Source organism: Mirounga leonina, unplaced genomic scaffold, assembly GCF_011800145.1.
Source record: "Mirounga leonina isolate KUSES-001 unplaced genomic scaffold, KU_Mleo_1.0 Mir_128, whole genome shotgun sequence".
Lineage (NCBI taxonomy): Eukaryota > Metazoa > Chordata > Mammalia > Carnivora > Phocidae > Mirounga > Mirounga leonina.
In genome coordinates, this window is record NW_023270320.1 from 33,124,381 (window position 1) to 33,268,559 (window position 144,179).

Consider the following 144,179-nt stretch of genomic DNA (forward strand, 5'->3'; position numbering starts at 1 on the left):
TGTAATTTGGAGCAGGTTGGAAAAGAAGAATGGGAAGGAGGAAGAGAAGGAGAAGGAAAGAAGGAGAATGAGCAGGAGAAGAAGAAACATCTGGGCTTTGGTCAACCCGAGAAACAAGAGATTCCTTCATTGTTCAACCATAAACTAAGTATTTATAAGATTCCAGGCACCATGCTCATCACTGAGAAAATACCTTTAATAAGTAAGCATATGATGAAATAAAACATACACTTAGATCATGAAATATAGAAAAATAATGAAGCATGAGGGAGGAAAGAATTCATTCTGATGGATTAAAAAGGAATGTTTGACCATGACAATGATGATAAGGAAATGAATAAAAATTAAAATATTTCAGTGAACATCAAGACTGGAAAGAATTGCTCCTCCTATGGGAATAGTATGAAAAATGTGCATTGGTGAGACAGTTTATCTGGTGTGACTGAGGAACAAAAACCCCTCTAGTAAGGTTGGCAAATAGGACACATAATGCAAAAGTAATGGGGAATTAACCCAGAAAGGTGGGGCTGTCATAATATTGTGAAAGAAACTGCATCCCATTGTAAGTACTTTGGAATCAATTCTGTAAGCACATGGATATTTAAGAACAACCGTATGACTACCAATTGTTGCAATCAGTTGAGATGGCTCACAAATAATTCATTAATTATAATAATTATGGCACTCATGTTTGTAAATAATACAGTTTTAAAAAGTTGATCAAGATTTTTCCCTCTAATAACATCATACTTAGTAACTGGCTTTCCAGTATTCTTTTTTTTTAAGATTTTATTTTTAAGTAATCTCTACACCCAACATGGGGCTCAAACGCAAAACCCTGAGATCAAAAGTTGCATGCTCTACCAACTGAGCTGGCCAATATTCTTTCTTAAGTATGAGGGATGTGCAATCACAATTGGTGAGTGGTGGAATTTCAATAATCCTTGTAATAATCACAGGAAAGTGTCAAAAAAGTAAATTATGAAACCTGTATATTATGGCAGAAATATTAAATATGTATAAATACATAGGGAGAAAGAAGAATCATTGATGATATCAACAATGGGGGGCAAGTTCAAAATTAGGGGAAAAATTTTAGGATGCATTAGGAAAGGATGAACAGATGGAGTGGAAAGCAATAAAAGTTAACACATGAAAATAAAGGTAAAATGTCAACATCTGTATACAAAACATTCTAGAAAAATATAAAGGGAAAATAGCTTGTATAAATTATTTGAAGACATATGACCCATCATTTTGCAGAATTTACACACACAAACACACAAACATGAACTCAGATAGAAAAAAACCCAAAGTGTGCCAAAGAAGTTATAAATAAACCACTAGGGATATTTACAGGAAAATTCAACGACAGCAAAGACAAAGGGAACATCTAAAATTTTCTAACAAGAAATGGCAGATCATCTAACAAGGAAAAGCTTCACAGCAATATTCGAAAGGAGGCAATAAGTAGGGGCAGTGCTTAATCTCCTGGTCTGGTGCCACCTGCTTTGAATCCAGGGTCTATCAAACATGAGCACTATCTCTAACATTAAACAGGATATTTAACTTCTTCATAGCTTAGTTTTCTCATTTACACAATACAGATCATAATAATTTCCATGTCGTAAGATTGTTGGGAGTACTAAATACATTACAATATATAAAACCCATAAAAATTCAGCCAAATACATAATAGACATTATATGGATATACACTATTACTGTTTTCAGATTTCTTGGTAGCAGTATTTGATGGGGAAATGCAATGAAATGACATTTTTAAAATGCTCAAAAAAGTGCGAGAATTTTATATCCACTTGAACAATTATTTAATCATAAGGGTGACTAACAGAAAAAATATAATAAATATAAGGAAGGAATAAAGATTAATATACCAACACATTAACAGCATATAATTAAATATTAATTCATAATTATTAGTCATTCTTTATCCAAAATTTATTCAGAGTATTAAATGTCAAGTTTATGTTTTTTACATTTTATTTTAAGTTTTTACATATATTAACTAATTTAATATTCACATAAACCCCATGAGGTGACGAGAGGTTCACCAAAGGTCAGTCAGGGTAGGTCTGATAGGCAATCAAGAGTATCTCCATACTAAGCCTTCTTTGTAAGGTCTGTAAATGTGAGACAGATCTTAAATACAAACCATCTGTTCCTTGTTCCCTTTCTGAGTCTTTCCTCCATGAAAGCTTGTTTACAGACGTTATCTCTAAGAAATGGTCCCTGAGTGTGGTTTCAGTGGAGGCAGAAACCTTTCTTTCTAAGGAGTTTGGATTTTGGTTACCTGTCCTGTTGTGTTCTCTTCCACATAAAAAGCCAATTTGTGGTTGAGTACAATTATGGATGAAACCAAATATTTCATAACAAAGGACTGGCACTAGCCAGTTGGCACTCATATGCAAATGTGTGCAAAACACCGAGCTCTATTGTTTTTTTTGGATAAAATATGCACACATTTCTCCCAGTTTTTGAGTCACAGCAAGGAATGACTAAGGACAGAGAAAGCAGTATTAAAGTTAGAGACCTTGATTTTTCATGGTTAAGAAATAACAATCGTTGTTTACCTACCCAGCACCTTAAGCCTACAATCATGAAGGAAAATTGCTAGGAGGAAAAAGAAAAAAAGCATTCGGATTCAAGCATGGTCCCAGTCAACTAAATCTAGTTCTGTAGGTCTCTGCTGGAGGCTAGCCACATCCTGCAGTTGCCATCTTGCAGTGTTGGCACAAAGCTCTGTTGGGGAAGTTCTCTCCACCCAAGACCAACTGCTTCTAAAGAATTCTTAAGAATTCCTAATTTTAAATTTTCTAAAGGAAAATCAATCCTGTTGTCCTGCTGTCAGTGGGGTTAAACTTTTTTTTTTTTACTTGGGACACATGAATCTAAGTATTTACTTTCTCAAGTTTAACCACTGCTCTAGTGGTCAAAAATTACTGGAGTTCCCATCCATTGTGGGTCCTCATCATTTTATATGTTGTCTCTTCTAGCTGACAAAGTCTGAGTTTTTTAGGTCATGTAGAGGCCACTTAGGAGAAGATGAAGGAAATGCAACTCATCCCTGTTAGTACTAAGACTGATTAGATTGCCTGAGTCTCTTAGAGTGTTTTGCCACATCTGCCCAAAGCGAAGTAGAGCTTAGAATTGGGGTAGAAATGTGCATCCTGAAAGGAGACCTGTGATGCATTCTTATGGTAAGAGTCAGTGAGTGCTCATTTGAGTTTAAAAATACCACTCACCTTCTCTGTTTTTCATGAGGATTGAGAGTAATATGAACAATAAAATGTCCGAGGTGACATCAAGGCTTTGCAAAGTTCTCCAGTAATATCCCAGTACACTGAGTGCCTCTGGTAGTGGAGAAATAGGTTGGAATTCCCCAAATTGAAAGCAGAAGGTCAAGTAATTTTTTGCTACCATAAGAACTACACCTTTCCACCAAACAAAAGTTTCATTCCACCTTGAAATTAGCAAATATTAACTAGAATATTCAAACTCCATCACAAGGTATAATTTTATGAACACATTTGTAAGTATTCAAGGGTACCCTAAAATTTGGGTTCTTCCACATTACATCTTTATAGTTTTACCAAGATTAATCTGATGCAGATGAGACTTAAACCAGAGACATCCTCAGCAACCTTAATAAAATTTTCTCACCAATGCTGATAAAAGTACAGTGATCAATTTGTCTTCCTTGGAGTGGGTAATTTCTTGTTAAATGTTTGCAAGTTTCCAATTGAAGGCTTCTGATGATGTCAAGCAGCCAAGTTGACAGAGATTATCCCCATGCATTTTTCCCCCCAAAAATCTTCATACTCTAAAACAGGTGTTATGTCACAAAAAATATTCCTCAGTAAGAATCTTTGGGAGTTTAAGGGAAAGTTAGAAATTGAGTGCTTGACTGTCCTTTGTGGCAACTTCATTGATTTCATATTTCCTTTTTTTCCCTTTGGTTTTACTCAGCAAGGGTTTAGAGGTCTAGCAACAGGACCATTTTCCATTCCAGTTTTTGCTTGCATATTAAATCCCCTATTTCTGACTTAAGGCCATTCCGTGAGGAAAGAGCTGTGGTCATATCTGCTCTAAGAGCTACACCTAAATGTTTTCCAAAGGGGTTAAAGAGCCTATTCCCAAAGTCTCCAATGTATTCATCTATTTGTTTGTGGGAATGGTCTCCAAAATTTTTGTCTAATATTTATAGTTTTTCTAAGTTCCTCTGATTTTATTACGGGATTTGGGGTCTTCTAAGACACAATCAAAATAGTCACAGCACCTTTTCCATTGAATTTTATCATATATGAGGTTCCTAATAACATATAAATCAATTGATACAGATCTGGGAACGCTGAATTAAATGTTCTTACAACCACTGCAAATTGCTCTGTAAATTTCCGCCTATCCTGCACAGGCTTTGGAAAGCCTTTGAAAATCACTCTCAGCTCAAACCACAATCAGGGCTTAAGTTCCACCATAAGGGGCTTGTTCTGATCTGGTTAACTTTAAGAGACAACTCAGCTTTCAGAGCGGGTGGCTGACCAGCAGGAGAGGACAGCTGGTCGGAGTGTTGGAGGCAGGGGATAATCGAGGGCCATAGGACAGAAGCAGAGTAAGATCAAAACTTTTATGTTCAAGTTGTGGTTTGAGCAGATCTAAAAAAGAGATAGTCTTTCACATTTTTCATTGGTTTCCTTCACCAGAACATTTAGAGAGGCAACCGTGGCATCTGAATTCTCTTGCAAGCTTTTGCATACCAATAAAAGAATGCAGGTAATTGAACGTTGCAGTTTTACTTCCTTTCCACTCTAAACCACTTCTCAAATGAATAATTTTTTTCCAGTGAAAGGTTTCCCAAAATGGCTACTGATGTTAAACTATTGTTGGTAAAATTATGCCATTTAGGAAGCGACTTACATGTATTAGTTACAGAGTAAATACACTCAAGACATTTTCAGAAGACACAATTTGGGTTTAGGCTGAGATGAACACATGACAGTCTAGCAGTGGTCAGTCAAATCTGTGGTTTGTTGACCTTATGTCCTGGGCACCCAAACAAATGGCAAGGCAGCTTCGAATGGCCAACCTGACAGGTCTTAGAAGACATAATGTTTGAACATGAACTTCCTGCTAACCATTTTTTTTTTAATTTTTTTTTTAAGATTTTATTTATTTGCGAGAGAGAGAATGAGAGACAGAGAGCATGAGAGGGAGGAGGGTCAGAGGGAGAAGCAGACTCCCTGCCGAGCAGGGAGCCCGATGCGGGACTCGATCCCGGGACTCCAGGATCACGACCTGAGCCGAAGGCTGTCGCTTAACCAACTGAGCCACCCAGGCGCCCCCCTGCTAACCATTAATAATAGAAGATAATGAAAAGAGTAGTGACAAAAAGCAATGTTGCTAATAATGAGGAAGCTTTCTCCCAGGGATATACGTCTACAAATCTGATCAAATAACCAAAGAATACCTGAAAGGCAACCTTCCAGGACAAAATACACTTAGCATTTGATAGCCTGATGAAGATAGGCTGGAAATGAGATCTAACGCAAGACTTACCTCATCACTGCGGGCCTCAGTGGCTCCCCATTTCTGAATTGAGGGACTTGGGCTTTGGTACAAAGGGGATTTTCAATAGGATCTTGGTGAGACTTCCAGGTCGTTGAACTCCCCAAAATATCACCAGATAACCCTTCAATAAACAAAAGTCACATTTAGTAGACTAATTGCAATAAGGGAGAACACCATTGTGACAGTTTTAGCAATGTCTCAGGAGAGATAAGTCAGAACTAGAATAATTGTAGGACTTTAGAGTCAAGACTCAAGTATGTTAAGGTAGGTCTCTCAAAGTGGAGAGTTGGGTAGGATTGGACAAAGTTGTGATGTCACGGTTTAGGACTGGTTGACACATGTAGGTGAGGGTCTTGAGTAAACTGTTACTGATAAGGCTGTTTGCAAGAGTTCAGTTATTGTCTCAAATATATTGATTTGTGGGTATTTCCTGAAGCAAACAGTGGATTTAATTACTAGTTTGCAATCTTATCTTTCCTAGGCTAAAGTTTCCTATAAGAAATAACTAAGTCACTTTGATATAAGGAGGTTATGGTTTCCCACAAGTCATGTTCACAGATGGTCTCAATTCTCAAAGACTGATTTAATACCAATAAAAGTAGAATTTCAAATAAAAACATCAGATGTTACAAAAATGGGCATACACCAGTAAACGAAAAATTTGATTAAAAAAAAAAAAAAAACATCATGGGGGCGCCTGGGTGGCTCAGGAGGTTAAGCATCTGCCTTTGGCTCAGGTCAGGATTCAAGAGCCCTGAGATCAAGCCAGGATCCCAAAGCAGGCTCCCTGCTCAGTGGGGAGTCTGCTTCTCCCTCTCCCTCTGCCCCTCCCCCTGCTCCTTCTCTTTTGCTCACGCTCTCTCAAATAAATAAACTCTTAAAAAATAAATTTAAAAAACATCATGAACATTTCATTTTAAAATTCACTCTCAAGGGGTGCCTGGGCGGCTCATTCAGTTAAGCGTCTGCCTTCGGCTCAGGTCATGATCCCACAATCCTGGGAACAAGTCCCACATCGTGCTCCCTGCTCTGTGGGGAGACTACTTCTCCCTCTGCCTCTGCCTATCTGTCTGTCTCTCATGAATAAATAAAATTAAATAAACAAATAAATAAAATTCACTCTCAGGACAAATATTACAATATGCTCAAACTTAATATCCAACAGAAAGAGCACATACAGAATTGGTTCCAAAATCAACCGTGTATAAAGTCACCAAGAAAGCCTCAATGCAGCTCTAAACTCAACATCATCTAGAGTACAACTAAGTATAATAAAATTAAAAACTATTAGAAAAAATTTCATACATCTTTTTCCAACAACAACAAAAAAAGAAAATCGAATAACGTCTCAAAGAAAAAAAGTCCAGAGAAAACTAAGGTAAATTTACAACTGCTCTCCAAAGAATGCACAACAGCCAAAAGTGGCAGATAAAGGTAGAGCAGAGAAATTCTCCCTTTTTACAGTGAAGACACTCCAACAATGAATGCAGTCTTCTGAGACTGCAGTCTTTTTTTTTTTCTCTCAAGGATACTTTTTGCCAGCATTTCTTTTACTTAAAATAATAAGTGGTAAAACGGTAACATTTTTGAGAGGAAAAAAAGCCTGTATGTGCTTACAGCTGTATTTCAAATAAAATAAATCAGTTCACATGATACATTTTTGATACATTTTGATTCTGTTAATTTGCAGTCTTCACTCTCTGCCAGGCCCTAGGAGTGTTGCAAATGCCTGAGATTCTCAATGTGGTTGCCTATTAGGGTCCAATTAAACCAGAATCCTTGATGGTGCACTCAAGCATGCATTTTTGAAATCTCCTTTTGGTATTTTAAGTGCAAAGTTGAGAATAGCTATAATAGGTAATGGTTAGAAAGAAGCTCCAGCTTCTACTTCAGTCCTACTAGTCTGGCTTTAGCTCTTCCCTTTTCACAGCTTTATCAGTACCTGAAGATAAATAAGGCAAAGTGATGAAATATGAGTAGAAGGACAGCAAGAAGTGTAACAGACCCAGGGTGCCAGCATCCCCAAAACATCTCAACATGCTGCGATCTTGGGACGACTCACGGAGTAGACAGAACATAATAAATGACAGAGCTCAAATCTTGGGCACAGTAAACCAACTTCACAAATGCAAGGTAATATACATGGGACTGAACAGCAGTACACATGAAAAATTCTTGAGGAATTTAGATTTTAAGTGTAGGGTGAGTCAATACTCATTTGGCTGCCAGAAAATAAACTCCATTCGAGGCTGTATCAACAAATGCACGATGGCTGGACAAGGAAGACACTTTCTACACGCGTGTAGAACACTTTCACTACTGAGCCTTGTTCTGAGCAGTAGACTACATGAAGAACATGGAAAATTAGATTAAGGTTGATGAGGGAACTTGGAGCTGTCGTTTTCATAAAAAGGATATTTAGCTGGGAGGAAAGCTAGCATAGGGAGAACATGACAGATGTTTTCAAAGTATTCGAAGAACTCACATGTGGAAGTTAGATTAAATGTACTGTGTAAAGTCCAGAAGTCGAAAGCAATGGAGACGTGGAAGGAAATGCTTTTTGGCAATGTTGATTTTCAAAAAGCACAGAGGACTCCCTGTCCCTGGAGGTATTTTGCGCCTTCAAGTACCTAAGGGGTGGCGGGAGTTGCAGAACTTGAAGAGAGTTGAATCAGGCAACAAAGTCTCTTCTCAGTCTAAGATTCTATGACCAGTGTATCTAAAAGTAGCTCGGGTTTTCCATGCTCTGAACACCGTTGAAACCCTGTAGCTAGGTCATAGGCGACTCGTGCAGTCAGCCCCAAGGAGGGAGAGAGCAGGGCAATCGGCGCCACAACGTGATTTTCCAACGGGGGAAATACAGTGACTTTTCCGCAGATGTCACTTTCTACAATAGGAAAAACACACGTGTCTCTTTATCACTCCCTTTCTCTCGGAAACCCAGCTTTCCTGCAGAAACTGACAGCGTGTCTTTCCTCCCCGTGAAGGTTCTGGCTCTTCATCCCCACCCGCCAGGGGTTTGGATTCCGGGGGATCATTAGCATTCAGCCCAGTAGCCCGCGCCGCACTCTGAGCTCTCTCCCGCAGTTCCGGCTGCACGTTAAGTTACCCAGAGGCAGGGAAAGAGGGGCCCGCGGCGGGCTCCCAGGTCCCGGCGGGGCTCCGCCATTGTGAGGATTCTCTCTCGGACCTTCTGGAACTCCGGGACAGTTTGCAAACCTCGAGCGGGGCGCGCAGGGCGAGGCGTGCCGGGCACAGGGCAGGAGCCGGGAGCTGCCGAGGACAAAGGGTCGGCCGGCCTCCGCCAGTGCGCCGACTTAGTCGCGCTCCCCTCCGCCCCGCGCGGCCCCCGGCCCCGGCTGGACGTGCCCCTCGGGCCGCGCTCCCGGGAGGGGGAGGGAAGAGGGGTGGGACGCGGGCGCCGGGGCGGAGGCGCGGGCAGCAGGGAGCGCGAGGAGCGCTTCCGAGGGAAAGTGAGAGGGGAGGGCGGCCGGGCCCGGCACGCTCCCTCCCTCGGCCGCTTTCTCTCACATAAGCGCAGGCAGAGGGCGCGTCAGCCATGCCCTGCCCCTGCGCCCGCCGCCGCCGCCGCTCGCCCCGCGCTCCGGAGCCGCCCGCGCCGCCGAGCTCCCCGGCCTGGCCGCGCGGCGCCCCGCCGCCCTCCTCCCGGCCGCCGCGCGCTGCACCGGGGAAGGGGAGGGGAGGGAGGAGGGGGCCGCGGGCTCGGGGGGGTCGGAGGGGCCGAGCAGCGCAGAGGGGGTCGGCTTTGCCCCTCTTGCCAGAAAGCGAAAACGGAAAGGCGCGCCGAGGAGCCGTCGCCCTCGCCTCGCCGCGCCGCGCCTCGCCTCGCCCTCGCCCTCGCCCTCGCCGCGCCGCGCCTCGCGGGCCCCGAATGCGGGGCGCTCGGACGTCCGGCTTCCTGTGAGGCTTTTACCTGACCCCGCGCCCCTCCCCGGCACTGGCCCGGAGCGCGACGCGCAGCGTTGGGAGCGCCGAGCCGCGGGCCGCTGCCGCCGCCTCCGGCCGCCCTCGGGGGTCGCCGGCGGCGCTCTGCGGAGGGAGCGCCGCGTCGCGGGGGCGCCGCGCGCCCACCCCGCCCCCACCGCGGACCGGCCGCCGCGCTCCCGGTCCTTCCACCATGCGCTTGCTGGGCTGCTTCTCTCTGGCGTGTTCCCTGCTCGCCGCTGCGCTGCTCCCGGGTCCGCGCGACGCGCCCGCCGCCGCCGCCGCCGCCGCCGCCGCCTTCGAGCCGGGACTCGGCTTCTCCGCCGCGGAGCCGGACGCGGGCGAGGCCCAGGTAGGTGCGCGCTCCAGGGCCGGGCTGGGGGCGGCGGCGGGGGCGCTGGGCTGCGCGGGGTCCTGTGGACCCAGGAGCCGCGCCAAGTGCGTGTTGCTGTTTGACCTTCCGGGCGCTGCGTCCCAAGTTAACCGAGCGGACTGCGCGCTTCCTCGGAGAAAAGTTTCCTTCTTGTTTTTGTTTTTGTTTTTTGCATGAAGCTGTTACCAAGTAGGAAGGCAGGTCAGGAGAAAGCAAGGTGAAGCAGCCGCAGAGGTGGCTGGTGAGAGATCACAACCTGCCTGGGAGCCGTCCCCGCGGGTGCGCCCAGCGGGCTGGAGCCCTGGCGGGGCGCGCGGCCCCGGGGGGCCCGGGTTCGTCCCGGTCGGAAGTGCTCCGTTCTTTCCCCGCCAGATTAGTGGCAGTCCTTCAGGGGCTGGGACGACCGGGCAGCCGAGGTTTATTTTCCCGGAGCGTTGCTCTTGCCTGGAGCACTAGGCGATTTTAGGGGAAGTGTGAAAAGGATGTAGTCACCGGCTTGAGGGCTTAAGACTTCAGATTCACTTGGAGAACTTGGCCAGAGTTGGGCTGCGGCAGGATCTCATGTAGGTCACCATCAGGCATGACTTTTTAACTTTATAATAAATTCTGCGTTTCTGAAATCTGGTAAAATACTGACAAGTAAGGTGGACTGTTTTGTTTTGTTTATTAAATAACAGATGCGTTAACCCTTTGCCGGAAAGTGTTGCCAAGGCACTTTTGAGATACTCTGATTTTCAACAAGGAGTTACTGTATTTGTGGCAGCTTTGACTTGCTCTTCCAAAATGTGTGCCTGAAACGTTCAGATCTGACATAAGGATGGATAGTATGCTTAGTAGGGTTTTGGAACTCCTGAAGAAGTTTTGTATTGGACATACTCTATGGGACGCCTCTTTTCAAAGACTTGCAGTACCCCTGACTGGGTACAGAATGCAATGCTTTATTTCAACCCCTGGCCAGTGGTGTGTGACTGTCAACTGGGAGGTGACTTGATTAACATATGTTGAATGTGTAGAAACTGAATTGCCTTCACAGTTATATTTTGAAACACGTTTTACCATTGAGAAGAATAATTTTTTTAAAAAACTACCTTTAAATTTTAAATTTGGGGGATAAATCATTAAAAAAACAGAATTTGTAATTCAATATAGGGGTCAAGGGAAAAAAAACCTTGAGAGTACAAAAAAATGTGTTAAATTGCAGAACAGAGTGTATTATGTGATTTGTAAAATAATTTTCAACACAAATACTTAATGTTGGTAGAACTGTTATCATGAGAATGTTCTCCTGTGTTTAAATGACACAAAAATGTAGCCTAAGACCCATTAACACTTCCTGTAATTTGAATGCCTTGGATATCATGGTATCTATTCACTTTCTGTCTCTGAGGAGTCAAATTATTAAAAGTATGACTTAGTAAGGCAACACCCAGAGAGAGGTGGCTGGTGAAAGAGATCACGTAACCTGTTTGAGAGCAGGTTATTGCCTGTGGTAACTTATTTGAGTTTATAATAGGAAAGTGTGAAGAAGGAAGTAAAATGAGAAGTCTTTCCTGAGAAGCCAAAAGCCTGTATGAGAGTCACTCCCTGCTGGGTCAGCTTTGAATGAATGTGCCCATGTGTGCGCATGCATGTGTGTTATGGATGGGCTTGCGGTTGGAGGTTCAAGTTAATTTATTTTTCATCTTCAAAATCATATTCGTTGGTGATGTAATCAAATCTTTCTTTTGCTGTGAAAATCTTTATGTATCTTTATTCGCTTTTCATATTTAGCCATCTTTTATATCCTGTATGGTGAATATGAGTTGATATTCTGGATGTGATAGGGACTCTTTTTCACTTGATGAAACATCACTTTAGATCTCTGAGTGCCACAGCCCATAAGACAGTATATTATTTCTGCACTAAGATGTTCCTCATTGGTTGAGTGAAGGCTTGACAGGGCAAGTGTCTTTAATGCCTTTAGCGAAATTGCTATGCCCTTGCCATGAGATTCCCAAGAGACGTGGCCCAAAGACTCCATGTCTCTCCCTAGTGGCCTAAAGAAGTGACTCATGAGGAGGTAAAGCTTGGAGAGGAACTGATTATTAATTTCCTGTGAACTACAGAAGCCCCAAGAAGAGATTTCAGAAGGTAAATAAAAGACACTAAATATACAAAATCTTTGACAAATGCAGAGTTTTGGTAATTTACACTTAGGAAGTATTTTTATGTTTAAAAAATACAAAACAGCTCACAAACTATAAACCGAGCTTAGCCATCCAGTCCTTCACCACACCCCCAAAGCCATACAAAAAAATGGGAGGTAAAATCACAAATACAAACAAGATTTCCTTGTTCCTTGACTTACATTTGCATTTATTAGGTTCCTTTTTCTAATTATTCGTAGTTATATGACTTACTAAAAGAACCCAAAATGTTTCCTGTTAGTGCAAGGAAGCCAACATCAGAAAAGTTAGGCAAGCAAAGTACTGCCTATTATATAATTAAAATTAAGTAGGCATGATGGGAAAAAGAGGAAATATTTAAAATTATCATCCAACTAAAAAACCTGCAAAACCTAGAAAGAGCACTAGATGGCTAAATGCAATCATTTGCCCACATGAGATTGCGTAGAGTTCACTCTGATTGGTTGGAGTTGGGAGTTTTGATTTTTAAAAGAAAAAATTGTTTATAATTTAAAAAGGGAGAATTATGTATAGTATATTTTTATTCCAAAAAGTGGGCTAGCAGGGAGTATAAATAGCTAGATCCTTATATATTTTAGAGCAATGAATTCAAGGAGAGCATGTCTTATGTTGCACATGCCTGTGTTAAAGTCAACAAAAGAAAGCTTAAAGATTTATAATCTTGTATCAACTAAGGGAATAATCTAGAAGATCAAATATTATTGAATGAGCAAGTATAACTTATTTTCTGCTTTACATAAATAACTTCAAATATCCCTACTTTATAGCTTAAATGCAAAAAAAAGATTAGTTTAATCGTAACACTAATTACTTTAATGAGAATAGCTATTTTAAATGAAAATAGTAAAAGCACATATGGTTTATGGTTACTATCACAAAAAACTTCCTAATAATGGCAACTAGTTTGCAACATGCCAGATTTTCTTTCTCCACTGTTTATAATTCTGCATACTTTTGTACTTGTTTTTATTTGTATTTACTGTCTCAGATTAATCAGTGATGATGTTTTTCAAAATACCATGTGTGTGTTAACTGCATTAGAATTCCCTAGAGGTCTTTAATTTTATTCCCCTTACCTGAGACCAACCAAATCTTTGGATTTGGGTCTAGGAATATACATTTTTAGCTAACATCCTAAGTCATTCTCATGCACAATGACAGTTTTAGAGGCACCGATCTGTGGTGTGTAACAATGACTAATTTCATTGGTTTTGGCATCTTCATTATGTAACTTGAGTTTGCAGGGTAATCTGTTAGGCATGGAACATGTTAAAAGACATAAGCCATTTTTCCTCTCTTCAAGGAGCTTACAACTCAAATAGAAAAAATAAAGGCTTAAGCACAAAAAATACCGTGAGGTATTCGGGGAATGGTACCAAAGCATTGTCTGTGTCCTGAAGTTTGCGCAAGAGAGTCAGCCATGTGGCCTACTTGGTCTGAGTGCCTTGGCATGAGGCAAAACGTGGGCTATAACTTGGGTGAGAATTTCCAGCAGATGACTAGACTATATCAAGCGCACGAATCCCTTTCATGTCGTGGATGGGGTGAGAAGGTACGAAGGCAAGGGGTTATATAGAATAACAGTGAAGAATCTTAACTATGAATAAGTTTTTGGAGATGGGTGGGGTTGCACTGCATATGATCTAAGCTACTCTAAGGTGGGTTACGGAGGGTGATTCATGCTCTGAGCACCTGAAAGACACAGGTAATAAGAAAAGTATTGAAATCATTTCTGGGATTGATTAGAGGTCATAAAGATTTGCTGGGGGCATGGTCTAGTGAAGAAGCAACAACAGTATTTTAGAAGGGAAGTGATGAAGAGAGCAGAGTTGAGGCAGTGGGAACAGAAGCCAAAGCTGTCACAGAGGAAGAAACCATAGATTTGTTGACTAATTCATAAGAAAGATTAGGGAGTGGAAAAAATGAACCTTGGCATCAATATTTTAATCGTGGGACAATGTGGGTCCTACTTGCAGGATTAGGGCATTGCAGAGAAGAGCAGAGACTGTTTTTCATGGATCGTTGATGGATGATGACAGTGTTATTCCATAAATCACTTGAGATTTTACTAGTCTAAAAACTCTTTGGAGAAACAAAATAAGCTTTACAAATTTTTTATTTATTTTTTCTTTTTTTTCTTTTTTCAAGATTTTATTTACTTATTTGACAGAGAGAGACACAGTGAGAGAGGGAACACAAGCAGGGGGAGTGGGAGAGGGAGAAGCAGGCTCTCTGCTGAGCAGAGAGCCCGATGTGGGGGCTCGATCCCAGGACCCTGGGATCAGGGCCCGAGCCGAAGGCAGGCACTTAACGACTGAGCCACCCAGGCGCCCCTAAGCTTTACAAATTTACATCCCATTAGAGGAAAATAATTGCCTAGGATCAACAGGACTTAAACTGTGTAATATCCTTAAAGTATTTGAGCATTTGACAAGTACTATTTAACAATCCCAAAAGGAAAATTAACAGTCTGCATATTCTACTGCTCTGCATTGAAAATGGAGAGGTAAATTTTATTCCACTAAATTAGGCCATAAATGCAACTGTAATATGTAGTCATTGACTTGCGGCTTTCTCTGTGCTTCATGTCGCGGTACCCATGACATTTCTCTGATGTACTGCAAATGTCCATACTTTCTGGCAGCAATCTCTGGAAAGGAGGTTCAGTAGTAGGGAAATATGAAATGTCTGTGAAAAGTGGAAACCTGGGAACTCTCTTGTGACTTCACCTCACTCTGCATCAATTTATGTTGGAGGCCCAGAGTTTCAGTCCCTAAGAGCCCCTTACTGAGGAGGGCAAAGGATTATAATGGAAGGATTGGATTCTTGTCCCCTTTTCCCAAGTATCTACTCTTTCATGGCAAGTCTACAGTTTTTATGATTACGAATTGCCGTAGAGTATATGATGAAGTGTTTTGTAAGCCTCCTCTCTTGTAAGAGATTTCTGACCCAACTCTGAATGATGCTGGGGATCTATGGTTTGGGACATAAAAAAACTCAATTCATCCTTCATTTTGGTTTCTACTTCTTTGTATTCTTTCTTCTGAATTGTGGACACCTGATGGGCTGTCATTTGTTCAAGAATCGATTATCATCGGGGCGCCTGGGTGGCTCAGTCATTAAGCATCTGCCTTCAGCTCAGGTCATGATCCCAGGGTCCTGGGATTGAGCCCCGCATCGGGCTCCCTGCTCCGCGGGACGCCTGCTTCTCCCTCTCCCACTCCTCCTGCTTGTGTTCCCTCTCTCACTGTGTGTCTCTCTCTGTCAAATAAATAAATAAAATCTTTAAAAAAACTAAGAATCAATTATTATCAAAATTGCTTCGTGGTGTCTCTCTCTCTATCAAATAAAATCTTTAAAAAAAGAAAGAATCAAGTATCATCAAAATTGCTTTGTAGGAAGCAGTTCCTGATATCAGTGGCACATCTTTAGGGCCAGTGGGTCTCTATTCTTGTCTGTCTGAATTGATCTGAGAAGGTGGAGGGTGGTGGATTGGGGAGATTTCTTTCTGGCCTTCCAGTTCTGAGGCTCTTGAGATGGGGGTCTTGGCCTCCTTATCAACATGGGATCAACCAGGAGTTCTGTTTCATAGCTCTTTCTAGGATGTTTTGGGACTCAGAGGCTGGTCACCTGGGCTCCTGGCACTGGTGTCTTTGGCAGCTGTAGGGGTATTTACAGGTTCAGATCACTCCCTGGGGACCAGTCATACCTCTGTATATGGAGTAGGCATTCCAATAATAATTAGGTCTCCTCTGCAATATCCTGAGCATCTCTGTGTGCCATGAAGAGAGCATGACAAGCTGAGAGCTATACAAGTTAAGTTTGTTTATCACTACATCTTTCTGAGATGGATGTTAATATATTTCATTAAAGATAATAAACCCAAGACTCAAGTGACTTAGCCAGGAGCAAGGATAGAGCTTTTTTCTTTCGCTTCTCTCTTTAAAAAATTTTTGCAGCCCGTATGTTAGAAAAGTGTGATAATGGGTTTGGGCCTTCTGGGTTTGTGAAAGACCCAAGGCCATATATATTCCTTTCTTCCTGCAAGTTGTAGCTGTGGGCAAGAAGGCAGAGAGAAGAGGTACTCTGCACATAGAGCCTATCCACTTTCATTTATTTAAGTCCCAATTCCCTACAATTGGACAACTCTGAAATAAACTTGTATTTTCTTCCAGGCCTTACCATGTGGTGCCCCCCTGATCAAAGGGTGGTCACAAATGGCCTAAATCCGTAGTAGCCTTGCAAGAATGACTGCATAACAAGAACTCTAACTAGAATTCCTGACAATCACACAGTTTTTCCAAGTTGCACTAATATAACTTAAGTGAAAGCCTACAGTCTCACCTATGCGAAGTGAGCTTTCAGGAATAATTGGATTTGGAAAGAATGAACTGTGGTTGGTAGAAGCATTACAGTTCCACTGATTTCCAGTCATACAATGTTTCGTCTTGTACCAGTTACATTATTTCTGGTAGATGTGCGTTCTATAAATACTACCTAGTCCTACAATTGTTGCAGAAGGCACATTTGTGAGTTCAGATCTGTATAAATTGTGTTAAGGTATCATTGATTTTTCACAGTAGAAAAAAGAGATATAACAGAGAACTTTAAACAAGGGATGATAGTTCATTTATCTTATAATGTAATTCTAAAATTTACAGTAAATAATATAGATTTATATAATTGTTTCTTCTGAAATTTCCTCATGTAAGTTATTCAGGTGGTGGATTTACTCTTTTTCAGAGTCTGTAGTTTAACTGTAAGAGAAAGAAGACACTATATTACTGGACGTCCATCATAAAGTCAGCCAATTGGATGCCTTGAAATACCTTTCGCTGGTAGATTCTTACCGTTTCCTGGTACCGATCATGTAGTGGCGTTCAAGTGCGAGGAGGCATTGGTGCAGTTCTGAAATCCAGAAGCTCATTTTCATAAATTACTTGGGCTATAACCCTGATCTGATCTAATGAAAGGCTGTTTATAGTATTTATCCTCTAAATGTGAATATTTCTAAGTTTCATTAAAGAAATAGTAATGTATTTACTTATGAGATCAGCCCTGTGAGGGGTTGGTTTTATGTTGGCTACATTTAAAATGTATATATAGGCACTGAGTTTCCTGAAGAATTCTGGGATCTGAAGTTAGCACAGTCCCCAGGGCAAGGGTACGGGATTGGACTGTAACGTGGTTCTTTTCCAAAGGCTTCCCCCAGCGACCACCTGGAGGGGAAACTGAGGGACTCTGGAAGGAGGCCATGGTTCTGCTGCTCACACGGCTTACCTGTTAGTATCAGATTTATGGATGTCTTACTCCACATTCTCGCATTTAAATCGACTTCAATTCAAGAGTATTTTAATGAATTCTCACTCGTGGCAACTTCAACTCTAAGCAGGAAATGACAGTGCGGTGAGTGATGCCCAAAGAGTCAAGTGAGTGATTCCTGTCTATAACAAGCATGGGATCCTTTGTGAGGAACAAGAAGCTTACTCATTTAAAATACCAGAAATGGGTTACACTGTAAATGCAGACAGTGTCAGAGCTGTGGTAAGCAAGTCTCCTGATTTACCAGAAGTTGTTGGGTAAGCCCCTGGTGGCTGCATGGACAAGCATGGAAAGGCTGGACTGGCCGTTCGGTCAGCTGCAGAAAACAAGTCGATGCTGGTTACAGAAACAAAGGAGGGGGAATATTTCGGGTGTTGAAGTGTGAGAACAAAGTACAGGGGCAGTAAGGTCAGTGCCATCAAGAGGGAGCTTGGGGAGCTGAGCGGGGAGGGTACGACTTGGGCTGAAGAGTCCAGAGCTGTAAGGGAAACAGAGGGGAATCTTGTAGAAGGTGTAAGAAACCAAGGAGTAGGACCTAACTTTGGATCGTGGTTGAAAACAACAGGAGCCACTGAAGATTCTTGAGTGATAGGCTGGAGGTGGTGTCTTAAGGAGCTTAATTTGGCATTATTGTGCAGAAGTATCTGAAAAAGAGAACTAGAAGCTGGCCACAAGCTTCCCCGAAGCCACTTTCAGCTGCACCCTTCCTTGAAGCGTCTGTCAGTGACTGCTCTTCTCTCTCCATGGGCCACCCATATATGGTATGTGAGCCCCACTATATGCTCCTGATTATTTCTGATGGATAGTGATGACCACTGCGGACTTATGTAAGCACCCATCGCTGTGCTATCTGGAAACATTTATAAAACATATTAATAACAGACATTTTTCTTTTATGGCTCTCATACCAAACAGAGCAAGCAGTGTAAACAGTGGTCATGCTTAGATACACACACACACACACACACTCACACACACTGCCCCTCCTTCCCCCTACCTTAATCACTCTTCAAACTGCCAGCCATGGCTTATGTATTCTTTCTTGGCTAGCTAAATATTTTTGGACAATCCACTGAAAAAGAATATTAAAAAAAATCAGAGTATATGATATTATTATATTCTCTATAGCCTATACACTAATTTGTAGTTCAGCTAGCAATTAAAGAGCAAGAAAGTGAGAGTGAGAGGGACTGATAACCCTAACGTGTCCTAGCAATTCCTCCTTTTTCTTTTTTTTTTTCTTTTCTTTTTTTTTTTTTTTAAGAGGCCTCTATGCCCAGTGTGGGGCTTGAACTCAAGACCCTGAGATCAAGAGTCACATGCTCCACCAACTGAGTCAGCCAGGCGCCCCAGCGATTCCTTATTTTTAAAATATTCTTAAAAATACTCCTGCCAACAGTAAGACTAGAGGAGGGGGGCAGAAATGAGCTATCAAATTCTGTAAATTTTTGTTAAATAGATAGGTTTTATTGTCAGAAAAACATCACAGACATAAGTACTGTGGTCCTAGGCATTTGAAGACTGTGATAGTCTTCAGAGTGATTCTCCAGCACCTTCCACCTAATTTATTACATTTGTATTATAAGCTTACTGACAATTTTCCTGATTTCTAAAATAGGGAAAGGGGAGGTAATATTGATATTTGATTTTGAGAAAGTTGGGGAAAATCCATGGTGTTAAATCACTCAGTGTATGGAGGCTAGGTATTATAGATTGGCTTAGAATATGTTTCCACCTCTCCCAGGTGCCTGGGTTTGTGTCTTTCCTTGAGTGGAACAGCTCTGGCCACAGACGACCAAGTCAAGGAACAGGGGATGATGGTCATCCCTGAAAGTGCCCTGTACTTAAGTCATTGGGTGAAAAGGATTTGGGTACACACAGGAGTTTTATAACGCTATGTAATTTCATATGAACATCCTGAATACTTCAGAGCTTAAATACTTTATTTTTTAAAGATTTTATTTATTTATTTAAGAGAGAGAGAGGGAGAAAGCGAGCATGAGCCCTGGGAGGGGCAGAGGGAGAGGGAGAAGCAGACCCCCCTGCCAAGCAGGGAGCCCAGTGCCCCTGATGCAGGACTCCATCCCAGGACCCCAGGATCATGAGCTGAGCTGAAGGCAGACACTTGATGGACTGAGCCACCCAGGCGCCCCAAAGCTTAAATACTTTAAAGTCTAAATCTCTATTAAAGAAACAGACTGATGTTGCTAAGTGTGTAAACCTCTCAAGTCTTTATATTATTAATGTAATAAATTAGGTGGACACTGTGAAAATATACATTCTACATTTACAGGGAAACCATTCCAGAAGATCTAAAATATTAAAAATACCATTTTGACAAATAAAATATAAAGAAAATATAGTGGTAGAATGTTATATGCAAGAGGTAAACTTGTGTAAATTTGTTTAGAAAAATGTAATTGCTCTGCTTCTTTGGGGTACTCTTCCAGAATGAGAACCAGCAAAGTCTGTCCTGTGTGGTCATTGAGATGAATCATGGAGTAGATACTTTACTCTAGAGTAAGTCTGATTTACTTGAGTGCCCTCATTTGCTCATAGTAGTTGATTTTGTTTGATGGTTCTAATTACTGGTTTGCCAGACCGTCAGTAAACACTATGAATTCCTTGGTGCAGAAACTTGATGGTGATGGGGGCAGGTGGTGCTGGAGGTGTGCGAGCAGACAAAGAAGGGGAAATTCAAAATGAGTGGTATATACAGCTTCTGGCTCTTTAAGAGCTAACAATATATTATTTCTTCAATAACATGTTGAAAGTTCACTTCCTTAGGATTCAAATACAGATGTTAGTTGAAGTATTTTAGGAACTTCTGATCAGAAACCATATTTCTAAACTGAGAATGTATTCCTGACTCAATCTGGACCAAAAGATAAGACTGACACTAGATTTTTAGCCTATTTATAAATGAATAAAGAATTAGATAATACATCATCTATGCAAATCCATACATATCCATGTAAATTATCTATACAAATCTATATGCAGATACTGCTATCTTTTTTTAAAGTGATTTTCCATATTTTTATTTCAGGACTGGAACTGTATGTCGTGATATAAAATGCAGCTTTACATTTAAGTGCTGATACATTTTCAAATTTAAATTTTAATGTATTTCCTTCACAGTCATTTTTATTCTTATACTATTTTTTTCTGTTAAAAGTGCCATGCTTATATTTTGGGTTAGAAACAAGATTAAAATAACATTGCATATTTAATATTCCTTTCTATGTGGAGGAAACGTTCATGAAATTAATAATACTTTTGCTTCCAACTTGAAGTACTTGAAACAGATGAAAAGTTTCTAAAAGGAAAGAGCACATTTGACATTGTGGTTGTTCTGGAAGCTTCTCACATACATGAGTGGGTGCCCCACGGAGAAGGGCCACACTTCCGGGAACCAGCTGGGAGCCAGGGAGGCTGACTGCTTATCACCTCCTCAGCCAGCTAGTGCTCAAAGGTTTAATGCCATTTTTTCTGATGGCACAAATAATTATCTTACTAAAAGAGATGTGTTGATAAGAGCCCTATAACCTTTCCTCTGGAAAATAGTGCATTTTTTCCTCCTTGTTTACACTGTTGCATGGAGTCTTTTCTTCCAATGCCTCCCTCCCTCCCCTCAAAACAAATTGGGGATAAACTTGACAAATTAACTCAGACTGAAGTCTTAAAGAAAATGGCCCTGATTCTCTTTTAACCCAAGTGACCACACAGCTGCCATGAATCTTAGGATGGAATTCCTATAATCTGGAAAAGGGATTGTTATGTCCTCTCACTCAGAGTTCCTTGGAAATAGCCGGTTAATATCAAATACCAGATGTGAGGCTCTTTTAAACCACCATGGTTTACTTTACTACAGTATCATTGCCTACATGGAATATTTTTAATTCTTTCTCTTTGTTTGCATCTGTTGTGTGTATTTAGTTACTTTATCCTTCTTCAAGCCCTCTTCCAAGTTTATGTTTTGAAAAATGGAATACTCATTTAGATCCATGTTTGTTTATGGGTCATGACACTTAAGACTTCCCTAAAAAACAAACTAATCTTTTTGTCTCAGAGCCAGATTTAAATTTGAGGATGATAGTGAATTGTTGTTTGTTCTCTTTGAATCCTAGGGCTTAAAAAAAAAAAAATTGGTGGCCATCCATGCCAAATTAGAATATTACTAAGGTCAGAATTACTCATGAGTCATGACCATCACACTTAAAATTGAGTAATTTGAAGCTCTGTAGATACACAGATTAAGCAAATAATGATGTCATAAATTGTAGTGCAAATTATTTTTGTTCCTCCTAAACATTGGTAGCAGCAGAGCCTGCTCTTTGGGAGACCAATTCTGTTTTACTTTAGAAAAACACACCCTTGTGTCATGGCCAGGGGAGCATAGCATAATTATAGTACCATAATGTAGCATATGGAGACACCTACCTTAGTGAAGGAAAGATGAAAATATTTAAAATTGGTGTTAACTTTTCCTGCCATGCTTATTTGACCGTGCAAGCTCTTCTGTATTCTTAAACTGGGGGTGATGTTCATGTAACTGCCTCAAGCTTCCTCTAGCAGAAAATATCTAAAATTTTGCCTCCGTATGCCAAGTTTTTATTTTTTAAACTTGATTTTAACTTTATTACACTTCTGTGAAGTGTCTGCCGTATGGCAGGAAGGAGAACAAACATGAGTTTAATAGATACGTCTGTGAAGTGCCAAACACTTGCCATTTGTCTGAATTTTAAGAGTTCCAGTTAAATATTTATGTTAAAACCTTTCAAATTTTCACGAAATGTCACCAACCTATCATAAACATGGATTTCAATACCTGTCATTTGGACCCACTGGTAGGTGACTCTCTGAAGTTGCATGATTTCATGAGCAGTGCACTGAACATTGCTTTCCATACTTCAGTGGAGTCTTTTCCAGGACAGTTTCTAGTTTTCTAAGCCTAAGCTTAAACTATTACCACTTCAGTTAATTAAATCCATTTTTTTTTTCTGTCTGGGTGCTTTGCTTTCCCCTGACATGAGTTGGTCTGTCCTATGTGCAGTAGGAAAAATGTACAGTAATTCCAGGATCATGGTCTCCCTTGAAGGTTCCTGCAACTGCTGATTAAAAGATTAATATTTCACTCCAATGCAAAGTATCCCACTTGATAATGTGCCCATAGACATGGTAACATTCTCTTATAAACCAAAATTTCAGACACATGATACATACTATTCTTGATAAGTTAAACAATCTTTTCTTTTCCTTTATTCCATCTTTCTACTCTAGTATAATATTTTGCAGTTAAATATTTTTAAACACACTTTAAACAACTTTTGCTCATTTACAAAATAACTATGTCTGCCACTGCCGAGAGTTATTCACTGTTTATACCACCTTGTACTACAGTATATAAATGGCATTCTATGAAGAATGTTAACATTTTTAGTGAGGGTAGATTTTCTTAAAGTAAATTTAAATTTGAACTTCAGTGTTTTGGAAAACCAGGTTCCAGGCTCTGTTATGTACCTCAACACATCTTCCCACTATTTTGATGCATAAATGATGCTTTTACATCACAGTTGCTTCAATTTTAATGTAACATTAGCTGGTTTGTGGCTTGGAAAACTTAGTATATATACTGCATCTATAAATACGAAGTATAAACAGTATGTAGATGGTATGTGCATTTAGAGTGAAGAATCAGAATTTTTTCCAGACTTTCAGTGCTTTTTTGTGTGTGTGGCAACATGTATAAATTTATAATAATTTTGTTATACTGATTTGTGCTATTGCTGCAATTTGAAATCAGAAAATTTTCGAGGACGTATCTAGAGTTTATAAGGACAGCAAGAATATTTGAAAATGAGACACTCAGGAAATTGAGAAGGTAAGTTCTTACACATGTGGAACAGAGGGTGTTTTGGATCAGACCAGATGTTTTGCAGCAGGGAGTTGGAGCATGGTTAAAGTATATCTGGGTCATGTTTAGTTATCAAAACTTGATTTCAGTGAGGCTGGTAATTAAAGAGGAGTATAGTTTACATTAGCTTTTATAATGCTTTAGTTGTTCAACAAAATAACTTGCTCTTAGGTAGGGCCAGGTGATTTATTTAATTAGGTAGTTCCTACTTGAATCAACATCTGATTATAATAGATGTCATAGCACTAAATACTGGCTTAATGATTTTTGGAGAAAAAAAATACTTGTTTTCTTTGATTTAGGGCATCTTAAGGAACAGTTTTCCCTCTGGTCGCATTCTTTTCTAGAAGAGGGTCCTGTTCACTTGCTTTCTGTGTGTGTGTGTGTGTGTGTGTGTGTGTGTGTAGGTATATGGCATTTTCTTTGTCACTTCCAATTATAATTGTAAGCAAATATCAATAGAAATTCTTTGTAACCCATTATGGTTTAGTCATCCAACTCACCAGCAAATATGTCTCTTGTGAGAAAACTGGATCATTAGCATGTGAAGTCATACTGTTCTCTGCTCCCCACTCATTTTTTTCTTATTTATATGCTATACTGGTTAAAGTCCAATATTTTGGTGATTATAATTGTGGGCAGAATAAAAATGTATGTCATTGTGAACTGTACGCTGAAAAGACATCAAGTTTTTGGATTTGAAGAATTATTTAGAATATGATTATAACTTCAAACAGAGTTAACTCAAAGAACAACATTTCTACATACATTCTGCCTATAAATGGATATCTTATATATACCAATAGTAACTGTTAGATCTGTATCTGTCTCTTTATAAAATTGATTAATTAGGGGCACCTGGGTGGCTCAGTCGTTAAGCGGCTGCCTTCGGCTCAGGTCATGATCCCAGAGTCCTGGGATCCAGCCCCGCGTTAGACTCCCTGCTCCGCGGGAAGCCTGCTTCTCCCTCTCCCACTCCCCCTGCTTGTGTTCCCTCTCTTGCTGTGTCTCTCTCTGTCAAATAAATAAATAAAATCTTTAAAAAAAATTGATTAATTAGTTCACCAAGTAGTTATTGTCTTCCTTGTGTCAGTATTTAAGGTATTAAGTAAAATCTGAGGAAGACAATTCTATAAAATTTAAGATGGAAGCTTTTATATGCTTAAAGTTGTTCTATATAATAGTGACTCATTTTTTTATGGGACAGTTTTCATGTACTCCGTTAAGATTTATAAACTTATTTCCTAGCTTTCTTTGCAGCTAACATTGCCATAGGATAGTTCAGCCAATGAAATATAAGACAGACTCTAATGAAGATTTATGGGAAAACTTTTACTTTTCTGATGAGACACTGCTTTTCTTCCTGTTTTGTTTTCTTCCCTGGAAATAAGAAAAAATCGCTTATATTTAAAAAAATACTTTATGCTTACCAAAAGAACACTTTTAGAGGTCTGTGGACTAAAATATTTATAATTATTAATGTAAGCATGTGGCCATGGAGTGACTTTCTGAATTTGTACGAGGTCTTCCATCTGTTGCCCCTCACGTTAAAATAATTTGTATCTTTATATCCAACATTTTTTGCACGGCTGATGGGTTCTCTTAAAATGTTATTTATGTTCATATTTTGTAAATAATTTAAAGGACCACATTTCAAATAAATAAAAATTCTGTCAATGGAGAAGTCTATACGCCTTGCCCCTTCCCACTGTCACAAGTGTTAATAGGTTGGGAGTGACTCCTGACCAACTCGAAGTGTTTAGAAGAGAGAGAGAAAATTCTCCTGGGATTTAGAGAGAGAGTTGGATGAGAAGTCTCAGAAGTGACAGGGAAGAAATATGCAAGCAAGGAAATATTTTCATATCTTCATTCAGGTTAATGAATAATTGAACACCTGGACTGTGCAAAAATTGGGTTTGATTCCAGGCCCTTACAAGCTTGAATTTGTCATCATTGCATCAAGATGGGAAATTAGGAAAGCATGCTAATTTAAATTTAAAGCAGCTGGAAATAAAATATATGGCATAGAGGCCCATCTTCTCATCCATCAACAAGTGCTTACGGATACCACATGGATGGTTTTAATTGCAATTATAAAACTCAGTGGAATGTTTCGAGGTGATTCCAAGAATGTGATTGGCCAGTGTACAGGGTACTCATTCTTAAGAAAAGCTCTGTCCAACACAAATTTTAAATGTATACAATCCCTTCTAGATGGAGGAAGAGTTTCAGCTTAACATTTGGGGGAAAATACCATCAAATAGTAAGAGATATAGAACCTTAGTTTATTTTTTCTAATAATAGTTTATTTTTTTTTCTTTTATGTTATGTCAGTCACCATACAGTACATCATTAGTTTTTGATGTAGCGTTCCATGATTCATTGTTTGCGAATAACACCCAGTGCTCCATGCAGAACGTGCCCTCTTTAATACCCATCACCAGGCTAATGCATCCCCCCATCCCCCCTCCCCTCTAGAACCCTCAGTTTGTTTCTCAGAGTCCATAGTCTCTCATGGTTCGTCCTCCCGTCCGATTTCCCCCCCTTCATTTTTCCCTTCCTACTATCTTTTTTTTTTTTTTAACATAAAATGTATTATTTGTTTCAGGGGTACAGGTCTGTGATCCTTCAGTCTTACACAATTCACAGCACTCACCATAGCACATACCTGCCCCAATGTCTATCACCCAGCCACCCCATGCCTCCCACCCACCCCCCACTCCAGCAACCCTCAGTTTGTTTCCTGAGATTAAGAGTCTCTTATGGTTTGTCTCCCTCTCTGGTTTCATCTTGTTTCATTTTTCCCTCCCTCCTCCTATGGTCCTCTGTCTTGTTCCTCGAATTCCTCAAATCAGTGAGATCATATGAAACATGTCTTTCTCTGATTGAGTTATTTCACTTAGCATGATACCCTCTAGTTCCATCCACGTCTTGCAAATGGCAAGATTTGGGGGGTTTTGATGGCTGCATAATATTCCATTGTGAGTGTGTGTGTGTGTGTATACACATACACAGATGAATGGATAAAGAAGATGTGGTATATATAATAATAGTTTATTTATAAACACAATACAGTTCTCTTTCAGTTAGGGGTTTTTTCCTTGACTATGAAATTGTGGAGCGGGAGCCCACAGGCCAAGCTGTAGTAATCTGCAATGATTAAAGATTTTATACCTGACAGGCCTTCTCCCTGAAGGTTACTTGCTTCCGCTTGGAGCTGTGGGTTTATTATCCTCCACTCCAGGGTGGGTAAATGCCTTAAATTCACTTCTGCCATGTTATTTGCCATCTGGGGGATTGTTAGGCAGTGAGTTAGCCATATTCGTATGGTGGACTACCTATCTGTGCTCAAGGCACTTGACTGTATCTGGTCATTAAAATCTGATCGATAGTAGTTCTACTCTGAGGCTGAACCAATTGATTTCTAAGATATTCTTACCTGACAATCTAGAGAATACAAATCAAGACATGTCATTTGCAAGAAGCGACATTAAATAAAGCATATGTTCTAATGTATTCCTTTAAGACTTAATCTGGACCATGAAGTGTATTTTTGCTTAATGAGTTTCTAGTGGGATATTATTTTAATTTCTAGAATTGGTCATATTTTCCCATTTCTTGCTTCTTTGATATTTAAATTTTCAGTTTCATATTCTTCCATTTTACATGGTATAGCCATTTTATGTCGGGATAATTTTTTTGCCACAAGAATAAATGTTTGACACACCCCACACATGGAGACTACTAGTAGATACTACTGCCAGATAACAGTTACTGAGTCACAAGCAAAATTGACTCTTTGATTTTGATTCCTGAAGTTATTAACTACATATTACTTTCCGGCGTATTTAAAACCTAACACTTATAAAGTTAATTTTCACAATGATCAGTGAATTTAATAATTGAAAATATCAACCAGAATTCATATTTAACATTCAGCTTCATCCTATTAAACTCATTTGATTAATTATATATTAAGTAGTCCTATGCCATAAATTATTCAAGAATCACAACTATTTGCATGTCATAAATCAACTGTACATTATATAGTACTGAATTTATTCTTATTTTCTTTTTTCCTAGCAGTGTGCTGGGAACAAGTGAATTCCACAAGCAGAGTATCCAATATTGTCAGTTATCCCATATTGTAAAGAAATGAGTTTATCTTCATAAGTGAATTTTCTGTATGCCTGCAAAATAGCCCTTTTAACTATAATACCTCATATTTTTATTGTGTTGATTAAAGCAGATTAAACATAACCTCGTTTTAATCATTTGGCTATGAAATAATCACGGCTCCTTCCCATTGTTCTTCCTACCACCATTACTTACCACTTCTATTTGCAGTGTCCTTTGCACTTTTTTAAAAATTTGCTTTTATATTTGTCTTTTTTGTTTCCTTCTCCTAATGCTTCTGCACTTCTGTTCTTTGATGCTAAGGAGGTATTTTTTGTTTTTCTGTTTGTACGTTCTTTTTTTTATTGCTATGGCCACACCATAAAAGAATTTTATTTCAGCCTCTGGTGATCTCACCAGCTACTTTAAGAGTATCCGTTAAAGTGGGATTTGGCTGTATGTAACAAACATCTAGCTGCAGTGGCTTAAGCAAATTGGAGTTTATTTTTCTCCCCAATGGGCAGGTAAGGACTGGTGCAGCGGGGAGCTCCATTATGCTATCAAAGAGTCTGACTCCTCTGTTTTTCTCCACTCATAGCTGCAACCAAGCTGTTTCCTCTCCAGCACCATGTCTGATGTCCAGGAAGGAAGAATAAGGAGACAGGAAGTGGGTGCCTTAACAGAAGAGCAGTAGCTTTCTCAGAAATCCCTAGTACATTTGCACTTACACTTATTAGAATTCTTTTGGCCATGACTAGCTGCAGGAGAGGCTGAGAAATAAAGCACATGCAACTTCAAACAATATTGGAACTCTCTTTCTAAGGAAGAAAAGTATGGATTTGGAGTAGCAGTGTTTGTAACACTATGTCAATATGATTTTTAGATTTTTTTCCCCAAAATTTTCTCACTTTTTTCCCTCATGCCTGCAGTGTTGCTGTGTCCTTTATATACTTACCTGAAAGATTGATGTTATTGAAGTACTGATTTTTAAGTAATATGAATGTATCACATAAGACCTTTTGACTCTTCAAAAGGTTTAAAAATCTAGTTTGGAGAGAGAGAGTGCTTGTATGAAACATTTATAGAATGTGAGAACTTAAACTTGCTAATTGTGTCAAAAGTAAGTGCAGTAGCAGAGAAGGGAAAACCTTGGAGAAGCTAATGTTCTTGAAAGATATTCAAGTAGTGTAGATTTCGGTAGAAGACACATAATACCACATGAAGTAAAGATAACCTTTTCTATCTAAAATTTTCTTTAATATATTGGTGGTGATCTTCCTTTTACTCTACATTTCCTGTGAGGTTGGACACAGAAAAATGTCAAATTTTACATGACTTCTTTCTCATAATGGATTCATCTCCATTGCTTAATGCATAAACTCACTGTGCTCATTCTTTCCTCTCCATCAAGCTGTACTTTTTGTGAGACCAGTTTGGTATTGATGGAGAGTTCCACTCTTCCTTTCCCTCACACAGATCTGTTTGAAGAGTGGAGAATAGCTGTTGTCAGATGACAGGCTACTCTGATAAGAGAGAATACCGTAATCCCGACTTGACTGTGTTGATTTCCAGATAGCACACCATGAGATAAAACTAACCCTCTGACGGAGATGGATGACTCAGATGGCTTCACACCACCAGTAAAGCACGTGGCACAGCCCCAGCTGCAGCATTGTCCTCACGGAGGAAAAGCAGCCTCCCCTACTCCCAGATGGAGTATGCACAGCATCACTACCAGATACGAGCATCTCCCCCTGTGGAAGACTTTGGTGAGATAGCAGAAAGCAGGAGTGAGGGGAAATCGGAGACCCCCCCAGCACTGTAGTGCTGCTGTGTGGATGGCAGAGGGGCAGTGAGAACGTGCTCATCACATGGAAAAAACAAGATTATATAATAAGCCTTCATGTGCACCGCCTTCAATGGAATTCCCACAGCTTTTAGTTGAACTCTATATCCTAATTACTTTAAACCAACTCAAGAGAATGTCTGTTGCTAAAGTAGGAGCCCAGTGATTTTTCAGGGGCAGTGGTCCAGAGGACACTATAATAGGAATAGATCAGGGGATGCCTGGGTGGCTCAGTCGTTAAGCATCTGCCTTCGGCTCGGGTCATGGTCCCAGGGTCCTGGGATCGAGCCCTGCATCGGGCTCCCTGCTCTGCGGGAAGCCTGCTTCTCCCTCTCCCACTCCCCTTGCTTGTGTTCCCTCTCTCGCTCTCTCTTTCTCTCTCTGTCAAGATAAATAAATAAAATCTTAAAAAAATTAGGAATAGGTCATTTCAAAGCTGAAAATATATTAGATACGTTCTTATTCTCTGTTTGGAAAGTCTGCATTGAAACTTTACACCTTTCTGCTTTCTCAGGGAACTACCCTATTCAGGTCACTGGAAATAACATGTCAGGTTTGAAAACAGACTTCATATGTAGCCAAACAAACCTGCTAAATATATTTAGAAGATCATTCTAGTGACTAATATATTAAACTTTTTCCACAATAATAATGTTGGTAATATTAGGATTCACCCTTTTTCATTGGAAATGACTTTTCACGTTTGGAAAGAGACTTTAGGGGTAGCCGAATATACTTGGTAAATAGGTTTAGAGAAGATTTTTACTAACAAAGTTTAAAAAAAAAAATAGCCTGTTAATTTTAAGCAATAATACTGATTGAAGTCTTTAGGTAGCTGGTTTTTTTTAATTTAACTTTTCTAAATATTTTCAGTGTAATGGGAAAAGAGGAATAAAATCAGTTATAACTGGAAATTTGAATGTTAAAGCTAGTTGAATTTTGTTTTTCAGAATTACTGTTTTCAAGATCATGTATAATTATCAGGTATTTTTTAAGTTGCCTGAAAACATCTTTCTAATTAAGTAGATGTTTCTTCCCAAGCCTTAGGAATGTTTTATGGTTATTTTTTTTTTAGCATAGGTTACCAGGAAATAGTATTTTGGGGAAGTACAAGGACCCAGATTTGATTCTCAGATAATTCAAGTGTGCCTTCTGTAATCATTTTATTTTGTTTTATTGTTGGAGAGCATAGGGTATTTTAACAGCTTGGACTTTGGGATCAGAATTGAATTTGAATTTAACACTGTACTTTAGTTAGCTATATGATCTTAACACTTCTGAGTCCAGTTCTCCACTATAAATTGGGGGAAATAGTGTCTACCTTACAGCATTGGAAGAGAGCCCATTTCAAGTACTGCCTCATGTTAACTACTGATAAAACACTGGTTCCCTCTCCAGGGCCTGTCAAAATCTTTACCTCCATCACTGGATTCGTACTCTTGTCTTCAGAGTCCTTAATTAAGGTTTTGTGATCAGAGGCCCACAAATAGAATAAAGTTCATCTAAACACCTATTTATTAATGTAATATCTACTGGCTAAATACATAGTAATTAAATATAAATAATACATTGCTGTTTTCAAGACTGCAATGACCTCCATGTTGCTAAAGCCAATGCACAATTACTAGAACTTTTTGTTCTGTGTTCTTTTCTGTGCTGGTCAGTCAGATATGGGCACAAGAGGACTCACAAGAGAAACACAATAAAACAAAATCTGTTATACTCACAGGAAGGGGTCATCGCATGCCATGCATGGCCACAGAGGAAGACTTTGGTGAGATAGCAGAAAGCAGGAGTGAGGGGAAATCGGCGACTAAGACCCTTCGTTGGAATTTCCAAAGGAAAACCATGGCAAGGTTGGGGGGGGGGCAGGTGAGAACTGGCTGGTCTTAAAAATATCAGTGGGCTCTAAACTGCAGGGATGGCCCCTGGCTGCCTGGTAACTGGCCTTGGAATGATGAAGGCAAAGGAGTAGTGCCTCAAGGGGTGTAAGCGTCAGATAGAGGAGATATGGGTCTGGACTTGTTAGTTTGCATATCAAAAGCATGCTCCTCACTGTGCTCTTTGAACCTCTAAGAAATGGCCAGCTGGGAGGGAAGCTCCCTTCCTGCCATCCAGTGCACAAGTGCAGAAGAGAGTTAGAACCTGAACTGCTGGCCATTCTACTTCCTGATTTTTTTTTTCATCTTCCAGAATTTTTGATATTGAATTGCCCAAGGCTCCACCTCACGCCCTGTGTTCTGGTATTTACTCACTCTCTCGGTGAGGTAATCCAGTCCCATTGTTCCAAATATCCCCCAATTTATGTCTTTAGTCCAGATCCTTCTTTTTAACTTTAGAACATAACTGACTCTCTTTTCAACTCCCTATTTGATATTTCCACTCAGATGAGTGAGAGACATTTCAAATTTAATATATTCAAAGACTGAACTTCTGCTCTCCTTCAGCCCCCATCAGATTGCTATATCCATAGCTTTCCCAAACTCAGTCAGAGGCAACAAAGTGCTTTAAGTTGGACAAGTCAAAATCCAGGGAGTCATCTCTGACTTACTTCTTTCCCAAATATATTTGGGAATGGAGTCTGCTTGGCTAAGCCTTCAAAATATATCCAGAATCTAACAACCACATTTGTTCCCTGTCCTGATCTGAGCCACGGTTGATCTCACAGGGATTACGGTAGTGATCTGTTCGCTGGTCTCTCTGGTCCTTCCCTTAACTAACCCCTCATAGAGTGTTCTCAACAGAGCAGAAAAAATAATCCTTTTAGAAGGCAAGTCACACCACAACCCTCTTCTATTGAAGGCCCTAGAGTTGCTCCCTGTTTTGCATGGAGTAGAAACCAAAATCTCTACAAAGGAATAGCAATGAGGATTCTGGAAATGTTCAAATCTAAAAGAATTTAGTGACTGGTCTATTTTAAGGAGGTGTGGGTATTCATGAAACACCCAGGGACTTAGCAACAGTGGGAGGTCCTAACCACCTCAGTCCTGCAGGGGCAGGGTGAGGGAATGGTATTATCAGTCTTGGAAATTGCTAGCACCATGACAGAGGGACTGCCCTGCAGGATCCAGAGTGTGGAACGGGCACACTTTCATAAATGAGAATAAATGTCCCAACCCATTTTTTGTTCATATCCTGGTCAAATACTTGGTATTGTCAACCTTTTCCATTTTAGCCATTCTGGTCGTTATGTAATAGTATTTCATTGTGGTTTTATTTTGCCTTTCCATGGTGACTATAATGAAGCTGGACACATTTTTATAAGTTTTTTGCCCATTTGGATAACCTCTTTGTAAAATGCCTGCTCAAATATTTTGCTCATTTTTCTTTTTGGCTGTATATCTTTTTTTTTTTTTAATTGATTTTTAGAATTTCTTTACATGATTCGGACACCAGACTTTTATAAGATATATATTGCAAGTATTTCCTTCCACCTATTACTGGCCTTTTTTCTTTTATTCAATGGCTATGGTTTCTAAATTTTGATGTAGAGTGACTTTTTTTTCTTTTATCGTTAATGCTTTTGTCATGAGCACGCTATGAAGGTGCACACACAAGTTGTGTCTTTCCACAACGTCAACTTTATTCAACCATAAAGCAAAGTTAATCACCATTATAAAGCAGGTTCAGATTCCAAACTCAGTGACATTTCACCATGTGATTGAAGTTGGCTTCTTACACAGCACACAGAGCAGGACAGAAGACAAACCACACAACAAACAAGATCACAGAGGGTGTAGGAAGCTAAGAAACCAAACGCGAAGTCAATCTGTGGGCATGCAGTTGAGATAAAGCCTTGGTCTGGTCCGGGTCAGTTCCTGGCACTTACTGCTTATTTTGTCCGAGCAGGGAAGGATCTCAGTTCTGTTCGGAGATCCATCAGCAGAGCCTTCCCAGGCAGCTGCCTTTTCTAAGTGGTCAGACACAGAGGGGTCATGTCTGAAGAGTCTGAGAGTTTGCCGCCCAAATCCTCCCCCTTTTAAAGGGATTTAATCAGTCCTGAGCCCCTGCAGAACTCCTCTGCTCCTGCTTGTTATCAGTTCTGGGGTGTCCACTGATGCTGGTCCCCGAGATATGTCGTAACTGCCATACCTTTAACTGCTTGGTCATTGCTTGACACAGAATCCTGCTGGACAGGAGGGACTCCGTTTTGCTCTCTGCAGCTTTTTGTATCTTGTTTAAGAAATCTTTGTCTACCCAGCGTCATGAAGGTAGTCGTCAAACTTTATTGTTTTTACCTTTCACAGTTAGATTTATAATCAACCTGGAATTGATATTGTATAGCAAGAGGAGTATGCACCAGAATTAATATTTTCTATTTAGATATCTAATTTTGTAATACGTTTTATCACTGCTCCTCAGTGTTAAACCTTGCCGTAAATGTTCTCTCTATACATAATGCAGTTCCTTCCAGGATTGTCTGTTTTTGTTTTTAAAGATTTTATTGATTTATTTGACAGAGAGAGACACAGCGAGAGGGAACACAAGCAGGGGGAATGGGAGAGGGAGAAGGAGAAGCAGGCTTCCCGCCGAACAGGGAGCCCGATGCAGGGCTCGATCCCAGGACCCTGGGATCATGACCTGAGCCGAAGGCAGACGCTTAACTGACTGAGCCACCCAGGCGCCCCCAGGATTGTCTGTTTTATTATTTTACTCTGTTTTGTCTAGTGCCAGTGTAAACGTTGTCCTAAATTTTGTAGTTTCATGGAAAGACTTGATACATGGCACAAATACTTCTGGTTTGTTCTTTAATATTGTCTGGGCTATATATTTTGGGATTGCATTGAATCCAAAGATTGATGTAAGGAAAACTGGTATATGTAGCAATATTGAGCCTTCTATTTAGGTCTTTTAAAATTCCTTTCAGTTATATAAAAACTTATTTTTTCTTTTTGTGGAGAGGTCTTGTACATCTTCCTTATTGGTACCCAGATACTTGACATTTTTGACACCATCACAAAGGGTATTTGCTTTGCATTTCATTGTCTGACTTTTTTCTGGGCATAGTACTCTAGGTTGGCATTTATTTTCTTTCCATATTTTAAAGATTTTTTTCCCCATCTTGTTCTGATTTTCATTGTTTCCAATGTCAATCTTATTATTATTCCTTTGAACAAGAAATCATTTTCCTTGTTGGCTTTTCAGGTTTTCTGTCTTTGAATTTCAGTAGCCCTGTTACACTCTTAGGGGTAGCTTCCTTTGGGTTTAATATGCTTGGAGTTCATGGCAGTTCTCCAGTCTGTAGCTTGATTCTTTTTTAATTATTTCAGAAAATTCTAGACTCTTTCTTCAAATATTCCTTTTGCCCTATAGTCTTGCTCCTCCAATTGAATGTATGTTAGAGTTTCTCACTGTCTCCTGTGTCTCTGCATCACATCTCTGTATTGTCTGTGTCTGTTATGCTTTTCTTCTGTTTTCCTCTGGATGTTGTCTACTGACCTACCTTCCAGGGAACCAATCCTCTCCTTGCCCTAATACCATTAATCCAATCTATTGAGCTCTCTATTTTCAGTTACTACGTTTTGCAGTTCTCAAATTCCTGTGTGCGTGTTTTTTTAAAATAAATTCAGTTTCCCTGATGACATTCTTCACCTTGCCTTCTGTTTTTTTAAACATACTGGCCACAGCAGATTACAATACCCATTTCAATATCTGGCTTATCTGTGGTTTTATCTTTATTGTCTACTTTTTCTGTGCTTTTGTTTTGTTAGTTTAATTTGTAAGTATGGTAGAAAATTTTTGATGAAGTGCCTGACATAATATATGAAGAATGATAACTGAATTAGGCTGCTTCTTTCAGAGAGGGTTTACTTTGTGCTCTGGTAGTCAGCTAAAATGGGGACAGGTCACTGCTCTGGTTCACCCATGTTCCAGTGCAGTTCACTCAAAGAGATTTATCGGAGAGCAATCATACCTCCTCTACTGCTGAAAACATCCTGTACTTTTCAGATTTTTGCTTGGCTGCTTTGCTTCTTGCCCTGGACAGTTTGAAAATTTAGCAAGTGCAAGAGGAAAACTGTAAATGTCAGGCTGCTTCTCTTCTCTTAACCTTCTCTCCAGGATCCAAGGTCCTCAAACCCTGACTTCCCCTCAGTGCCAAACTTCAATGTTTCATCTTTCCAACCCAATAGAATGCCAAAAGTCCCCACTTTTAATCTCTTTTTGGCGTGGATGCCAATCAAGGAACTGGCACACACGTCCAAGAGTAGGGCTCAAAATGTCAGCCCACCTTTCTGAGTTTTTTTCTATCCAAGATCATGGCCCCCGAAGCCTTAGCTGCCTCTACAGTTAGATATCCAAATAGGTGTTTGCTGTTTTAAATTTTGTTTCGTGTGTTCTAGTTCTGGGCAGAAGCACTGCTTAGTCACAAGCTGCTACAACATGGTTACAAGTGGCATTCACTGAATAAACCATCTTAATAATTACCTGGTTAGGATGGCTTAGGGACTAAGGGAGCAAAGTTTTGGATAGGCTTGTGGTTTGAATTCCACTTACTCTGTTTGAAACACTTATGTATTGGAAGCTCAGTTTTATCATCTGTAATTAGAAAATCAGACCTTTTTTGTAAGATTTTTGTTCCCTTAACGTCAAGTCTCTGTAGTTCATGTTAATATTTTGTAGCTGTAATTTCTGCATCCCCTCCATTTTTCAACATAGTGAGATTGTATTGTAAAAATATCCCCCAAATAATGTATTTTCCCATGAATGGAAATATGTTTTTTGATCTTTCACTTTGGACTCTTTTTTTTTTGGAACCGTATTTAAGTGGGTTGAGGATGAATTTCTGTAGAGCAAATTTGTGTTAGGCACCTTCAGACACCATAAATACAGACCACTTTCAAAAGTAGTTTTGGTTAAAGGCTGCTTGAACTGCACAGGTAGATTACTTCAGAACACAGACCAGGATAAGAACTTTTTTTGCGATTATCTCACAAGGAAGAGATTTCTTCCCCTCTTAACACTCAGAAGAAATATTGAGATGGCAACTCCTGCTGTCTCCTGTGGACATAAGCTTTTTTTTTTTTTTCCAGTTTGCCCTTGTATTGAGAGGACACTGTAGACTTTGGGGGTTCTAGCTTAATGTGAGGATTTTCATTAGACTCCAACTCTGGGAGAATTCTGGGCTTTGTCTCCTGGGACATGATCAATTTCAAAGCCCAAGTTCACCAGCCAAACCTGTTCCCAGAGTAAATATGACTTGACTGCTTGCTTAGTCTGTGATTTCCCTCTTTCACTTCATTTTAGGCTTCCTAGGAATTTTTACTTTCTTACCTGATTCTCATTCTATGTGGCGATGCTCACACCACACACACACACACACACACACACACACGTGCACTTTTATATGTATGTATGTAGGTAGGTAGAAAGGTAGGTAGGTAGATAGCTATATCAATAGATACCTTTTTAGAAAGAATCTTCTAAATGAAGCAGGGGAAATCGGAGGGGTAGACGAACCATGAGAGACGATGGACTCTGAAAAACAAACTGAAGGTTCTAGAGGGGAGGGGGGTGGGAGGATGGGTTAGCCTGGTGATGGGTATTGAGGAGGGCACGTTCTGCATGGAGCACTGGGTGTTATGCACAAACAATGAATCATGGAACACTTCATCTAAAACTAATGATGTAATGTATGGGGATTAACATAAGAATAAAAAAAATAAATATACAAAATTAAAAAAAAAATGAAATCATTCAGTTCACTGGTTTAAAAAAAAGAAAGAAAGAAAGAAAGAATCTTCTACCAAACTGTTAGAAGTAACTAATTCATTTTTATAAGAGCTTTTAGGATGGTCCTTAAGACTTGGTGATTTTAAGGACTTGTGTTCTGTGTCTGCATCTGAGACCTCCTTGCAGTGGTGCATGGGCATCTTTTGTCATAGGTTCAGGGTAAAATAGATGATTTTCACTTACTTCCTAAGCTTAGCTGGTATAAAGGCATTGCTTGGTCATAGTGAATAAATTTATTATTCTAAATAAAACTAATTCCATAGGTCAGAGACAGCTGGACTTTCCTTACTATCCCTTTCTTACCTTTCTTTCTCTGACCAGATTTTCTTCTCAGGCTTATGATTTCATCCAACTCTGAATTCTTGTACTTTCTATCATCCTGTTTATACTCCATCCCTTTCCCTTTCTCTCTCCCCTCGATCCTCCCATCTGCATACGATGAGCCTGCAAGCACTTCCTCTCTATTATTTGTGTGTGCCATAAGATATAATTAACATAAGTGCTAAGTATATGTTTCTTTTTTTAGTGTTAAATGGGCATGTATATAATGTGCACAGGGAAGCTGTCTGACAAAGGCAGAGACTACACACACGCACACACATTAATTCATTGTTGTCCTTCATGCAGTATTCAACATTACACACTCCTATAATCTTAATAACTCTGTGACATAGTTGTTTTTGTTTTAGGGATCACCTGTAAAAACTATGTATTTTTTCCCCAGAAAACTCACATGTGTATATAGTCACCACAAATGAAATCAACTGTTTTTATATTCACTGATATTGGTTAAAGATATTTATATTAGAATGTTCACAGATATTTGAGGGAAAATGTATAGCAAGAGGAGGTAAATATATTTCCTTCTCAACTGTGTTATTTAATTTCATAGCAATTTTAGGACAATTCATAAAAAATCTGTAATTATACACTAGTTTATTTTAATTTTTTCAGAAATTGTCACTTGCTTTCGTTAGTTCAATAGTGGTAAAATACAGAACTTTTTCACCTTAGGGAACAGATAACATTAAATTCCTGGGGGCCCTAGCCTTGCTCAATGGGCCAGACTTGCAGCATGCCAAACTTGTTTATGCTGACTTTGAGTGGTTTTACTATGAGCAAAACGATTGCTGGTACTGTGAGTCATAATAAGCTTAGACAACATCCTAACTGAGATTGATGGCATTTGGAACTGCCTCAATGTGGTGTTTGTTCAATTCTTTAAAAAATAATTCTTTGTTTTGGAATCAGTAGATTATTAATGAATGACATATTTCTGGGAAATAAATAGGACGTTTTCAAACCCTACGCATGGGGAAAAAAAAAAAATTGGTCAGAGAAAACTGGCCAGAGAAAATGAAATTCTTTCATGCCATGTTTCTCAGAGAACTTGGGTTGTATGGAAAAGTTCTGGAGTAGACTTCTGAGGGTGAGTGTGGGCTAAGAAAAGGAAACAGTAAAAGCTTGTTTCAGAGTAGGATTCTTGTCACATTTCCTCTTTACCTACTGCTCTGGAGAGTTTTCAGTTAGCAGGCTGATAAATATTTATTACAGGTATGTAGATGGTAGAGCCTAAAAACATCTGAAGACATTTTATTTTAGCTAGTCTTAATTGACTCTGCTTAAGCCCACCAACCACAAAAAGATAGTTTTGCTTGGAGAATTTTTTTTATTCTTTGGAGACAATTATAAAAGGAAAGACTATTGCTTAGTAACCTAGTTGAAATGTATGCATAAAATTCAATTAAAAATAATCTTATATTTTGAATCGTTTCTCTAAATATATATTGGATCTTTGTAGGTAACTTTTAAAAATCAGAAATATATTAAAAAGACTTTGTAACATTACTATCAGTGCTTACCATATTTTGCTCTATATTTTCCCAAGCTATATTTGGAAAAAATAAAACCATGCTTAAAATATGATTTCATAGCATAATTTTAAAATATAATATTTCCTGTTTTTCATATCATGAGCTATTCCATAAAAATATGATTTTAATGACTGCATTACCTTATTTTTTATTTGTTTTGGTTCCTCCTTGCTGTTAACTATTTTCATTTTTCTGTGTGATAAATAAACAAATACACAAATACCTTTTTCACCCCACTCTCCTAAATGAATTGGCTCCACCTGAGAAATGCCAGATCTAAGAAGACTTTTCAAAGGGAAGCCTATTAAATTTAATTTCTAAATATAAATTAAGAAAAATTTATCCTGACAATTCTAAATTTCAGTAGGTAGTACAGTTACTGAGTTTTTACATTGGTCAGATGCTATTTAGCTTCTCGTGCATTTGTGAATTTTTATAATTCATTTGTGACTTTTTACTGGTTCTCTTTTTGGAAGGTAGATAATTTTCATGACAATGAAAATTGTTCTTCTAGAGAGAGTTTCTTAGCAAGTCTCCTGGTTCTTTCAATAGGAAACTCTTCTAGTACATTTAAAATATAATTCAATAGCAATGAACTAGAAGATTAGTGATCCTGGTTCTGCTATCCCTGGATGTGGATGCAGTGGGATGAGCTCAGGAGGGTTGGGATAGCACCCAGCAAATGCCAGTCAGGACCAAATACATGAAAAAAACCACGGGTTTGTTCTTCTAGGAATGGCCATGTGAGACTGTAAGTGCAGAAAAGAGTTAGAACCTGCGCATTTAAGAAGAAAAGAGATTGGCAGTTTGGGTATAACTAAAGTCTGGTATTTGAGCACAGTATGGGGCACAAGGTGAACATCATGGGAAGGTTTCTGATTTTGGATAAGACTTTGGATAAACTGTACTACTAATAACCAGGGTTTGAGGAGGAGCCCATTTTCTGGGGACAAGTTACACAGAGCAAGAAAAAGCTGCAAGTCCAGAATGCTGTCCATTTGGGAAGCTACTTACTGATGTACCTTATATCCTCCCTGACATGGATCAAGACCGCATGTAATTCAACTTTAGTCAGCAAGAAGGAGGTTTTCTAGCACCAGCTGCCAAGATTAAAAGGATATGCATGTGTTAGCACTACAAAGTGTCTGGCACTGTGATTGATACTTGGTACTTGTTCATCTAAATATGAATTTACTACTGGGAAATAGATTTAACTTCAGGATATTCAGTCAGTATTTTGGATCAGCAAGGTAACTAAAGTGTGGCATCTCAGAATGATGTGGAATAAACCTTAGTGAGAAAAACAGAAGCAATTATGCTTATCTGTCCTCTAAAAATGGGGCCTCCGCTATATAATGGGTTTTATTTGCTGCTGGTAACCAGTCTTTCCTTCCTTCTACTAATGGCTATTATTGGGGAATATTTTTTATTTCTCACCCTAACAGGACCATGCCTAAATCATTTATTTCCCTCCTAGTGTTTAAAAACAAAGAATTTTTGCACATAATTGAGTGGTCAACAAATGTATGTCATTGAATAAATGAGTGAGAAACTTACAAAACATAGTACTAAGACATAGAATACATAATTTCATGAAATAGAGAAAATGTGCAGTGAAATTATGCTTTCACTCTTATGGAAATCTAGAATAAGGCAATATATTGAATATAATGAATTAATATTTCCTAAAATAATACTGAATCTATAATTAGGTTAATTTTCAGGGAGATCAAAGAGGATTGTTGCTCTTTATACACAGGAGTAATTATACAAGAATGAGATGTATGAGAAAAGTATTGAAACCTGATGACAATACTGAAGAGCTGGTGGAATGTATGTTCAACTAGAAGAGAGAATTTAAAAACTGAACTCAAATGATGACTAATCGTAAGAAATGTTAATAAAGAGCATAAAATATGCAGTATTAAATGAGAATTTTTTTGTTTGCTTGATACTCCATCAAGTCCTTTGGTCTTGGTGATGCATACCTTAGAATTTACATTAGAATGTAATTATCTGTGATTTATTAAAAGTGATACTAAATAAAAATTTAATCATGTTCACATAAAAAAGAGAATGTAATTATCTGTGATTTAATTCTAAGAACAGTGTGAGTCTTACTTTCTATTATTGTCTATTTAAAATAGTTGTTAACACAGGGTGCCTGGGTAAAGCTCAGTTGGTTAAGTGTCTTACTCTTGATTTCGGCTCAGATCATGATCTTAAGGTCCTGGGATCGAGCCCTGCATCAGGCTCCATGCTCAGCCTGGAGTCTGCCTGAGATTGCCTCTCTCTCCTTCTGCCCCTCGCCCAGCTTGTACTCTCTTTCTCTCTCTCTAAAATAAATAAATAAAAAATCTTAAAAAAAATTTAACAACTTGTTAACAGATCAAGCTGTCCATTATAGTTGAATTTCTTGTGCTTAGATTAGACTCAAATTAGAAGTAGATAATGTTATTTCTCTATTGAAATTCTGAGTTTATGTCACAGATCCAGAGATCCTCTGTCTTCTGAACTCCTGGGTGGCCATTATTGCCTATTCCATTCATTTGGCATTTAATATATATTATTATCAAGACTGGTACTATATGCATGTCCCTTTACAGCCCATAACATTCAGTATCTAGTTATGTATGTGTGGATTATAAATGGTGCTCAGAAAAAAATGTATATTGTTAATAATTATTCTACACAGATACTTATTTCTGCTGCCTGTTAACATACTCTTTCTATTTATATTCCTCATTTTACTGGTCTACATTTATTTATTTATTTATTTATTTATTTATTTATTTATTTTAGATTTTATTTATTAATTTGACAGAGAGACTGCAAGGGAGGGAACACAAGCAGGGGGAGTGGGAGAGGGAGAAGCAGGCTTCCCGCAGAGCAGGGAGCCCGATGCGGGGCTCGATCCCAGGACCGTGGGATCATGACCTGAGCCAAGGGCAGATGCTTAATGACTGAGCCACCCAGGCGCCCCTGGTCTACATTTAAATTATCTTGTGTATCCATCAAGCCTTATCATGTAGCCACCACTTACTGAGTGCTTAATATGTGCAAGGCTTCAAGGAAAGCACTTTATGCCTAATTTATAGAATGAATCTGGGAAACATCCCAGATTTTTCATTTTACCTCATTGCCTAAACCTCCAGCAATCTATCAGCAACTCAGGGCTTCTCTTCCTCTAAAATCCATCCCAAATCCATCGATTTCTCTGTACTTCAACCTCTATCCTGCAAACTTAAGCTATCATTATCCCTTGCTTACATGATTGTAATAGAACCTAATTGTCCTATATGTCCACTCTTTATGCTCTTTGAATCTAATCTACCCATGGCCACTAGGTGTTTTTAAAATTGTAAATGAGATCATATCATCCCTAAATCTCAACCTACCAATGGCTTGTTCCTATCACATTCAGACTAAAATCCAAACTCCCTACCATGGACTATAAGTAAGACCTAACCCCTGACTACCTCTTCATCTTCACCCTCACTACACTGTGCCACATTATCCCTTTTCAAAAGACTACATTCCCCCTATTTTCTTGTCTACCATGTAAACACATTCTTTCCATAGAGCCTGGAATGTTCTCCCCTAGAGAAGCATGGCTGGCTCTTTTATTGTGGTTGATGTTTCAACTTCAATACCAATTCTTTAGGAGTCCTCTGTCCTGTTTCTATCATGACCCTCAGTTTACTGTCATCACCACTCATTTTCCTTTGTACTTCTTGCTTTATTTCTTAATTGATTCTAACTCTCTACTAGAAACTCTAAGGGCTTTGGAGTGTTTTGTTCACAGTCACATGCCTGGAACCTAGAATAATGTCTGGCATTCAAAAAGTGTTTATAACCATTTAGTACATTTTATTTTATTTTTTTTAAAGATTTTTTTTTAAATTTTTATTTATTTGAGACAGACAGAATGAGAGAGAGAGAGCACATGAGAGGGGGGAGGGTCAGAGCAGAAGCGGGCTCCCTGCCGAGCAGGGAGCCCGACGCGGGACTCAATCCCGGGACTCCAGGATCATGACCTGAGCCGAAGGCAGTCGCTTAACCAACTGAGCCACCCAGGTGCCCCTAGTACATTTTATTAAATAAGAAAATATAATCCCACACAACTCTGAGATCCTTATAAGTTTAATGCTGTTATTGTCATTTAAGTTTTAAAAAATCAAAGATTTTATACCTTGCCTGCAGCCATCCAGTAGATTCAGTGGCAGAGGCAAAATTTGAACTCAGCTCTGTCAGACATTAGAACTTTACCTGTATTCTTCAATCTCTATGCCATGCTACATCCTTGTGCCAAATTATTTTTTTACATTACAATATCAAAGAATGTATCTACAAAATAATCTCTGGCATAGGAATATAGTCTTTATACAACAAATCATGGATAAATTAACTGGATATACATCTGTTTACTTGAATTACCAAACTAAAAATATCAGACTGGCCTTACAATAGTGCAGTAATATGTTTGTGATAAAGATATAAACTCATGGACTAGGAATCCATAGTTCTATGACTATGAATATGTGTGAATCAATGGGATCATTAATTTGGGTTTCCCTATAAGTAGACTTTGGGATGGGGATTTGAGGCAAGGAGTTTATTTGGGAGATGATTCCAGGGTACACTTGTAAGGAAGTGATAAGATGAGGCAGGATGGGAGAGAGCCAATGAATGGTACCTTCTCAAGGAATCTACTACTGTAAGTATCTGGAGTTTCATTCCACTGGGGCAATCTGAGAATCAGTGTAGAACATGAACCTTGGAGTTAGCCCAGCCAAGGAGCAAGGGACCTGGGGTATTTATATTTGCACACAACTTCTTGTTAATCTTTGGTTGAGGACTTCTCTGGGGAGCACAATTCCCAGTATATCTTAACTGCCTTCAGAGGGCAGAATGAGTTCTGGCAGTAAAAGCAAGCAGCCAGCAATAAAATGCAGATGCAGATGGAAGTGGGACAGGTATTTATTGAAATAGTGAGGACATGGACCTATAAGCAAGGTATTAACAGGGTCTTATAAACTACCCATATGCATACGGTGATTTCTATGCGTTCATGCATGTATATGTCTGTATGAATTGGGACCAACAGAAGAAAAGTAGCTGAATTAAAACTAAAATATAAGAATGACTTAGATGTAATTGCAGAGATAGAATATACAGATAATATTCAAAGTAAATTGGTTTCCCTCTGAATGTATATGCTGATGTAAACCATGTGACAGTCTATGTTTTAGGAATTGTTGGTGTATTTCAGAAAGCTACATAGTTATATAATATAGAACAGTCCTCTTTAGGATAAGAATCAGCAGATAACCCTAACAAACTTGTCAGTATTTCTTTATATATTTATCCACCCCCAACCCTACTGGTATAAATATGTAGTTTTTTGATGACTCAGACCTTCCTATGGCAGGCAGAATAATGGCTTCCAAAGATGCCCACATCCTAATCCCTGGAATTTTCCTTTACATGGCAGAGGGGACTTTGCAGATTTGGAGAAATAAAGGAACCTGAGATGGGAAGATTATTCTCCTAGATTATCTCAGTAGGTCCAATATAATCACAGGAGTCCTCATAAGTGAAAGAAGGAGGCAAGAGAAGTTCAGAGGGACGTGGTGTGAAAAAGACTCTACTGACCATTGCTGTCTTTGAAGGTGGAACGGAGACATGAGTCAAGGGATGTGGGCAGCTTCTAGAAGCTGGAAAAGGCAGGAAAATGAATTCCCTTTTAGGACCTCTTTTTTTTTTTTTATGGGAGTAGGGCTTTTATTAGTGCCGAATTATGCTCCGCATATCAGTTTTTTAGGGCCTCTTAAAAATAACTACAACCCTTGATTGTAGCCCAAGGGGAACCACTTTGGACTTCCTGTCTCCAAAACTGTAAAATAATGCAGTTGCATTGTGGTGATTTATTCCAGCAACCGTGGGAAACTAATATGCTACCTAATCAAACACATGTAAGGCCACCTCAGGGAAGAAAAAATGTAGACCTGTATTTCCAAAATGTATTTTGGAAATCATGGCAATTTTCATACAGGTAGATAGATAGATGAATATGGTCAAGAATGCTGTGCTTTGAATAAAGATCAGGCTTTAGTTGAAATCGGAGCAAGGCAGGTTTTCCATACGTTTTAGTGTCCATTTCAGCAAAAGTATGAAAAGTACAAAATCTAGCTAATAACCTTTTTCTGTTGTATTAAAAATTTTAACCTCCCTTTCCCTTTACCACTGCCCCCTACTCATGCTCTCTTCCTCTCTCTCAAATAAATAAATAATCTTTTAAAAAAGTTTTAAAAAATAAATAAAAAATATTTTAATTTTTTTAAAGATTTTATTTATTTATTTGACAGAGAGAGTACAAGTAGGCAAAGAAGCAGGCAGAAGGAGAGGGAGAAGCAGGCTCTCTGCTGAGCAGGGAGCCCGATGTGGGGCTCGATTCCAGGACCCTGGGATCATGACCTGAGTGGAAGGCAGATGCTTAACCGACTGAGCCACCCAGGCACCCCATAAAAAGTATTTTAATCAGCGATTGCTTTGGGGTGGTAGGTTGGTGGTTTAGGCAGTGGGTTTGTCTCCCCTTCTGGGGTCTCCTATCCCACCAGCTCTAGCTTCCATCACATAAATCTTGCTTCTAGGATTCAGAATACCACACTAATTTTCCCTCTTGCTGTAGAGGTGAGAGTGGCTTCCTGCTCTCGCTAACACACTAGGTTAAACATTCCCTGTTTGTCTTCATAACTGTTTCATTGTTTTTGTCATCGAGGGCCACAAATTTAATTCCTTCCATGAAAACCATCTAGAGTGGATTTTATTTTCGTGACTGGACCCTGACTCAGTCGGTGACTTTTTGCATCTGAAGGCTGGTTCAGTCAGTAGAGTGTGTGACTCTTGATCTCAGGTTTATGAGTTAAAATAAATAAATAAATACATACATAAAATTAGAGGCAAAAAAGGAAAAAAAAGAATGCTGTTCTTTGAACACTGCAAAGAATTTGGAATTTGAAAAAACAAGTGGTTTGGAATTCTGCCTCATTATTGTCTATTTCAGTTAACATTTCATTTCTCTTAGCTTTAAGTTTGTCCTCTGGAATGTAGGGACAGTATTAACATTCTTGCCTCTTTCAGGAGTTTATTGAAAGTTCAGTGTAGATAATCCATGTAAAAGTACGTTCCAGACCACAAGGTGCTATAGGCAGTCTCACTTGGCTTTGTTAGCAAATGCTAGTGCAAAAGAGTTCATCTCAGAAATCAAGAACTCAAAAAATACAAATTAAGCCACATAATTCTGGTCCATTTATAGATTTCTTAGTGTTTCTGAATCAAATGAAGAAGTATTATATTTACAATCAACAAGCCCTAAATCTGTGTTAAATGATTGAATGTTTACTGAGAGTGACAATGTCCTTGTTATTTTTCTGTCCTACATTTTCAGTTGCCTGCCTTTTTCTGCCCCTCAATTAGAGATGTTTTAAAATAGTTCACTTATGTGGGAATAAAACATTTCAGTGGAATATCAGATACTGAACTCTGCCTCATCTTCTTCTGCGTGGTTTATAAAACTGTTCTCGTTCTAGCTCTTCTAAACCGTTGCTTTGGCAAAAGAGCATCCTGAGTCTTCCTTTGCCTCTGTCTTAATATTAGCGAAGAGTCTTTGGGGGCACAGAAAAGGACAGACCAGCTCTGATGAAAGGGTCATCCTCACTCCAACCAGAAGAGCTGCCTGCCGCGCGGGACTCCAGGCTGCCCTGGGCCCTCGGGTGAGGAATCCACACAGCTCATGAATTCCGTAAGGTGCGGTTGCGGGCTTCTCTCTTCTTAAGCCCTAGAAGTGAAGCATTGGTGCGCGGCCGGGTTTTTTATCCTGTGGTCCATACATCATTCTTTGACATCCCTGCCTTTTCGTGCCCCTACCAAAAATAAGCTCAGAGCAAAACAATAATAAACAATTTGCTGTTTGATTACAGACAGACAGCCATCAAACAGCCCTTAAGAATGTCTCAGCAGCAACCTGCCAGTGTTTCAGCAGGATCAGCCCGGAGGTGGAAGAGAGAGGCAGCCCCCCCCCCCCCGGGTGTGTTGGAGTTTCTCTTACAGATTTTAGGTCCTTGCTGTCACTGCCAGCTGGTTGTCCTGGACTTGTTTCCTTGCACTTAGTTCCCGCCCTCCATCAATAAATTGCAATGTGCCCTATTCATTGAGCAAGCCTTATGCCGTCAACTGTCATTTTGGTCTTTAAAATCACATCAAACCATAGGTATTCATGTTTTCGCTTTACGAATGAGGAAGCTGAGACCGCCCGGTCACCCATCTGGCTGGTAAGGAGCACAGCCCAAGGGCTTGGAAGCCGAAGCTCTCTTTGCGATACGGCCTCGCTTCTTACTGGCCACGTTCCAGCTCTCCCGTGGGAAAGTCAGGTTTCTGAGTTACGTATGAGAAGCACCCTTTCTGGTGAAATCGCATGTGCCCATTACATCTTACCTGGAAAACATTCACGAGAGGATGTGCCTGTCTTTGTAAAACGATGGAACTGCCAAAAGACTCAGAGGAAATTTCCATTTGAATAGTGAGGAGAAGGAATGATTCTTTTTGCATTTCATCCCTTCATATCCAAATGCCTCTGCTGTCCTGAAGTGGCAGAGTGAAGGGGAAGGTGATTTTGTTGTTGTTGTTGGCTGTGTCATTAGCAGGCTCTTCACAGCCAGAAGATCTCGTCTCTCTTGCACTCAGATTATGGAAAGTCAAGAGGCTGCCAGCTGGTTGTCCTGGACTTGTTTCCTTGCACTTAGTTCCCGCCCTCCATCAATAAATTGCAGTGTGCCCTATTCATTGAGCAAGCCGTATGCAGGTATGAGCTATGTAAAAACCACACCACCACCCGAAGGGGACTTACTCTTCACGCCCCTGTTCTCCATATAAATTGTGCCCTGTGTTTTCCTGGCACCTTACAGCAAAGGTCCAGTTCAAAAGTTTTAACACAATTTAATGAAATTTTTCAAAAAACAACGTTTTCGTTTTTAATAATCATTTTTGTATCAAACCTTATAGAAGGTAAATAGGGCTTATCTTGTTAGTCTATTTTATAGATAAGAAAACTGAAACAAAGAACATGAAATGTGAAGTTATTCATCTAATTGCTCTCTTTCTCTCTCTTTCCTTCTCTCTTTCTTCCGTTCAATACTTACTCCATTTATCTCATACCTGCATATCCAGCCACTGTACTCATTGCTTTTTTACATTTAATTCACAAACCAACCAAATATATGGATATTATTATTCTCATTTTATAACTGAAGAAATGGAGACTTAATGAAGTTAGTAACAGCCACGTATAGATATTATAACACTAACCTTATAAAGCTCAAATTTGGGTTCAGATATTTGTTTATTCCAGAACCATGCTCTAACCTCTATGTTGATTTGCCTTGTGTGTGTTTTTTTAATACTAAATAATAATTCATCACCTCAACAATTATCTATGAGCTGTTATTAAAACACACACAAAAAAAATTCTCTTAGTTTAAAATGAATTTTACCTATGTAATCATATAGTAATGTGACCCATCACATAAGAAAGGGATCCATACAAAATAAATCTGGTGCAGTCCTATTATAATGTAAAATTTCCAGGATTTTTGGTTCACATATTAAATGCCTCAACACATATTTAAAAAGCCTTTGCCAATCCCAAAGGAATTGTTTTAATATTTCTATAAAAATGAGGTTAAACTCATGGTAGATCAAAGCCAAATAAATAATGCTTGGTCTAAGCCATCTTCTCTTTCGTCCTGGCCCTTGTGTATCTCCCTGTATCATAAGCTGCTTAATAAAGCTTTATCGTAAGCTTTGCATGGTGTACTTGTCCAATCTTTGCTTCTGTCCCAGAGTTTGCAATCACATTCGTTATAGTTCTGAGTGAATACTGACTGTGATATTTCTTTTAAAATAGTGGAATTGTTTTTATCTAATTTATCTCTGCCTGTATTTTTACTATTCAAAAAAAGATTGGCATCATCATTTATGTATAAATAATTCAAATCAGTGTATTTTAATACAGCGCCCTAAAAGAAGAACATAATCAGTTCATAACATCAATTTGTATCCATCTTGATTGGTCTTTAAGTGCATCTCACTTCCCTTTGCTTCCATTTTCGAAGTTTATAGAACCATGCTGTTAGATTTTGTACACTAAGTCACAGGATACGATCCCATGACATTTTTATGATGTCAGATCTTTGAATTATGAAATGGGAACCGTGAACAGAAGGATACCACTCATTGAGCATGCACAGTCACGCAGCATGATGCACAAAGGTTGCTGTTTATCTCCCTATCCACATATTCCTAGAGTGTATGTCTCAGTGGTATCCAAGCACTCGAGCAATAAGTAAATTTCTGCATCTGGTTGATAAATAAAGCAAACAAGAGTTTATCAACATCTGGAATCCGCCTTAGTTTAGTGGCTTTCTATGAATAACTGATGCCTGGTGACCTTTGATAATTTTTGCAGTTGCTTGGAATTGCAATAGTGGCTTAATGTTGTTTGTGTGCTATTGTGAATGTTCATATCGTAACCACCTTCCTCTCGGTTGCTTTACACTTCCTAGAAATCACAGGATCAACCAACCAACATCTCTGTAGCCTTCAGTTTTATCACCTAAATCTTAACTTGAAGAACTTTCCAAAATACAAGCACCAAGAGAAAATATTTAGGAATTTTATTTTATGGGGGGGGGATTTTCAAAAGTATGTTATTAGCAAATAACAGACACTGACTCCTACAGACTGCTAATTTAAAAGGGATTTTTTTTCTTTAAAAAAAATGATACCGTTTTAGTGCAGAGAACCAAGGCAGCATAGCCAAGACTCTGGAAGTTTCCTGACTGGTCCTGGATCTCAGCAGTAAAATTTCACACCTTTCTCTCAGACATATTTACAGTCAGGTGTCCAGTTCCAAAGATCATCTCCCTCTGTATTTGATGAGTTTGGAATTCCCAGAAGAGCGAACATTATTGGCCTAGCATGGGTTAATGTTCTCCAGGCACAGAGCAGAAGAGTAGCACAGACTTTAGTTGGGGAAGGGATGTCAGTTTTGTGAGCTAGAGACATGCTGCTTGTCCGTTTATATAAATGGTGGTGGGGGGGAACAAAACAAAACAAAACAAAACCTAGTGACTACTAAATAGAAAATGCCCTCCAGTATCATCTTCTCGTGTCAATGTGTTCTCCAGCATCTCTGGACAAGTACCTTCGATACCATCCCTCACAAGTTACTTTGCTTCTGTTTGGTGTTGACCTCACTACTTTACATTATGGGAAAGCTCTAGATCTTAGAAAATTATTTCTTAGGATGAATCAAAAATTTACCTTTGCACACGGTTCTAGATCTGTTCCCTGGGTAACAGAAAATGTCTTCCAAATCTGAACACAGTAAGTATGTGGAAAAAGATATATTTTCCTTTGAATTTATATTTCCCACCCTGTTTATCTCTAGTGCTCCTAACAATCCCTTCCGTGGCCTGACTTTCAGAATTCTAACTGTCCCTGTTGTCCTCATCTGGATCATCCTCTTCCATCTTGGAATGAGGTGCCTACAGTTGGAAACAGTACTCCAGCTGTGATCTGTGATCAAGCAGGCTTCCATGCAACTTGAGTGGGACATCACAGTTCTGGTGTTGGATGAATTTGTAAATACCTGAAATACCCAGACTTTTCCACATGAGCTCTTAGGCCAGGATATTTGCTGTATGATTTGAGACATGGTCTAACATGATAGCTCCTGGAACTGGATCTGGCTACTTTTGTAGGCAGGCAGTGGGGAAGTCAGCTAACCCCACAGTTCCTGGCTGGTTCAGACTGGCCACACTGTGCAGGGGCTGTTGTGGGAAGAGTGGTCCAGAGATCGGAATCACATGCAGTGATGCCCAGTGATAAAGAACTAATAAGGGCGCCTGGGTGGCTCAGTTGGTTAAGCGACTGCCTTCGGCTCAGGTCATGATCCTGGAGTCCCTGGATCGAGTCCTGCATCGGGCTCCCTGCTCGGCAGGGAGTCTGCTTCGTCCTCTGACCCTATCCCCTCTCATGTGCTCTCTGTCTCTCTCATTCTCTCTGTCTCAAATAAATAAATAAAATCTTAAAAAAAAAAAAAAACTAATAAATCAGTATCTATAGGAGGCAGACCCAGGAACTTATATTTTTGACACAAAGAATTATATATATTTGTATATTTGCATATTCATTAGCAAAAGCTTTGGAATCACTGGTAGAGTGAGGGTGCAAGCAGTGGATGTTCAAATCAGTGCACCCAAGGAACTGGGTGACTGCAAGGAATTCATAAATCTTCCCAAAGCACTCAAGGAAAAGGTGACATTTGGGAATCTCCAAGGATAAGTGGTTGGTGTCTGACTCAGGGCTATCTGTCTTTAAAACCTTGGTCCGTGTTACTAACACTTAGCAAAGTTGGTGTGTCTTCCACCAGCTGATCTGGGAGAAAAGCTGGTTGTCAGGGAAAGGATTGAGACAAAGTGTAAGACACACCTAATTCCCATGTGCAGTGCTACTGGAGAGTATAAAATTACACAATTTACAGATTTCTAGAATTACATGGAAATACTGAACTGGCGGTGATGTCATAGGAATATGGATTTGGATCTTGTCTCCCTGCTTCCTGGCTACATACCCTTGGCAGGTTATTTAACTTCTCTAAACTTCAGTTTCCTGCTATAAAATAAGGTTAATATTCTCTACCCTATAAAGAAGTACTATTACAGGAGAAGCATTAATGTATCTTTTCAACAACTGGCACGATTCTAGTCATTAACAATAAGAATTTTAATAATTATTGCTGTTATAATAAGCTTATACAAGTTGATTGGCCTCCTTCCCATCAACACCTGTATATCATTACATGAGGATTACCAAAATATTGGGGCAAACGTGCTGAAGTCTTTCCTGCTGAACATCATACTTAATCCTAAGGCCCTAAAGAAAGTGGTAATGTCTTACTGAGCTCTGTTACCTGTAGGCCCATCTCATATGGACCCTACGTTGTAAAGGGAATGGAGAGTTACCTTTTCATTTAGAAAAGGACCTTGATATTTCATAAGGAAATGTTTGCCATTGGCACTTCCAGCGATCTGAGAAAACAGGGTATTTCTTTCTGCTTCCATTGTGTGTATGCTGCTCTGAATTCTCTACATGTTCTGAGCATTCTCTTTATTCTGGCTGAAAACCTCATTCATCACAGATTCCATTCACAACAAACGGTGTTTATAAAATAGAGGCTGCTATTATGCACCTTAGCGCACTGAAATAGTTATGTAACCAACAACTTTATGGCTAGACGGTCAGTGAATTCACAGGAATGAGTATCCAGGATTAATCACTGACAAACATTTTCAACAAAGTGATTTTTCTTTCTTAGGATGGGGATTCTTACTACATTGAAGTTCTATTAATGCCATAAGCAGGAAAAGTTTTGAGTCAGATAATGGCTTTGAGAATGGATAGCTGAAGTTAAAATAGAAGAACAAATGCATCCTGAATTTTTCCTTTCAGGATAGTGACCAGCACTTTTGGAAATCAAATTTTTGTTAAGTTTGTGTGGCCTTAAGCATGGGGTGGAGATTTGGAGTCATTGGTCAGAAACAGTACTTGTTGTAGGCTTACATTGCTGCTATATTATGAAGTTTAGAAAGGTGCTATTAGGTTGCAGAGTAAATGTTTTAAAATCACTTAATAATACATACTATTAAATGCCTACATGCATTTGTCATTCATATGAATAAAAGAGTAGAAAGAGAAATATAGGGGCACCTGGGTGGCTCAGTGGTTTAAGCATCTACCTTTGGCTCAGGTCATGATCTCAGGGTCCTGGGATCGAGCTCCACATCCGGCTCTCTGCTCAGTGGGGAGTCTGCTTCTCCCTCTGTACTGTCCCTCTCTCTCTCTCTCTCAAATAAATAAATGAAATCTTTAAAAAAAAGAAATATAAAATAATATTCCATTGGTACTGGAAAGACCTAAGTATCCTCAACCCTGGAGTATTATATTTATATATATAAAATTGATACCTATATTATATAATTTATATATTATTTGTATATCATTGTAATATATATTGCCTTATATATTTATATACTTATACATATATTATTTATATATATTATATAGAATATATATGTGATGACTACATAATTGTGCATGCTACATCCTATTTCTAGTCTATTGTCAGAGAAGGCTTTTTTTTTTTTAAGATTTTATTTATTTATTTGACAGACATAGAGAGAGAGGGAACACAAGCAGGGGGAATGGGAGAGGGAGAAGCAGGCTTCCCGCTGAGCAGGGAGCCCGATGCGGGGCTCGATCCCAGGTCTCTGGGATCATGACCTGAGCCGAAGGCAGATGCTTAACGACTGAGCCACCCAGGCACCCCCAGAGAAGGCTTTTAATCATTTACCCTCATTTTATGATTCTACTGTGTGATTTTTTTATTGGATATCATTTTATTTAAATAAGCAGAACATATCAAATAGCTACATACACAATTTATTACAGATTTTCTTGTCCCAAATATTTTCAGCATTTGTATTCTAATAGAATATAAATGAAAATAAATGAATAATAATGAAATAAAATAAATGAAAATAAATGCTTTGAAAACAAGCTCTTACTGTCTGTTCTGTCCAGGGGACTTTGAGTTCACATGGCCTTTCCAGGGACAGGAAGGAGAGAATGCACCATCAGAATGGGAGGCAGTGCTCAACAACGGTGTTTGCCCCATGGCCCATGTCTACCTTTTGACTTCCTTCTTGAGTTCCCTCTTACTCTTCTCATTCCCCTGGGTTGCTAGTCCTTCCAAGAATGTATCTTGCCTTCAGTATTTGATTCTTGCTCTTCACTTGATCCAACACCCAAATGGGCTCCCTTGTGTGGTTAGCTGACTGGTGGCTTGGATACCAGCATCATTGCCATCTCAAGTTAGGAGACATTTTCCACCTGCCATCTTTAGCACCTGGCCCATTTCTTGCCAAATAAATATTTGGGGGAGCGGTTAATTGAATTTCTGACCTTTGACATCATTATGGGCAAGAGTAACACCACCAATCATAGAAGAATTTGAACAGAATTCACTAAGAAGAGAGTTGTCAACTTAAAAATTAGTGCCAACAAAATGCATGAAGATGGTGATACGTAGTTATTGAAGACGTTGAGCATTTTAACCTTCAGAATGACAGAAAGATAGTTATTATGAAATACATTTAAAACATAATAAAATTGAGACTCAGAATTATTATGAATAATTATTTGAAGGTATCAAATAATTATTATGAATAATTATTTCAAGGTAAGTCAAAAAGTAAATAGAAGAACTAGGATTTGAACCAAACTGGTTCAAACTCATGATCTTCCCTTAAGCCATGCACTTGAACTATATGAAGAAAGAGAAGAAGAACAACACTTAACTAAATAACAGAATTAATTTAATACTATATCATTTATGATTTTCCTTCTTAAATGTGGTCACTGCCAAGAAAAAGCATAATCATTCTCATGCCCCTTTCCTTTCCCTAATGTAGATCTTCGGTATAATCCAGAATATCTTTTCTTAATGAACAGCACAATCAATAACAGCTGTACTGAACAGTTCAATTTAAAATACCCATTAAATGTTTTTTCAACTAAAGGTTACACTTTATCTTTTTTTATCATTCACAGCAGAATGTGTTTTAGGACTTAAGGGACACTGTGTACTCGATTAGTTTAAAATTAGGAACTAGAGGTCTAAGACATCACATACGCAACATAATTCAGTAGCAATTTGGCAGTTTCCCAATTGTTATGATACTAAAGATAACCGTACCAGATAAATCAAGCCCCAAAGTAGACTCTGGCCTGGATTTCTCACATTTTAAAGTGCCTGCAGGTCATCCCAATATAATCTTCATCAATGTTGATTTTCCAGCTAGCACAGCCCTGGGTACACACGTGCTCTACATAAAATAAGTCATTATTCCAACAGTTAAACCAGCTGGAATTAACATAGTCTTGTGTGTGTGTGTGTGTTTCTTAAGAATGCTTCATGCTACAATGTTAGGATTTAAATGAACCAAACACATTTCCTGTGTTCTCTAACTTTCCAGTTTACTAGAAGATGATGATTTCACATAATGACAAACCATCAAAATGGAGCTTTAGCTTTAAAACTGAGCTCCAAGTGGCATACACACACACAAAAAGATCCAATCCATAAGAGACACTGGGCAGTGACATTGATAAATTAAGAATGTAAAACTAAATATTTATTCCTTAGGTTTTTTTGTTGTTTTCTCTCTCAAATCCAGGGAATTCTCATTGGCCTTGTTAATTAATGTATTAACAACTTTATGCAACAAACATTTGTTGAGTACTTGCTATTCATGTCAATCAATAAGTATTAATTGAGGTCATACTATAGGTAAAGAACTGTTTGAGGTGTAATGGAAAAAAATTACCTGAACTTGGGACAGAGGAGAAGTTTGCTTAAGACATTTTTGGAGGGCGCCTGGGTGGCTCAGTTGGTTGAGCGACTGCCTTCGGCTCAGGTCATGATCCTGGAGTCCCGGGATCGAGTCCCACATCGGGCTCCCTGCTCGGCAGGGAGTCTGCTTCTCCCTCTGACCCTCCTCCCTCTCATGCTCTCTGTCTCTCATTCTCTCTGTCTCAAATAAATAAATAAAATCTTAAAAAAAAAAAAGACATTTTTGGAATATTAACTTTTGAAAATGTCTCCATTATCTGTAGCAGTTTTTTTTTCTTCAGAATAATCCAAATAATTCCAAATATAATAACAGCCAAAATCATTTGAGGCCAAGTTCTAGAAATAATGTGAATATTCCAATTATTAGGGAAGGCTGGTTGTGATCAAAGTATCTGTATAACTGTAAAAAGATGAGGGGTTGTGTGTGTGTGTGTGTGTGTGTGTGTTCTGAAAACAGTTTCAAATCTGAAACCTATGGTTTTGGCATATTCCTAACCCTTTCTACAGCCTCTGAACACAAAACCCCCAAGCAACTAACAAGCAGAGAAACACAGATCTCAGCTGAAGGCTCACTTAAATTTTCCTGCACTTGATTAATTAGCCTTGAGGTTGATTTCTTGGACGACCAGTATTACCATCATCAAACTATAAAAATATGGTTAATACCAACAATCAGCATGGAAACTACCAAGTTAGCATGTCATTTAAATATGATATTTACCAAAAGTCTCGTGTCTGATTTGTTTTGATAAGGTGATCCACGAAGTGACTTTAAACTCTTGAAGGTTTGATTTCAGCTGCATGCTGAGGCACTGCGGCCCAGATGCAGACTTCATGCAAAATCTCCCCTGGGTTACCTGTCCGTCAAAAGTTACTAAAATTCCAAAACATAACCTCACTTTGGCCTGACATCTAGATTTAAAAGCTTCAACCCGTGACTTATCTTGTTTTATTTCTTAAAAAGTTTCAAAGCCTTTCTCTCCGAATTTCAAGGTGTAGTTTATTTTCACTTTTTGCCCAGATCCAGCATTTTATTCTGTCAAGTTGATAATTAGATTTTTCTTCAATTTATTATCATCACCCAAACCAATACACTTTTATTCAGCAACTAAAGAAATGTGGAAAAGTATCTCTCAGAGCAGAAACATATTCTGCTCATTTTGTGCTTTCTGCATCTGCAGCTTATAGAACTATATCAGTATATTTTAAACTAAATTTGAAATTATTTATTATGGGAATCATGGATTATATTTAAATAGCCACTAAGGAATAAAATATAATAAATTATGAAGAGTTGATGTGATTTTCCAAGGAGAGTTTAATTGGGAAAAAAGCAAAGTTATACTATAAAAGTTTTATAACTGGACTATCTTTATGACTTTTCTGTTTAAAACACTATATTGTTATTTGGGGCATTTTTTCTAAAGTGAAGGAAAGTATTTCTCCTTTTCAAATAATTTTTAGCTATGAGCATTACATTAACTATATGAACACTGAAAGACAAATTTTTTTAGAAACATTGAATAAATTCTGGATTAATCTCTATTTTTTAAATCTCAAAAACATCTCAACAGTTACAGAACATTTTTAGAATATTTTCAAACAAACTTATAATAATTCCCTCCTTTAATTAATGTATTTTTATGGTAGTTTATTTCTTTTTTTTTAAAGATTATTTATTTATTTGAGAGAGAGAATGAGATAGAGAGACAGAGAGCATGAGAGGGGGAGGGTCAGAGGGAGAAGCAGACTCCCTGCCGAGCAGGGAGCCCGATGTGGGACTCGATCCCGGGACTCCAGGATCATGACCTGAGCCGAAGGCAGTCGCCCAACCAACTGAGCCACCCAGGCGCCCCTACATTTCTTTTTTAGTGTTGGTTTACATTTCATTTTAGGGTGTTTATTACAACAAAGTGGGTGGTCTCTTAATATTACCACTCAGGTTTATAAATAGCACATGTTTTGTATAACCATTTAAACTTTATACAGTGATATGTTAGATATTTTGTTTAAGAATGGTTTTTAAAGGGGCGCCTGGGTGGCTCAGTCGTTGGGCGTCTGCCTTCGGCTCAGGTCATGATCCCGGGGTCCTGGGATCGAGCCCCGCATCGGGCTCCCTGCTCCGCGGGAAGCCTGCTTCTCCCTCTCCCACTCCCCGTGCTTGTGTTCCCTCTCTCGCTGTGTCTCTCTCTTCAAATAAATAAATAAAATCTTAAAAAAAAAAAAAAAAGAATGGTTTTTAAAAAAACAATTATTATCATTTGTTGAACTAGAAAGATCGTTTTATTTAAATGTATCCTTAAAAATAAAATGAATTATGTTCATTATGTAGCTCATTGGTAAATATTTACTCCATAGTTTTATTCTATCTCTATGTGTTTAGCTAAGAATCGTTTCTAATTTGGTGAACAGCACCCTGTTTAGAAATATGAAATATGTTGAAGCAATTAGGAAATATGTAACAATTTCATAAAAGAAGAAACATTTTAAAAATCACTACAAGAGATATTCTCATTGAAATAAATATGTAAATCCAAGATGGAGTCTTTCATTCCTTATATGTGCATATATTTAACTTTAACATGAATACTTTCTCGGAGCCTCAGAGAAAATAGTTTCTCACTATGTGGTGTTCATTATGTATACCAAGAATTATACTGAATTCTGTATGCATATTATCTCTTTATTTTTTGAGTATGGCGAACACACAATGTTACATTAGTTTCAGATGTACAGCATAGTGATTAGACAAATTTATACATTATGTTGTGTTCAGCACAAGTGTAACTACCTTTTGTCCCAATACATCGTTATTACAGTATCATAGACCATATTCCTTATGCTGTGACTTTTATTCCCATGATTTATTTATTCCATAATGGAAGCCTGTTTTCCCTCTCCCCTTCATCCATTTTGCCCAACTCCGTATCTCCCTTCCCCTCTGGCAACCATCAGGGGTTTTTTTTCTGTATTTATAGGTTTAATTCTGCTTTTTACTTGTTCATTAATTTTTTTAATTCTACTTATGAATGAAATCATATGGTATCTTTCTCAGTCTGACTGATTTCACTTAGCCTAATACCTACTACATCAAAATAAAAAGCTTTTGCACAGCAAAGGAAATCATCAACAAAGACAACCCAATGAATGGGAGAAGATATTTGCAAATGATATACCCAATAAGGAGTTAACACCCGAAATATATAAAGAACTATATAAACAACTCAACACCAAAAGAAACAATCTGATTAAAAACGGGCAGAGGACCTGAACAGACATTTTTCCAAGGAAGACCTACAGATGGCCAACAGACACATGAAAAGATGCTCAGCATCACTCATCATCAGGAAAATGCAAATCAAAAGCACAATGAGATACCACCTCAGAACTGTCCGAATGGCTGAAATCACACATCATCTCTTAATCATCATAGGAAGTAGTGAGGAAGTAGTGAGGCAAAGTTTATTACATCTTCTTTACAATAGAATTTGTTGAAGCACAAAGAGACTAAATAATGTATATGCAGCTGGGTTTGTAACCTCTAAGGCTAGATCTAAACACTAAGCTCTTAACTTCTGTATTGAGTGCATAGAAAGATTCATGGTTTTTAAAGTTATAAATCAAGAGAAAACACCACAAAATTTAACTATGGGATAATTAGCCATCATTGTCCAAAAGCATATAACCTTTTATTTCTGTATTGGTGATTTAGGTGCACATTATTCCAATATTTTCTGTCTTATTCAACAAACAGTTTTCAAGCCTAGAGCCCTTACAGGATTTCTCTGGTTACAGAAATTAAGGCAGAGTCTCCATGGAGGAGATGATGCTCCACAGTGGAGATAGTGCCTTTTCTTTAGCAGGAAACAATGGATGTTAGGTCCGTTTGTAAATGAACAGGTACACCTATTGCAATTAACCCCAATTTGTTTCCAAAGTCTTTGCTATTTTAGATGTTATAGAAGGCTAAATGTGTCAATTTACATAAGATAGACTTCAAAAGATTGTGAGATGTCACTGAAACAATTTCATAGTTCTTTCAGATAGCCTTTTGAAAATGATCCAGGGGTGCCTAAGTGGCTCAGTCAGTTAAGTGTCTGCCTTAGGCTCAGGTCATGATCCTGCGGCTCAGGTCCTGGGATTAAGCCCCACATTGAGCCCCTGCTCCCTGAGCAGGGAGCCTGCTTCTCCCTCTCCCTCTGCCTGCTGCTTCCCCTGCTTGTGCTCTCTCTCTCTCTTACTCTGTCAAATAAATAAATGAAATCTTAAAAAGAAAATGATCCAAATGGCAGGCACCCCTCTGAAGCTTTGTGATGCTATTTGATCCAGTGTCTCCTCACACTTGAAGGTCAGTGTTAGGTCCTCCAAGTTTAAATTTTGCAGTGTTGTATTCAAAGTGTCACCATTCAGAAGCGTCCATTTGCAAGTTCTTGAATATGATGTTTCACAATCTCTTGCTCCGTTGAATTCTTCCTACACAACCAAATAGGCAAAGATAAGAATTTCATTTCTGGGAAGATTTCTTCTAAGAGCCTCTGTCCAAAACATCCAGTGCTGAAAAAAAGAAACGGTAGTTGTGGTATATAGCTCCTAATATTTTGTTTCTTTTCCCTTTCTTTCCTATTTTATAATGTGTATGGAATAGAACTGGGCCAAAGACCTGTAAGTCAGTATTCTATCTTTCTAGATCCAAAAGGTGGACAAATTTACACTGTTCTGAATAATGAGTTATTCTATACTGTCAAAATTAAAATTATTAAAATAACACACATAATCACTAATTTTACCATGATGAAGTGCTTTGCAATCTTAACTTTGATCCTTAAAGTATAGGTAAAAGTGCTGGGAAAAAGAGAATGATGTTTGAAAAATATCTGAAGATAAGAAGACAAGTTTTCATTTGTACCTGAAACTAGTTTTGGGAAATGTTAATAGAATGTGAGGATTTAAAAGGTGTTTTTGAATGTATTTACATTCAGTAAATCATGTAGGAAGGAACTCCAAGGGAAGAGAGAACTGTATACTGCAAGAAAAAAAGATTCCCAGTAGATTGAGAATAAACAAAATTCCATTACAGAGAAATCTACTGGAAATACTTTCTTTCAAACCAGGGAATAACTCCTTCAACAGCAAGAGATAACATCTTTGGCAAAATTAGAAATAGTTGCTTTGCCAGTCATTTAAGTTAAAAAGAAAATATTGGAACCATGATCAAATGGAATTTATTCCAGGGATGCAAGGGTGTATTAATGTTTGCAAATCAATCAGTATGATGCATCACACTAACAAGGTAAAGGATAAAAAAACATAATCATCTCAATAGATGCAGAAACAGCATTTGACAAAGTACAACATCTATTCATGTTAAAAATTCTTAACAAAGTAGGTTTAGAGAGAACATACTTTAACATAATAAAGCCCATATATGAAAAACCCAGAGCTAACATCATACTCAGTCGTGAAAAGCTGGGAGCTTTTCCTCTAAGATCAGGATAAGACAAGGATGTTCACTCTCACCACTTTTACTCAACATAGTACTGGAAATCCTAGCCAGTGCAATCAGACAAAAAAGAAATAAAAGGCATTCAGATTGGTAAGGATGAAGTAAAATTCACCATTTGTGGGTGACATGATACTTCACCAAAAACTACTAGAACTGATAAATGAATTCAGTAAAGTCACCAGATACAAAATTAATATACAGAAATATGTTGCATTTATTTACACTAATAATGAAGTAGCAGAAAAAGAACTTAAGAAAATAATTCCACTTCCAACTGCACCAAAAAAACAAAATACCTAGGAATAAACTTAACCAAGGAGGTAAAAGACCTCCTTGAAGGATTTAAACTCTGAAAACTGTAAAACATCAATGAAAAATATTGAAGATGACACAAACAAATGGAAAGATATTCTGTGCTAATGGATTAGAAGAATCAATATTGTTAAAATGCTCATATTACCCAAAGCAGTCTACAGATTTAATGCAATCCCTATCAAAATGCCAACAACATTTTTTCAGAGAACTAGAACAAATAATCCTAGAATTTGTATGGAACCACAAAAGACCCCAAATAGCCAAAGCAGTCTTGAGAAAGAACAAAACTGGGAGCATCACAATCCCAGATTTCAAGATACAATACGCAGCTGAAATGATCAAAACAGTATGGTACTGGCACAAAAAATAGATCAATGGAACAGAATAGAGAGCTCAGAAATAAACTGACACCTATATGGTCAGTTCTACAACAAAGGAAGCAATAATATACAATGGGGAAAAAATAGTCTCTTCAACAAATGGGGTTGGGAAACTGGACAGCTACATGCAAAAGAACAAAACTGGGCTTCTTTCTTACACCACACACAAAAAGAAATTCAAAGTAGGTTAGAGACCTGAATTTGAAACCTGAAATCATAAAACTCCCAGAAGAAAAACAGGTGGTAAATTCTTTGACATTGGCCATCAAAACATTCTTCTAGATATGTATTCTCTGGCAGGGGAAACAAAAGCAAAATTAAACTATTGGAACAATACCAAAATAAAAAGCTTTTACACAGCTGAAGAAACTATCAGTAAAACAACAAGGTAACCTACTGTATAGGAGAAGATATTTGCAAATGATATAGCTACTAAAGAGTTAATATCCAAAATATATAAAGAACTTCTACAACTCAATGCCAAAAAAATAAATAATCCAATTAAAAAATGGGCAGAGGACCTGAATAGATATTTTTCCGAAGAAGACATACAAATGGCCAACAGACACATGAAAAGATGCTCAACATCACTAATCATCAGGGAAATTCAAATCAAAACCACAATGAGATACCACCTTACACCAGTTAGAATGGCTAAAATCACGAGATCTCGAGCACAGGGGAAGGGTAGACAGAGAAGCAGACTCCCCGCTTAGCAGGGAGCCCGATGTGATGATCCCAGGACGCTGGAATCATGACCTGAGCGGAAGACAGATGCTTAACCGACTGAGCCAGCCAGGTACCCATATTATAATTATTATTATAATAATATTATCCCTTGTTAGCACTTAGTATTGTATTTTGAATTTTATCCATTCTAATTGATGTGAAATGGTATCTCATTAAATCTATAGTGAGCATCTCCGTAATAACCAATAACGTTGAGCATTGTTTCATGTGCTTATTTGCCAACTGTTTATCTTCTTTGGTGAAATATCTGATCAGATCTTTTGCCCATTTTTGTATCTTTTATCATGCAGTTATGAGAGTTCCTTTCTATTTTGGAAACAAGTGTTTATCAGATTTGTGCTTTGTGAATATCTTCTCTGTGTGTGGCTTCTGTGTCTTTCCAGAGGCACACATTCCAGTTTTCTTCAAATATACAATTTGTACTTTGTTTTATTTTACTTTATTTTAGATATCCTGTTATGGGTATTAAATTTAAAAACACTTTGCTTCACCTAAGAGCACAAAGATTTTCTTCTAGAAATTTTTATGGGGTTTTACACATTTAAATCTCTCAGACCTTTTTTTTTTTTTTTTTTTTTTTAATGTCTGTGCTTTGTGTTTATTCTCTCCATACTTCACCTCCTGGCTATCTGAGCAATTTTGAAGCTATTTACACATGCCTTATCCTTCTACTTTCATAGATTCCACAAAAAGATGAGGTGTTTTGAAATCTATTCTTGGAAACTGGGGAGTCACACATTTTGTGAGTGATGTTTTCTGGCTCCCCTAAGAACCTACTCGGGGCTCCTCAAACCAGAGCAAACCTCCAAACTTCAGTTTATTCCTTTAACAAATTAGCAAGAACTGGTTAGGAGAATTCCCATTCTCCTGGGTAATTCACGCATTAATGAATCTACTACACCTTTTTATTTTTCTGCCTGTTTTCTGCCCTGCACTCAGCTAGGGATCACTGCCCTGGCTCTGGTCCTTTTGATGGTTTCGGCTGTCATCTTACAAAATTTGCAGAGGAATTTAACTTTCCTTTTAAACCATTCCCTCCTTTCAGAAACACTCTTATCTTAAGTTAAATTTCATGACACCAGCTCCTCCAAACTCTCCTTTTGCTATTTCACTGGTTCATGCCCTGGAATCTGAATGTCAGGTCTTGTAGCTCCCCAGCCTGGGTTCTCTATGGCTCTCTGCTCACTCTGTACCTTCTTCCGAGGCAATCTCAGCCACACAGTGTGCCTTCATTTTCCATCTAGACACATAGACAACTGTCATATTTCTATTTACAGGATAGGCTGCTTCTGATTGGTGGAGTCACTGTTCTACTGTCGACTCAAAGTTTCCACATGAATGTCTTAAATGCTTCCCAACTGGAGTGTCTGAAATGAATCATTATGTACCCCCACCCCAGCCAGATATGGTCCTCCCATAGCGTTCTGTATTCACCTTTTGTCACTCATGCCAGAAACTCTGTATTCACACGAACATTTCCCTCTCTCTCACTTTGCTAATACAGATCAAGTATTCTACATTTTAGCACTCAATAGCCCTCAAATCTATTTACCAATCTCCATGTCCACAAACAGAATAGTTTTTCGTACACAAAGAGAACTCAGCAAGTAAAAGGATTACAGTTAAAACTCCACATTAACAGAGTGAATAATCAACAGCCAAGATGTGAAGTTTGCTTAAATGGCTAAAGAAAAATTTAGGATGAAATTAATAGGTAAACGTGGTCTTGAACAATGGGTACCATTTTCATGGATGAAAAAAAGAAAGAAACAATTTGAGGAGAGACAGAGAGACTGCATTATGAAGCAAGTTACACCTGGGCACAAGGAGAATCATTTGGTACAGATTCATGTCGGGGAACAGCGGGGAGAGAAGTTGTGTGAAAAGTTGGATGTGAATTATGGAGGATTTTAAAACTTAATTGTTGTGGGATTCATATGCTAAGAGATCGGGTTGTACATTTCAACCAAATTCTTGAATGATGGCAAGTTTAACTTTTTATTGAATGATACATGGGAATAGTTAACAGGAAAATGGCATCACAGCTCTGCTAATGAACAAACCATCCTCTGCCACATCCTTTCCTATCCCTAAGTCCTGTTCTCCAGATACAACCTCTTTCAAGTCTTTTAATGGTTGTTCTTGGTAGTCATCTCCATATTTTGGTGCTCTATCTTGATTTTTTGCATTTAGATTTTATTTATTGGCTTGTTATTATAGAAGATAAGGATCTGGTCAGTATCCCTCCTTTTATCCACTCATCCTCTGCATCTCATACACACACTTCTTATCCATTCATCTTCTTAAAGGAGTTACAGTATATCTGAATTTGGGGGTAGACATACATTGTTTATTTTATCATGAACTGTATTATTTACTGTTGAGTAACTTTTCTTGTACAAGTTTTGGGGGCTTTTTAGAACTAATAATTATTTGTTTCTGTTTGCTTGGCCTTGACACAAATTTTCTACAGACCTTCCAAAATAATATAAAAGTCCACTGAAAACTGGTAACAAAACATAGCAGTTAATTTAGAAATTTTTTTTTTCTTTTTTCTCTCCTGGAGGCCTCTTTCTGCCACTAGTTAAGTTTCAAGTCCTATGTATATCTCTTCATGTCTTCCCAGTATGAGAATGCTAATTTCCTGGGTTATATGTCTTTTTTTATGGCTTATTCTCTCATTTTGTTGAAGAATCTCATTTTTTTTAGGTTTTTATTTAAATTTCAGTTAGTTAATGTACAGTATAATATTGGTTTCAGGTGTAGTGATTCAATACTTCCAGATAACATCAGTGCTCATCACAACAAGTGGAGGGATTGAGAAGAATCTCTATTTTTAACAGCTTTATTGCCATATAATTCACATACCATAAAATTTACTCACTGTAAATGGATAGTGATTTATAGACATACAACAACCATCACAATCCAGTTTTATAATATCTTTCCTACCCAAGAAAGTACCCTTGTGCTCAATCCTTGCTCCCACCCTTAGGCTCAGGCAGTCACCAATCTGTGTTTACTTTCTATAGTTTTGCAATTTCCAGAAATTCCTTATAAATGAAATTATATTATGCATCATCTTTTGTGTCTGGCTCTTTTTACTTGCATAATATTTTTGAGGTTCATTCATCTTTCAGTAGTTTATTCCTTTTAACTGCTGAATAGTGTTCCATTATATAACACATTTTGCTCATGTTTAGCCCATTGATGGTTTGTAAAATTTTTTCCAGTTTTGGGCTATTATGAATAATGTGACTATGAACATTCACATATAAATCTTTGTGTGGGTATTTCACTAGCAGTGGAATTACTGGACCGTATAAGTATATGCTTAATTATTTAAGAAACTGTCAGACTAGCTTCCAAAGTGTATATTTTTCATTCATATGAACAAAATGGGGGATTGTAATTTCTCCTCATCTTCACCAATACTTGATATTTTATTCTTTTGGATTATAGTCATTCTGGTGTGTGTGTGTAATGATAACTTGTGGTTTAATTTGTGTAATTTACCTTAATAATTAGTGATGTTGAACATTTTTTCAAGTACCTATTAGCCATCTGAATATCTTTTGGAGGTATGTCTATTCAAGTCTTCTCCTCCCACCTTTTTAAACTTGGGTGGTCTTTCTTTTTTTATTTGGAAGACCTTCGTATATTTTGGATACAAGTTCTTTATCAGAAATATGATGTTCAAACATCTTACCTCCATGTTTGGCTTGTCTTTTAATTTTCTTACTGATGTCTTTTGAAGAACAAAAGTTTCCATTTTGATGAAGTCCAACCTACCATTTTTCTTTTATAAATCATGTTTTTGATGTCATATCTAAGATACTGTGGCCTAATCCAACTTCACAAAGATGAAACTACATTTTGTCCTAACAGGTTTATAGTTTTAATGCTTACCTTGAGGTATATGATCTATTTTGTATTAATTTATGAGTCTCTGAGAAGGAAGGGTCTAAGTTGTTTTGTTTCCTGGTTTTGGAAGTTCTGGGGGCTTTTCTGTTTGTTTTTTTGGTTGTTGTTTTGCTCTGTTTCTGTTTTAGCGTATGATTAACTGATTGTTCTAGCACCTTCTGTTGAATAGACTACCCCTTCTGCATTTATTTGCCTTGGCACCTTTGTCAAAAATCTTTTGATCATCAGTATAGATGGTTTTTATTTGTTTCTTTCTGCATTCTGTATCCTAATCTATCAGTCTATTCTGAAGCCAGTATCAAACTGTCTTGATTACTGCAAAGAGTTTAAGACCAGATAATATGAGTCCTCCAACGTTGTTCTTTTTTTAAATAAAATTAGTTACTCTAGATTCTTTACACACATTTTAAGATCAGTTTGAAATTTCTATAAGAAATTCTGCTGGAACTGCATTGAATTTATAGATCAACATGGGGAGGATTATCAACTTAATACTGAGTGTTCCAATCTGTGAACATGATAGGTCTCTTCATTTATGTAGATTTCTTTAATTTCTCTTTGTAAACACCATTGAGAGAATATGAGTTTCATACTGGAAGAAGATGCTTACAATATACATATTCGATAAAGGACTTATATCCAGTGTACATTAAGAACTCCTACAAATCAATGACAAGACAGCCAACAGGGATGAATAAAAACCTCTTAATTGGCAATTTTTAAGAGGATAACCCAATGTCCAAATAACATGCGAGTGCTCAATATCATCAGTCATCAAGGTTTACTATACATTAAAACCACAACGAGTGTTATCACAACCCCATCAGAATGGCTAAAATGGAAAACCAAACACTGCTAGTTGTTGGCAAAGATATGGAGCCAGGGATTCTTATATACAGCCTTCAGGGGTATAAATTGGCAAAATTACTTTAGAAAATGGCCATACTGATAAGCTATATATATGCATACCTCATGAACCACCAATCCTATTTCTAGTTAGAGACCACCCCCAAATTCATATTATGCCCATCAAAAGACATGCTGAGCATAGATTAGATTAGTAAATCACAGTAGTTCATACAATGAGAAACGAGACAGCAGGAAAACCAGCTGCTTCAAATGACAGAGATGAATGTCACAAACATAAGGGTGAGAAAAGGATCCAACAGAAAATACTGTATGCTCTTGGATACCATTTATGTAAAATTTGAAAAAGACTGAAAACTATGTTGGTCAAAAACGAATGCAGAAATATAACAAAATGGCAATATTTGGTAGAGAGTAATCACGGAGGAGAAAAAAGGAAGTTTCTGGAATGTGGTTGATACTCTGCATCATTGATCTGGGTACAATTACAGGGCTGTGTTCAATTGGTAACAATTTATGAAACTGTGTCCTTATGATTTGTTCACTTTCTTGTGTGAATATTATTCATTAAGGATTTTTAAAGTATTATTAATTTTTCCAGAATTAAATAGCATTAACATAAATTAGCCTTTAAAATAGCAAAGGAAAAATTTTACTGAAAAATATTACAATAACCCATTACATTCTGTAATTTCAAAATAATTTCTAAAAGAGCATCACTGAAAAAATGTGCAAAATGATTTTGAAATTAGTTTAAACTTCAAAAGAAAAAGGGAAGCAATCAACGGAAAATAATTATGAAATGTTTTGAATTTACTAAACACAGTTTAGACTATGTCTAAACTGCTACATTCTCTTCTTATGAAACAAAGGTGTTGAGAAATGCCTATGTAAAAAGAAAAATAAGATGTTACCCTGGATGGTAAGAAAGTATCTCTAAGAATGTTACAATTATTAAGTCCACCTGCTGAGCATATTTTAAAACCATTCATTTACTCATTTACTGATTCTGATGCTTCTAGGGATTTTAGAAAATAAAATTCATGCAAATTTTAACCTTCTGACATATTAAGAGGCTAATATATGGCAAAGCCCACTCTTGGTCAGCTGCAGTTTCCCAATAGCAGCACCAGTGAGTGTTGTCCTAGATAATTCTTTTTTTTTTTTGTAGAGAGCTGTCTTGTGCATTTTAGGATGGTTGGTAGCATTCTTGGCCTTCACTTAACTAGTACCAGTAAGTAGCATCACCCCGTACTTCTGAAAAGTGAAAATGTCTGCAGATGTTGCCAAATAACCCGAGGGGAAAATCGTCCCTGGTTTAAAGCCATTGCTCTACCATATGTAAATATTGGCATATTAGAGTAATACGTTTTAGTTCCTTGGTATTTCCCTTGTCAGTAAAAACATTCATGATTTTTGGCTTCATCTCTCTGGTACTATTTTTGCCATCATTTTGTCATTCTACAAGGAAGGAAAACCAATTCCATTCGAAAATAAAACGAGTGGTTTTCAGTGTTGGGTGCAAGAAATCATATATAGAGCTATCTTGTCCATTGTGTGGATTATGCAGATCTGACTGTCTACTTTGGCATTAAACTAGAAAGTTATCTCAACAATAACAACTGAAAGTGAATATTTTTTAAAAATCTAAGAATTTACTTAATGAAGTAAATATTTGATTTTTTAATTTAATTCATATATGTGATAAAATAAAAAAGTGACTTTTCTTTTTGAAAAAAATTATGCTATCAATAATAGACATAAAAAGATTCTGTTCTTTATTATGACCTTATTTTCAAAATGTACAAAAAAATATTTCAGGGGATTAGGAAAAAATTGAAATTTAAAACTTCCAATTAAAAACTTCCAATATTAAACTGAAATGTAAATGTCTGCTCCAAGGTATGCCTATCTGTGGCACATCAGATTGGTGTAGAAATGGGTGATGGGTAACCTGTGGGGGAAAGAACCTGCCTCTGACACCTTCCCTGAAACATTAGGTAAAATAATTTGCTAAGGTTATATAAGACATTTACAAGTTTCTATTCCTTAGAAGGATATCATTTGCTCTTACATATTTATTTATGACTCTCCACTAAAGGGTGATTTTTAAAATGAATTTTACAACTATGTATTGGGTGATTTTTCAAATCCCAAACCCTCTACATTCTGCCACCATGCCCAGATTTTGTTTTAAAAAGGTATTTTTCATTAATTAGAATATACTTTTCAAATTCACAAATTTGCCTAGCATGGATAGTTATCTGAAGGAAACAGAACAACCCACAGTTCACTTGTCATATAACTGCCACTGTTAAGTAAGAAGGACTGAATAAGAAGTTCCTCTGCTGTGTTAGGGAAACAATAATTTCAGCAACTACTTATTCTTTTTTTTTTTTAAAGATTTTATTTATTTATTTGACAGAGAGAGACACAGTGAGAGAGGAACACAAGCAGGGGGAGTGGAGGGGGGAGAGGCAGGCTTCCCGCCGAGCGGGGAGCCCGATGTGGGGCTTGATCCCAGAACCCTAGGATCATGACCTGAGCCGAAGGCAGGCGCCCAACGACCGAGCCACCCAGGCGCCCCGCAACTACTTATTCTAATGATTGGCTCTGACCCTATTTTCAAAGAAGAAAGAAAGAAAACCCAGTGTAATATAGAGTTATTGATCTTGATAATTGCCTTATAATAGATTGATCCCTACTGATAATTTGGTTTCTTAGGACAAAGGACTGATGTATGTGATGGGAATAATATGAAAAATATTTTCTTTTAAAATTTTTAGTAAATTTCTTTTTTTTTAAAGAGTTTATTTATTCATTTGAGACAAAGAAATAGAGAGAGAGCATGAGCAGGGGGAGAGGGAGAGTGAGAAGCAGGCTCCCCACTGAGCAGGGAGCTGGATGCGGGGCTCGATCCCAGGACCCTGGGATCATGACCTGAGCTGAAGGCAGATGCTTAACCATCTGAGCCACCCAGGCGCCCCTGTAAATTTTTTATCTTATTAAACTGATAATTTGACCAACTAATTTTTTTTGCTTTATCTTATGAAATTGTCCATGAATATATACATTTTTTAAATATAAAGTATTTGGAGCCAGACTTTTAAAGATAGCATGTACACAGTTTAAGTAAAAAATGCAAACATCCCTTATTTTCCAGTTTGAACAATAAGTTACTTACCTCCTCTCCCCCAAAATATAGATATATTGAACAACGAAACAGATTTGCCTATGACATTTTTGGCCACTTAATGAAAATACAGTAGTGTGATCAAACCTGTCTTTGGTGGACTCTTGCCCACTCTTTCAATTCTGATTATTACTATTTGATAACAGTATATGCTCTTAAGTGAAAGAAAATTTTCCATAAAGTATATACATTTCCTCATGAATTTTCAAGTTCATAAAATTACCAAATGAGTGCCAAGTCTATATATAGTATAGCAGTTAACTTAAGATTGTTGTTTGAAGAGATTATTGACATTGGATTTGTAGGGTTTTCTGAAAAAAACTAATTTTCATTCATTGGCAAATGCTAGGCCATTACTAACACTAATCTTTGATGACTTGCTACTTATCATTTACTCCCTGTGTTGTCACAGTTTGGGAGAGGAAGGACAACCTGTATGCCCCTAGCAGACATCTGGACAATCCCTAGTCAACAAAGAGAAGCAAGAGGAAACCAGGTTTTGCAAGCTAGGTGTGCAAAATGTAAAGGTGATTAGGATCCATAGCCAGTGCCACCTCAAGTGTTCACTTTATACTATGATTCTTCATAATTAGGGGAATTACAGCTTGCAGGTGAATCCCCAAAATTCTTTCTCATCATGGAACTTCTGGAATCATCATTCTTCTGTTAGAGTAAGAAGGGAATGTGTTCTAGGTACATGAATTATCAAGAAGGGGTTTGTTCCTAATTATAGCTCCCTGCCTTTGACATCGCACACTCAGCTTGACTTCCATAGCACTCAAAATCCTCCACTGAATGTCACATAGGTTGTTGTTTGCAAATGCATACAGGCTGAACATTACATAAGAGTCATCACTGGAACCTCCTAATTGATCCCTTCAAAGTAGAGTACAAAATTAGATTCATTTTTAGATTACTTGAGGGTTTTTATTAGTTTAATATCCATTTGTAAGACACTTTCTATTGTCAGATGTATTAAATCCCTTTGGAAAATAAAAGGAATATATCAACATTCAAGCAAAGGGCCTCAACATGCTGGAAAACAATGGTGAACATGAAGGCTCAAAAAAGCATTTAGATATAGCAGTACAGTCCTACCTCAAGAAACAAGAAAATTCTCAAGTAAACAACCTAAACTTACACCTACCTAAAGGAACTAGAAAAAGAAGAACGCACAAAGCTCAAAGTTAGCAGAAGGAAGGAAATAATAAAGATTAGAATGGAAATAAATGGAAAAAAAGACAAAAGAAAACAATAATACAGTCAATGAAACTAAGAGCTGGATCTTAAAAAGATTGAAAATTGAAAACATTTAGCCAGACTCATCAAGAGAAAAAGAGAAAGGACTCAAATAAATAAAATCAGAAATGAAGAAGGAGAAATAAGAACCAATACCACAGAAATACAAAGAATTATAAGAGGATATTATGAAAAATTATTTGCCAACAAATTGGACAACCCAGAAGAAATGGACAAATTCTTAGAAATATGCATCTTCCAGTATTGAATAAGAAATAGAAAATTTGAACACAGAGATTACTAGTAATGAAATTAAATTAGTAATCAAAAGGCTCCCAACAAACAAAAGCCCAGGGCCAGATGGCTTCACAATGAATTCTACCAAACCTTTGAAGAGTTAGTACCTATTCTCAAAGTACTCCAAAAAAATAGAAAAGGAAGGAAAACTTCCAAATTTGTTCTACAAGGTCAGCATTACCCTGATTACAGAGATACTACAAAAAAAGAAAACTACAGGTCAATATCTCTGACCTAGATACCAAGCATAGATGCAAAATTCCTCAACAAAACATTAGCAAACTAAATTCAACAACACATTAAAAGGATAATTCACCATAATCAGGTGGGATTTATTCCAGGGTTTCTAAAGTGGTTCAATATTCACAAGTTTATCAATGTGATATGCCACATTAACAAGAGGAAGGATTAAAACTGTATGATCACCTCAATAGATCTAGGAAAAGAGAAGGAACCTTTCACGTGGATAGCACTTCTACTTGAAAGATTTGAGTGTGTCCCTGGTTCAGAACTCCTTCTAGGTTTACCAGGACCCCTTCTAATTCCTCAAAAGTAGAATATGAATGTGAACGTGCCATGGTTAACTGGCAGTATCTATCCTTAAGATTTGGGTCTTCTCCGGATTCACTCAATAGCACTATCGCTTAGCTGACAATGCTGAATTCCTAGATTGCTGCTCATTTAGAACAAAAAATGCAGAAGGTGGATTGAAAGAAATATCCCAGAACTGGTACAATACTGAGAGTTACAGTTCCAGATTGAGTAAAAATTTCAGTTTATCTAAAAAACAATCTCTGTACTGTGTATTTGCTCTCTAAAGATGCTATAATGACTAGTAATTCCACCCTTACCGATAAGATGTATAACATAATTCTATATCAAATGTCTATTTGAATCATCACAGAGATTCTAAGAGAAAGATACTATGATTCCCATTTTACAGAGTAAAGTGAGACTGAAAGAAATGAAATCTAATTTTCCCCAATTAAATAAGGTCTTTAGCCAAGAAGGAAGTCTGATCTTTTGATACTAAAGCTTCTTTTTCTTCCACAGATATAATAATTAAAGCCTAATGGGAATAAGTAAACTAATTTCTCAGTATCAAGCTATTTTTATACCATTTTGTCTATGATAGCTTCTGCTTTTGTTAGTGGTTGCTCTAAATTAAGTAATATGTCAAAGGCATGCTCTACGGACATAAGAGTAAGGCAAATGAAGGCTGAAATAAGAGCCAATACACTTAGAGAGGATTACTTTAAATTTTCATTCTAATAGTAAAAAATTATATATGTACATTATTTAAAATTTGAAGTACAGAGGCTCCTGGGTGACTCAGTCAGTTAAGCGTCTGACTTCAGCTCAGGTCATGATCTTAGGGTCCTGGGAACGAGGCCCGCATCAGGCTCCCTGCTCAGTGGGGAGTGAATCTGTTCTCCGTCTTCATCTTCCTCTACCCCTTCCCCCGCTTGTACGCACTCTCTCTCTCTCTCAAATAAATAAAATCTTTAAAAAAAAAAAAATTTAAACTACAAAAATGTATAAAGAACATAATAATTACCTTAATTCTGCAATTTGGAGAAGATATATATACATGGATATATATATATATTTTTTTTTTTTTTTGCTGCATACCTTTTACTCTTGTCTATATACACAAATGTATGCATACAATCTATATGTGAATTTGGTTTTGCGAAAAGATTTACTACATACGTAAAATTCCTCTGTACTGTGTCTAAGTTGTATAATACTTCTTCATAAAGTATTTATGAACCTCTTTACATGTCTCAATTATACATCTGTATTATCACATTTATGTTTGTACTGTATATTATTTAATCAGTTCTTTATTATTGTCTGTATAGATTGTTTTTTAAATTCATTATGATAGACCCATGGTGTATTTGTACATATATCTGGCATAATTATATTCTCACTTCTATTGGATGGAAAATTTAATTCCAAAGTGAATTTGCTGTCTAAAATGGAGCTTGTTTTTAAGTCCTTTCAATTTGAAAAAACACATTTGCCTTAAATAGCTTTCCAAATTTATATTCCCACCAGGACTGAAAGAAATTATGGTTTCTTCACTTTTACCATCACCAAATACATATTAACATATTTATTCTCAGTGAATATTCAGTTTAAGATCTTTGCCCATTTTTCTATTGAAGTACCTGTTTATTTTTTGTCATTAACATGTTCATGCGATATTTTAAGAATATTAGTCCTCCATCTGTCATGTATATTGCAAATAGTTTTCCTACTTTATTGTCTTTTAGTTTACAGTATTTTCTACCATACAGATAGTTTACATTTTATCTTTTTTTTTTAAGATTTTATTTATTTATTTGACAGAGAGAGACACAGCGAGAGAGGGAACAGAAGCGGGGGAAGTGGGAGAGGGAGAAGCAAACATCCTGCTGAGCAGGGAGCCTGATGTGGGGCTCGATCCCAGGACCCTGGGATCATGACCTGAGCCGAAGGCAGATGCTTAATGACTGAGCCACCCAGGCGCCCCTACATTTTATCTTTATATTCACCTTCAGAAAAGCCTTTTTTCAGCCTAAGAGTACAAATATAATTTTTATTTTCTATTCCTATGTTGTAGTTTGGCTTTGGCGCTTTTTTTTTTTTTTCGGTTTTTTATATTGCGTTTTTTTCTATTGTGAATTGTATGCTTACATTTTTCTATTTATCTACTGAGTAATGGGGTTTTCTGTCATAGATACAACTGTTATTTTCTTTTTCTAAAATTTGAAGTACAAAATCTGAAGTACAATTTTGATTGTCTTAAAACTTCGAATAATACTTAATTGAAAGCCCCTCTTCCCCACTGTCTTTTTCTGTACAGCCTGGTGTGTACCTTTCCTTGTGTCGGTTAACATTGGTGTGTGTGGTATTGAAACTCTTCCTGGCAGAATGAACACTCATGCCTCTTCGTGTGAGTTTCACGTGATCAGCTGAGGTCACAACTTGACTTTAATTCTAGCCCAATTACGGGGAAAAGAATCCCAGGGACCCACCAGTCACACAGTCCCATGGTGCTCCTGCTGGCTAGCAAAGGCAGACAGAAACCCATCCATGACATTTCATTTTAGGTAGCGATGACCAAAAATCTACCCATGTACTTTTGCAACCTTTCTCTCCGCTTGCAGTCCTTTTAGATTCTGAGACATTTTTGATTCTTGAATGTTGTGTCATATATGAGATTTTTCCTGAGACGAATATTTCATAAACAATTGGGAAACTGTGTGAGGAGATGTTGTCACTTTCATTTAAGCTGGGATCTCTCCATCCCTACCCTCCATCTATTCAAGGGAATTATATTTTCTATGGCTGTATGGCATATCAGGAATCATCCTATATATTCCAGAAGCCGGGGCACCTGGGTGGCTCAGTTGGTTAAGTGACTGCCTTCGGCTCAGGTCATGATCCTGGAGTCCCGGGATCGAGTCCCGCGTTGGGCTCCCTGCTCGGCAGGGAGTCTGCTTCTCCCTCTGACCCTCCTCCCTCTCATGTACTCTGTCTCTCATTCTCTCTGTCTCAAATAAATAAATAAAATCTTAAAAAAAAATCATTTAAAAAATATATATATATTCCAGAAGCTAGTGGGTTAATATCAATATTTTCAGAACACAGACCTAAAGAGATTAAGTGATATACCACATTGACACAATAAATGAGGGAAAGGGGAACCCTAAAATTAATAGCCAATTTTATTGTCCAATAGAAAGGAACACCTTTTATAATCTACTGCCTATGAGGCTCTAGATTGATAAAAGAAATATTAGTTATATTTCTCAAAATAAAATATAAATAGCACCTACATCAGGATAACTGATTATTCAAAATAATGGTGAAAAGACTTTAAATAGTATTTTGACTTTTAAAGCAAATACATTAATTTTGTACATCAAGAACTAGAAAGGAGGGGCATCTGGGTGGCTCAGTCGTTGAGCGTCTGCCTTCGGCTCTGGTCGTGATCCCAGGGTCCTGGGATCGAGCCCCGCATCGGGCTCCCTGCTCCTCAGGAAGCCTGCTTCTCCCTCTCCCACTCCCGCTGCTTCTGTTCCCTCTCTCGCTGTGTCTCTCTGTCAAATAAATAAATAAATAAAATCTTTAAAAAAAAAAAAAGAAGAAGAAGAACTAGAAAGGAGAAAACTATTAGAATGTAGACTGTTGATCTTCATCCAAGACCTCCGGGTGGGGAGTGGTTACTTCATTTAACAGGTCTCCACCTGATTCCTGTGCATGCTAAATTTTTTTTTTTAAAGATTTTATTTATTTATTTGAGAGAGAGAATGAGATAGAGAGAGCATGAGAGGGAGGAGGGTCAGAGGGAGAAGCAGACTCCCTGCCAAGCAGGGAGCCCGATGCGAGACTCGATCCCGGGACTCCAGGATCATGACCTGAGCCGAAGACAGTCGCCTAACCAACTGAGCCACCCAGGCGCCCTGTGCATGCTAAATTTTAAGAACCAATTTCCAATGTGTTTCCTCCCATATTAAGACTTAAAAGCTGGGATAAGCATGACAGTATAAAATAAACATTTGATGTTGTATTTCACTTTTATATGAAGTTAAACAATGTCCCATTTTCCCTTAATTTCAAAGAATAATTTAGAAAACTCTATTTTTTTCATAATTGTGATAACTACCTGAATATAACTTGGGATGTTCTACTTAATTGGACACACTAATATGGACAGTTATTTATGAGCAGAATTAATGTTCTCCAAACTCTTTCATGTCTTTTCATAGCAAAAATAAATCTCGACAATCAGATTTTTTGGAAATACTTGGGAGGTTCTGCCAAAACATAAACCTGTAATACTGTTATTGAAACCCCATTCTTGATGGAATTATTTATTCTAAAATAGCTTCCGTAAAACCAAGTTTCCTAATTTCAAGTATCCTGCTTAATTGTATTTTATTGATGCTGATAACTAAAAGCGAAGCAAAGCATTAGAGTGGACTTCAGTTTATATGTATTGGAGGGTAACACAAGATTGAATAAATTCTCAAACTTAAAAATTTGCCAATTATGTAAAAGTATAAATCAAACAAGCTACTTAGGAAATTAAAATTATGTCTCACAAAATTTTTGCCTTAAAAACCAAATATATAGTTTACAAAGTTGGTTGTTGGTACTTCATTTTCAATCATAGATGAGTAAAGAGATGGATAATTTTGTGAAAAGCAAGTATAATAAATTGTTAATGGTACAACAGAGGGAAAAAAATAATCATGGTATTGCTTCAAACTAAAAGACGAATATAATTTTACCAAGTAAAGTTAAGTAATTCAGGGATAATTAATAATATTTTTAATAAGGATCTGACTATATATAACATTAAACCTAGAGGTTTTTTTCATTCGTTTTCAAATCTCTTAATCTGATAACTGATGGATCTTGCATGTTTCTTTGATAGGCATATGCAGGCAAAGATCTGGAGGAACAGCTGCGGTCGGTGTCCAGCGTAGATGAGCTCATGACTGTACTCTACCCAGAATATTGGAAAATGTACAAGTGTCAGTTAAGGAGAGGCGGCTGGCAGCGTTACAAAGAACAGCCCAACATCAATGCAAGAACAGAAGAGACTGTAAAATTTGCTGCAGCTTATTATAATGCAGAGATCTTGAAAAGTAAGTATGGGACAGAAAATATATGGTAAGCTTCATATATCCGCCCAGTGAGATCTGCCAGCCTGTTTTTTGTTTGTTTGTTTGTTTTCTAATTTCAGCCTTTGTACTACTAAATGCCTTTAGGGCTGAAAGAAAACAAAATAAGAATAAAGATTTTCAAAATATAACATTTTACAACTTAACCACTGTGAGTGGTTAAGAGGATTTCTCAAAATATAAAAATAGAAAGCTACAGGCCTACCAACACATTTTTTTTAATTAAGGTGATACTCCATTGCAAAATTTTAAAAACCTGAAGATATATTTTCCACACTGTCTCAATTTAACCATTTAAACATTGTATCTTACAAAATAATTGCATGTACATTTTCTGATTTGGATTCAGAAATGCTTAATTTCTAAATCACCCTGAATCATCTTTTTCAAGACTTCTTATTGCCTTGCTGTTTCACAGGTGGCTTGGGATCTGGACTTGGGGAAAGCTACTAAAAGATCTAGCAGAGAGCATCACAAAAAATTATGATGCTGCATAAAATGGCATAGTATAAATTGGTGGACTACTTTAAAAAAAAAAATAACTCCCTCCAGTTGTTAGATAGTAATCACTACCATGGTTTGAGATTGCAAATTATTTTGAGAACACATGCAAGCAAAATGGGTTCAAGTTTGAATAACCCATAGTTTATATCCTTTTTTCTAAAAATGTTACTTGAGGGAAAAGATGGGAAAAAAGAAGCTAGAACGTTTAAGAAGTACATCATCTATAATGCAATATTTAAAGAGTCCACGGTGTTGGGGCTAAACCCCTAACTCACTGGAAACAGAATTCCAAGGGAGAGCATAAAAGGAATAGGAAATTTTGAGTTTCCTGGAGACACTTATTTCAGGATATATGTCCCAGTTGATGGAAGATACCCTTGCATTTCAAGTGACATTCCCCAAAGCTGCCAGATAGCCTGCCTGAAAATGATCTTTGAATTCAGTCCAAACCCATAGCAATGTCCTCATTTACATCTCCGTTTAGAAAGAAAAAATTAAATCATGTTGTTTATCTTTGCTTTGAGACCGCAAAAACAGTACACACCATAGCAAACGAGCGTGACTCTCTCTCCGCACATCTATCTATTAAATTTTCGTTTTCTTAAGCAAAGAAAACCAAACATAAGTGCTGCAGAAAAGTCGCTGTTGTTTTAAGAAAGCGTAATCCTAACTTAGCGTGTTACCTGGCTACAGAAATTCATTTTTTAAGAAAATATCATTTGCTGCTCTGTTAAAATATTAAATAAATATTATATTGCATTCCAATCCGCAGGGCAATTTAGGATCCTGTCAGCTCTTCCTTTTTTAACATTATGTATTATACTTCAGTCTGAAAATCTGAGATCAAATGTGACGTCCAACTGCTGTGGGCTCTTCCCCTCGCTGGCTTCTGTGTAACTTACGGCCTTCCCTGTGACTCGACAGGTATTGATAATGAGTGGAGAAAGACTCAGTGCACACCCCGTGAGGTGTGTATAGATGTGGGGAAGGAGTTTGGAACAGCAACAAACACCTTCTTTAAACCTCCATGTGTGTCCGTCTACAGATGTGGAGGCTGCTGTAACAGCGAGGGCCTACAGTGCATGAACACCAGCACAAGCCACCTCAGCAAGACGGTAGGTGTGCTGGCCCCGCGGGGAGCCCGCCCAGTCCCCGCCCTCAGTCCCTGGCCACGGCTTTGGTCCCTCTGCAGTCACCCCATGTCCTTCTGAGCTGCTTCCGTTGTCTCTGGGGAATGAAGTGAACTTCTCAGTATCCTGTGGTGCTGAGGCTGTTATCTCACAAAGAAAGTTACTGTTGCTTTATGAGCTCTGTTCCTAATAGTGCTATCAAAGCCAAGGGAAGCAGGTAATAGATATACATACGAATGTGTGTGTGCGTGTGCGTCTGATCTAAATATTGTCATTTGGCAATCAATTACTTTTAAATGGTTAAGTCTTCTGATTAAAGAGCTACGGCACAAGCCGCAGGTTCAAAATGTGTGGCAAAACGTGTGTTCTGTACAACAGCAGTTTAATATTGAAATAAGCCAACACTCTGAGCATACTCATTGTGTCCATTTGGAAAGCAAAGCAAATATTCTGACGCTATAAATCTCAGGTATTTTGAGTTACCTGTGAAGTCCCATCACATTAGATGTGACGCTTTTGAAATAATAACCAAGAAACTTACCTTAAGGCTTGGTCCGGGATTTTCAGCGCAGATGCGCTCACCTGCGTTGCAGGTCTTTTGTGAGAGAGGCGGCTGGCTATCAGAGGGCATGTTTATGAGCTGGTGATAACCAGAGAGTGTCGTTTAAAGGGCTGTGTACCTCTGGCCTCTGCACAGAAATGTTTGGGGAAGCCCAGGCCATGAGCTGGGCTGATGCAAACTTCCCAAAACAGAAACTTGGGTTTGGCTGGAAGACTTTTCCAATCAGTTTTGAGAGTTGAAGTAACACAGGTAATGTGGCTACATTCAGAACTGCACAATTATTTTGAAAAATAATTTCAAAAATGTGATGTGAGGTTTGATTGATACCATGTGGAATGACAACAAATTAACATTTTTAGTCAAATAATGTCTATACTTGGAATACATACAATGAAAGCTTCTTCTCACACAAACTTGAGCTGACTGAAAGCTTGTATCCCGTTAATAAAATCCGTTCCTATTTTAATATAACTAAGTGGAAATGAAAATTAAGATTACCTGAGTTTCTTCAACTGCGCTTTCTCATCTGTTGGGAATTTCTAAAATTTTTACTCTAATGATCATTTGAGCTCTGGGTTTGGAGACACTGTCCTCTTGTACAATCAAAACTGCTTTTTGGGGGAAAAAATTGTATTTCTTTGTATTGCTCATATGCCTGATGAAGGAATTAACCATTTTAGATACTAAGACTTGCAAGAGGAAACAAAAAATAAGTAAATCATAAAACTGAATTTTTTATTCAACTTACCTGTGCCTGAACTCTAAAGATTAAAAAAAAAATTAAAAGGTGATGCTTTGTGGCCTGACATCATTCCTGTTATCATCGTAGTTAAGCACAGCCAGAAGGTGTTTATCTGTTCTTGGTTACCTTCTAGAATCCAGCACAATGACACAGTGTTCCTTCTGGCAAACGTTAGCAAGAGACACATCATAATTCTAAATATATTCACACATTTAGAAACTTAATCAGTAGACTATATGTTTGTGGGTCATGGGATAACATTTCTGTGCTCGATAAAATTCTTATATTTTAATAGAATGACATATAATTATAGTGATTGAGCACAGCAAAACTATTTTGTGGGCTCCCCCACCCTTGCCCCTCCATCTTTATCAAACAGTAATTAGGAATTTGTTAGCTAAGAAACTGTAGATTTAGTGTACACTATTTTGAATAAAATACTACTAATTTAATAGGTTTTACTGGATAATAAGTGTTTATCTTATCTTAACCCTGAAGTAAAACAGGATTTAAAAATCTTTAATAAGTGTTGGAACTTAACACTTTTTTTTAATCAAAACACTTATTCCAGTAGGATAACCCCAAAAAACTAACATTTATTTTTAAAAAAGATCTTAATATTTAAAATGTTGCTGCTTTTATATTTAAGCCAAATTCTATAAAAGGATTTTTGGCCTTCTGAGTTTCTTGAAATGTCATTTTTTTAAAAAAATAGAGAAAATAAATATGAGTGAGGATATTACATTTTTGGAATGCCTTTAATAGCATATGTTTTTAAATACTTTGATTAAGCAATATGATATGTATCCTAGATTATATTATTACTGTTATGGGGTTTGACTTAAGTCAGTATCAGTTTGGTTGTTCTTCAAAAGTCTAGATATGCCAGTTGCGTTTTCCAAAGACCAAAAGGCTATATCTGTTTTAAAAATGGGATGACATGAAATAGCCTCAAAAGACATCCTGAAGAATTATTTCACCAAACAAAATGTATCTACTAAAAGCTCATTATGTATCATTTCAAAAATGCCTTATTGGATTCGGTTGTTAGATGAAACTTTACTTTCAAAGTGCTCATATTGTGAAAGTATCATTGAGTAATAACTATTTTAGCATTGGGGTTTTGTTTCGTTGGAGTTAATTTATTTTCTTGGTGAAAATCAGTTGCCAGTTGACAATATGTAAAGCTAGTTTTCATTACTAATTTCTTCCACAGATTCTTCTATTATGCCTTGTTGATAGAAAAAAAATGTTTTAAAATGAATTTTCTTTAAAAAATGCCTCATGCTTTAAGGTGTAATATTTATTTTAATATTTGAATCACATATTTCAAAACATATCTTCTTTAGATATACATGCTCAAATGTTTTGTGCAGTAGTCCCTTAGACAAGCTTTCTGTTTCCAGCACCACACTCAGCGCAAACAACACCCTGGCCTCGTGGTTTCCCCTCCTGATGTGTGACTTCATCTCTAGTCAGAAACACAGGGGTCATCCCTGACATCTCCCTTCTCTTGTGACACGTCCAGCCTGTCACCAAATCAGATGTTCATTTTGTCCCCTAAGTATCTTGACTCCCCATGTCGACCACCATCCCTAGTCCAACATGCTCTTCATGCTCTTTCCAGCTAATGAAAACCCTGCCCTCTGCTCTCCTGCTTCCATTTCCCCTCGTCCCCATGCATTCTCTTAATGGCCCCCAAATGTGATATTTTTAAGACACAAATCTAGTGGTGTCAGTCTCCAGCATAAAGACCCTTCAATGATTTCCCACTACTGTTAGAAAAAGACCAAAATCTTTATCACAGCCTTAGATGTCTGCCTTCCTCCACAGAACCATCTGACATAACTGTCCCTTGCCCTTAACTTTTTGTGCTCCCAAATGCTCTAGGCTTCCTTAAGTCCCTAGGAAACACTGTGTCCCCTCTAGCCCTCCATCCTTGCTCACACTTTTAAGTCAACCTCTCCTGCTAGTCTCCTCCCTGCTGAGGTACCAGTTCTTCTATCACGTGGTTCAACAAGTCCTTGGGGGGGACTTTTCTGACCTCCTTGATTGGATCCTGTATTTCTTTTAAATGCTTTATAGTTTCCCATACTTACCTTTCATAGCACTCACTATAGCTTATAATCCTAGTTTATAACAATATAGCCATTATTATTTGATTGATGTCCATCTCCTCCATAAAGCCAAGAACAGATCTCTGTTGCTCATCAGTTCCCTGAGTGTTGGTTGCGGAATTAGCACACATCCCCTTTTGGAAGCACATTAAACCGACCCTCTCATCAGAAAAAAAAATGAAGATATGGGCACATCCACAGAGCTTACCCCACAGTTTCAGGGGGAGGTGTCCTTACCCTAGTTCTTATCCATTGAAGCAGATTTTAAAACTACTGCCTTGAAGGTCAGCGATAATAAAATAGCTGATGAACTCACCTGTGTAATTTTTAAATAAACCGATCCTATTGCCTAATCAAAGTATATGCTATAAATTTCAGATCAATCTTTTAAAAATGTCCCGTTTTTGAACAAATGGAAGAGAAAATGCTCCCCTTTTTTTCGCATTCATAGTTGATGTGAGCAGAAGTCACCATTCTATTCCTCTTAATTGTCTTGCTAAATACACACTTTACACATGTGCCAAATAGATACCAGAAGTGCCTTAGATAAAATCTAATCTTGGAAAACAGAAAAATCTTTGTTAGTAAACAAAAGGAATGAATGTAGTCTTCTGTTCACCGTCGGTTTTTCTGGGACCACTGCATATTTATTCCCTCCAGTGGCTTGATTAGGTCCCATGTTGACCTAATGGGTGCCAGAGTGAAAGCATTTATTCAAGGATAAGTGCGCATGATAACAGCACACAAACTTCTCTGTCAGGTTGGAGGCATCAGAAGGTTGTAGGCTTCAGAAAGTAGAAGGCTTCCAGGCTAAGAAGAGCATTTAGTGCTAAGTTTAAGGTATGTGTAGGTAAAATAAAATTTGGTCCAGTATCCCCAAATAGGATATTTTTTCTAAAAGAAAACTAAGTCTATGTTAGATCATATGGAATCAGTTCTCACTGAATTTCATCCTCTTTCCCCTCCAGGCTTTAGAGAATTTAGGAAGGTCTTTAAAACAGATTTATGATGTTGAAACCATTTATTTTGCCTGCTTCCTCATTGGAAAAATCAGAATTTACCTATAAAATTGTTGAGGTCTGGTTTCTTATTGTTGGTTTGTGTTGTTTTCAAGCTTTATTTTGATCCTTTTGATAGGCTTGATACGTGCAATAATCACATTTCTTACAAATTCTGACCTGCGAAGCGGTAGTGTTTTTACATGTAATGTATTATACAGCAGGGGAGTCTCATTTTAGCACTTCAATTTTCCAAAGATTTGCAGTTTGAATTAAAAATTTGACGTGCACTGAAAATAAGGTACTTAGTCCTCAGGGTGCTGCCCCAGGACACCTACTTTCCTGACTCCACACACTGTTCTTAGGTGTCTTCATCTACACTGTTTTGCTCTTCGTGGGGATTACCCAAATCCTTATCTCCTGCTCAGACTTCTCCCGTGGTTCCCATACTCAAGCCTGTGACTTGGCTTCCCTTCTGGTGGGTCCTGGTTCATATGCGCCACGTTGGAGTTATGACCCATTCCCCTACGCCCACCCCACCCACAGAGATAGACAAGCAAGTAAATAAACCTTTTTCTTCTTCCAGTATTCTCTTTGTAAATGACACCACTCATCTTGTTGGCTAATCCCAGTTATTCTTTCTTTCACTAAAAGCCCAATCAATAATTCCAGTTAAATCTCCCTTCCAAACATGGCTAGAATCCATCCAGTTTCTTCATCCTGCTGATCTCATCTGATGCAGGTCACATTCATCATCACCTAGGCCAGTCTCGTGACTGGTCCCATATCTCCAAATCTCCCTCCCATCCATGGGCCACATGATAGCAGCGAGTTTTTTGTTTTCTAGATGAGAAGTCAGTTCCTGCCCAGGCTAGCATGTGTTCTGACTGGTCGATGCAAATGTTCTAAGCTGTGAAATATTTGGAATGGTGCTCTCCTTTAGGTGCCTTCTTTAGGTTAAATCCTTCAACATGGTTTTCTAGGCCCTCCACGACCTGGCTGCTGCCTAAATCTGCAGCCTCAGTTGTCACTGCTCTCCCCTAAATACTACTTTCCACGAGGACCCAAATTCATCTACTCCTTAAATGTTGTCAGTATCTCTTACCTCGGAGTCACTGCAGTACTCTATGTTTGAACCATCTCCTTACACACCTCCTGATACCTCCCTCATTGAGCTAATTTCTGCTCATCTTTAGGCCTAGATATGAATGTCACCTCTAAGGCATCTTGTTGTATGGTCCATAGCATCCTTTATTGCCCACATGTTAGCATCATTACCTTATCTGTCAGATTGTTTTAGTCCCTAAGCTCTAAACTCCATGAAAGCAGAGACTGTGTTTGGTTATTACCCTGGATCATGGCACATCGTTGGCACATAGTAAACACTAGGCACCAAATTGAATGACTAAAGAAAAGGGAACAGATTTAGGGTCAAGGGTAGAGTCGTGAATATGCTGATTTTGAAAAATCGGAGTGATATTTAGGTGGAGATACCAGAAGAAGATTGGGCATGTGATTCCAGAATTCTGCAGCGGTGATTGGATCCTTAGACATCATATTGATAAAATGCTGTTTGAAGTCCTGTTGTACTTGTTACCACTTAGACGGTTCATGTATCAGGAGAGAAGAGCAAAAGCCAATGCCAAGGGAAAGCCAACGTTCAATCATTGATAGTCCCATCCATTTCTCCTTTTGATTTCTTAATAACATGCTCTTCTCCCACCCAAAGAATCCACTCAGATTATTTTTAATAGTAAAAGCAATTATTTTAATTTAAATTCAATTAAGCAAGTGGGATGAAGCACCTACCGTGTGGTGCTTCATACTCTCCCATATAATGGGTATACAGTAACGTATGGATCCTGCACTCATGGATCTTACAGGTTAGCAGGGAAAGGCAATCAACATTTATCAAGTAAATAAAAATAGTCTAAGTGTTGTGAAAGAGAAATGCAAAGCTTTATGGAAATACATATCAAGGACAGTGAGACGTGAAACTCCTGAAGGCAATGTTTTCATGTGTCTTTAACATTTTTGCTAATATTGCAACTTGTAAAAGCTTACACCTAAGTAGTACTTTTCCTAAGTGTATTTTTTATTATATTTTCAATGTACTATAAATGGGAGCATGTGAGGATCTCTTTCAAACATAAAAGGAAGTTTCTTACTGCTGTATTTTCTGAAGGGGGAAAAAAACCAGTCTTTGTCTTGTTAAGGGAGTTCCAGACACATCCTTTAGCAACAAAAGTCACCAACTAGAATCATATAAATTTTAAGGACAATGTACCTTAAGTGATTTAAAACGCAAGTTTTTTATAAAAACTTCCTAGAATTTTTTTTTTTTTTTATGGGGCTCAATGAAGGGCAGGTTAGCAGAATGTGTGAGGAAGCCAGCCATTAGTTGAAAAGTGAAACCATATGCACTAAGCATTCCAAAGTGAACTAATAGGTCACAACTGCTTCAAACTTCTCCCAGCTATCTGCTTCTGAGAAGTAGATTGGGTGTCTTTTTTGACCTCTTTCATAAACACATGCTTTTCAGTATATTTTCTTACGAGAAGTTGTATATTTAAGAGATATAACCAAAAAGGAGAAAGTGAATATTGCAGAAGATAAATTATTTGATGACTCGAGTAGAAGTAGAAGAAAGCCATCTACTTCTGAGCCAAACATTTGGATTAAAAAGTTATTTAAATGTTAGTATTTACCTTATACATAGTTTTTCTGAAGATAGGAATGAGAAAGAAAAACTACCAAACCCATAGGGCTTCCTTGGAAATCTTGGGGTTGGAGCTGAAGAAACCACAGCCTCTTTGCTGAGTTCATGAGTGCCCTTGGAAGGAGCCAGCTCATTGTGAGCGCTGGGTCTCTTCTAGTTCCTTCTGATGGACATGCACAGCAGTATTTAAAATTCTGTGTTGCCATTCTAAAAAAAAAGCTATTCTATTTTTTATTATTTTATAAGGAAATAATATAAGCATATATATTAGCAAAATCATCCCAGATTATATCTGAGTTGAGCTGAGTGCTTCACAAAATTTTCTTTTTAGCAAAATGTATTTAAATCTAAGTAAAATGTGCAACTATGGAATGTAACTTAGAGGTATTATTTTGCACTGCAGGGGTCTGAAAGATTACATTCATATGTATTCAACAAGTGGAATGTGATTTGTTTGGAATCTTTAGCTAATTAATATCTGGCAAGCACACTTGCTGGAAATCAGGTTTTATCCAGATGTGGGGAAAAAGCTCTATACCAATACCAGTTATCAGAAGTTTAAGAGTAACATTTGCCTTAAGAAAAAAAAAATAATGCATCTGTTAAAAATACCCCTTTTTCCCAACTTCTCCAGGTATTGATCCTGTGCACAAATTTTATTCAGTATTTCTAAAACTCCTGAATTGGGGCTTTTAATTGCAGCATTGTATCTGCATTTTATGTATAACAGTACATGAAAATTAATTCAGTACAAATGTAGATCCGTTAGCATCTGCTCTCCTGAGTTCTTCCCAGACCTACTTTCAATTCTGCAGGTCATTGAGAGCAGGCCCTGTGGTTGGTAGGCTCACTTGAAAAGTGAGCACAGTGGACCCTTAATTTTCACCTTTTCCCATTTTTAGGGATTATTTCTTTAAATGCCATGTAGTTTCTCTCTTCCAGTTTACAATTATTAACCATACATACTCTCCAGGAGCTACAACTTGTTTCTATACTTAATGGACTCAAGGCTGGAATATTTAAATTAAAGATAACAATGAGATACGCTAGAAAGAGAAACTGGTTATGTTTTGGGGTATAAAAAAAAGATGTCATAAAGGGAGGCATTTTTTTTTTTTTTTGGTTTGATATTTGTTCCCACACAAACATCCCTTTTGAATGTAATACTAAACTGTAATCCAGGATCTCGTCAGTAAGGAAGTTCTACACCTTTTTCTTGAATAGCCTGCAAGATAAGTAGAAATAAGACTTGTTGCTTTGTAACTGTTGCTATGCTGGTGTAAACAATCGGTTGTTTCAAAACGTGGCTTTACTTGAAGTCCATTCTTATTGGTGAGAATCGACTCTTAGATATTCTTATTAAAGAATTCCAGTAGATAACAACTGGGAACCTCTCATTTGGAAATGTTTGATGTTTCCTCCTGTTTATTGAAGTTTTACAGAACACACAGATTTTTTTTTTCCAATTTCCAGGCTTGTTTAAATCCCATCTTAATAAAAACTTTTTGATCTTCAAAACCAGCAACTCCTCTCACAGGCATATGCAGAGAGTATACCATCAGTCTCCATTATGAATGTTATTACTACTTAGATCCTAAATTGGGTACAAGCTATTATGTACTGTTCAAGAACAGTTCACTTTATAGCATAAAAATGTCTTAGGAAAATCATCATGTTCAAAATATCAAAGTATAAATGTCATCATCCTCAATTAGTATTGACTGAGTATACATATATACTTGGAATTATTAGCTAATGCTGAACATAATACATAAACTTTGCACTCTATGAGCTTAAATCTAAGATAGAAAATACTGTGCACACATTAAGGCACAAAACAGTCTAATATAGGCATGTTTTATTGTTTTATTAAAATTTAAAGAATTTATGTATTGTTTCAACAGTGACGTGCATGGATAGACCTTGACTCTTTTGAGAGAAAATTGTAGTTATTTACTGTGTTGGTTTAGATCTTTCTAGAATGGCAAGCACAGATTTCATGAGAGTTAAAATGCAGGTTCTTGCTAAGAGCATTTGTGATAAACTATTTGATATTTCAAAAATTCTAACCTAGTAACTTCTGTATGTATATATGTGTGTGCATATATGTACGAGAGAGAAGGGGGGGTACCGAGAGAGTTGTATGTGGCAAGGGTAATTGATTGATGACTTATCTTGAGAAGCTAGCAAGGTGCTCGGCACTATGCATCTTATAGGTTCTCAGTTAATAGTTACTGAAAACTAAACGTAAAGTTTTAAACAAAAACATTTTAATTCCTCAAAGATTCAACTCAATTTTGAAGGAGAATTCTCATCCAAAGAACACCACTATGAAATCACACCATTATTATCACTCTTTTATAGGTAACAAAATGGAGGCAAAGGGAAATTAGATAATTCTTCCGAGTCATAGAAGCAGTAAATTGCAGATGCAGGACTCAAATATCTAAGACTCCGCTCTTGGTTATTCTTCTATCTCTAGTAAAGGAGGAAAGCTGCTGGATATTTGGAAACTATATTTATTTATTTGCAGAGGGTACCTTATGAGTTTATATGGTGATTCAAATTATTAATATTTTTTAGTTCAAAAAAGTTTACATTTTCTAAGCATATACTATCTGATTAGGAAAAAAGCCTATGAATATTTTTAGGGATTCAATATAGCTATTCAAATATTTAGGGATTCAGTATAGCTATTCAAAATTCACAAATTGGTCTGTAAGAAAGAAAACGGAATTTATCATACTCAGTAAAAAGGTAGTAGAAACTTTATAATCCTTTTAAATGAGAAAAGTGAATCAGTATACACACTTAAGACCAGTGCATAATTTTCCAAAGAAATTGGAAAATTAAAGAGTCCCCTTCAATATATGACAGAGCTACTATGTGTATAATTGTGCCTTAATGCACACACATACAGCACGCTCTCCTCATCTTTCTGACGTTGATAGAGGAAGAAAAGTTAATTATCAAGAACCTTTCTACTTTTAATATTGGTCAAGGCATCTTTCTCTGGACCCTTGAATTTTGTCCACACTGATACAGTCAAGTAGAGAATTAAAGAAACTAGATAGAAAATTCAGGTAAGAATTTGAGGTGGAAGATGTATTTCAAGAGAAGGAAAGTCTTGGGTTGATTTTTTTTTCACTTTAAATTTTCAGAATATTAATTCCTTTTGATCAAATTAACTGAATTCAGCTGGTCAGTTGTTTACCTAGATTCAGACAAGAGAAATAAAACATCAGTATTTAAAATTGGGGGGTTTTATTTATTTAACTATACTATAAGTAAATTTTTCTCTCACATTGTACTGTAGTGTTTTTTGTTTTTTTTTTTTTTGAGATTTTATTTATGTGAGACAGAGAGAGAGCACAAGCAGGGGCTGGGGCACAGAGAGAGAGGGAGAAGCAGACTCCCTGCTGATCAGGGAGCCCTACCCGGGGCTCCATCCCAGGACCCCAGGATTATGACCTGAGTCAAAGGCAGACACTTAACCAAATGAGCCACCCAGGCTCCCCTGTACTGTAGTTTTAATGCTTATGAATATGTTCAACTTACAGGAAAAAACAGTTCTCTAAACAGTGGTTTGTTTGGGTTTTTTTGGTTGTTGTTTTTTTTTAGTGCCTCTTTACCTGTCCATTTATCCCTTTAGTCTGTGTGTTCACGGACCACAAATCTCTTCCACCCCTTGAAAGTACAGGACCAGGCTTATTTTCAGGAAGATGCTTTCTTGATGTGCCTTTAAGTGTTCTCATCTCACTAGAACATTCTTCAAAGCCCCAGTTCCTAAGTATACACTTGGTACTCACGGGCAGGTCCTGATTGTGGACATTACCCCCCAGCACTGGCTGAAGGCTGTCCGTGCTCACTGCGATCTCTTTGCCCTTAGGAAAATGTGCCGGGGTGGAATCTGGGATGCAGCAGTCCCTGAGGAAAGGTGCAGGAAATGTGCTGTGAGGCGTAGGGGTGGGGAGCATCAGGCATGCTTCCACAATAGCTGTGAGCTCTAGAAGTGCCTTATCCTTCACTCTCAGGCTCTGTTCTTCCTCCTGTCACTTGAGACAGTGCCAGATCCTGCAGTGATTACATGCATCCTATCCTATAAGCAAAATCCCTCCTCTGGCATGAGTCATCCGAGTGCTTTCCCTCTGGTCACCTGAGGCCTCTCCTCTCCATCCCCGCCCTGCCCCGCTGCTCCTGTCCTGTAGCCCAGCCTGCCAGGGCCCCTAGAGCTGCTTTTGGTAACCATTTTTTTCCACTCTATCCTTACACTTCCATTGCCCCGAGACATCAACCCTGTTTCCACAGACACCTTTATGAAGCTCTCCTCTCTTCCTTTGGCTTCCCTTGGTTTAACAGTAACCCACTCCTGGCTCTCCATCTTCATATCTTCCTTCTTCCCAGACATATTTACTACTTGCCTTTTCTCATCCCTTAAGTGTACCTGTTCCCCAGGTTTCTATTATTAGATGTTTCCTCCTTTCATTCATGATCTCACCAAGTAATCTCATCAATGTCTAAGACTTCAACTACGACTTTAACATTGTCAGCTTTTAAATGGCTCTCCTAAGCTCTAGACCCAAATCTAACTGCCTATTAGACATAAATTCTTAGGATTTTATGAGCAGACCTGTACATCTTCCTACCATTTCTACTATTAAGGGTTTAAATAATTTATAAATTTTATACATATAAAAATTAAATAAACAACTTTTTAAACACTGGTTTTTAACTTTACGTTTCTTCTGTTACACTGGTTCTTAATGTAGGGTCCAGAAATGTCCTAAGTAGTGTATTTAGACATTGCAGAATTTTCTCTCTTAAAAGTTTTACCTAGTGCAAGGAATTTCTGCCAGTGACATTTCATCTAATAAAAGGTTTCTCCCAAACTGCATAAACAATGTCCTTTTAGGGAAGAAACTGGTCAGAGTCATAATACTGGGATATGTTGAGGTTATATGTTGAGATTATCTATGTAGCATGGACAGTATTCTGGAAAATACCTAGAATCTTGAGAATATATTCAAATAATACGCCTAAATGGCAATCACTATGCATATCACATTCATATAAATTAGCTTATGTAATTTTTATAACAGTCGTGTGAACAATGGGTCAGATGTTTCCTCAGTTCACTGATTTTTAAGGAAGTATACAGTTTAGATAAATTAAATGACTTTTCCAAGTACACACAACTTACAGGTGGGATTGCTATTAAAAAATGCCCCATCGGGGTGTGACCCTGTTCATTCTAAGGCAAATTCAGGTAGCTGAATTTTTCAATGACTATATAATGAATACATTTCAAATGAAGAAAATGTGCAGTTTATAGTTTAGATATCTCTGTGTTTCAGTCTTCAAAATCCATTTCCGTGAATCTCCCTGTAGTACTAAATCGGCAACTTATACAATTCCCCAAAGATTTCCAATGATCTTTAAGTGTTGGCATGAAATTATAGCGACGGGCCCAATCACAAGGCTCTGGAGTTTGTCATCATCTTTATCGCTGCTCAGATTGCCGAAAAGGCACCAAATAACACCAGAGCGGTTTAGCTACGGTTACAGGACTACAAAATGATCTTAATAAGCAGGTAATGGCCAGGATTTCACTTTTACCATTATTATTGATAATTCAGATTTTAAGAAACTTAGGAATTTAAATCCACGTAGTTTTACTTAATCACTAATTTATTTGTATATTCAATTTAAAACATTAACTTTGGAGAAGGAAGAGGAGAATTAAAGTTCCCCATGGACAAGAATGAGACTTTAAATTTTGAGACTCTAGCCCACAATTGTGTATAATGTCCTACCTGATTTTAAACTTATTACTTTCATAACACTTGTGTCAAAATAACAGAAACAGACCTTTATCTATTAAGTGATGAATGTGTTTCTTCTTCTTTTGAACATAATAAATAAATTCATAAGATATCTTGGACAAATGTAAAACTACTTTGAGGTAGAAATATAACTTGGAATCAAAATCGATTTCACTTCTATGTATTTGATGTCTTTGTATTCAGTTTACATAGAATAGGACTTAACCAAACATTTCTAGGTTGTGTGGCCAATAGCTTTTTACTTCTATATCACAAAGATATTTATATCTGTGCCACTTTTTAATAACCGCTAGAATAAGCTAGGACTCTGAAAAAATTCTTTTTCCCTGAACACAGTGGTCCGTCGCATCTCTACTCCATAATCATTAGCTGGTTATCAAAATTCTAATATGCTTTATAACAGTGACATGAGATAAGCAAACAGACTCTTTGTTATTCAATAAAGGATACTGATTAGAAGCAAAACAGTTTTTACGATGTAATCATAAAAAACTTTTGCGTCCTGCATGTATTATGTAGCACTACCTAATCATAAAGAGTTAATCTCACTCCTTTTGGACTCCAACATTTACCATAAAAATGCTTTCTAGCATCTATATAATTTTTTTTCTTCTTTTTGTCCCTTCTTTGTAGTTGTTTGAAATTACAGTGCCTCTCTCTCAAGGCCCCAAGCCAGTAACAATCAGTTTTGCCAATCACACTTCCTGCCGATGCATGTCTAAACTGGATGTTTACAGACAAGTTCACTCCATTATTAGACGTTCCCTGCCAGCAACACTACCACAGTGAGTATGAATTAAATCTATTTTTTTCTTCATCCTCTACTAATATAAAATTATTTTCAAGTAAACACAGTTTATTGGAAGAATTTTTGTGAAATTTGCTATAATATGCTTTGCATCAAATACAAAAGAAGACAAATTTGATACCATGAAAGTAAAATTAAAATGAAACAGGGAAGCCCTTTTTATAGACAAAGTAGTTCACAATATAAAACCAGTATTTCTATGGGATAACACACTTTCCACCACTCTTCATATCATCAGTGATTTGGCCTAACTGATCTAACATCCATGAAATCAAGTGTGCAAACTCACAAATGATGTTAAAGCTAAAACCGTTTAAGCCTCGGTAAGATTTTTGGTCCAAAACAAAAAATATTTTTAAAAATTATTTTACATCTATTAGCATTCAGTTGCCTTTCTTCAATCTCGATTATTTTTTCTCTATTCATCTTTTTTATTTCAGCAAGGATTGAATACTGAAATACTGAATTACTTGAAAGAATTTTCTCTTACTATTATTTCAAATTAATATTCAAAGTAACATTTGCTATTCAAATTCCTTTCTCAGCGTATTTTTTTAGGCTGGTAAATGGCAGCAGATGCTGCACTTGGTCATACCGAAGGACCTGCATAGAACATCAAGTGTTGACACTGTGAATAGTTCATAATGACTCATTATGCATTGTCATCAAAAATCTAGGAACTTTCTGCCTTCTGCCCCAAAATGAGGCTGCAGCTCTTTGGTCTTTAGGATGTCCAATGCATGTGAATAAAACTTACCGAACTTTGACATTTGTAACAAAATTTTAAATAAATTGATGTGCAAACATATATATTACCAAAAAAAAAAAAAAACTATTTAAACCTTGCATTTAAAACTTGACAATAAATGTGATAATGCTAGCAGTTTTCCCCAGGGTTGCTTTACTCAGTGTGGCAGAGGCCTTATCTTTCCAGAGACACACAAAAAACTATGGGTAGCCTAATTGGAGTGAAGTCTGTCCTTAATATGGGAACACAAAGGCCTTACCAGCATCTGTGCATACACTGAGTCTGCTGCTTGGGGTCCCAAAACCCCCGAAGTTGTATGTGCAGGTTTACTCACGAAAGTCAGAGAGATGTGTCCCCAGCTCCTGTGGCAACTCATCCATTCTGAGGGCTTTGGCCATGATCCCCATGCTGTTCCCAAAGTTGTTTCAAATGGACTTAAAATACTACATCCAAATCTCTTATATTGCTGTGTTTATAATTATATTAGAATAGGTACAAACATCAAAGATTTATTCTGTTTATTTCTGCATTATTCATAGTACTTTTCTCTCACATCCTCTGAGACCTTGAACTCACCCGGTTGTCATTAATTACTTTCTTTCCTGATGTCACGCACCAGCACTATTGATTCGGGGAGCGGGGGGTGGGGAGGAGAGATTTGCTCCAACCTCTGCATGTGTCTTGTTTCCACCACTGACATCCTCGTCCACTCCATTCTGCATGTATGTCTGGTCTCAGGCCGTGGTGTCCAGACTGGTTTCCTTGTGTTGGATCTCTCTCCAACTCCTGCACAATGTCACACATGAGCTTTACAAGGCACCACTTCATTCATCTGACCAGAAACTGCCAGTGGCTTCCAGCGACTCAAAGAATTGAGCACAAATTTCTCACCTCCTTGTCCCTTGACCAGCCTTCCTTTCTTGTTTTGCTTCTCATTTCTCACTGAGTCTGGACTTCATAAAGTCTCATTCCCTGAACACCAAGCTCATTTCCTGCTCTATATCTTCTTTCTCTACTGGCCCTGGCTTAAAATAAATGCCCTTTCTTTTCTGCTTTCTCAAAACTCCCTCCACTTCTCAGCATTCAGGTAAAGGTCTCTGTCCTGCATTTGTCTTGTCCAAATACCACTGCCATCGCTGCTTCTTGAATGCCTGTAGCAATCACTGTATTTGCTTTCTCCTTGCATGAATTTGTAGGGGTCTGTAGCTGGGCATGTGCAACTGGGTTGTGAGCATTTGAGGTACAGGTAGGTTCATGACCTCCACAGAATCCAGCTAATCACACTTGAAAATTATTGAGCTGTTACCATGCTTTCAGCCCTTTACATACACACTGTTTCATCTAACCCTCCCCCAAAGCACCTCTGCAGTTGGTAGCAATGTTAGCCTTATTTTATAGGTGAAGCAAGTAATCATACTCCAGAGTTGGGGACTAAACAATACACTCTACTGACCAACCAATGCTTGTTATATAAAATAACTTATTTATCTGCTGTGTTTTGTAGCAACTGCATGTTTGCCCAGATTTTCACCATTACTTATCCCTATAACTACTACACTGCATACTGTCAAAGGCAAGATACTGTCAATGGCAAGAACAGACAAAAAGAGTAAAAAGAGCCTGTGCCTTCCAGTGAGCGCAGTCTGAGCCCGAATTCCGGTTGGCCACTAAGCCACTTTTTAAGGTTGGGTATTTTACGTGTCTGAACTGCAGTTTGCTTATATGTAAAACCACAAAGATGTAAAGTGGGATGAATGGAATACTGAATGCTCTTGTGGTGGTTAGAACAGAGCCTGGCGTCTAAGAGAGAGTCCTCAAAGGGCGGATTTATTATTACCATTACGATTCATATCTGATTCATCCACCTGTGTTTTTCATTATTTTTTACCACTATCTACAATAAGAAATGCAATATCTATGTTTATATGATATGCATATAGCATATATAGTGTATAGATTTAAAGTAAATAACTATGTAACTTTACATGTAGTTATAGTTATATAGAACTATAACAGTAAAACAAAGTATTATTTTAAAACAGTTTTCTTTATTGTAGGGCTACCCAACCCTTTTTTCATTATCACCCCCCCCAAGGATCTTTTATAGACCTTTTCTCTAATCACCTCCCTCGTAAAATTTTAATACCATAGACTTATTTATATCATATGTGTATTTGGGCTTTACACAAAAAAAGGTAGTGCAACATAGGACTAAAAATGACAAAAAATTTTTATAGTTAAAAGTTAAATTAAAGGGGCGCCTGGGTGGCTCAGTCGTTAAGCGTCTGCCTTCGGCTCAGGTCATGATCCCGGAGTCCCAGGATCGAGTCCCACATCGGGCTCCCTGCTCGACAGGAAGCCTGCTTCTCCCTCTCCCACTCCCCCTGCTTGTATTCCTGCTCTCGCTGTCTCTCTCTGTCAAATAAATAAAAAATCTTAAAAAAAAAAAAAAAAAGTTAAATTAAAAATGTGAAAGCTTTTAACATTGAACATAATTTTAGAACTACAGTTTTTGCTGAGAAACCTTTAAGGTAACTTATTTACTTATTTAGTGGTAATATATCAAATCCCATAGGGAAAGTACCAATTGAGAAAATACCTAACAATACAAACATATTTTTTAAAGAAAACATTCCGAACAATTATTTTTCCAAGAAAAGGAAGATAAGTTTTTAAATAGTTTCAAATTTTTTAGAGAACTTAACTTTTGCTTCATATGAGAAAACAGCTTACAACTTCTGTAGCTGCTAGATTCCCAGTTAGATAGTGTAACCCCTTCTTTCTTCTCAGCATGTGACATTCTATGGCTTGAATAACTTCTGTAGAATTAAATAATAAAATGTAAACTATTTCTACTTAATCCCCAAAGCTTATGTCACTCACCAAAGCACCAGAGATTGAATATAAGGAGCAGCCACCAGGCACCTATCACTCTATGATATTTTATTTTACTTTATTTATTTATTTATTTATTTATTTATTTATTTATTTATTTATTTATTTATATTATGGGCAGAAGACATGAACAGACACTTCTGCAAAGAAGACATACAAATGGCTAACAGACACATGAAAAAAAATGTCGCTCTATGATTTTGAGATTGAGTACTTGGGTCCAGAGAAATTCCCTCAGTGACAGCCCTCTCTTCACTATAATTTTTTTACATTTTTTAAATTTTATTATGTTATGTTAATCACCATACATTACATAGTTAGTTTTGATGTAGTGTTCCATGATTCATTGTTTTCGTATAACACCCAGTGCTCCATGCAGTACATGCCCTCTTTAATACCCATCACCAGGCTAACCCATCCTCCCACCCCCCTCCCCTCTAGAACCCTCAGTTTCTTTTTCAGAGTCCATCATCTCTCATGGTTCGTCTACCCCTCCGATTTCCCCCCTTCATTCTTCCCCTCCTGCTATCTTCTTCTTTTCTTTTTTTTTCTTAACATATAATGTATTATTTGTTTCAGAGGTACAGATCTGAGATTCAACAGTCTTGCACAATTCACAGCGCTTACCAGAGCACATACCCTCCCCAGTGTCTATCACCCAGTCACCCCATCCCTCCCACCCCACCCCCACTCCAGCAACCCTCAGTTTGTTTCCTGAGGTTAAGAATTCCTCGTATCAGTGAGGTCATATGATACATGTCTTTCTCTGTTTGACTTATTTCGCTCAGCATAACACCCTCCAGTTCCATCCACGTCATTGCAAATGGCAAGATCTCATTCCTTTTGATGGCTGCATATTATTCCATTGTATATATATACCACATCTTCTTTATCCATTCATCTGTCGATGGACATCTTGGCTCTTTCCAGAGTTTGGCTATTGTGGACATTGCTGCTATAAACATTGGGGTGCACGTACCCCTTTGGATCACTTCATTTGTATCTTTGGGGTAAATACCCAGTAGTGCAATTGCTGGGTCATAGGGCAGCTCTATTTTCAACTTTTTGAGGTAAAGCTCTTACCTTGTATACACTTTGGATATCTTCAATGCCAATGCTGCTCACATGACAGCCCATAAAGCCCAAAAGAAATTAAATACTGATTCAGAAGCTTTTGTTGGGTTTTTGAGAGCCAAAAACCATTGCAAGATCTGCTTCCTCCTCCCTAATACCCAGTTTCTACTCCCTTACAGATGATATTGTCCCAATTATGAATGCACACCTTACTACTCGTGATGCCCTCACTTTTTTTTCTATTCTATTTCTCTTTTTTTGAAGGTTGGTCTCTACTTATTGTGAATTGCGACCCACAATTTAATTAAAAACTTCTGTGACGATAATTTATATATAAAGAATATTTAGCTATGTTATAAAACCATTTCTTAAAAATTAACCGGAACAGTCGCCACAATGGCCAAAATTAAGAAATGGCAAAAGCAAGTGTTGGAGAGGATGAGGTGCCACTCATATAATCACTGATGGGAATGTGAAATGGTAGAAGCACTTTGCAAAAATATTTTGGCAGATTCTTATGATCTTGAATATACACTTACAAATATAATCCATAAATCACCTCCTAGGTATTTATGCAAGATAAATAAAAATGTATTTCCACACAATAACTTGCCCACAAATGTTCACATAAGCTTCGTTAGCCAATAAATCAACAACCCAAATGTCCATCAAAGGTGAACGCATAAGCAAACTGCAATGTATCCATATAGTGGAATATTACAGAGCAATATAAACAGAATGAACTGTTGATATGCACAGCATGAATGGATCTCAAAACACTAAGCTGAGTGACAGAAGCTAAACTAAAAAACACATGGTATATGACTCAATTTATAAGAACTCTAGAAAAGACAAGTATTAGAATCTAGATTGAGAGAAAGCATTTCGGTAGTTGCCTGAAGATACAGGTGGTGGGGATTGACTGGAAGAGGCAAAGGGAACGTCTGGGGTGATAAGAAAGGTCTGTATTTTGATTGTGGTAATAGTTACATGGGTGCATAAATTTGGGGGGAGAAGACAGTGAATTTAAAATAGGAGCATTTTATCACATGCAAATTATTTGTAAGAAAAAATGGATTTTTGAAAAGCCAAGAGAAACAGATCCTTTTACTAACTATAATTTTGAAATTCATTTAGGTTTAAAATGGTAGATTGCTTAAAATCTTTACGGTAACTAAGTCAAATCTCTTAAGCTTCTCATGATTCCCCAGGGGGGAGAGCCTCCCAGCCCTCCTTTGTATGGAGTTTGAAATTTCCCAGCAGTGGCCCCAGCCCTTCCCCAACGCTGCACTCTCAGCAACCACTGTCAGGATAAAGACGAGGCATACCTTTCTGAAGTGCATGGCATTATATTCCCATTATTATGAGATTAATTAAGTAGCAGACCATTTTGTTTTATGTTATTTATGAAGAAGTATAATTCAATAAATAAATGAATCATTCATAAAATGAGTGATTCATAAAATAATTGTTAAGCCTCTAAAACGGGCACAGAATGCTTCAAGGTAGTGAGAGAGAGGACCAAGCATGAGCCTGGCTGATCCAGTCAAGGAGAGACGACATGTTATATCTGTATTAGTAGTAGTAGTAGTAGTTCATTAAATATTACTCTGCACAAGCGTCTGCCCACATCGCCTCATGCTCATACTACCAGCCCTGCCAGGTGGCTACACTGATGATTCACGCCACAGAGCACAGGGGTGAAGGGCGTGCATGCTGCATGCGGCTTCCTGCTTAGAAAATTCATTTTCTGCTTGGAGTTTCGCTAACTTCTGTAAACTTTTCGTGACTCATTTTCCTCATCTGCAAAACAAAACATAAATCAAAATGTTATAAATAACAATGCAGTGTAACATTTATAACCTCATCCTCATGATCAACCTATTCAATGACATTGTGCTATATTACCTATTAGTCTGGCATTGTATAATACTGTAATAGAATAAGAGCAATAATGAGAATGATGAAGACAAAACCTAACACATAGGGATGCAGTAATGTTATAATCAGTAATCCCTGTTGAACGTTAGCACAGTGCCTGATGCCTGACAGTGAGCATTCAATGAATTTTGGCTGCTATTTTTACAGACATTTTACAAATGAGAAAATTGAGCACTGGAAATGTTAATTAGCACATACAAACCTAACAGCTAAGAAGAGTGCCAGAAAAAATAAAAATGCAAGTCTTTTTAGCTCTTAAGCCCATGTTTTCCCCCAATATCTTATAGAATTTCTAGTATTTACAAAAAAAAAAAAAAGAAAGGAAAAAGAAAACCTTTCAAGTCTCAATACCAGCAGCACCAAAATAGATCAGAAATTCCACAGGTGGAAGAGATTATCTCTACAAGTGGTTAGGTAGCAATATTCTTATTGATGTTCTCACAGATTATTCTCTTTCCTTCCAGTTATTTCCTCTTATATTTTCTGCCAACTTGAACATCATGGATTCCCATGGCCCCTTACATGGAAGGTCTCTTTCTATGAGGGAGTCATTTGTGATTAAGAAGTGATGCCCTAGATTTTGTTAGTTGACAGAAGTAGTATTCATTCATTCATGAGATATTTATGTTGTGTCTGACATGTGTGTCACATCATCCTAGGAGATGTGGGATATTAAAACAATGGGTGATATGATTTCTTAACTAAAACAGCTCATGTGCCAGAGTACAAACACAAGTATGTCTAGTATAGTAAGTACATAAAATACAATGCTCTGCTTTATTGAGTCATTCATCAAACAGTTACCGTGTGTCTACATGGCACTGCTATTATCCTAGGCTGTGGAGAACAGTAGACAGGATTGCTCCTGTAGAGAAATCCCATAAGTGAGTCAGACACGTGAACAAGGGACTGGAGTTAGTGTGGCAGAGGAAGTATGTATGCAGGATGCATGCCTACCATTAAGCAGGAGACGGAGAGGACCTGCCTGGGTCTGCAGAAGTACACAGAATTGCATCTGCCATGCCAAAAATGGATTTTTTCTTCAAGTCTCTCAAGAACCATTAGAAGATACATGTAGGACCTGTGATATTTACACTGCATATTATAGAAAGAACATCCTGAAGGCAGTGTATTTGGTGGGTTAGAGGAGCAAAACAGGAGGTGGAAATACTGAAGCAGCTTCTGAAATAATCTGATACAGAAATAACAAGGGTGGGACCCACAGTGATGGAAACGGGGATGGAGAGAAAAGAGGTGGAAAGACGTTTTTCAGAAAGCCCACCACTTGGGAGGTGCATGTGTGGGAGAACACAGAAGCAAAAGTTGAGGATGAAAGCACAAGGATGATACAAAGACCGGACACGTGTTCACAGGAAGACTGGATTGGAAAAGGAGAATTTGGTTTGGATATGCATACTGGTGTCTGTGGTATCTGTAAGAAATCAAAGTGACATGTTTGGTAGGCAGTGGGATCTGCAGTTGGGAGGGTGCTCAGATGGGCACGCTTCTTTGGTAGCTACCAGCATGAAGCTGGTCGAGCAATGGAAGAGATGAACCCAACCAAGGAAAATATAGACCGTAAAAAGAGAAGCAGCAGGTGACACCGTGGGGATTATCACTATTTAAGAAACTGGGAGAAACAATGTGCAGGAAACTAAGAACAGTCAGAAAAATTAAGACTAAAAATGGTTTATTACAAAATCCAGAGGAGATTGCAAAAACCAACAAGAGTTCAAGGAAAGAAGTGGTGAGATGAGCAAGTATCAGATCAAGCTCAAGAATGACTAGGACTGACTCCCTTATCTGAAGGACATAAAATGGAGATAACGTGTATATTTATTGATAACCTACGTTGCACAACGCCCTTGAGAAAGAGGCAGAGGGAAAAACGGTGAATTCTCAAGGTGAAATTCTCAATTATATATGAGAAACCAAATCAGAGGGATTAAGTCGTTTTCCCCAACATCACACAACTTGAGAGGAGCAAACCAGAGATTCAGACTAAATTTGGAGCCAATCCATTCTTCTGGGGATGCAGTCTTTAGTCTTTAGTCTGGGGAAAGCAGTATTTTTAACTGCTTTCAAAAAAAAATCTTCAAACATATACTAAAGGACAAGAAAAAACACCACAAAACGATATATTCCTCCACCCTGACTTGAAATTCAACAAATATTTTGTCATATTCGCTTAAGATACAACCCAAAGCCCCAGTCACCATTCTGCATCCTCCGTTCCCAGAGGTAACCACTGCCTGGAAATTGTTTTCTCATTCATGCTCTTCCATTTTTATCGCATATGGATGTATTAACATATGACAAAAGAATATATAGTACAGCTTTGTTTAAAATATTTACGTTAAAATGGTGACATTAATTTTTTCTCTCGATGTTGTGTGTTAGACATGTAATCATTTTGAGGTCTATAGGCCTGGTTTGTTCATTAAATACCTGTATGGTATTCCATTGTATGAATGAATGAATGAATGAATGAATGTTCATGCTTATTCTATGATACCTACTATAGGGAAGACACTATGCTACCTATTAGGAAGAGAGTAAAATCAAAGGAGAGAGATGTCACATTTGAAAGCCAAGTGACCTGAAGTGAATTTTACCCAGGGGTGAATTTATTGGTCAGTTGGTTCTCATTGACAATGTCCCATAGGGTTCCTAAAGGAAATAGCACATTCTGGGGACGATGAATAGACCAGAATAATTTACTTGGGTGTTAATTGGTAAAGACCAGAGGAGATTAAATTTAAAAAGCAATGCTAAGGCTGTGCTTTGGAAGCTTTGGGTACCAGCCTGAAGAGTTTCACCTTTTCTATAGAGGTACTGGAGTAGCATGGGGAGTTTTTTGGTACAGGAATGACAAGACCATGCTCAGCAGAGCCAGGGTACCTTGAATTTTTTTTTTTAATAAGTACTAAAAATAGAAAATATGGATGATTTCAACCTGATAAAGAGGTTATATCAGTCTTTCGGGGAGAGTCCTGGTGTGGTGAGAGAGGAAAAGAAGGGGTGAAAAAAGATGAGAAAATGGAAAACCTAGCCTGAAGGCTCATTTGTTTTTATTTGTTAACTGGTTTTCATTTCTTTTACAAAAATGTCAACATTGCTTACTTAGACACCAACTAAAATATACTTGCTTCTAAGAAGTTAGAGTTATTCGGGCTTATTAAGGAAAATTTCATTCGTGTGAGAAGTCATCTCTTCTCCAAGCAACACAGTAGATTTATAGCCCTGGCAACCTTTGAAGTAGAACTTGAGTGCTCAGTGTCTTTGTTAATCTATAACAGATCCTCAGTCTTAATGCTTAGAAGCATGAATTTCTGTGAGGGTTTTTTTCTCATTTTAATTTTTTCTTTCCTTTCAATTTCAAGATCATGCATTTTTGCTTCACCAAAAATAGAGATAGAATAGCATGATACACTTAATAAACTGCATGAGAGCAGAAATGCAGAGGTAACACATCTGCCAATTAAACTGGGACATAGTCTTACACCAATTGATCAGAAACTGCTTTTCCAGTATTTTAAAACATGCATCTGTATTCTGCCCTGAAAATATCCTCTTTATAGTTTTAAAACCCTCATGATAATATGCAGTTATTTTTGAAATCTTAATTCACATTTCTGTTCATTTTTTTTTACAAAGCTCATTATTATCTAAATATTGTCCAACACCTTCAAATGAGCACCTATTGATATGAATTGATTCACCCATGGAACTCAAGTAAGAGTCTCGAGACCCTGGAATGTATTTTTTTCAAAAAGGAAGCTAACTGGGCTGTCCAGTATATGTGCCTTTGGACCGTTTGGTTTCTGCCTTCTGAAAGATAACAGTTGGAAGTTCAGCATTCCTATGACTTGCTGACTGACTGGTAGAAATTATAGCAAAAGGTCTATGGCTGAGAATATTCCATCAGTATATCCTCTGCACTGAGGTTGTGAGTGCAGTGTTACCCAGAGGCGGGAACTATTAGATCAAAGAGTTTGTCAACTCAATGTCAAGTTCAACTAAAATGCATTGATGATTATTTTTAAGAAATGTCTACATTAGACCAAATCTATCAGTCATTTTCTAAATATTTTTGGTAGACCTTTTTAAAGCAGTTTTAAGCTTATAAAAAAAATTGAGCAAAAAGTACAAAGAATTGCCATATGCCTCTTAACCCTCCTTCCCCAGATTTCACTAACACCTTGCATTAGATAGTCAAGTGTATTCAAGGGTCATACATGAAGAACTCAAGATGAACACAATTCAAAGTCTTCGGGAATAAAACCGGTGAAGTATTTTACCCAGGGCTCTGTGGTTCTAATAATGAAAGAAAAGTGTTGCCCTTCTAGCTGCTCTTCTGACAACTCTCTTGGGTCAGAGGGTCTGGATGGATATTCTTTCAAAATATAATTACAGGTTTGAGTGATTGTTAGTCACACTGGGTGAAGATCAGATGACATTAACAGTTGGCATTTAGGGAATCAAAACTGTATTTGGATATTTATCAAAATTATTAACACGGTCAGAGTCCCCTCCACCCCACCCTGTATATGTTTTCTTAATGGAATATAGATCATCTTACTGGATAGATCATTGAATGATATAAAGACGCTTAGAAGGGATGTATGAGAGCTCACAGTACATGCCTTCAAACTAATATCACGGATCACATTCCACATTTAAGACTTAAGGCAGGATAGCTATTTGAGGAACAAGACTGTGTACTGTAGGTACAGCATGATCAGCAGAATTTTAATCAGGTTGTTGTGAAGACACCTTATGAAAAGAGATGCCAATGAGAGTATTTGATTAATAGCACAGTTCATGTCCACAGAAAGAATTTGCTTTTTAAAATAGTCATTGAGTGCTACGAGCTGAATTTGTATTCAGTTAATATTGACATTCATTTTGAACAGTCTGTGAAATATTTTAAGAGATATTTAGTAAAGTGGATCAAAAGTAGTTTAAATAAATCCAGATGCAGGTTTTTTTTTTTCACTGAGAAATATATTACAAAATATATTACATTCAGCTCAGTTCTCACCAATGCCAAACAAAAGGTGGGAGTGTGTCTGCATTCCTTAAATATGGATTTGGGGAGTCAGGGAATTTCGAAGTATATAGAAACTCTAGTGCCAAAATGTAGAGATCATGAAAGAACCCAAACAGTGGTATGCACAAAACAGCCTACTGTTGTTTCCAGAGCACAAAAGCTAGCAACTATTACCCAATATGTAGGATTTTATCACACAGAACATACTAGTCTTCCAAGATTTCAAAAGAGAGATAAAGGCAAGATAATAATTTTAATCATTAAATCCATTGTTCTTGAACCATATACCCTTAAATTTTTGTCTTCTGGTTTTAACTAGCAACAGTTACCTAACCAGTTGAGTGAGGTAATGAGATAATTCTTAGAAAAGCATCTTTTTCCTTCATAAGTATTATAAACAGGATTGTGGTTGTGTTTGTGGTAGGGGGAAAAGGAAAGTAGGAAACTTTATTTACATGTGTTTCTCAACATCTACTTTACAAATAATTGCATAATCATGGGCTTTGCGGACAAAATACATCTTTGGATCAAAGTTTTATAAATACAGTATACAAAAATACTTTCTTTAAAAGTTTTAATAGGTTTTTACACACATTAATATCCAGAATTGAAAAATTTCAATAGGATAAAAATGCTTTGGAGATGAAGATATGTAGGAGATAAGTAAATTATGCTAACTTCTATCCACGTTAAAAACATTTTCTTTCATTCTAAGATACGATTTTGGAAATGGGTCTTTTTTTCACATGAGAAGCTTTAAATGCTAAGAACTTGCCATTCACTTTTGGAGTAGGGAACCTCATTTAGTAATTATGAAAATGCATCCTATGCAAATATATGTATTTTTAATTAAATGGTATCTAGCAAGATTTCAAATTTCAACATTAAAATATGTTAACATTGATAAGTAGTAGTTTTTTAATTTTGGCAAAGCTTCTAAAGTGAAATTTTTCTAGAAATTTAAATTAAGTTTTAAGAATCTTAGAAATTAAAATATTTAGTTCACCTTGAGCAAAGCATAATTAGTCTGTAATGTAAAGTTTATGTTGGCAAAAACACTTCAGGTATAACAATTGAAATTGTTATTCAGAAGGCCATATTTTTATTCACTGTGAATGTGCAAAACCAAAAAGGCTGGTGTAGCCAGATTCTAGGGAATTACTGAATGCTGTAAAACTAGGCACTAGATACCTTGTTGTTTTGTAGGACATTTTCAGAAATGCATTCCTTCATCTGTTTCTACACACAGTCCATATTTTTGAGTTTATATTTTTAAGGATGTGAAATATTACAAAACTCTTTCTTTTCCCTCACTACATGAGAAATAGGAAATGCTTTATTTTCCTACCCCTTTAGGGTGAACAATTTTGTAGACCAACTTTCACTTCAGCACAGAGACATTAGCACGTTCTCCTGCAGTTGAAGACCTCTGTATGGACCAGTCTCACTTAGGCTAGTGATTGAGATCATTCTTGACACTTTTTTCCATAAAAATAAATAGCTTAGATATTTTATCAACATTAACGACTGTAACTAAAAAACGAATACACTGGACATTGCTACCATATACACACATACACATACACCACATGTGGGAGGGGGGAGGTTGTATGTGTGAGGGCGTGTACAAGCATATTTAGATGTGTATATATAACAAAAATATATGCATGTAGAGAACTGAAGTATAGTTGCAGAAAGCAATCTTTATCACGTGCATTCTGGTAATATTTTATTTTATTACATGTCATTCTTTGACTTTAAAATGCATTTCCTAACCCTTATAATGGATTTCATGATCCACTGATGGATTACAATTAACAACTGGAAGAACACTGGCTTAGGTAATAGCGGTATAAATCTCATATTGGCAAAATGATCATGCCCTTCTACTGCAGCCACCATAGCCCTGTACCCTCCTGATACCAACATGGGTGTGTGTCACTTAAATCATGTGTATGTCAACCTTGAGGCAACACAGGCAAAACTTATTTACCTTCATTTATGGAAGAGTGGTCTGAGTTTCATTCAGCTAGGATTTATTGCATTACGATCATATAACTAAACATAACATCTTATTTGATGGAAGGGACTAAAGCTTCGGATAGCAGGTAAATGAAAAAAAAGCAATGATACTGTTTTGGAGAATTGATAAGTACTGCCTGAATTTTTTGTGAAACAATGTACATTTATGATTAACCAATAAAACAATAATGACCAAAATACGTGGTAAGTAAAGACTTGCTCTTAGGAATACATAAAATTATTAGGAAGGTATAATGTTCCCCAATGCATAAAGCTAACTGGAAAAGCAAGGTCTAGAAGAGCATGTAAGGGAGGCTATCTTCTGGATAACAGAATGGGAAAAATATATACATACATACATATTTTCTTTATTTACAAAAAGAAACACTGAAAACACAAACCAAACACTGCAAAAAGGATCAGCATGCTGAGGACATGGATCAGAATTAACTCCTCTGAATATATATTTTCTCGTAATTTTAGCTGAAATCACATAAATTTTCAAAAAATAAAATTATAAAGAGAAAGGCATATGGTATATGCAGGGTAGGGCAAATATTTTATTATTATACATACACATATATAATATGTACTTAAGCAAATGTCAAGATTGTTGGGAACAAAAATTTTAGTGGAAGTTATTAGTATGAAGTCAAGAAGTAAATTTAAAACCAGTAATGTTAAATTATATTTGGAAATAGTACTATGACTGGTTTTTTCTCCTAAAACTATGTATAGGTATCTCTTACTTAAGAATCAGTCACCTATTTTGAAAAATATACATTGCAAACAAATTTTTACTGTCTTAAATGGGAAGAATTAAACTAATTTCCTACAAAGATCTTAAAGATAATACCTCTAGAAAAGTAACATACTATCTTGATAGGGTCTAAAATGCTCAAACACTGTTTCCTTGATCATCCAACTATTATTATGGTTATTGACACATGGCTACTTGTTATTACTTGCATGCTGAGTGAGAAATTATTAGCTTATGATATGGGACAGCAAATAACACACAGCATTCAAAAACTTGTTAAAAATGAAAAATAAATTCAAGAAAACTTTCCATAATAGATGGTCTTCATCAGGCTGGAGACATGACCCTCGAAGAACGTTACAAGGGAGGAAGGGTAAGGGTAAGACAGTCATTGCCCTTCACGGTGGTGTGGAGAGGTGTAGGAGGGTGTTCTGGGCAAACTCTCCCACTGAATGGGACAAGTAGAGATTCTCTGGGTCTTGGAGCTGCTGTAGAGACTGCTGGGCAGGAGAGATTCCATAAATCCTCAGAGGTGGTTGTCAAGGAAAAAATGGTTACCAACAGTAGATGTGCTTACACTTCCAAAAGTCCTTCCTGGGGTGCTACATGAGACATCATTTCTTTTAAAGAAAGGCATATCATTGCATCATCATACAATAGGACTCTGAAACTTTTCTCAGCAACATGCAAAGCACGTGACCTATTTGTTTATAGTCGGTGCACTTGTTAAGATGTCTATACATGATTGTTATGTTCTACCAGTCTGGAATGTAACTCAACACTCTTCCCTCACATACTGTTCACGATATTGAGTGTGAAAGATACAGTTATTTCCCCTGTACCAACCTCAGTTGAAAAATAAGGTAGTGAGAGTTTTATATATATTCTGTAAAGATATTAAGAGCCCAGAATCCTTCTAATGGGTAAACGTTAACTAAAAGAGACATTCTGTGGGATATACCTGAGTTTTCTAGCTTTGTGCCCTGGAAAGGTCGAGTAGTAATGTAACCTGATGGCACTGAACAAACCTAATCCCAAATGCCATTTCCCAACAGACAGAATGAGGGCTCCTTGAAAGAATGGCTGATTCTAGGTGTGGAGGAGACAATGGACAAGATGAGCTTGTGACATCTGGTCATCCCAGAGGACAGAGAAGCTTCACAACTAAAGGGCTCATTTCATGTAGGCGCCAATATGAAGGAGTCCCAGTTAGCCAGCCATCGGACACCTGGAGCAAAGGGGCACTTGATGTACTTGACCGAAACCCATATGTTCAAATTTTTACTAAAACAGATAATGAGAATATAAGAGGAGGGAGGGAGGGAAAACTAGAACAACAGCAATAACAACAACAAGCATGGTCTTCAATGACCTTCTGGTGGAGTGTAGAGTGGAAATTTTGGGTTAATAGACCCTTTATAGTTATAGGTATCTCTGGTTCAGAAGTAAGTCAGGAAAGGTAAATGTATAAAAATGTTTCCTGTAGAACTGTTTGAAAAGGCCACAAATTGGAAACCATTTCAGTAGTGACCAATAGGAGATTAATGTACTCATGCATTTTATGGACTGCTATGTAGCCACTAACAAGCAGAACATTTTGAAATGACCTATGAAGATATCCACAATATATTGTTTAGTGGAAGAAGGAAATTTTTGAGTAATATAAGAGGCTTATCCCCTTTTTTACACAAACTAAACCACCATGTGATTACACAAATAACTGTATTTGCCTTAACAAGATCAAAGTCTGGAGTGATAGAAGACCACATCAACTCACTAAGTGGTCACCTCTGGGGTTAGAATTTGGCCGCATATGTGGGTGAGGGGGATACTTTGAGAGGGAACTTTCACATTTCATTTCATATATTCTTATATCATTTTAAAGCTTTTTCACAAACATGCATTGGTTTTGTAATACGGAGCTAAGAAAAGCAATGATCCCTTCTGGGTACCAGTTAGACTATTAACTCGTCTGTCTCTCCCAAAGGTGCCAAGCTGCAAACAAGACTTGCCCCACAAATTACATCTGGAATAATCACCTCTGCAGATGCCTGGCTCAGCAAGATTTTATTTTTTCCTCAAATTCTGGAGATGGTAAGCAGAATATTTTAAATTTTTTTTTTAAAGATTTTATTTATTTGACAGAGAGAGACAGCAAGAGCAGGAACACAAGCAGGGGGAGTGGGAGAGGGAGAAGCAGGCTTCCCGCCAAGCAGGGAGCCCGATGTGGGACTCGATCCCGGGATCCCGGGATCATGACCTGAGCCGAAGGCAGACGCTTAACGACTGAGCCACCCAGGCGCCCGCAGAATGATATTTTAAAGACAAAATGCCAAGCATCTCTGTTTTGATTAACAAATATTTTAATATTAAGATCACATGTACAATATTCAGATCCTCATTCTCTGGAATAAGTGACTACCAAACAGGACCTTTTCTACTTGACATTGGTATTGTTTTGAACTTCCTGGTAAAGGAACATACCCATGTTTGTGCATGACCCTTTAATGAAAAACATAAAGAGACACTTTTAAATGATTTTAATGGTTTCACACCATACCCAGAACTAAGGAAGGTATAGTAACAATGTCTGACTGTGTGTGTCTAGACTCTGCAGATGGATTCCATGACATCTGTGGACCCAACAAGGAGCTCGATGAAGAAACGTGTCAGTGTGTCTGCAAAGGGGGGCTCCGGCCTTCCAGCTGTGGGACCCACAAAGAACTAGACAGAAACTCATGCCAGTGTGTCTGTAAAAACAAACTTTTACCCAACTCATGTGGGGCCAACAGAGAATTTGATGAAACCACATGCCAGTGCATATGCAAAAGAACCTGCCCAAGAAATCAACCCCTAAACCCTGGAAAATGTGCCTGTGAATGTACAGAAAATTCACAGAAATGTCTCTTAAAAGGAAAGAAATTTCAACATCAAACATGCAGGTAAGAAATCTTCGTGAAGTGTATTCCTTTCTCTTAACTGGAGATTGTTTCCTTAACCAAAATGGCAGTGGCTTTTTAGAATGAGACCAGTCAGTTCTGGAAGACGAATTCTGTTATTTTCTAACCGATGCTAAGCTTTCCTTGAGACTGTGTTTACTCCTGAAAAAAGCAAGATAAGAGCCCTGGGAAGCAAAACCAGATCCAACCTCAGAATGCACTCCTACTGCTCATCCCCGAGGCTGAGTCTGAGGCAGTGATCCTTCAACATGGGCTGGGAGACAGATGCACAGGACAGTCATGTGAGGAGGATTTCCAGAACATCCAAACATGGCAGACCTGGCCCCACCAAAAATTATGATGCCATCATAATGTAGGACAACTGTTCCAAGTGCAGAAAATTTTATGCAAAATTTACAAAGGATAGCATAGTGCCACTAAATGTAGAATTATATCTAGAAAAATATTTAAGTATTTCCTGGAATTAGAGAGATAAATTATATTGTTAAAGATTACTCAACACTCATTCCTTAAACATTGATTCTGCCCCCTTCTTCACCAAGAAGAACAAAATGAGACTATTGGACTCAAACTCTTCCAGCGTTAATCCTGGAACTACGTCCTCTTTAATCTGATGGTAAGGTGGTCTATTTTAGCCAGCTCTGTGCTTTTGGCATTTCCTTCAACACGGCTCCACCAGACATAGGCCTTCTCTCTCCCATATGTTTGACGTCTTCAACTACTTTTCTTTCCCCTCAATTAATGAGAGTTCCCAAACTTCTATTTTATTAGCATCTTACCATGATGCTGAGCACACTTTAGCAATGAAGCTACGTCCTCTTCAAGGTTTCTCCAAGACCTAGGCATTTAGCACTTGAGTTCACCTCTTTCATCTCTCATTTATTCAACCAACTGTAACCCAGGTTGGTTGAACTCTCTGTAACCCGAGAGTGCCATGTTAAAGTGCTATTCAAGGTCTCAGCAGACTCCACAGCCAAAGCCAGTGGACAAGTTGGTCTTCGTGTAACGTGTCTTTTCTGTACCTTTTCTTGAATTCCCCTCTTTGCTTTGGCTGACATAACAACGTAACATTTTCCTTCCCTGGCTGCTCTTTTGGTTTTGAGACCATCTGCGTTTCATCACCTCCACTGGGTCCTCTTCTTCCAAACTCAGTCTTTAGAGATGGTGATCATGCCCATGCAAAAGATGATCACTCACATGACTTAAGACTTAAATTTCATTTATTTACAATTTCGTATCTGCATTAATGTTCATTAACTTTCCCCAGCAAATAAAATGTCCATCTTTTAATCTTCACAAGTTGTGTTTTTTTTTTAAAGATTTTATTTATTTGACAGAGAGAGAGAGAGCGAGAGAGGGAACACAAGCAGGGGGAATGGGAGAGGGAGAAGCAGGCTTCCCGCGGAGCAGGGAGCCCGATGCGGGGCTCGATCCCAGGACCCTGGGATCATGACCTGAGCCGAAGGCAGACGCTTAACGACTGAGCCACCCAGGCGCCCCTCCTCACAAGTTTTGTGCTCCCATTTTAATTCCTATTTCTGATGACCCATCCACACTAACATTTTAGCTGCTGCATAAGGGAACTTCAGTGAATCTAGGTACCTCATGGATGACATTTTTTCTTCCATTATTGCTTTAGAGTACCTTACAGGGATCCTTTTGTTTCCTTTTTAGAATATTTTGAGCAATCACTATATTCCAATTTTATTTGCATATCCCTACTCTACCAGAAGGATATTTCAAAAATGCAGAATACTATATAGATACTAAATCTTATTGAAGATTATGAAACCATTTTGTATATTGAACCCTTCTGAGTGAACATAGTGTATTTGGAAAGCCTGATTTTATGTTTACATAAGACTAACCAGCCATCATATTTTTTCTACAGAATTCTTATATTAACTTAAGAGAAAAGAGTTCTATCTTCTATTTATTGAAACTCTTCCTGTGTTCATTTTTCTAAGGATATACTTCCAGGTTTACATATATATTGAAGCAAAAAAAAGATAATATTTTGAAAATATGTACACTCATTTTCTCTTAATATTTATTCCAAAAGAGGGGGGCAGAGTATGTATTTATTGTCCACTGCCTTTGAAAATCAGAAACTTTCATTGATTATTGAGAATTGCATCTTTTTATTCTTATTTTATTTTTATTTTTTTTATGTTATGTTAATCACCATACATTACATCATTAGTTTTTGATGTAGTGTTCCATGATTCATTGTTTGCGTATAATTGCATCTTTTTAGTAAAGGAATACCAGAAGTCTTATAATAATGCATCTGTACTTAGAAGTAAAAAAAAAAAATAGTAACATTTTAACTAGATACTCTTTTTTTTCTGCTAGAGCACAAGAAATGAAACTTCAGACTCACATTTGCAGTTTCTCTGTAGTGTGCTTTTGATTTCCCTGCCAGGTCATCTTGCATTATTCCCTGGACCTACACCCCTTTCTCGCACTGGACTTTCTCACACTCCCACAGCTTCTTCAAAGGTAGCTCCCATTTGCTGGAGCAACAGGGCTGTTTGATCATCTGTCCTTTCACCACTGCTGGAAACTGGAAGTCTAGGACAGGAAGAGAGGGGTGCCCATAGCAAGCACCTGTCCCTCGCCCCTTCCCCCCCCCCCAGGCCACCTTCTTGTCACTTGGAGCCCAGGTGGAGAGGAAGAGAGGGCCACCATGGCTCAGCCGGCTGTCTGCCCAGCAGAGAGACGGGGTGAGGGTGGGTCTCCCCACTGAGGACCACAGTCCTGCCAACATGACTTCATTTAATCACTTCCAAGTCGGGCTTCCATACAAGTCCCAGACTCTTGTGAACTCTGCCATACTTCTATGCTCACACCCCATCAGCAAGACCTTACACACTCACTTCCACAGTTTCTGTTGTATGTTTCTTTCCTCCGCGAAGCGGAGAGCCCTTCAAAAGAACCAACGCTCATATCTTCTCACTCTCCCATCTGTTCTATCAGCAAGACTGCTTTTAGGCTTTTCCATTCCTCCTAAATTTTGTAATTTTCAGCACAAATTTCAGTAAGACATAAACCTAAGAATAATTTTATGATAAAATGAGTAACTTTGTTCTTGTTTTAAATTTAGAAAAACAACTGTGTTTGTAGCATACTGAATTCATTGCTTTGGCCTTTAACAAAAATGTGTTCCTCTTTGTTTTCCTAGTTGTTACAGAAGACCGTGTACAAATCGACCGAAGCATTGTGACCAAGGACTTATATTTAGTGAAGAAGTATGTCGTTGTGTCCCTTCATACTGGAAAAGACCGCATATGAACTAAGACTGTACTATTTTCCAGTTTGTCAGTTTTCTATCTTGGGAAACTGTGTTGCCACATTAGAACTGTCTGTGAACAGAGAGACCTTTGTGGGACCATGGAGAGCAAGACAGAAGTCAGCGTTTGCTGACCTGTGTGGATAACTTTACAGAAATGGACTGGAGCTCATCTGCAAAAGACCTCTTTTAATGACTGGTTTTTCTGCCAATGACCAGACAGCTGAGGTTTTTCTCTTGTGATTAAAAAAAAAAAATAATGACTATATAATTTATTTCCACTAAAAATATTGTTTCTGCATTCATTTTTATAGCAATAACAATTGGTAAAGCTCACTGTGATCAATATTTTTATATCATGCAAAATATGTTTAAAATAAAATGAAAATTGTATTATAAACTGGTTAAGTTCAGTCCATTACTATCTTCCACTATAAGCAAAACTTGATGATATGAAAACATTCATCTCCACCTGCCCTTCCTCCTTTCCTCCAACCAGCTGTCAGATTTTGACTATTATGAAAAAGTGTGACCCTAGAAGAGAAAGTTCCAGAGGGACAACAGTCGCTATTACATTTTATTGAAATTCATCTCTTAATATATGTAACGATTATAAATGTGTTAGCACATGACACTTTTGAATTTATAACCAAGGGAATCAATATGGAACATAGCTTATAAATTCATCTGCTTAGCATGTCCATGTGAAATTATTCAGTGCACTGGGATCATTCAGACTCTTCACTTGATTTCATATCTCTCAGTATGTATTAAAATGGCTTTAAAATATTTTACTCAAAAAGAATCTTGCCCAGATATTTAACTCCTTCTGACCAGCTAAAATACTTTTTGTGAGCTGAAATGTTCCTGTCTGGCATGTATAAAATAAACTGGAAATCATGTTTAATTGCTCTTCTATGTTAAAAAGGAAACATTTCAGTAACAATTGAAGTGCTTCTCTCATGTTTAAAGGGGCATCAAGCTAAGATACTTTCCTCTGGGAACAAATGTTTTGCCTACGTAAATACAACCATATGAGTGGTTTGCTTCTTGACAGGATTATTTTTTGGTATGTTATAGGTACTGGCAAAGAATAATACATAACCACTAGCAAGACATACAAAGACACAGCTACAACAATACACAAAAACAGGGAGTCCTGAAAGGAGAAGAAAAGTCTAGAGAGCTATAAAAAGATGAGCTTCTTAAAGCTTGCAAATTTAACAAAAACATTTTTTACATGGTATAGGCGACTACTCAAAATATTAGTATCTGTGTTTTACCATAAGATAGTTTTCTTTAAAAATATTTAAAAAGACTGGTGCCTTACACATGCCCTGAGTGTTTTCAGTATTGCCTTTTAAAATAATGTTACACGTAATGTTTAGAGAAGTGCAGTTTTGTGCTCTGCACAACTTAAGCATCCAGTTTATAAAGTCAGGTTTTTCATGTTTGGGGAAAAAAATGATCTTCTGAAATTCTCTCCTTGGGGCGCCTGGGTGGCTCAGTTGGTTAAGCAACTGTCTCCGGCTCAGGTCATGATCCTGGAGTCCCAGGATCGAGTCCCGCATCGGGCTCCCTGCTCAGCGGGGGGTCTGCTTCTCCCTCTGACCCTCTTCCCTCTCGTGCTCTCTGTCTCTCATTCTCTCTCTCTCAAATAAATAAAATCTTTTAAAAAAAATTCTCTCCTTATAGATTTATGGACCATCTTCCTATTTTTTAGTGAGAATGGCTGAAGCCTTTAGGCAGAAAATATATGCATTGTACATCCTATGTTCAAGCCACGGTCTAGGTCGTTTTCAAATGTGAGCACAGTAGAAAACAATAATAATAGTAATAATACAAAAGAAAAAGATAACTAAATTTGACCAAGGCTATAGCGTTATCAATATTTCTTTATAAGAACTAAGTGAGGGATGATTACCAAAGGAAAAATGGAATCAACATAAATAACATCTTTCCACCTCATGGGAAGGCATAGTCCCTAGGGCATAAACTGGTCACCATCTATGAAATTCAGCTGAGATTCAACACAATCACTTTTCATCACATCTGAGCCAAGAATGTAAGCAAACAAACGTATGTAATTTGTTATAGCAATCTGGTTAATCGTTTTTAGTTTTGATACTTTGGAAATATATTGATTTCTTAGCAAATTTAGAAAAAAATGTATTTGAAGTTTCAAATCAGGTCCCTGAGGCCATGTAAAGCATATGAGAACCTGATACAATGACTACTATCAGCTCTAAAAAATCTAAAGTATGTGTTGACAATTAGTTTCTCAGAATATATGGGTGAGCCAAAAAAAAATCACTAGACCAAAAATTAAAGCATGAATCATGCCAGAAAAATAGCGCTTAATTTGTCCGTGGAGATATAATTTTGGCCAAAATCAAAAGTAACATGAACAAAAACAATATATTGCCAGACATACTTGCAAACAATTTTATGTGGGCCATAAAAAAATCTCACTTCACTAAATTATAATAATTGAGATTTTGTGGTGCCAGTTTAGGCTAGAGATAAGGCTAAATAATTACTTAGAATGTTAGCAAGCATGATTCAGCAAAAAGCTAAAAAAAAATACAGTGAGAATGTAAACTCTCCATGAGTCTCAAGATACCAACCCAGCCAAATCTCAAGGATAAAGATGCTAAAACACTGGACGCTTGCAGGGACAGTTAGTACATATATGGAAATCTTAAAAGTTTTTACACAGAATTTTAGGTCTAGAAACCAAATACTGTCCATTCAGTTTAAAAAACTAATGGGAAGGGGCGCCTGGCAGGCTCAGTTGGTAGAGCATGTGACTCTTGAACTTGGTGCTCTAAGTCTGAGCCACATGGTGGCTATAGAGATTACTTACAAACAAAAAATTTTTTTAAAAAGCAGTTGTATAACTTTTAGCTTCCAGATTTTGTTTTGTTTTGTTTTGGAAGGGGGTTTTAATTTGCTAACGGCTTAAGTGAAATAGATTCCATTATTAGACTTTCTAAAAATAACCTTTGTCCTCTTACAACTCATCCCAGAAGTCTGAGTGGTAACCATAAGCAGCATTCACTGGCCTGACTAGAATGCACTTCTCTAAGGCAAGGAGAAAGGGTCACATGTTTCCTCTCACCTGTTTCCCAGGTCCCTGCTCCACTCACAGTGGGAGAGAAGAAGCAGACACAGCAGGTCAGAGAGCTCATACACAGCCTTCTTTAGCACGTTGCCAAAGCCCATGAAAGTCCTTACTTGGGACAGTTCACAAATAAGTAGGTGCTGGGCAGAGAGCTGAGTAAGGGTCTCTTGCCCTCACCTCACCTTTGTTACCACACTGTCCCCCCAGATCTGAGCTTTCTCTGGCAGACTTTTCAAAGGATGCTTTTTTAGGGACTTTACCTTTTGAACTGCAAATGAAAAGGACATTTAAAAGAAAGTTATTTCACTCTGCTACAGTGGAAGAGCATGAACAGGTCTGATTTTTGTAGAGATGCATTCTAGAAAGTTCTGAATAAATCCAATAGTGTATCCTAAAAAGCCATAGAGTGTACCCAGAGAACAATCCAAGGAAGTCAGTGACATGTTTCATAAAGTAACTCTGACATTTTCTGTTCATGTTCGAAGTTTTAGTATATATTAAGGATATTTTTTAAGTGGGGAATAATTACCCGGTACCTTATGGAAGTGCAAATGGGTATGATGGTTTGAAAAAAAAAAAAATTTAACCCTAAGTTTCACAGGCTTTTTTTTTTTTTTCTTCTCTTTGTTCCATAGCTCCAACTCTTACTGCTCTAAAAAGTATGCTGTAACAGAAGCAGCACTGGACTGGGAATTATGTGCCAGGTTTTTAATCTGGACTTTTCCACTGTGCCCCTGAGCCAATCCCCAAAACCCTCTGAGTCTCAGCTTCCTGCCCTGTGGAAGGAGGGAGCTGAATTAAAATTGTGTATGAAGTCCCACCTCTGAAATTACAAAGTTTAATATAAACTTTACACTAAACTACATACAGAGGGGATAAAACACATACACATAGAACATTTCTAAGAACTTCAGAGAAGCCCCATTCTTGAGATTAGCAACCCCATTAAGAGGAATATATTTTTAATGTTTTTAAAAATCTTTTTTTGTTTAAGATTTTATTTTTTTGATAGAGTGAGAGGGAGAGAGAGAGAGAGCACATGCACAAGCAGGGACAGAGGGAGAGGGAGAAGCAGACTCCCCGCTGAGCCAGGAGCCTGATGTGGGACTCGATCCCAGGACCCTGGGATCATGACCTGAGCCGAAGACAGACTCTTAACCAACTGAGCCACCCAGGCACCCCTAAAAATCTTTTTTCAATGTTTAGAAAGCTCTATTCTTGAAATTAGTGACCCCCTTAAGAGGAAATGTTTTTTTAAAAATGTTTCATGTATGAAATTATACATGAAAAATCCTGTCTCCCTCATACCATAATTCTTATTCTACTTCTTAAATTCTAAGTAATTTAGATAGCTCCAAACATCATTCTTCCTGATTTCTTCATATCAAAGGTGGTCACACATGGAGACTTTGGGAAGTCTCAACTGTTGGAAAAAGTAATTATCTTGAAAAAATAAAACCGAGCAACTTTCCACCAGAAAGCAAAACTTAAGACTCCCTGTGCACTGGTCACGAACCTCAATCAGATGCACATCTACCATACTTTATCCAGGCAGAGCCACTGAAGAAGAGATTGACTTCAATGTCGTTGCCATCTGGAATTCAGATGATAGAATCTGATTAGATACTGGGCCTGCACCACCGGGATATGGCATCTACATTATCTACAAGTACACAGCTCAAAATGCTCAGATGCTGCTCATGGGCTCACCCACCAGGGCTGAGTATACATCAGGCTTGATGAGACTTATCTGTCCACACAGACAACAAAAACTGCTTTAATTTGATACATACAACTCGGAAGCACCATTCAGAACTTCTTCGAAATCCACCAAATAATGACTCATGGGTAAGAATTTGAAATAGTCTCAATCAGAAATAATTTTACAAATAAGATTTATAAATACTTTTTTAAAAAAGATTTTATTTATTTATTAGAGAGAGAGTATGAGTGTGCATGCATGCCTGTGAGAGAAAGCATGAGTGGGGGTGGGGGGCTGGGTGGGAGGGCACAGTGGGAGAAGCAGACTCCCCGCTGAGCAAGGAGGCTGACACATGACATGGGGCTCGATCCGAGGACCCTGGGATCATGACCTGAGCTGAAGGCAGACACTTAACCGACTGAGCCACCCACACAGGCACCCCAGATTTATAAATACTTTTAAAAGAAAAAAATGTTTACTGTATATTCAACACTACTTTAATGACTGTATAATAACATTTGTAGTGTGCTGTTAAAGTCATGGATTTTTTTTTTTTTCATTTTAAGGCAGCTACACATATTCTTCATCTTTAAAAAAAATTAATCTTCCTGGGGCGCCTGGGTGGCTCAGTCGGTTAAATGTCTGCCTTCGGCTCAGGTCATGATCCTGGGGTCCTGGGATCGAGCCCCGCATAGGGCTCCCTGCTCAGTGGGGAGTCTGCTTCTTCCTCTCCCTCTGCCCCTCCCCCCTGCTCTTGCTTTTGCTTTCTTTCTCTAAAATAAATAAAATCTTTAATAAAAAAATCAATCTTCCTTATATTCAAATTTATATATTTAAATTCAGTAGAAATTTGAGATTATCATCACACCACAAATAAAACTATGCGCTGATATGTTCAGGTTAAAAACAATTTTCTTCAGTTCTAGTGTCATATGAATATTTTTTGCCATTGAGATTTCAGAGTCCTTCCTGCTGTGTGTGTGACAAACGTGTCTTCTAATATGCCCCATTCTTTATATTTCCTATCTCCTTTCTAAGACAGATTTTATTTTCTTTTTTTAATTTTAATTTTAATTTTTTTTATTTTTTTAAAGATCTTATTTATTTATTTGACAGAGAGAGAGACAGCGAGAGAGGGAACACAAGCAGGGGGAGTGGGAGAGGGAGAAGCAGGCTCTCTGCTGAGCAGGGAGCCCGATTTGGGGCTCGATCCCAGGACCCTGGGACCATGACCTGAGCCAAAGGCAGACGCTTAACGACTGAGCCACCCAGGCGCCCCTAAGACAGATTTTATTTTCAATGCACTATTCTGTTCCCTTTATCTCCTACTTGTCTTAAACAATGACCTGTAACTCCTGATTATTCCCTTTCCTTATTCCCATCCTGATGTTTGTACTAGCACATTTTTGTCAGTTGCTGCTCACTGAAACCATGTATCACGAGCAAGAGAAAGCACACAGCGATCAGACGATCAGATGGGTGTGAATGTGTCAGATCGAATATCCCCAGCTTCCTCTGATTCTATCTGAAGGGTTGGATAGACAGATATCAAAAGTAAGAGTATCTTAAAATAGCTATTTTTGAAGCTTATGCTCCTCGTAGATACACAGTAAATAAAGGACCACAGACTAGCATTTGGAACTGCTAACAAAAGGGAGGACAAGGAAGGGAGGAAGGAAATGAAGGAAAGGTGAAAACAGAAAGGAAAAGCTGAATGGGAAGAAATCAGGAGGGAGACAAACCATGAGAGGCTCTGGACTCTGGGAAACAACCTGAGGGTTCCAGAAGGGAGGGGGATGGGGGAATGGGGTGGCCAGGTGATGGGCATTAAGGAGGGCATGTGATGTGATGAGCACTGGGTGTTATATGCAACTAATGAATTGTTGAACACTACATCAAGAACTAATGGTGTACGATATGTTGGCTAACTGAACATAATAATAAAAAAAAGCAGAAGAAAAATGAGAAACCATCAGAAAGGGAAAGAAAACAAAAAGCAGGCACACTAGAATTTTAAGGAAAATTTAAAAAAAGGAAGCGGTCTCATGACCTGTTGGGACAGTGATAGGGAATGGGGTAGGCTCCTGAAATGCGTAGGAAAAATTTCTGTAGTTGGTGAACAAGAATCGCAAAGGCAAAATTACATTATCTGTTGAAGAGTTCTTGACTTGGTTTATGGTATCTCCTAAGCAAATGTGATGAACACCACAATGGTTATTTGAAAATTTCACCGGTAAAAGTCTGACGTTAACACCGCAAGATGTGGCAAGAGATAATAACATCCATCTTGGCTCGTGTACGTGTCACCCTGATGCCACATCAGTCACCTAATGGGGAGATGCTTTTGATAAGATCTTGGGGAAACAAAGAATTTCCTCATCTCTGGATTTAAAGCAGATGTTTTTTCCTGAATTTCAGATCATTTGAGAATTTCAATGTGATTTCTTTTTAAATAACAAGTTCCACGACTGGTTTGCCCTGTGTCTGAGACACTGATAAGCTCCGTTGTCCCCTCATGATTCACTGAGAGGACACACACGAGAAAAGTCTTCCATAGATGGTGTGGGAACCCACATTCCCTATCAGGCTGAAGAGATCCCGGAGGGTGCAAAGTTCTCTTGAACACACCCGAATCCCTGCTGCATCTCAGATAATTCCAGAATTGGAGTTAGACCTAGAAGAGGTTTTTTAGCAGTGATAGAAGTCGACCTCTCATTTTTACAATTAAAGTGCCTATAGCCCTGAATTGTGACAATTCCTCTGGAGACATGCAGTGGAAAGGCAGAGAGCTCATGGAAACACCGGGCACGTGATGATTAGCGAATATTTTTCCCATTTCCGCAGTGACGATCAGTGTGTGTTCCTTTCAGTCCGAGGCTGGGCACCAGACCTCCAATCTTTGCTCTGCCTGAGCAGCCCGGCTTTTGTCTGTTTTACATCAAGATATTGAAGGGGAAAGATTTTATTTTCTAAAAGGTCTTTCACAAATTCTTTTTTTCGAATCACTGCTCTAAAATAGGAGGTTGACCTACTGAATTACTTTAACAAGCTCCCGTTCTCTGCCAAAGCCAAAATCTCCCACAGGGGCAGCTGCGGCTGAAGCTGTGCCCAAAACTCGGGGGCATGAAAGCCCCCCTCCTGGACTGGGGAGCAAGTGTGCTCTGAACACCAAGCAAGGTCACCATGCTTTCCTCAGGAGAGGGGAAAAGGTCTTAACCCCTATGCAAAATGTCCCAGCCAAAATAATGCTTAAAACAGGATTTAGGGGAAAGATTTTAATTCAGAGTTTTTTAAGAAAATTCTTATTCGAGGGGCACCTGGGTGGCTCAGTCAGTTAAGTGTCCGACTCTTGATTTCGGCTCAGGTCATGATCTCAGGGTTGTGAGATCGAGCCCCAGGTTGGCTCTGCGCTGGGCGTGGAGCCTGCTTAAGATCCTCTCTCACTCTCCCTTGGACCCTCCCCCCAATAAAAAAAAAATTATGTATTTGATAGCCTTAGACCAAAGCACAAACACAATGCCACATGAGCTGAGCTGGAACATCCTCCAGGCTGGATTTATAATCAGCCTTCTCCTTTAGCCTTGAGTCCTATTCTTGGACCAAATTCATATGCCTTGATTCTCTCTTCCCAACTTATGAAGAGTGGCTTTACCCAAGATTTTGAATCTGCAAATAGAAAACTTATCTAGACATGCCTAATTTTCCTAAGGAGCCAGTATAAACTCAGCTCATTTGAAATACACATTGCCTTGTCTTCATCTGGTCAGCTGCTGTAACAGAATACAATGTGGGTGGCTTACACAACAGAAATGCATTTCCTCACATCTTGGAGGCTGAAGTTGCAGTCAAGGTACCACCAATGTTCTGGAAGTTTCCAGTGAAACCTCTCTTCCTAGCTTGGAGACAGCCACCTTGTCTCTTTCTCGTTGTCCTCACGTGGTCATTCCTCTCTGTACATGTGGGGGAAACAAGATCTCTGGTGTCTCTTCTCACAAGGACACCAGCCTTAGCAGACCAGACTCTTATGACCTCTTGTACCCTTCATCACCACCCTAAAGGCTTTATCTTCAAAGGCAGTAACGCAATTCGCTCTACTGCAGCTCCTCTTTATGTGCAAATTTTAATTGGCCAGAAAGAGTCGAATATGGATCAAACTTTTTTTTAATAAATATTTTAGGTTTTGCAAGCCATATAGTTCTTTTTTTTTTAAGATTTTTTATTTATTTATTTGAGACAGAGAGAATGAGAGAGAGAGAGAGCACATGAGAGAGGGGAGGGTCAGAGGGAGAAGCAGACTCCCTGCCGAGCAGGGAGCCCGATGTGGGACTCGATCCAGGGACTCCAGGATCATGACCTGAGCCAAAGGCAGTCGCTTAACCAACTGAGCCACCCAGGTGCCCCAGGATCAAACATTTTGAGACCAAAAAAGTAATTATTTCAAGGCAGAGTGCCTGAATAGTGTTGGATGTTGGTATGCAAAGAAAGTAAACAAGATCTTCCAAGAGAATAACTAATTCAAGAACATCCCAGCTATACTTGAACTTCTACCTGAAGGTTTTTGAGTAATAGCTCCACTGAGTTGTAAGTAAAACTGATAAAATGCTTGTCTTTATACTTGTATGTATAAGTATGTAAAATACTTGTATGTACTTGCTCCCAACATGGGTCTTAAACTTAATTGCATAGATAGTTGATACATTAAGATGCCTCCTATTGTAGTGAGCTTATAAGGACTGTCTGCTTTTCATATATTGCTAATCTGGTTATTAAATTGGCAGAAGGAACTCCAGAGGTAACTGGGGTTATCTATAAATGGTTTTCCAAGCAGAAGATACGAGCTCATGACCCCATTCAGCACTGGGAACAAGAATCAAGGCCACAGTTGTTGACTTCCAAGAGAAATTCTTTAATTCCTTGATTGCTGGCTGCAAAACTGTCAAACATGTTCATGTTTAGAATAGTGCTTGATCCACAATAAGCCCTCAATAAGTAATTCCCATGATCTTTGGCAGTTTCAAATGCCAAATCCTTTTTAATCAGAATTAAAGTGTCCAGAAATTTAGCCTCATTTACAAATTGTAACAAAGTTCTAAGAGAGCAAAATGAGAAAATGTCAGGACTCAGCCAACTATCAAATTTTAGAACCTTAATTCGTCACCACTTGTGATTATACAAAACAATGTTGTAATGCATTTTGGAATTCAATCATACTTTTTGTCAAATTAGGTCATGAAACTTGGTACTTCAAATATATCAATTCCAACTCTTTCCCCTTTAATATGTAAAGAGGCACACAAAGTCTAGCGACTGTGAAAGATCAAGATAAATATTCTGAAAATAAGGGACAGTTTTAATTAATTTTAAAAATTATAAAAAATACAGAAAGAGGACATAAATGTGAAAATATTTAAAAAGCATCTAAATGTTAATGGCATTAGGTTGGAAATAAATGTGGTATTCAAATTTCTACTTGATTAAGAATTTCTCTTATCACTCTGGTATGAATTTCCTTCATTGTTAAGAAACTGCACTTTACTTATAAACCTTAGAAATTCAGTTTAAATCAGCACTTTTCAAACACTATGAGAGAATTCTTACTGCATTTTTTAAAGGCAACATGATCTGGAAAATGTCACTGAGGAAAGCATAATGTTCCCGTGCTTTACACTGAACAAAGGAGGCCACACTATGTCCTGAACATATAACTTGCTTATAAGATTAGACGTAACTATTAAATAGCTGTGGGAAAAAATACCATAACTCAGGAATAGCTATGTGGGGAATTCTCATCCATTTCTAGCAGATTTGAATTTAATTTTTTTACTCTTTCCATCTTTGAAAGAAAATAAATTTATAGAGATCTACTGAAATACAGAGTAGTTTTTATAAAAGATGAACAACAGAAAGCTCAGTCAATGTGGTTCAAAGCATAGTTTGTTGAAAAGGGTTAAAGGTTAAAGTATAAAATTCTGAGAGCTTGGGGAAGGGGAGGTCATAATTTAAAAATAAAGCTATAAAAATTATCAGACCAAAAAGTGTGTGCACATATAATGTAAAAATTCTAATAAGCAAAAGTAAAACAGGACTTAATATAATGTTAATAAGAAAAATAAACCATCCTCCATATATTACAAATCCCAGGAAAGCCTAAGTATCCTTAAAAAAATTCAACTTTCAGATGATATTTTTATTTTACTAATTACCTAACACTCTTCTATAATGATTTTCTCTGCATATGCTGGTCTTGGAATAAAACAACCATCTACATAAATTTTGATTAGACTATCACAAAAACTTTGCAGGTTAGATTTCAAAGTTTTAAGGTGGCTGGATATCTATCCAAAATTCTAAGTCATCTTATTTTGGAAAAATAATCTACATATAGGAAATAGCAATAGTTTAAAAACTCTGTTTAAATCCCAAGCACTTTCCCATATCTTGTTTTGTCAACATGAAATGCAAAAAATAGATTGCCCCAAATCAGCTCTTCTGACAGAGTTTCCTTTGGTGTAGTAGGAAGAACACAGTTCAAATCATGAGACTCCTTGAAAGCTGTGGGACCGCATGACTTCTCTAAGCCTCAGCTCTTCATCCACACTGGTATAAGGGCTGCTATATGGATTCAATGCAACCGTGTATACAAAGGCTATAACAGAAGATTTTGCATGTAAAGGATACTCAAATATTTATTTAGTACATCACTGTGAATTCAGCACATCATAAGATAAAAACCTATTTCATTTTTCCCCATATTTGTTTACTCCTTTGCAGAAAGATTGATCAGCTTAGTCCAATTCCACAAGATCTTTACTTTGAGAATTAGTCTCTACTTGCTTTATTTTTTTTAAGATTTATTTATTGGGCGCTGGGTGGCTCAGTTGTTAAGCGTCTGCCTTTGGCTCAGGTCATGATCCCAGGGTCCTGGGATAGAGCCCTGCACTGGGCTCCCTGCTCACTTCTCCCTCACCCACTCCCCCTGCTTGTGTTCCCTCTCTTGCTGTCTTTCTATGTCTAATAAATAAAATCTTTTTAAAAATAAAGATTTATTTATTTTGAGAGAGAGAGAGAGGAGGGATTAATTAAGCTAGTTCCTATCTGTAAAATCTATGGGTCAAATGTGTTAGTCTTCTAGGGATTTTGATACATAGTCCCAACATCGTCCTCTAGAAAGATAGGGGCTTTGGTTCTCTCACTACCATTTTGTGAGAGCTGTTAAGTTTCCTTGCAACCCAACAAATATTATCTTTAAAAGAATCTCAGCTAATTTGTGGGTGGAAAAGATATCTTAAATTATTTTAATCTGTAATTCTTTTGATCAGTAGTGAGGTAGAATATGCCTTCATGTATTATTTCTCCATGAGAATCCTATTATCAATTTTTTTAATTTTATTTTTTAATTTTTTATTGTTATGTTAATCTTCGTCAATTTTTATTGGGTTACTTGACTTATCAAATTATATGAACTTTTTAAATAACAATATTAATTTAATTTTGATTATCTACTTGTTTATATATTTTTTAATTTGTTTTTAGCCTGGTATTGTAGTTTATATAGTCTATGTACAAACATTTTTTTTAATTTTATAGACTCAGACCTTTTCTCTATTTGCTATTTTTCATGTCCTTTATGCATAGCCTCCTTCCCTTTGCAGTAATTAGAAGGTACTTCAGAGTTATGTCAATGATGGAGAAAATGGTGTCATTAATCACAGAGGAACATCTACAAGTCACCATAAGACTGAATCTGGGATAGGAACCTGTCTCTCTTCTCCATGTGGGAAAATGATCTAAGGGGAAGTCTGTCATGCCTCTTCCTTTTCCACAATAATGACTTTAATTTCTTGGTAGGCACATTCAGAGGGTCCTTCAAACAGTAACAACAATGAGAATTACACTGGACATGCTCTGTTCCTAGAATATGAAATTTGTAGAGTAGTAGAATATCTAGCATAAGGAAGTAAAATTACCCAGAGAAAAAACAAACTTACAATTAAATTTGGTGGAGAATCTAGAACATAAAATATCAATTATTCCATCTTAAAAAAATCTCATTATAAAACAACTAAATGGTTTCTGAATAGCATTGACAAAATCCAACTCTTTAAACCAACAGAAATTGTAGGGTATGGTTTAATTTAACTTTTACACAAATCATCTAGCCAATTGCCCTACCAATACTTTTAAATAATTATTTCTTCATGTGAGTTCTGTGTGTGGCGTTCTTTTTCTATGTATGCATTATTATGCATTATTTTCTTATGAACTGTTGATTGCTTCCAAGGCCATCTGCTTTTTTTTTTAATCCATCTGTTTTTGATTCTTTCATCAGTGCTATGATATTTAGCCTAAATTATTTTTAAGTTTTGGTAGGCACAGCAAGTATCCCTCATTTCTCTTCTTTTGAACATTTTTCTTAGTTCTTGGAAGTCACAGGGATTCTCTCTTAAGACACCATCATCCCACAATCTCCTGACTGGCACTTTCTGGAAATTGTAATCTCCAAATGATGTATAAAGATGGAAGAAGAGGAGAGTATTAACCTCGACACCTCAAAACTAACACCAAGGCAGGAGAAGAGAGCTGCCTTGGCCCTAGGTGATCTCTCAAGCCACCCGTCACACTGTGGGAGAATTATACTGGGACTTTCAGTTTTACTCAGGTCCTCTTGACTGCTTTACTTCAGAAAGCAAAAGACCGATCCATCATCAGTTTTTAAAAACTTTATTTCAGGGGGGCGGAGCAAGATGGCAGAGGAGTAGAAGACCTGGATTTTGTCTGGTCTCAGGAATTCAGCTGGATAGGGATCAAACCATTCTGAACACCTACAAACTCAACAGGAGATCGAAGAAAAGAAGAGCAACGACTCTCTGAACAGAAAAGCGACCACTTTCTGGAAGGTAGGACGTGCGGAGAAGTGAATCCGAGGTGATATTCGGGAGGAGAGACGGCGGGGGAGGGGCCTCCGTCGGCCGCTTCTGGCAAGTGATAGAGCCGCGGAGCACAAAATCGGGACTTTTAAAAGTCTGCTCCGCCGAGGGACGTCACTCTGGTGGCTAAGCGGGGGGTGGAACCCTCCGGGACAGTGTGGTCTCAGGACCCTCGGGGTCACAGGAAGACCGGGGGTGCCTGAGTGTGGCCAAGCTCCCAGGTAATGGAGCAGGGAAGCCGGCTGCAGAAGGCGGAGCCCAGGCTCGGGCCCTCAGTTCGGGGTTGCCATTGACCGTGATCCGCGGCACAGTCGGGCCCCTGCTCCTCCAGCAGGGACCCAACAAGCGGCAGATCCGGGGAGACTCACCTTCCTCCCCAGGGAGGAGCTGCATGGGAGCTCACCGCAGGGATCTGCTGGGTTTGGAGACTCCACCCGGGGTCGGGTGCCAGAGATAGAGGCACGCACTCAAAGGCCGGGTGAGCATGGAGTGCGGCCGGAGACCGGGGACACGGGAGTGACTGATGGCGTTTCTCTGGGGACTCACTGAGGAGCGGGGCCCCGAGTTCTCGGCTCCCCCGGGGTGGAGATTGGGAGGCTGCCATTTTCACTCTCCACCTCCAAAGCTATACGGAAAGCTCGCAGGGAACAAAAGCCCCGGAGAGCAAACCCGAGTAGATTACTTAGCCCAGACTGGCAAGGGCGGGGCAATTCTGCCTCCGGCAGAGACATTTGGGAACCACGGCACCAGGCCCCCCCACCAGATCAGCGAGGACAGCCAACCAAGACCAAGTTTACCGATCAATGAGAACGGCAGAACTCCAGCACTAGGGAAATACTGCACATAGAGTCCATAGCTTTTTTCCCATGATTCTTTAGTCTTTCAGAGTTAATTTTTTTAACTTTTTTTTATTTTTCTTTTTCCCTTTTTCAAACAATATCTTATCAATCCCTTTTTTAAAAAACATTTTTTATTTTTCATTTTTAGAGTCATATTCTATTCCTTCATAGTAGTTACCCTTATTTTTGGCATATATATAAAAGTTGTTCTCTCTTTAAAATTTTGAGATAGTTTATTCTAACAGATCAAAATATACCCTAAATCTCTAGTGTATGGTTTTGTTCTGCTCTCCTGCCTGATCACATTCTCTCCCTTTTTTTTCCTTTATTTTAAATCCTCTTCTTTCTTTTTTCAAACAACTTCTTATCAATTCCTTTTATAAACTTTTTTATAATTTTCATCTTTACAGTCATATTCCATCCCTTCATCATATTAACCCCTATTTTGTACATATATAAGTTTTTCTTACTTTAAAATTTTGGGAGGTACTTTCTTCTAACAGACCAAAATACACCCAAAATCTAGTTTGTGACACTGATCTATGCACCAGCCTGATCATATTTGATCATATTCTGTTTTTTGTTTTGTTTTGTTCTGTTTTTGTTTGTTTTTATCTTTTTCTTTTTTCTTACTTTCCCTTTCTTTTCCCCTGGCTTCAGGTCTTTTTTGATTTGTTCAGAGTATATTTTATGGGGACATTGTTACCCTGTTAGCATTTTGCTCTCTCATTAATCTATTCTCCTCTGGACAAAATGACAAGATGGAAAAAATCACCTCAACAAAAAGAACAAGAGGTAGTACCGACTGCCAGGGACCTACTCAATACGGACATTAGTATGATGTCAGATTTAGAGTTCAGAATCATCACTTTAAAGATACTCACTGGGCTTGAAAAAAGCATGGAAGTTATTAGAGAAACCCTTTCTGGAGAAATAAAAGAACTAAAATCTAACCAAGTCAAAATCAAAAAGGCTATTAATGAGGTGCAATCAAAAATGGGGGCACAAACTGCTAGGGTAAAGGAGGCAGAAGAAAGAATCAGTGATATAGAAGACCAAATGATGGAAAATAAAGAAGCTGAGAAAAGGAGAGATAAACAACTACTGGATCACGAGGGCAGAATTCGAGAGATAAGCGATACCATAAGATGAAAAAACATTAGAATAATTGGGATCCCAGAAGAAGAAGAAAGAGAGAGAGGGGCAGAAGGTATATTGGAGCAAATTACAGCAGAGAACTTCCCTAATTTGGGGAAGGAAACAGGCATGAAAATCCAGGAGGCACAGAGAACCCCTCTCAAAATCAATAAAAATAGGTCAACACCCCAACATCTAATAGTAAAACTTATGAGTCTCAGAGACAAAGAGAAAATCCTGAAAGCAGCTCGGGAGAAGAGATATGTAACCAAGAATGGTAGAGACATTAGATTGGCAATAGACCTATCCACAGAGACCTGGCAGGCAAGAAAGGACTGACAGGATATATTCAGAGCACTAAATGAGAAAAATATGCAGCCAAGAATACTATATCCAGCTAGGCTGTCATTGAAAATAGAAGGAGAGATAAAAAGCTTCCAGGACAAACAAAAACTAAAGGAATTTGCAAACACAAAACCAGCCCTACAAGAAATCTTGAAAGGGGTCCTCTAAGCAAAGAGAGAGCCTAAAACCAACAAAGACCAGAAAGGAACAGAGACAATATACAGTAACAGTCACCTTACAGGCAATACAATGGCACTAAATTCCTATCTTTCAATAGTTACCCTGAATGTAAATGGGCTAAATGCCCCAATCAAAAGACACACGCTATCAGATTGGATTAAAAAACAAGACCCATCGATATGCTGTCTGCAGGAGACTCATTTTAGACCCAAAGACACGCCCAGATTGAAAGTGAGGGGGTGGAAAACCATTTACCATGCCAATGGACACCAAAAGAAAGCTGGGATGGCAATCCTTATATCAGACAAATTAGATTTTAAACCAAAGACTGTAATAAGAGATGAGGAAGGACACTATATCCTACTTAAAGGATCTATCCAACAAGAAGATCTAACAATTGTAAATATCTATCCCCCTAACATGGGAGCAGCCAATTATATAAGGCAATTAATAACAAAAGCAAAGAAACACATCGACAACAATACAATAATAGTGGGGGACTTTAACACCCCCCTCACTGAAGTGGACAGATCATCTAAGCAAAAGATCAACAAAGAAATAAAGACTTTAAATGACACACTGGACCAAATGGACGTCACAGATGTATTCAGAACATTCCATACCAAAGCAACGGAATACACATTCTTCTCTAGTCCCCATGGAACATTCTCCAGAATCGATCACATCCTAGGTCACAAATCAGGTCTCAACCAGTACCAAAAGATTGGGATCATTCCTTGCATATTTTCAGACCACAATGCTTTGAAACTAGAACTCAATCACAAGAGGAAAGTTGGAAAGAACTCAAATACATGGAGGCTAAAGAGCATCCTACTAAAGAATGAATGGGTCAACCAGGAAATTAAAGAAGAATTTTAAAAATTCATGGAAACAAATGAAAATGAAAACATAACTGTTCAAAATCTTTGGGATGCAGCAAAGGCAGTCCTAAGAGGAAAGTATATAGCAATACAAGCCTTTCTCAAGAAACAAGAAAGGTCTCAAGTACACAACCTAACCCTACACCTAAAGGAGCTGGAGAAAGAACAGCAAATAAAGCCTAAACCTAGCAGGAGAAGAGAAATAATAAAGATCAGAGCAGAAATCAATGAAATAGAAACAAAAAGAACAGTAGAATAGATCAATAAAACTAGGAGCTGGTTCTTTGAAAGAATTAACAAGATTGATAAACCTCTGGCCAGACTTACCAAAAAGAAAAGAGAAATGACCCAAATCAACAAAATCATGAATGAAAGAGGAGAGATCACAACCAACATCAAAGAAATACAAATAATTATAAGAACATATTATGAGCAACTCTATGCCAACAAATTAGATAACCTGGAAGAAATGGATGCATTCCTAGAGATGTATCAACTACCAAAACTGAACCAGGAAGAAATTGAAAACCTGAACAGACCTATAACCACTAAGGAAATTGAAGCAGTCATCAAAAATCTCCCAACAAACAAAAGCCCAGGGCCAGATGGCTTCCCAGGGGAATTCTACCAAACATTTCAAGAAGAATTAATACCTATTCCTCTGAAACTGTTCCAAAAAATAGAAATGGAAGGAAAACTTCCAAACTCGTTTTATGAGGCCACCATTACCTTGATCCCCAAACCAGACAAAGACCCCATCAAAAAGGAGAACTACAGACCAATATCCCTGATGAACATGGATGCAAAAACTCTCACCAAAATACTAGCCAATAGGATCCAACAGTACATTCAAAGGATTATTCACCACGACCAAGTGGGATTTATCCCTGGGCTGCAAGGTTGGTTCAACATCCACAAATCAATCAACGTGATACAATACATTAACAAAAGAAAGAACAAGAATCATATGATCCTCTCAATAGATGCAGAAAAAGCATTTGACAAAGTACAGCATCCTTTCTTGATCAAACTCTTCAGAGTATAGGGATCGAGGGTACATACCTCAATATCATAAAAGCCATCTATGAAAAACCTACAGTGAATATCATTCTTAATGGGGAAAAACTGAGAGCTTTCCCCCTAAGGTCAGGAACGTGGCAGGGATGTCCACTATCACCACTGCTATTCAACATAGTATTGGAAGTTCTAGCCACAGCAATCAGACAACAAAAAGAAATAAAAGGCATCCAAATCGGCAAAGAAGAAGTCCAACTCTCACTCTTTGCAGATGATATGATACTTTATGTGGAAAACCCAAAAGACTCCACCCCAAAACTGCTAGAACTCATACAGGAATTCAGTCAAGTGGCTGGATATAAAATCAATGCACAGAAGTCAGTGGCATTCCTATACAGCAACAACAAGACAGAAGAAAGAGAAATTAAGGAGTCGATCCCATTTACAATTGCACCCAGAACCATAAGATACTTAGGAATAAATCTAACCAAAGAGGCAAAGGGTCTGTACTCAGAAAACTATAAAATACTCATGAAAGAAATTGAGGAAGACACAAAGAAATGGAAAAATGTTCCACGTTCATGGATTGGAAGAACAAATATTGTGAAGATGTCAATGCTACCTAGAGCAATCTACACATTCAATGCATTCCCCATCAAAATACCATCCACTTTTTTCAAAGAAATGGAACAAATAATCCTAAAATTTGTATGGAACCAGAAAAGACCCAGAATAGCCAGAGGAATGTTGAAAAAGAAAAGCAAAGTTAGCGGCATCACAATTCCGGACTTCCAGCTCTATTACAAAGCTGTCATCATCAAGACAGTATGGTACTGGCACAAAAACAGACACATAGATCAATGGAACAGAATAGAGAGCCCAGAAATGGACCCTCAACTCTATGGTCAATTAATCTTTGACAAAGCAGGAAAGAATGTCCAATGGGAAAAAGATAGTCTCTTCAACAAATGGTGTTGGGAAAATTGGACAGCCACATGCAGAAGAATGAAACTGGACCATTTCCTTACACCACACACAAAAATAGACTCCAAATGGTTGAAAGACCTCAATGTGAGACAGGAGTCCATCAAAATCCTAAAGGAGAACACAGGCAGCAACATCTTTGACCTCAGCCGCAGCAATTTCTTCCTAGAAACATCGCCAAAGGCAAGGGAAGCAAGGGCAAAAATGAACTATTGGGACTTCATCAAGATAAAAAGCTTTTGCAAAGCAAAGGAAACAGTCAACAAAACCAAAAGACAACCGGCAGAATGGGAGAAGATATTTGCAAATGACATATCAGATAAAGGGCTAGTATCCAAAATCTATAAAGAACTTATCAAACTCAACACCCAAAGAACAAAGAATCCAATCATGAAATGGGCAGAAGACGTGAGCAGACATTTTTCCAAAGAAGACATCCAAATGGGCCACAGACACATGAAAAAGTGCTCAATATTGGTCGGCATCAGGGAAATCCAAATCAAAACCTCAATGAGATACCACCTCACACCAGTCAAAATGGCTAAAATTAACAAGTCAGGAAAGGACAGATGTTGGCGGGGATGCGGAGAAAGGGGAGCCCTCCTACACTGTTGGTGGGAATGCAAGTTGGTGCAACCACTCTGGAAAACTGTATGGAGGTTCCTCAAAAAGTTGAAAATAGAGCTACCCTATGATCCAGCAATTGCACTACTGGGTATTTACCCCAAAGATAAAACTGTAGGGATCCGAAGGGGTACGTGCACCCTGATGTTTATAGCAGCAATGTCCACAATGGCCAAACTGTGGAAAGAGCCAAGATGTCCATCAACAGATGAATGGATAAAGAAGAGGTGGTATATATTTACAATGGAATATTATGCAGCCATCAAAAGGAATGAGATCTTGCCATTTGCAACGACATGGATGGAACTGGAGGGTGTTAAGCTGAGCGAAATAAGTCAATCAGAGAAAGACATGTATCATATGACCTCACTGATATGAGGAATTCTTAATCTCAGGAAACAAACTGAGGGTTGCTGGAGTGGGGGATGGGGTGGGAGTGATGGGGTGACTGGGTGAGAGACACTGGGGAGGGTATGTGCTATGGTGAGCGCTATGAATTGTGCAAGACTGTTGAATCGCAGATCTGTACCTCTGAAACAAATAATGTAATATATGTTAAAGAAAAAAAAGGAGAAAAAGATAGCAGGAGGGGAAGAATGAAGGGGGGGGAATCGGAGAGGGAGAAAAACCATGAGAGATGATGTACTCTGAAAAACAAACTGAGGGTTCTAGAGGGGAGAGAGGGGAGGGGGGTGGGAGGAGGGGTTAGCCTGGTGGTGGGTATTGAGGAGGGCACATTCTGCATGGAGCACTGGGTGTTATGCACAAACAATGAATCATGGAACACTACAACAAAAACTAATGATGAATGTATGGTGATTAACATAACAATAAAAAATTTAAAAAAATTTTAAAAATAAAAACTTTATTTATTTATCTCTAGTTTGGACAAATTCCTCCCAGACACTACATATCATGGGTCAGTTTTGGGGGGAGGGGTTTGAGGGGGCAGGCAAGGTCTTCATTAGAATTTTGTTACAAAGTTGAGAGAAGTAAGGGATGCCCTGCTCACCAGGCAGGTGGCATTTTATCCCCAAGTCCCTCTGCAACTTGAGTCTGTGATGTTTATGGAACACAATCACGTCACATCTTACAATTTGAAAAGGCTTTACACCTTTGTGTGTGGAGAGGTACTCAGAGACCACTGAAGCACTGACCAGCACTTATCAGTCACCAACTAGGTAACCCTTCAATAGTCCTTGTGAACATGCTTTCTATGAAGAAAAATATAAGATTAACTTCTCCCCTTTTAATGGAATTTGGGCTATTGGTCTTCAGATAAAAATATAAAATCTCTGTTAAAATCAAAAACAGTTCAGGTGGAAGGAGAATTAAGTGCGGGGAAAATAGCATCTCTGAATGAAAATGGTAACAAAATCTCAATTGAGATTCTTTGTCAAATCACACTTATCCCTTGGCATTGAATTTGGCAATGGGTATGGAATGTATGAAGTATTTAATTTTCATTGTCCAAAGTTAAAGACATTAAAATAAGGGTCTTTAAACTCTGCTTGTGGTATAATTTGTGTCTAAAGATTAAAATCTAGGGGCATCTGAGTGGCTCAGTTGGTTAAGCATCTGCCTTGGGCTCTGGTCCCAGTCTCCAAGTCCTGGGATTGAGTCCCGCACCAGGGTCCCTGCTCGGTGGGGAGTCTGCTTCTCCCTCTCCCTCTACCTCTTCCCCTACTTGTGCTCTCTCTGTCTCTGTCTCTCTCTCCCTCTCTCAAATGAATAAATAAAATCTTAAAAAAAATAAAGATTAAAATGTATTGGAGTGGGAGGGTCTTACCACAGATAACTAGAACTCATAGTGAGTGAGTCACTGGTTAGACGAAGAAGTTAAAGTGAAGATTATTAAGAATATAATCATGCTTTAAATTTTTTTATATGCGTGTATACTAATTCACTAGGCTTTTGTTATAGGAGTAAGATCTTGTCTTTGGAGTTGGCTATATGCTTTCTTCCATATACAATACCTGCAGTGCTTTGTTTTAGGGTTTTTATTTCATTAAAGGGAATTGAGAAATTAATGTCACTTGCAAAGCAATCCAAAAAAATAATATTCCTCTGCTACATTTCATAGTAGCCTAAAACATTGATAGTTGGCTTGCACATACCTAATTGGACAACTTTTTTAAATTGACTTTCCTTGACTGACCCATTCCAAAGCATTCAGCTTTTGTATATTTCATATTAATTTTCCCACATATTATGGTTACTTTCAGTAGGAAACACTGAATAAATATGCATCCATTCATTTCATCTAGTAACTTACAATGCTGAAATAACAAAGTTTGGATCACATAATTGCATAAGCTTGAAAAAAGCAATTCTTTCGGTAACCAAAACAGACACATGTGTTATTAAAAGCCTTCAAACTATGGACTATGACTTTAAAAAGTCACTCTTTCACTTCTAAGAAGACTGCCCCTAAGTACATGAGAACAAACAAAACCGTCAAGCCACATTTGCAATTCCCTGGTCTTTTTTCTCTTTCCTGACCCTACACCTCCCACCTCAACCTCTAAGTGGCAGCTCTAAACTCATCCCTAGCAAACTTCAAAATAATGTGTCTGGTTAAAAGCTGAATGATGTCTGCTAGAAGCTTATGTTATTGGGGACAAAAAAAATAATAATAATAAAGGAAGAGGAATGTAGCCTCCAATGTCTTTGAACCAAAAATGGCCTTTCAGGTTACAATGACATTTATGGTTTCCAAACAGAAGTCAAATAAGTTGTGGGTAATGAAGTAAATTTAAAACATTATTCCTGGCAGCCTTCCATGTATTTTTCTTCACACGATGTTACGAACAATAGTCCTATTTGAAAGGAAGGACCATAAGAGAAAGGATCTCAAATTCTGTTTTTCTCTCTTATCATGTCTTCTTTTTGGATTTTAACCTTCCAAGCAAACTTCTAAGACATCATCTGCCCCTCCGAGGGCCCGTCTGCTTCAAGTAGTCGGAAGAGGTGAAGCTTGCTTTTAGATACCATTTTTAATACATCTCTAACCATTATTTCATTTTGTGTGTGTGTTTGTCCCTTAGGCAGACTAAAATATTCAAAGGTTAATTTATTCTGCTTGGAAATATTAAGTGCAGTCTGCCACTTCTTTTCTTTATCACCAAAGGAATCTGATTAATTTTCTGCCCGTGAGTTTTGCAAATGAAGGTGCACCTTCTCTGTCTTGTGTTGGGTCAAGCCTTGCGAGGCTACCGCAGGTTGTCGGTCCTCATCTCTTGCCTGATGGACTTGGCTCTTTCACGTGCAGCCCGTTTACCTAGTCTGCCTCTCAATAACAAAATAACTTTCAATCCCCTACGGCCTCATGAGCTTCTGTATCACACAGTTCTATTTAAACCAGACATTTCCATGTAATTTCATATTCTCTGCAATGCTTTTTCCATAGCCAAGTAAATTCAACAAGTGAACTTTTGAGATAATATCTAAAAAAAAAAAAAAAAATCTCAGCTGCCCCAGACTAAAGAAATGGGTTTCATTTAAATGTTTCCTGTTTTCAATGCATTTGCCTCATAGAACCATTGTGTGTAACACAAAGTCTGATTAGATTAGCAACTAAATTGTTACAGTTGAATTTCAGCTCAAGCCATGGAAAGTACAAGAGAGCTGAACTACTGGAGAAACAAGGATGGATGCCATTCATATTTGGAAGGTTCAGATGTCTTGGAAGGTTCGCACATTGATGTACAGGACCTTTGTAATTGGACTGGCGTGTCAGTTCAAAGTACTGTTCAAGAACCAGATGCCTGACAAATGAAGAACTTTGGCATATTTTTTATCAAGTATGATATTGAGTAAATTGAAATACTGGTCATAAATAGTCATCTATTTCTCTATTGGAAATATCATACTCCAAGTCATCCACCATGTTAAAGATCATCACACCAGAATATCAGACTGCTTAGGATGAGAACATTTGCAAGATGAATACAAGTTGAACAAAAGCATCTGGCACCAATTTGTGAACACCATGTACAGTGTTAATGGCTGATTTCAACTACTTGTTTAATTATGAAGAATGTATTTCTGCCTATTACAGGGTAGTGTTTTTAAGTAAACTGGAATGGAAATGTTTTATACAATAGCCCTTTTATTCTGTTCAGCCTTTTTAATTTTAAAGAACTACATTGCTTGATATTAATATCTCCACTCTTTTATGAGTTTATAATTGCCTCTTTATTTTCAGTATTTCTTGAAACATTTGTTTTAAGCTTGTTTCTTGAAAATAGCATATAGGTTTTCTCTTCTGATTAAGAGTTCTGCTCTGCTCACATTTAGTTTAATGTCCTATATAATTGATTTCATTTTTCTACCTTGCTCTATTATTAATTTTATATTGTCACTTCCTGTGTTATTTTTGTAGATACGATCGACAAAATCCATTTCAACTGTCCACTCTATTTGTTGTTAGGCCTTGCTTTCTCTGCTGTCATACAGAGAAGCATGCGTTTATATGAAGGCAAGATAAAAACTCCCTTCTTTAATAAAGACAGGGTATCCCCCTGCCCTTATTAGATGACAACTTTAAAATAATTTATTTCTAACCTCTTACTCATTTCCCTGCCTTTCCCCGTGATTGCAGTTGACCTCCATTTCTTACCCCCATGTTTGCTAAGATCACTTAACCATAGAGTGGCTAGCCTTCATGTTCATCAACACATAGCTGCTCTTTATCTTCTGGATTTCACTTCCCAGCTCCCCTGCACTCCATTGAGGCCACGGAACATGTTTGAGCCAATGAAATGTAAGTAGAAGTCATGCAGATCATTTCTAAGCTGAGGCAGCAAAAAGCTTTTGTGTGCTTTTTTATAGCCTCACTCTACCTCTCCCCAAAAAATCATGGGGAAAAGCACTTGTCTTAAGATGGTTGAGCAATAGAACTTAAGTGGCTTGAAATCTAAGAGGCCTGACAGAGGTCAGCTCTCTGGGAGAGTCACCCAAGGTGAAGAGGATTAGCATAATCAAGTCAGGACTAAGTTTTTATTGTAGAAAATCACAGAAATTTGGAAGCTGTCATCAAAATATGGAGTGTCCTACGCTTCCCTTATGGGAGTCCTTCTTTGCCACTCGTATTATATATTCTCATGAACTTGCATGCTACGCAATGCTTCTGTTTCTTTTCTTCTTTATCTTCCCAGATCTTGAACTCTATATAACACTTCATTTGGTTATTGGTTAATGTATTTTCTCAATTGTTTTTCTCATGGGATAAGTGAATGATGTACATTTTAAATTTGTGTTTATATTTTATTTAGGTATATGCTATCTTAGTAATCTAGAACTTTGGAGTTTGGGGTCCTTTCTTCTCATTCATCTGTAGATACAATCCCAGTCTTCTGGTCTACATTCTTGCAAAGATAAATCCCTGGCCAGTTTGAGGTTTTTCTCTTTGTAGTAATAAATGAGTTTAACCTTGTAGCTTATTTGGTTTTCATTTGATATTTGGCGTTCAAGTCTTTTATGCAGAATATATGTGCATGGTTTCTTACCCAGCCTGTAATTGAGTGAGCACTTTGAAATTCCAGATTCAAGTTTCCTTCAACTCTAGAGGTGTTCCTTCTATAATTTTCGTTGTTGGCGGTCTTGGAGATGACCCCCAATGGCCCTCACCTCCTGGTATTCACATTCTTGTGGAGTCCCCTCTAAGACTGCCAACACATCTCTGTTACAGCATACAGCACAAATGATGGAATGTCACTTCTAAGATAAAGTTGTAAGACTTTGGCTTCTCTGTGGAGCACTTGCCCACTCTTTCATTCTCTCTAAGCCATGAATTTGCTTGAAAGTGGATGCTTGGGCAACAGTCAAGTTCAGACATTGTAGCCTTGACACCTGGTTTGACTGTAATCTCTTGATAGACTGAGTCAGAATACCACCCTGCTAAGGCTCCCCTGTTCTCCCCCTCATAGAAACTGTGAGATAATAAAATTATTTTATGCCACTTAGTTTAGAGATAATTAGTTACACAGCAATGGATATCTAATACAATATTATTTTATCTTTGGCATTTTATATTTTCTTTAGAATTCTTATTAGTAACACATTTGCCTTCTTAAATCTATCACCTCAAATGTGTTTTCTTTTTCCATCATGATTTTCACCTTTTTTTCAATTTTTCAATTTTCAATTTTTTTCTGGGTTTTGAAATATTTTTGTACTTGATCTTCCAGTCAAATAATTTAAGCTTCAAAGATGATTGTCTTTTCTCTTGCAATTTATCTATTGAGTTGTTTAATTGAGAAATCACATTTTTAAAAATTCCTATGGATCATTATTGGTAGGTAGGGAGTTGTCTGTGCAGAAACACCTGGAGGAATTCTACCTTCCCTAGACTCAAGGAAGATTCAGCTCTATTTTTGGCTTTTGAGAGTCCAATCAGTAACATGGGACTAATACAGATCTCAGAAACCTTGGCCATTTTCAACATACTCTGCTTTTCACTCTTTCTCCCCAAACTAAGATGTTACTGTTCAGTCCATTGGGTAGCCAACAAGTAAGAGATCCCTCGTCTCTGTGTCAGAATCCCTGATGAGTCAAAGCCTTATCTATATTCTATTTCCTGTAGATTACATGGTTTTTTAGCCTACTAGAGGCAAATAAAAAAAAAGTTTAGAGGTAGAAATGGGCAGAAGAGAAATGATTTTAGACCATAATTTTCACAGCCAAATTTTAAAGAAAAAAATGTATTTGACTAATGACCCTTCAGTCCTCAAAACAGCCATAATATACACAAAATGTTGTTCAGTAAAAGGCACTAGCCTACTGTCATCAGATAATCACTACATAAAGAGTAACAGGCTAATTCCTGCTGTAAGTAACTCTGAAGTCAGGAGAAAATAAGCAGAATTTTGTTGGCTTTGCAAAGCCTAATATGTATGGGGCAAATCAATTCTTTCATTTTAAGTAATATGGAAACATACTTAATCCAGGGACCTTTTCATCTCAATCAAGTCTTGCAGCCTTTTTTATTTTCTATTTTTAATGAAGTACCTACTATATCTAAGGCCTCGTGGCACTTTACACAATTTTTAAAACTTCGTCAGAAATCCTCATAGTGTAATTATAATTTTACAGATTTGGAGAATAAGCAGCTAGTGGTTAAAAGCACATATTCTGAAGACAAAATGATTATTTCCCCTTCTACCTCTTAGATTTTTCATCAGCTAGATAGAGATACCAACTGTGCTCCCTCTAGGAATATTGTGGAGGCCAAGGAAATCAACGTTGCCCTTGGTGATACAGAGAGTATCGTGAAGTGCACAAAATATTCTCAGGGTTAGGGTTTTCTGTCCAGGCATCAAGTCAAATGTCCTCTGGAACACCTTCCTTCAAAAGCTGAAGAGAAATAAGAGTTTCTAATAGCTCAAAAATATTGACCACATTGATACATTCACATACATACTTGAGCTGCTTGGAACACTAAAAGACTCGAAGGATGATGAAGCAGTATTTTGCTCAAAAAAGTCTTTTTTCCCCCAATCATTTAAAATCCAGTTCAAGAATCTGCCAAATCCTGAATATATGTGAGAGCTCTCATCTTCCTCCCATGCCATTAAAAACCAGGGAAAACAATGTTCAGTTTCAGCTGCACAGAATTTTAACTGTAAAGCACACAGGGCGCATCTCAAAGGGTCACAAACTACGCAACAAGCTTACGGCCATAATGATATTCACGGCAACAAGAGAAGGTAACCCATATGTCAGTAGATATCGTACAAATCAAGAACACAAATGGGGGTGGGGCTGCCTGGGCATGACCCACTGCAAGCAGCCCCAGCTGAAAACACAACATTCCTGGCATCCTTCCCTGGACAAAAAGGACAGCACTGATGAGGATACGAAGTCTCAAAACTACCTCTGGTCACAGATCTCTTTTGTACCTATTTCACTGTGAGAGTGGCAGCCATATCTTTACAAGGGTGACAAGGTGACCGATTGGTCCCTGTGGGACAACTGAGAGACTTCCACACTGAGGATGCTCGCATATGAAAGGCAGTGGCGGGGGCATTGAGAGAGGGGGAGAATCATCCCTCCATGAAAGGACACGGATGACATTAACATGTCGTTTGGCTCTGCTGGAGTCTGAGCCAGCCTGTGTTGCCACAGGTCGAAAGCCACGAGCAAACCACTCATTAGTCATCCCAGTCTTGACAGTCCAAAAATACACCCAGAAAAGGCTGAGGCCAACTTCTTATGAGAGGAAAAGTTTCATCTAAGTGCTTAGAGAGTCAGTCCTTGTGTTTGGAAATTCTGGGGCTTACCATGTTCCTTCTTTCCCACCCTGCACTTTTTTTTCCTTCAATTCCATTAGTGTGATATTCCTGGATAATTTTTACTTTTCATTTTCAAATAGGCTGTATGGTTTCTTAAGATGGTTCTAATTTGAGTCTGTAAAGGGAGAATTCCTTCAGTGTTGCAATGAAGGACAATATTCCAAGTAAATATCATCTATGTATGATTGAATCCCCTCTTCTCTCCATGGTGAACTCTCAATGGACTTCCTGCAGATACAAACTGTGAAATAACTATATAATAACATGGTTCAAACCCTCTTTACATGCCATGGCTCAAAAACAGGAAGCTAATTTCACTAGTCAGTAAAAAAAAAAAAAAAAGATTCTAAAGAACAAATGAAGGGGAGAAATTCTTCCAGGCATCTTGGGGAGTTATTTAGGTCTTCCAGAAAGTCCATCTTGTAGAGAATTAGTAAGGCAAAAAAAGGATAGGATTTGGGTATTTTAAAAAATATTTCTTTTTCCAGGGTGCCTGACTACTCTTGGTTTTGGCTCAGGTTGTGATCTCAGGGTTGTGAGATTGATCCCTGCCTCAGGCCCTACACTCGGTGTGGAGTCTACTTGAGACTGTCTCTCCTCTGTCCCCTCCCCCACCGACCCTCAGTCTCTCTCTCTCTCTCTCTCTCTCTCAAATAAATACATAAATCTTTCTAAAACTATTTTTCCTCAGTGATTTTTCGAATTTTATGTCAGGCTATCCCTTTATGAATGGTTAGCCCTCAAATATTCAGCATAGCACCCAAGCTTTTCCATAGCTATTTGGTTCACAAGGAACTACTAGATAGTGGTTTGAAGCTTTTATGTGTTGTGCGTGTTGGGGGAGGATATCTATGTAGGTCAATTCTTAACTATGTGTAGTAAGAATATCTAAAATTGCATTTTTAGTAGAAACGATTATTTTCTACTTCTTATATTGTTCTGTGTGCTTTGCATATAGATATTGATTTAATCCTCACAACATCATATAAGGTAAGTAATGTTATCTCCATTTTAGAAATGAGGACGCTGAGGCACAGAATGTTTAAACAAATTTCCCTTAACTACAGAGCTAATGCATACTATCACTGGGATATCACCCAGGGCACCCAGCTCTCGAGTTCACTGTCAACTACCCTGTTATTGAGTGAAAAACACTTACACTGTATTTTTTTTGACTCCCTAATGTAGACTCAAGTCATAGCCCATGAGCTATTTGCACATTATTTTGCTTCCTGGATTTACTCTATAAATGAAGGTAAGTAAGCACTTGTTCACTGTGAATGATGAATCTGCAGGGCTCCCTTGCCCTTTATTCTAAAGACAGATGTACCTTAGATAGGAACCTAGAAACAAACAAACAAACAAAAAACAGAAAAAAAAAAAAAAAACCCAAAACCTTAAACTCAGCCCATGCTGTAAACTCTTCCCCAAAAACAGAAGCAGGGCTGTGGCACACTGCATTCTTCAAAGAAGGCCTCAGTAACAATTGTCCAGCAGGTCCTTGAATCTGGGTGCGGGGTGACCAGATCAACCTGTCTGGGATGCTGTCTTCCAGAGCTCTGCTTCCAGGCTGTGAGAAGTCTGAGCAACGGAGAAGCCATATGTGGATGCCCCGGTCAACACTGCCTGCTGAGTCCAGCCCTCATTTCATCCCAGCCCAACACAGGGAGGAGCGGGCAGTGAAAACAGAGGTAGAGAACAGAGCAATACAGCCACAAGCCATGGCCCCCGGAAAAGGCGAGCCGCCGATTCTCCACCAGACCTTTGAGGGAAACACGGCCCTGCCCACACCTTGATTTTGCCCAGTAACACTGATTGTAGACTGGTCCTCCAGGACTGAGAGAAAATCAATGTCTGTTGCTGTTGTTGTTTTTTTCTTTAAGATTTTATTTATTTATTTGAAAGAGTGAGAGAGCACAAGCAGGGAGCGAGTGGCAGAGGGAGAGGGAGAAGCAAGCTCCCCCACAGAGCAGGGAGCCTGATGCAGGATTTGATCCCAGGACCCCAGGATCATGACCCGAACTGAATGTAGACACTTCACTGGCTAAGCCACCCAGGTGCCCCCATGTCTATTGTTTTAAACCAGCCAGTTTGTGGTCATTGGTTAGAGCAGCCATGGGAAAGTAAGTCCTTAAAATATAGTCAGAAAAGGTTGGAGAGAGACTTAGGTGGTGCTTATTGCCGGAGGAAAAGAAATTCATAGGGAGCTGTAGGGAGCTTGGCACTAGTCACCCACGGTCATGTGGGAAATAAGAACTACACCAATGAACCCAGTAAGCTGCGTAAGGAGGTTTCGGGACAGGAGCTGAGGTCCATGTGGCTTCTCCTAGCCACCTATGGCAGAATATGAGAACAGAGAGATTAACTAAAAAA

General features: G+C 38.0%; 1 protein-coding gene across 3 annotated transcripts; it reads left to right on the forward strand.

The window, feature by feature from the left end:
* The first annotated feature begins 9,398 nt into the window (after positions 1 to 9,398).
* VEGFC (vascular endothelial growth factor C) lies at positions 9,399 to 114,152 on the forward strand. Of its 3 annotated transcripts, none has more exons than XM_035004290.1 (7): positions 9,399 to 9,885; positions 77,335 to 77,548; positions 79,013 to 79,203; positions 92,833 to 92,984; positions 109,488 to 109,594; positions 110,109 to 110,442; positions 113,645 to 114,152. In XM_035004290.1, exons 1-7 carry the CDS (start codon positions 9,727 to 9,729, stop codon positions 113,757 to 113,759), a joined length of 1,272 nt encoding a protein of 423 aa, XP_034860181.1. In that variant the 5' UTR covers positions 9,399 to 9,726; the 3' UTR covers positions 113,760 to 114,152. The 3 variants fall into 3 exon arrangements, with proteins under 3 accessions (XP_034860181.1, XP_034860183.1, XP_034860182.1); XM_035004292.1 differs by lacking the exon at positions 9,399 to 9,885 and adding an exon at positions 9,906 to 10,469; XM_035004291.1 differs by lacking the exon at positions 9,399 to 9,885 and adding an exon at positions 74,509 to 74,844.
* Positions 114,153 to 144,179: the final 30,027 nt, after the last annotated feature.

What these genes read in the sequence shown, in the direction of transcription:
- VEGFC (XM_035004290.1), top strand. Translation starts at nt 9,727, where the DNA reads ATGCGCTTGCTGGGCTGCTTCTCTCTGGCGTGTTCCCTGCTCGCCGCT. An exon ending in CAAGCCACCTCAGCAAGACG is followed by an intron (nt 79,204 to 92,832) that starts GTAGGTGTGCTG and finishes CCTTCTTTGTAG; the next exon opens with TTGTTTGAAATTACAGTGCC. An exon ending in TTTCAACATCAAACATGCAG is followed by an intron (nt 110,443 to 113,644) that starts GTAAGAAATCTT and finishes TTGTTTTCCTAG; the next exon opens with TTGTTACAGAAGACCGTGTA.